The sequence below is a fragment of the Manis javanica genome, chromosome 17 (genome assembly GCF_040802235.1).
Source record: "Manis javanica isolate MJ-LG chromosome 17, MJ_LKY, whole genome shotgun sequence".
Taxonomy (NCBI): domain Eukaryota; kingdom Metazoa; phylum Chordata; class Mammalia; order Pholidota; family Manidae; genus Manis; species Manis javanica.
Window position 1 is genome coordinate 18,247,446 of NC_133172.1, and position 138,895 is coordinate 18,386,340.

General features: G+C 48.0%; 8 protein-coding genes, 2 long non-coding RNA genes and 1 pseudogene across 27 annotated transcripts; 3 read left to right on the forward strand and 8 right to left on the reverse strand.

Annotated features, from left to right (window-relative positions):
• Positions 1–4,352: 4,352 nt before the first annotated feature.
• LOC118973013 (free fatty acid receptor 2-like) lies at positions 4,353–6,657 on the reverse strand. Its single transcript, XM_037021702.2, has one exon. It carries the CDS (start codon positions 6,655–6,657, stop codon positions 5,665–5,667), a length of 993 nt encoding a protein of 330 aa, XP_036877597.2. The 3' UTR covers positions 4,353–5,664.
• Positions 6,658–27,163: 20,506 nt separating this feature from the next.
• On the reverse strand, positions 27,164–32,316 carry FFAR3 (free fatty acid receptor 3). Of its 3 annotated transcripts, none has more exons than XM_073225523.1 (3): positions 32,231–32,316; positions 29,896–29,940; positions 27,164–28,715 (listed from the first exon to the last, which is right to left on the reverse strand). In XM_073225523.1, the coding sequence occupies exons 2-3, from the start codon at positions 29,936–29,938 to the stop codon at positions 27,736–27,738; spliced, it is 1,023 nt and encodes a 340-aa protein (XP_073081624.1). In that variant the 5' UTR covers positions 29,939–29,940; positions 32,231–32,316; the 3' UTR covers positions 27,164–27,735. The 3 variants fall into 3 exon arrangements, with proteins under 3 accessions (XP_073081624.1, XP_017518889.2, XP_017518890.2); XM_017663400.3 differs by lacking the exon at positions 32,231–32,316 and adding an exon at positions 30,426–30,582; XM_017663401.3 differs by lacking the exons at positions 29,896–29,940; positions 32,231–32,316 and adding an exon at positions 30,426–30,582.
• Positions 32,317–32,437: 121 nt separating this feature from the next.
• Positions 32,438–33,582, reverse strand: FFAR1 (free fatty acid receptor 1). The gene has a single exon (XM_017663404.3). It carries the CDS (start codon positions 33,338–33,340, stop codon positions 32,438–32,440), a length of 903 nt encoding a protein of 300 aa, XP_017518893.1. The 5' UTR covers positions 33,341–33,582.
• A 3,489-nt stretch (positions 33,583–37,071) lies between these two features.
• Positions 37,072–58,688, reverse strand: CD22 (CD22 molecule). 9 transcript variants are annotated; one of them, XM_073225516.1, is made up of 20 exons: positions 58,519–58,686; positions 50,802–50,885; positions 50,117–50,182; positions 49,824–50,017; positions 49,062–49,207; positions 48,870–48,969; positions 48,475–48,521; positions 46,337–46,397; positions 45,710–46,087; positions 44,488–44,781; positions 43,060–43,341; positions 42,671–42,934; positions 41,380–41,637; positions 40,927–41,190; positions 40,585–40,845; positions 39,180–39,276; positions 38,966–39,041; positions 38,680–38,804; positions 38,215–38,299; positions 37,072–37,894 (listed from the first exon to the last, which is right to left on the reverse strand). In XM_073225516.1, exons 6-20 carry the CDS (start codon positions 48,904–48,906, stop codon positions 37,763–37,765), a joined length of 2,661 nt encoding a protein of 886 aa, XP_073081617.1. In that variant the 5' UTR covers positions 48,907–48,969; positions 49,062–49,207; positions 49,824–50,017; positions 50,117–50,182; positions 50,802–50,885; positions 58,519–58,686; the 3' UTR covers positions 37,072–37,762. The 9 variants fall into 9 exon arrangements, 8 of the variants coding, with proteins under 8 accessions (XP_073081617.1, XP_073081616.1, XP_073081619.1 ...); XM_073225515.1 differs by having other exon boundaries at positions 49,824–50,182; XM_073225518.1 differs by lacking the exon at positions 50,802–50,885 and having other exon boundaries at positions 49,824–50,182.
• A 3,140-nt stretch (positions 58,689–61,828) lies between these two features.
• Positions 61,829–75,361, reverse strand: MAG (myelin associated glycoprotein). Of its 4 annotated transcripts, none has more exons than XM_037021472.2 (11): positions 75,293–75,360; positions 73,613–73,672; positions 73,050–73,118; positions 72,526–72,894; positions 70,688–70,984; positions 70,338–70,595; positions 68,975–69,235; positions 64,676–64,963; positions 64,248–64,344; positions 63,333–63,432; positions 61,829–62,355 (listed from the first exon to the last, which is right to left on the reverse strand). In XM_037021472.2, exons 3-11 carry the CDS (start codon positions 73,093–73,095, stop codon positions 62,191–62,193), a joined length of 1,881 nt encoding a protein of 626 aa, XP_036877367.2. In that variant the 5' UTR covers positions 73,096–73,118; positions 73,613–73,672; positions 75,293–75,360; the 3' UTR covers positions 61,829–62,190. The 4 variants fall into 4 exon arrangements, with proteins under 4 accessions (XP_036877367.2, XP_017518912.2, XP_017518913.2 ...); XM_017663425.3 differs by lacking the exon at positions 73,613–73,672 and adding an exon at positions 63,049–63,087 and having other exon boundaries at positions 62,222–62,355; positions 75,293–75,361; XM_017663423.3 differs by lacking the exon at positions 73,613–73,672.
• Positions 75,362–75,537: 176 nt separating this feature from the next.
• On the forward strand, positions 75,538–79,648 carry LOC118972987 (uncharacterized). Its single transcript, XR_005062157.2, has 2 exons — positions 75,538–76,443; positions 76,991–79,648. It is a non-coding gene; the product is annotated as an uncharacterized lncRNA (long non-coding RNA).
• Positions 79,412–80,935, reverse strand: HAMP (hepcidin antimicrobial peptide). The gene is made up of 3 exons (XM_017663357.2): positions 80,778–80,935; positions 79,711–79,773; positions 79,412–79,629 (listed from the first exon to the last, which is right to left on the reverse strand). Exons 1-3 carry the CDS (start codon positions 80,862–80,864, stop codon positions 79,525–79,527), a joined length of 255 nt encoding a protein of 84 aa, XP_017518846.1. The 5' UTR covers positions 80,865–80,935; the 3' UTR covers positions 79,412–79,524.
• A 2,189-nt stretch (positions 80,936–83,124) lies between these two features.
• On the reverse strand, positions 83,125–93,177 carry USF2 (upstream transcription factor 2, c-fos interacting). 3 transcript variants are annotated; one of them, XM_073226068.1, is made up of 10 exons: positions 92,334–93,177; positions 92,032–92,078; positions 91,801–91,919; positions 91,477–91,677; positions 90,918–91,068; positions 90,702–90,789; positions 90,351–90,409; positions 84,117–84,211; positions 83,861–83,989; positions 83,125–83,445 (listed from the first exon to the last, which is right to left on the reverse strand). In XM_073226068.1, exons 1-10 carry the CDS (start codon positions 92,393–92,395, stop codon positions 83,431–83,433), a joined length of 966 nt encoding a protein of 321 aa, XP_073082169.1. In that variant the 5' UTR covers positions 92,396–93,177; the 3' UTR covers positions 83,125–83,430. The 3 variants fall into 3 exon arrangements, with proteins under 3 accessions (XP_073082169.1, XP_073082170.1, XP_073082168.1); XM_073226069.1 differs by having other exon boundaries at positions 83,125–83,773; positions 91,558–91,677; positions 92,334–93,174; XM_073226067.1 differs by having other exon boundaries at positions 83,125–83,773; positions 92,334–93,172.
• A 358-nt stretch (positions 93,178–93,535) lies between these two features.
• Positions 93,536–106,730, reverse strand: LSR (lipolysis stimulated lipoprotein receptor). Of its 3 annotated transcripts, XM_017663409.3 has the most exons (10): positions 106,479–106,730; positions 104,971–105,315; positions 100,107–100,226; positions 98,195–98,251; positions 97,530–97,676; positions 95,050–95,211; positions 94,859–94,918; positions 94,633–94,764; positions 93,757–94,370; positions 93,536–93,665 (listed from the first exon to the last, which is right to left on the reverse strand). In XM_017663409.3, the coding sequence occupies exons 1-10, from the start codon at positions 106,585–106,587 to the stop codon at positions 93,630–93,632; spliced, it is 1,782 nt and encodes a 593-aa protein (XP_017518898.2). In that variant the 5' UTR covers positions 106,588–106,730; the 3' UTR covers positions 93,536–93,629. The 3 variants fall into 3 exon arrangements, with proteins under 3 accessions (XP_017518898.2, XP_017518899.2, XP_017518900.2); XM_017663410.3 differs by lacking the exon at positions 98,195–98,251; XM_017663411.3 differs by lacking the exons at positions 97,530–97,676; positions 98,195–98,251.
• Positions 106,731–107,225: 495 nt separating this feature from the next.
• On the forward strand, positions 107,226–112,984 carry LOC140847077 (uncharacterized). The gene is made up of 2 exons (XR_012126705.1): positions 107,226–107,773; positions 112,856–112,984. It is a non-coding gene; the product is annotated as an uncharacterized lncRNA (long non-coding RNA).
• Positions 112,985–115,331: 2,347 nt separating this feature from the next.
• Positions 115,332–116,745, forward strand: LOC108398955 (protein FAM187B-like; annotated as a pseudogene).
• Positions 116,746–138,895: the final 22,150 nt, after the last annotated feature.

The window sequence follows — 138,895 nt, forward strand, 5'->3', positions numbered from 1 at the left end:
AATACAGCGTTTCTGTGAGTTGAAGACCAGCTCTGCTTGGTGCCTTCCCGTCTTGTATAACCTGTCCACTAGTCACCCGGGCCCCCTTTCAGGTTCCTTGACCTTTTGCAATAGTGGTTTCACCCCTGCACTGGGACTGAACTCCTCACCTTGTCCCCCAGCTGTGACCCTGTGGTCACTTGGGCTTCTCACCTCTTTCCTTTTCTGAGTCAGATCCTGGGGTGCCTTCTCTAAAGTTGGCTTGCTCAGTATTTTGAATCACTGGCTTCGTCCTGGTCCCAAGCAGACAGTTCTCATAACTCAGCCCTCAACAGACATTTACCAGCTTGTGGGATACTTTACAGAGATACAGATGCTCCTGCCACCCCAGGGTCTCCCAGGAACTGAGAACATTTACACTTGAATTTGCTATGTGTCAGGAAGAGGAAGGTCAAGAGTTGAGCTTTTTCTCAGGCCACTCAGCCCTTTCTTCTTCCTCCAAAACTCTTCTCACAAATTTAATTGATTTCCTCTAGCTCTTCAGCCATGATTATGCCTTTAGACTTTATTTTGAAATCCAGGTGTCCTGCATCACTTCTTCCCTGAGCTGAGGATTCCAAGTGAACTTGCGGGCTGCCAGTTTTCTCACGTGCTCCTTCCCTGCCCTGGCTGCATCCTCTGTTTGGTCTATTTTCCCTAGTCAGAATCCAGTCAAATTGATTATTCCTCAGCCTTGCCTCACAAAACCTCTCTAGAATCCCTAGACTCATGAGCACCCAAGAAGAAAGTGGGGCCACGTATTGAAGCATCCATGGTGGCCAGGGGTCCTCATGTGGGCCAGCCCTGTCTGAAGGCAGTGCCTCTGATCCTGTCTCTGCACTGCCTCTGCCTTCTTACTTTTTTGCAGCATGAACCAACCATACAGACCCAAGGTGGCTCCAGTCCCCCTGGAAGCCATCTGACACCGACATACGAACATATGACAGACAGATTACGCTTTATCTCTGCACAAGATCTGTGCCTTGTCTTGGCCCATGTTATGTGGACATACTCATCCACAGGAGGCAGAAGAGGCTGCACACTCATCCCCACTCCCCAGGACACTCGACTCCCCACCTCCCAGGACCCGCTCAGGATCCAAGCACCTTACTTTTCCTTCACTCCATTGTCAATCTGTGCTCTCCTCCAGGACCAAGATTTTCTGGCCTTACAGTAACCGTGGGTCCCCGGCATGCATACCCTTTTTATATAAACAATGGAATGCAGGGGAGAAATCTTCCTCTGATGCATTTAATTGTATGATTTTACCTTTATGCTTTCCTGGAATGTTCATGACAATCTGGATTTGATTAAGAAAGGTGAGAGGTGGGGAGGTGGGCCACTCCCTTACCCCTGGAGTCCTGGAGAGGTTGTCCGCCCCACTGTATCTCCCCACACTCCATGTGTATGTCTGGCACATACGCCAATGTGCTGGGTTACTTTGGGGGTCTCGGGCCCCTTTGCAACTCCTTTTCCTGCTGGCAGGTAGTGCCTCCCTGGCCTGTTCCCTGTCGTTCTTCATCTTGTGTCAGCTGCCCTGGCCAGAATTGGAAGAGCTGGTGGGAAGGTGGGGGCTTCTGTATTGTGAGCCTTGTTTCAGAAAGAGCTGGATTTATGCTTTCACTTTGGAGAGAAATTTGGAAGCTTCTGATGAAACTAAAACCACAAATGCCATGGCATCCAGTGTTTCCCTCCTGCCAGGGACTTTCCCACATGTGTACAAGAAGACATGCACAGGGGTGATCAAAGCAGCATTGGTAGGCTGGTGACATGGGATATTATCTAAATATCTGTAAATAGTAGAATAGGAAAAGCAAAATGGCTTATTAATACGATGGCATTTTATGCAGCAGACATGCTACAATCACAGAAATGAATGAGATCTGTAAACTTCAGTGATGAGTATCAAAGGCACAGATGTCAAAGACATGATTTGGGGTAGAAAAGGCACAGATATCAAAGACATGATTTGGGGTAGAAAAGAGCTAGATACACAATAACTTGTACTGTGTTACGTTTATGGGCATTTAAGAAAACATGAAAGAAACCTAAGCAGTATTTGTGCACTCAGGTACAGAGAACGCTTCACCAGCAGGACATGGACAGGAAACATAGCCTGAAGTTCCAAAATCATGTTGCTTCTGGTGAAGGAAATTCAGTGAGGGCAAAACATAATAGGAACATCAACTTCAAAAATCAGAAGAAATATGACTAGTCATTACTAAGTATCCACTCTGCATGATGGAGATATGCATATGTGTTATGCTTTTAAGTTTCCATACTTAAAATTTTAATCCATATTTTAAAAATAATTGAAGGAAATTGGCTGCAACTGTACTCACTGGTGAAATGACCTATCTTTTGGGTTTCCAGTGACTGAAAACCCAATTCAAACTGGATTCAGCTCAAGAGGGAGAATTTTTGGCTTTCAGATCTGAAAAGCCCCAGAGTGTATCTGCTTTAGGACATCAGAGACCTGGACTTGGTTTCTTTCTCTTCTGCCTTCCTTCAAGGAGACTTCAGCCTTTCTCTTCAGGGCAGCCCCGAAGCAATGGGCCAGCATTCTCCCAAGGTCAGCTTGGCACAAGATGGGTTTTTTCTCCTAAATGGTTAAAAGAGAAGCACTGGGCTGGCTTTCCTTGGCCTGGACTGAGTCACACACCCATGTGGGACCATCCCATGGTCAGAGGGGACCTGGATGCTGGCCCTGGTCTGGTGACAATCTTGCCCTGGAGTAAGAAGAGGGGAGTGAAGTCACTCCATCAAACCACAGCATACAGAGGAAGGACAGGGTGCTGTCACCAAAGAAGACAGGGTGCTGCAAGAAGACCAAAGCAGCAAATGGTCACCTCTGATCACCAGCTTATTTTGGAAAAGAGACTTCAGGGCACATTATGATACAACTCTAATCTTCAAGTCCACCAACCACTTTGCTCTTCTCTACCTCCCTCTTACCACTCTACACCCTGCCCCGTAGAGGGGCTTTCCTCATGGGAGTCATATTGCAAATGCCAGAGCGGGGCTTTTAGTAGACTTCCCGTAAGCCATCAGTTCTCCCCACAAGCAGGGTGGGAGAATAGCCTCTGCCAAGTGAGCTGGTCTCAGAGAGGGATTTTGCAAGTAGGATGGAGTGGATGGATTGAAAATGCATGGTTAGTGTAGTTCTGTCTTTGCCAAATAATGCTTGTTTGATGTAACACAAACTACAGACAAATAGCAACTCATTGCCAAAAGGGCAAAGACTATATTCAAAGACTGTAAAGGGGTATGGGGTCTTGAGCCCAGCTAAAGGAGAAAGCTCTCACATAAGTTTATGTAAACCAGGTGATCTGGCTTCATGTCAAAGTCCCTTTCCAGTGGAAACTCTCCTTCCCCACCATTAACCTGAAAACAGAGGGGGCTGAAGAAACAATGCTAATGGCCTCTTCAAACCTTCCTTTCTTTCCCCTTAACACAATATTCCAGGAATCATTTACTTACCAGCAGGTGCAACAGTAGTTGCACTGAACTAGATTAGAGGAACCAGATGTTATCAAGTATTCTAACACCCAAGTAGGCTTTGTGATGCCCCCCTTCCAAAATACAGCACACTAAGGGTGCTCATAACTTTTGCCTGGACAAGCTTTCTTTAATCTTTGCTGGCAAGGATCAAACACACATTTTTTTCAGGGTTACATAGGGCAAATATAATCAGTACTGAACTTTCGCCCTTCTCAGGTTCATACAACTTGTAAGATAAGAAATTGTGCCTATTTTTTAATTAACATACTACCACCTAAGCATAGATGAAGTAATCCTGCCCCATAAAAGAGAAGAAAATTCCAGTTCAAAGGATCTTTAGAACAAGCTTCTTATTAGCACAAAGTGATGATCACAAAGGCTTATGCAGAGCAACCATATCTTACCCATCTAAACGGGTCTGGTGGCTCTTTATCTTATGTTGGAACAGTTCTGGTTTTTGCATTTCGTGTTTAATACATCAAAAAGCTTTGCTTTGACCAGAAAGATTTTAAGCTCATATCTCTGCAACTTTAAGTGACATTACATTTTAACTGCAAAAGTTAACTAAACTTTGAAGCATTAAACATTATACACCAGGTAGCATGTTTTACATATGTGCACTTAAACTCAGCATCTCCCACTTCACTAGAGCAATTCTCAAACTGGCTGATCTCAGCACTTCTTAATGCTCTTAAACATTACTAAGACACCAAAGAGTTTTTTTTTTTGTTTGTATAGATTACAGCCATTAATATCTACTACCATATTAAAAATTAAAGCAGAAACACTTAAAAATTATATGAATTTATTTAAAAATCATCATAAAACCATTGCATGTCAATATAAATAACATATTTTTGCAAAAACAACCAAATTTTCAAAAACACTCGTGAGAGGAGTGGCATTGTTTTACATTTTTGCCGAGCTCTTTAATGTCTAGTTTAATAGAAGGCAGCTGGATTCCCAGATCTGCTCTGCATTCAGTCTGCCATTGAGATCGCATGTCAAGTAGCCACTGAAAAATTCCACTGTACATTTATTATTGTGAGAGAATGAGAGTAAAAAAAGCAAGTCACATCTTAATCTCATTATGAAAAGCGTGTTGACCCTACAGATCCCCGTAAGGGTCTCTGGGCTCCCCCAGGGGTCTCCCCACTGCCTTCTGAGAACTTCTCTAGAGGATGCCCATAATTGGATGGCTTCTGGATTGGTTTTCCTCCATGTGGTATTCAAAGGGAAGAAGGCACAGAGGGAGGGAGGAGGCAGCTAAGGAACCGCTAACTTATTAAAATGTCTAAAAGAACCGTGAAAATAATAAAGCCAGCATATAATTTCCAACTCAGTGATACCAGAAATGAATATGAGAATGAAACAAAAAAATAAATAAAATTACCCCAAAGGAAGGCGAGAGGAGAGAAAAAAGAAATCTTCAAAGGTGAGGGAAAAAGAAAGCCCAAACTAAGAAGGTGGATGTTTCATTTTTTTCACTTAGATGGACGTGTTCACTGTGATGAATCAGCGAACAGGCACACTTATTATTAGGCCATGCATGGTATGCGTGTATATCTCAGTGTGTGACACAGTGCTGGGGATTGGAAACAGGACATAACTGCTAAGAAGTATCCTGACAGTTTATTCACACCTGCACTGATTCATCCTTCAAGGACTGTTCCTTTTCTTGCCCATTTTATAGATCTGAGCCAGCAGCTGCTTTGACTTGGGTGCTGGTCTTCTGGGCTCATGTGCAGGATTCTGTCCTCTACAGACTCTTGCCTGTGTGGGATGTTCAGGCTGAGCACATGGAACCCACCCCCCTTATGAATCAGGGCCAAGGACAGAGCAAAGAGCTCTGCAGTGGATAAATGAACACTATCATCTGATAGATACTGGGTGGGGAAGGTAAAGAATTCCAAGGATAAAAGGGCTTGTGGCTCACCACGAAGCCGTACCAACCACAGACAAGGAAATGTCATCAACCCCGGGAGATAAAATGAAGACACTCACCCAATGGATGAGTTGGATTTGAGATGCCCACTGCTCTTCTTTGCCCCTTAAGCTAGGCACAGGAGAACTTGCCCCTGTTCTGTTCATTGTTCCCCCTTTTGAGTCCTCTTCCTCAAAAAACATAGCGCCAAGCTGGTGAATTTAGTCCTCTGTAAAATTGACATTGGATGTACTTAAGCTCTCATTTCCTCTCTCTGCAGCTAGCTTTCCAGCTCTTCCCCTCCAGCGCCCTAACAGTGAGGCACCCCAGCTCCGCAGAATCTGTAACCTTTTTTCGAAGGCTTTGCGCACCACTGAGGAGGAGAAATAGAAAATCAAGGGGTCGATGCAAGCATTGAGAGCACTGATCAACACCGCGCACAGCCGCCAGCTTGGACTTCCCTGCTGGAAGAACCCCACCACGTGAGACACATTGTAGGGACCAAAACACACCAGGAAATTGAAGAGGGTCACAGCGGCCAGCCCCACGGCTCTCCAGCGCTTCCAGGCCCCCACTTGGGCACCGGAGAGCATGATCTGCACGAAGCGCCAGTAGCAGAAGACGGTGACCACCATGGGGATGAGGAAGAGGATGAGGAAGAGCTCCAGCCGCACAGGAAGCACCACGTCCAGCTGCTCTTTGCTGAAGTTCTCGTAGCAGACATTGTTTCCTTTGGCTGATGGTGGGTGAGTATTGTTGGTTGGTAAGTATTGGACAATGATCACAATGCTACAATGTCCAAAGGACAATACCCAGGCGACCACAGCACCAATCACTCCGTACACAGGCCGGCGGGACAGCTTGTACTGCATGGGGAAAGCCACGCTGCGGTAGCGCTCGATGCTGATGCCCGCCAGCAACCACGTGCTGCAGTAGATGCCACTGTAGAAGCCAAAACCCATGAGCGCACAGAGTGTATCCCCCAGGGGCCAGAAGAAATTGTTTGCAGCCTCGATCATCTTGAAGGGCAGCAGAAGGAGCTGGAGGAGGTCCGCCAGTGTCAGGCTGAGCAGGAGGATGTGGATGGGTGCAGGGTACGGCTGGCGGACCCGCCCCACGAAGGCCTGCAGGGCCAGGAGGTTGGCCGGGAGACCGATGAGGAAGATGATGATGTAGGCCAGGAGAAGTCCCAGGCCTCGGGGACTCAGGGCCATCCCCCCTGAGGACACAGAAGGCTAGGTCAGAGTCCTGTCCGACTGCGGGTTTCCCAGCCCCGGACCAAGGTGAATCCATTCTCTTCCTCCCTGGCTGAGTGATTATTGCTGACCCTTTAGGCTAGTGCTGTTCTGTTTCCTGTGAGATATGCAGAGAAGGTCTCCTTGCTTCCCAGCCTAATCACTTCTTTAGCACCTTCCTCCTCTCCATTTTCACCCTACTGAGAGAGAGAGGGAGAGGGAGAGGGAGGGAGAGAGAGAGAGAGAGAGAGAGAGAGAGAGAGAGAGAGAGAGTTAGTTTCTTAGGAATTGTCCCAGAAGCTTCCTCAGGAAAAGTTCTGAGACCTCCACATCCCCACTCAAAAGGGCAATTCCAAGGGCAGTGACATCACCTCTCTTGCTCACCATTGTGTCCCTGATACCTAGAACTGTGCCTGACACATAGTAGGTGCTCAAAAACTGCCTGTCAATGGCTATTTGAACAGAGGGGAAGGAAATGGCCACTGCCTCACAAAGAAAGAGTCTGAGACTGTCTCTGAGTTTCTCTTCCCTCCTTATCTTTGCCTTTTCCTTTACTCTCCTCAAGTAATACAGTTTGAACACATTCTCAATTTTACCTCTGAAAATGGCAATTTGGTTGAAGTCCAAGAGAAAAGTAGGTTAAGCCCAAGGTGAGTCCCAGATGCCCAGCTTCTTGATTCCACACCAAGCCTTTCAAAGAAGCCTGTAAGTTTGGGGGTTAGCAGAAGGGCCTGACCTGGGCCAGGCCACCAGGATTCCAGGCCCGGCCACGCCTCAGCTCATGCATGTGACTCGGGGCAGATCCCTCTAAGTCCTCTCAGCAACAGCTTGTTTTCCCTGCACCTCCTGTAACCACTGATTTCTCCAGAACTACAGTTCTCTGTCTGTGGCCCAACAGTTCACCCTTTCTTGACCCCTGAAGAAAGCATTTATACATGAGATTTATGTCAATCAAAAGTAACCTTTAGTTGCCTCTAATTTATCATTAAAAGGTAGATAGTCAAAATAAAACTTGAGTTATTAACCTATTACTGGTAACATAATGTGGGCGGCCCATCTAAGTAATAACATTCCTGAACTGGAGGATCTTGGAAGCAGAGGGCCCGGTGAACAGGGAGCTTCCCACCTGCTTGGGACTGAAGTCACCTTTTGTTTGTCTCCTGCCCTCACAGGCACCCCAGCCTTCACCAGTACCATCTCCCCAGTGACTTGTCCTGGCCCTGTCTCATCTCTGTGACCTCTTCCCTCGCCTCCTTGAAGAGGAAAGCCTATACTCTAGTCCCACTTCATTAGGTTTATCTATACACACTCCTGTCCCATCTCTTCCTAGGGTTGTGAGCCCACCGGCCTCTTCCCTGGGCACAAGCAAAATTGGGTACCTTGCCTTTTCCTGGAGACAGATAGCTTTTCAAATACGTCGGGTCTCAGACGCAGGTGGAACCTTGTCTGACTGGACTACCTTTTCCTCTTCCAAGAACAACAGGCTTTTATACCTGGAAGAGTCACGTGGTCAGAAGGAGGAAGGTCAATAGTTGAGCTCCTTTCAAGGCTGCTCAACCCTCTGAGTCCCCCGCCAAAGTCTGTCCCTACCAAACTCATTATTCCCAGGAACCAGACCACAGCTATTCTTTTGGGCTTCCTCCTCCTGCATTCCATGTTAACTATTCTGTTTCCTTTCCATGGTCAATTATTCTAAACAATTTTGCACACACATCCACTTCCGGCTCCCTCTGCTCTTGCTTCACTTGTTTCTCCCCCACCTTTTCTCTCAAGGCCCCTGAACTGTTCAATTTCCTGATCTTCCCAGGAGGCTCCATCTGAAACTTGTCAGTATCCGAAGCTTTGCCTGGCTTCCTCTGGCCCATCAGGTCCCTTCTTACAGATGCCTTTCGTTAGAGCTGGACTATCCCAAGTCCATGCTCCCAGGACAAGACAGGGTCTGGGTCTTGCTGCCCCCACCTTCCCTCTCCAGGTGGGCTGCACCCTGCAGTGGCCACCGTCTCTTCTCACTGGCCTCTCACCAACCAGTGTAGGGTCCACACTGTTCCCTGGCAGTGTCTTGAGGTAGACATAGGAAGCTATGGACACTCATGAGGGATTCCTTACCTGCCAACAGAGACCTGTGCTTTCGCCTTGACCTGGGAAGAGCCATCCACAGCCCAGCTTCTCCTACAGAAAGGCCCTCTTGTCACTTAGCTCACCACTCCACCTTGATACCCAAGTGGTCTCTCTACATTCCTGCAGGCACACCCATGCAGGGCCTGTCCTGACGGGGCACTGGGGGACTGGCTTTCATGTTGATACGCATGTGATGAAGATAACATAGTTACCTTTTGTTGTCTACCACGTTAGTTTGTGCAGTTTCATTGTCTGCATTTGATTGAGGGACAGAAACTTCCTGGAAGGCAAAGATTGCTGGGTAGGGTGGCTCTCAGCACCCTAGAATCCTTGAGGTGGGGCCTCTTTTCTCTGTCCCCATCCCAGCTCATGCAGGGGGACTGCCAGGTCAGGGACAGAGCTGCAGAAGCCTCCCTTCTAGAAGGTGCTAAGACCACGGGCAGTTGCAAGGACCCCGAGAGTCTCTCAATAAGCTTCCTTTCAGTTTGGTAAAGGGCAGTGCCTCCTGGGGTGAGCCCACCTCTTCCCCTGGGGTGTTAGTTTGAGTCCAGGTAAGACTGGCTCTTCTGGAAGTTGGCTCTATTTTGAAGTTTGTCCTTAGAAAAAGTCTGGCCTAGTCCCTCGCAGGTAACAGGTACTTGAATACTTGTGGAGTGAAAGGGTGTAAGCTGGGTGTGCCTGCAAGAGCTTGCCAGCTGATGATACAGGCAAAGAGTGGGAAGGAACCTGCACTTTTTCTCTTTGCTCTTTTATCTCCTTTCTGTCACCCAAGTTACTGGTGTTGGTCACTGAGGTAGAAAGGGGATTTCAGACTGTTTTATAGAATCTTAAGGCTTCATTGACCTCACACACAGTAATGACATGGGAGCAGGCAGTGTGACACCTCGTTTATCTCACCTATGTGATCTTTCAGATGGATTATGCCTGTGCACTTCTGCCCCACGATGCCACCCCGTTACTGCAACTGGGCTTCCTGCTCCTCAGACGCCCCGGGCCCTTACTCTGTTCAAGGCATTGTGGTAGGTTCTGGGGATATGAGCAAGAGAGAGAGTAAACAAATAAACAAACAGACCAGGTAATTTCAAGTGATTTCAAGTGAACAAAGGAAGCAAAAAGGGACATTTAGAGAGAGACTGGCAGGGGCTTTTTTAGAGACTGCCACCAGGAAAGGCCTGGGCTGAGAAGGGAAATTTGAATTGATGAGAAGGAACCAGCTGTGGGAAGAACATTCTAGGTAGAGGGAAGGACAGGTACCAAAACCCTGCAGGGGAACAAGCTCGCTGTGTGGGAGGAACCAAAAGGAGGCAGGCGGGGCTGCGTGCAGCAGGCAGGGCGGGCTGCTCAGCCGGCGGGCGGGGTAGGAGCACACAGTGAAGGCACTGCTGACTTCATGCGGAGCCGCCTGGCCTCGGATGACAGCTGTCTGACTTGTTGATCGTATCTTCCTTCCTTGTCGTTGCCATGTCCTGATAAGCGGCTGCAGCCAGTCAGAATCAGGCACCTCCTCCTGACATCCTGCAGACACAGAGCGATTGCTGTCCTCTTCAGCACCCAGCAAAGCAGACGGGGTGAAGGTCAGATTTGGGAGCGCTGATGGAATGACAGGGAAACATTTTCAGATGACAGGAAACAGCAGTTTCCAGCCAAACATCAGCAGCAGGCACCAATGGGGAAGCAGAGAGAAGGGAGACAGGGCCCAGCAGGGAGCAAGTCAGTCACTGCTCTGGAGGCCTTTTGGCTAGACCCTCCCCCCGCCCGCCCCATACAGCTCTGCCTACTGCAGTTCAGCGGTGCCCCATCAAAACAACACAAACAGTTTAAGATCAAGAAAACTCATCTTCCTTCCACCAGCGGCTGCCTCTCCAGGCCCTGCTTCTAACATCTCAGAGGTTGGTCCCCAGGTTGCTCAGACCAAAAACCTGAGCGATATCTTTGATTCTTCTCTTCCTTTGATATTCACTTCATTAGCAAATCCTTTCCACCCCACCTTCAAAATGTATCCCAGATCCAAGCACTTCTCCCCACATCTGCTGCCACCCTGGTTCAGGCTCTCATCACCATCTCTCACCTCTGTTCCTCTGTCATCTCCTGTCTGTTCTTGACTTCTCTTTTTGCCCCTTCCATCTGCTTTCCACACAACAGCGGAATGGTCCTTGTAAAACGTAGGTAGGCTGTGTCCCTCCTCTTCTCAAAATCCCACTGTCTTCCCATCTCTCTCATCAAAGCCACAGTCCTTGCGGTGCCTTCATGTACTGTGCTGGCTTCCTGCCCCTCTGCTCTCTGACCTCATCTCCTTCTCCTCTCTCTCCCCCCACCACTAGTTACTTGGGACACTTCTATGGGGGGTGCAGTTTGATGATACCTTTCAAAATGAAAAATCCCATACCATCTGCACCCTGAGTTTTTATTGTATGGATGGATATACTTTCCCATGTGCATGAAGAAGTAGGCTCATCACAGTCTTTTTTGTTTGTTCTTTTGTTCTGTGATAATAGAAACTAGGAACATCCTCTTTCCATCAGTAAAGGGTCTGGTTAAATAAAAGCTATGGGGCACCCAATCAGGAGAAATGCTGTGCATCTGTTACAAAGAATGAGGCAGATCTACATAGACCAATAGAGATCAGACTCTGAGATGCATTGTTAAGTGGAAAAACCAAGGTATAAGAACAATAGTTGTAAAGGAGAAGGAGACATGCTCGCCCACAGTCACTGAGCATTTCCAGAGGTGCCCCCATGATATAGCACCCACTGGTGGTGGGGGATCAGCAGACAACAGGCCATGCCTTATGGGGCTGACAGTCCCTGTGGCAAGACAGGCAATGGATTGATAAACAGATATGTATCATCAAGCCAGCGGCTCGGCTGGTGCTAAGAAGGAAGCCAGAGACCAGGAAAGCAGGGGTAGGCGCAGACAGTGAGAGCACCTCTCAGAGGAGGTGGTATTCAAACAGACTCTTGCAAAAAAGGAGAATATGAGGTATGAGACTGTGGAAGGTGCTCCAGAAAGAGGGGCAGCGGGCCCCAAGATTAGCCAAAGTGTGTCAGAAGAGGTCAGGGAACTGAGGGAGGCGAGAGTCATGGGAATGAGGTCAGAGCAGTCGGCAGGGCCCAGATCGTGTGGGTTCTGTGGCCACGGTCAGGATGTAGAGTGACAGCCGTATGGGCAGAGGTGAGATGTAATCTGTTTCGCATTTCCAAAGGGTCCTTCTGGATGCGGGATAGGAGTGGACTGTGGGAGGGGTATCCATGACATTGTCAGCAGCGATCTATCTCTGGGGAGGGGGTCTGGGTATTGGGGTGGGAGGAAATTTCCTGTTTTCCTGTTAAATTATTTTTCTGAGCATATATAATCTTAAAAAATGAAAGCAAGGAAAAACTTGCACAGCTAACATTTATTGAGCCCTGGTCACGAGCTCTGGTGCTTATCTTAGCCAACACCTATCATTCAGGTGAGATGGCCCATGTAAGTGGCAGCAGCGTGGCCTGCACCACCCAGCACAGCCTCTCCTTGTGCTGGGCCACCCCAGATGGGAGAATGGAAAGGACCAAAGCAGACATAAAAAGAAAAGAGCCCAGCTACCGCCTCGCAGCCGCTGGATCTCTGAGCCCCATCCCCACTCCTACCGGGCATTACCCAGCCTCTGGGTTTCTGCCAGGCAAGTGGATGTCAGGCAACGTCTCTTTGCTCTTCTAATGCAGTTCTGTTTTGATGACTACTAATGGGTTGAGCATCTCTCAATAGAATGCAGGCTTTCTTAGCTCATAATCATTGTGCTGGACAGTGTCTCTGTTATGGATCTTAATTGCAGCAACAGAGGCCAGCTCTTACTAATAGAGGAATTATATGATGAGTTGTTGAATGGTTCAGAGATTTGCCAGGAAGCCTGGAGAACCAGGCTTGGAGAATGAAAGAGGCTGTGCAGCCAGAACTGAATTAAAAGTCATGCCACTAACTGGGTCCAGTGAGGACACAGGGGCCGAGGACTCACACATGAACGTGGGGCCCTAGAGCCACATTCTATTTGCCATCACTACTGCCACCACCAGAAATAATTCTCCACTGCCCCCCACCCTCCACCCCCTTCCTTGTACCACTCTGGCCTCAGATTTGGAATTTGGCAGATGCACCTGACTAGCTAAGCATAGGAGGGGTGCTCAGAAAACAAGGTCCCAGCATTTTTAAGCTTCTCTAGAGGGAGTTGGACTCTGATTCCCATTAAGACTCATACGTGGGCAGTTCAGATGCTAGACAACCAAAGGATGACCTCTATCCTTACAGCAGCAGGGCCTCTCGGAGGTCAGCAGGACCAGACCACTTCCATCTTTTGAGGTTCTCAGTATATGAGAAAAAAAGCAATCAAATGCTAAACCAGGATTTTAATAGCACAGCAGCATTCTTCACATGAAAGAAGTTCTTGTATAGTTAGTTTACTAAAGACTTTTAGGATTTTGTTGGTTTGTTTTTTTGACAAAATTCACTAAAGTGTAGAGCCAGAAATGGGCCATGGGTTTAAAGTCGGGTCCTGTTAGGATATTTCTGTGACTGTGTGTTTGACCTCAGCTGGCGATCACGTCGATGAACCGCTGTGAGGCCTGGGCCGGATGACCTCCAGGCGGGTGCCAGGCTGGCCTGGTGTCCGCAGCAGCTCAGGGCTGCCACTGTGAGTGCAGGGCCCACTCTAGGCAACAGCCCTCATTACACAGGAGATCTGCTTATTCTAGAGCCAAGAGCTGCCCTAGATATTGTGAGATGCCGAATGCCAAGGAGGCACATTCTGCACCCTGAGGCCATCAAAAATTGAATATAACCATGTAATTGAGCAAGCTGGACTTGACAAGATTCAAGTCAGCCCTAACTTTATTCCTCCCCTGCCCTCCTTCCTACAGCTCGCATGGCTCCTTGGGGGCCATGGCTTCTCTGGACACTTGGTAATGACAAGTCCAGCCCAGTTGAATAATCACACAGCTACAGGCCAGCATAATCCTGAAATTCCCAGTCCTAGTCCACGTAACCCTTCCCCCTCCCAGCTCTGCCTCGGGTTCACAGGCTGCAGAGGATGGCCAGGGCATGTGAGATTTCTCTGCCTTTTCTCATCTCAGCTCAGCTCTTCTCCCACTCATTAGCTGCTGCTTTGGACCCACCTAGGGTCCTGCCCCATGGGCAGAGAGGAGGCACAGGGGCACACATGTCTAGCTGGCCTGGTACAGTTATGACCCGGAGCCGATGCCCTGTGAGGGCCGACTTCTAGTGCTGACTCATTCTATGGGGACTGTTCATGGGCTCCTGGACTACCCCCCGAAGCTGTCACCCTTCTTGTGTTTCCCTTGGATGTGGGGTGCCTTCTCTGCTTGGCTGCATTGGACTCACTCTCAGCCATGGGCATCCTCTTTGTGGGATCACGTTGCCTCTATAGACAGACCCATGGGTAGAATCATGTGCAAAATGACTCTAGGCCGGCTCTTTAACAAAAGCTCCTCATCTGGTCCAAGGGAGCCGCTCCCTTTCTCCCACTGTTAGTGGGACAGCAGCTCACTCCCACATGGCCTCTCTCTTGTCACACCTTGCCAAGCCCAGCAATCCTCTCGCGTTTTGATTTCTCCCAGCAGGTGCCTGGCATCAGCCTTTGCGTCCTCCAAACTTGAGGGCATGCCAAGCCCTGCCAGTGTCTGTGCTGAAGTCCGTCTGTTGTGCATCGTATCTGTGAGCGGGCAACTCCCTGCCTTCTTCCTGCTGGGGCCAGAACACAGAGCACTCCCAGCTCTCCAGAACAGCCCTCGCTGCCTGCCTTTTCCACCTCCCAGCTCCTTCTATTTGGCGTAGAGGTGGGTCTCCAGCTGGTGCTGACAAAACCAGTTTCCAGAGGTCCCCTGGATGGTAGAACACCTCCCACCAGGCGGGCATGCAACGGGCCTTGGTGTCTGTTGTTTGTCCTTGGCTCAAACGCAAAAAGCAAAGGTCTCCTTTTGATACCCTGTGTGTGTTTCACAGATGTGCCCTTCATGCTGTCATGTGTAAAGAAGGCAGAATGATGCCAACCCCTCACAACGATTTTACAACTTAAAGGGATCGTCCATGGGGAAAACCTCATCCAAATTGCCAAGCGGTCCAGCAGCTGCACTGTGATGCCTGTTTGCCAGACAACCTCACAGGAAGGGCAGTGACTTTGCCCTTGTCAGCCATGCTACACCAGGCCTCCAGGGACACCCGAGTTTCCAGCAGGCCTAGAGCACTGGTTGTAACTTAACCTCCCCTCCTACTGAGGAGTGCTTGTGAGCCAGACTCCCGGCGCTGCAGGGACAGCCTTGGCTGGGCGCTGATGTTTGGGAATTAGTTACCACATTACAATTCTGCTCTCTAGCTGTTGTGGTAAGAGGTTCCCCCACAACACTGTTCCTCAAAGGCTGTTGCCACATGTCCCAAGGGTACCCAGAGGCCCTCTAATCTGGGGAAAATTCCGTGACTTCTTTTTGGGGGTATCTGGAGACCAGTCTGGGGACAGACTAAAGTCTTGGCCAGAAATTTTATTGTGCTTTGAACTCATTGCTGACAACTCAGTGTGACTCAGTGTGCCGACTCACAGGAGATCAGTCAGACGGGGCTTTGCCTGGCTGTGATGTTCCTCACAGTCAGTCACCTTTTGGAGTCCATTTTCTCTCCCACCAGTGGGAGCAGCAGCAGCGCCCAAGGGCATGCGCGTCTGCACTGGTGGTCATTTCCAGATGGCCTGACTGGCTCCCATTCTCCCATCTCCCTGTGGCACCACCCTCATTTTTCTTACAGAAAACACTTCTCTGTGTTCCATGCCTGAGGTTGGAGAGCAGTTTAACCACCTTACCTTTCCCAGCTGCAGGGGTGGAGCTGGAGGCCTGACTGTGTCAGTGATTTATCCCCACTCTCCTGGCTAATCACACAGTGGCACTGGGAGTTGTCAGGCCACTTGAATTTCTATGCCCTCTTCTCTGCTCTAGCTTGGTCAGATTCAGGGTGGCGAATGTTCTTCCATTATTATTTTTTTAGTCTTTAAAAATGGCACAATAATGCAAGACTTTACCTTCATTGTGAAAGAATTCAACAATACAAAAGTAAGATGTGAAATGCTGCTTCAATTCTCCCTGACACTTCTCCCTTCCTAGAGGTGATCTCCCTCTTGTTTATACCAAAATATGTCATGTATAAATGTATAGTTTTTAAAAATGTGTAAGTAAAATAATACCATATACATACAAACATACATATACATATATACATACATATACATATATATATATACACACACACACACACACACACACACACACATATATATATATATATAGTTCTAAAACTTCATTTTTCATGACATAATATGTTTGATGATTTTCCATGGCAGATCTTTCCAACACAGATCTGTGTTCTTTCTGATAGCTACATATTTCATTTTAGGACCATCCTAAATGGACTGTAAATTTGATTTACACACTTAACTGCTCATTTTCATAGTTTCCATTTTCCCAGTTCTAGTCCACGTAACCCTTCCCCCTCCCAGCTCTGCCTCGGGTTCACAGGGCATGTGAGATTTCTCTGCCTTTTCTCATCTCAGCTCAGCTCTTCTCCCACTCATTAGCTGCTGCTTTGGACCCACCTAGGGTCCTGCCCCATGGGCAGAGAGGAGGCACAGGGGCACACATGTCTAGCTGGCCTGGTACAGTTATGACCCGGAGTCCATATACATACCATTTTCATAGTTTCCAGTTCTTTTGCTATAATGAGTAGTGCTTCAGTGAATATCTGTCTAAACAGATGTGTGTATTTGGGCTAGATGGTTTTTTAGATATGTAATTGATGTAATTGCTGGGTCAGAGAGAGATGTTTAAAATCTTTTGATAGCTATTTCCATATTACCTTCTGGAAAATGTTCAGTAATTTACATTCCCACCAATTATGAATGAGAATACTCATTTCCATGCACCTTATCCAATATTGTATATTTTGAATCTTTAACATTTTTTGCTAATATGATGAATAAAAATGATGATATCTGCTGTTTTAGTTTGCATTTTGGGGATCCTTTCTACTTAAGTGATCCAAGTCCATTTCAAATCAATGTGGACTATTCAGTAAATAATATTGGAATGGTTGACTACCTGTTCAGAAAAGCTACAGCTGAATAACAAAAAAAGATCCAGCTGTATTAAAAATCACATATGTTGTAAGAAACTACATATGGTATATAGGCATATATATGATCATTTTTTAAGTCTTGCGAATGGGAGGCTTTTTCCTAGCAGAATGTAACATAAAAGTCACCAAAGAAATTATGAAAATTTGAGCACATAAAAATACAAAGCTATGGAAAAAATGATCACTAACAATGTAAAAACCACTATCTTTCTACATATGTAACTGATAAAGGGGTGGTATGCTAATATTCAAAGAACTTCTGCAAAACAAAGAAGAAAAAAGCAAGCATAAGAAGAAACACAATGACTATATGCAATTTCAAATATTTTCTACCTCACTTTTTACCTGAGACACTAAAGTTAAACTAGTACTGAGGGTGATGTTTAATCTTATGTGTCAATTTGGCTGGGCTACAGTGCCCAGATATTTGGTCAAACTTCATTCTAGATGCTTCCTTAAGATGTTTTTGGATTGGATTTACATTTAAATTGGTAGACTTTGAGTAAAACAGATCTCTCTTCATAATATGGGTGGGCCTTATCCAGACATATACTATTGTCTTTGTTTCTCTGGAGGACCCTAACACACTGAGTCACTGAATTTTAAATGTCAGCTTTTCAAAAAATTAAAATATGGCATTTACCCTTGTTGGCAGGATTATGGGGTTGTAATTTCACTAAATGTTAGGGAAGGTAATTTGTCAATACTTACTAAAATGACAAATGTTTCTACCATTTAATAGAGCAGTACCACTTTCAGGAAGTATATAAATACACAAGCATATAAGCAAAGGGATGTTCCTTGAGGCATTATTTATAATAGTGAAAAATCAGAGATACTTTTTGTTATCCATTCATTTATCAAGTACCAAATGCCTACTCTGTGTTAGCTACTGTTTTAGGCACCTGGGTATGTAGTAATGAGTAAGACAGACATGGTGACTGCTGTCAAGGGGTTCTAGAGGGAGGAGTCATGTAGTAAACAAATGAGCAGTTAAGTGTGTAAATCAAACTGTCACAGAACAGTCTGAGATAATATCAAAGGTGGGAGGGCTACCTGAGATTGTGGTCAGGGAAGGCTCTCTAAAGAGAGACTTTGGAAAGAAAACATGAAAGAGAGGGGTGTGAGCCAGCAGGCCAAGTATGGAAGACATAGCGTATGCAGAGACTGAGAGCTCGGCCACACAGTGATGTCGGTGAAGCTGGGATGGCCCCAGAGGAGCTTGGAGAGAGAGGAGAGGCCAGTGGCATAGGGCCTGGGAGGCCGTGAAGAGGGCCTTGGAAAGAGGAATGGGAAGGCATTGAAAGGTTTTATTCAGGCAATGACATGATCCAATTTATGTTCTTCAAAGGTCCCTGTGACTGTGGTGTGAACTAATGGGGAGGGGGACAAGAAGAAAGACCAGGTTAGGAGCTTTTACCGTAGTCCAGGAGAGAGATGATGGTTGACCTGGAGATGGAGAAAAGCAGATTCACCCAAGATATAGCCTAGGACTGATCATGAATGGCCTGTGGGTAGTGAAGGAGAAGGCAGCTGGAATGGCTTTCTGGCCACTATACTCCTATCAGAATGGATAAACTAAAAACACTAGCAAGTGCTGATGAGTGTGGGGCAGCTGCATCTCTCACACATGGGATGGTGACGGATGGCATCTTAAAAAGTGAAAAATGCGATCACCACGTGACTCAGTGGTCCCTCCTCTGGATTTTTGACCTGGAGAAATGAAAAGTTAGATCCACACAAAAACCTGTTCAGAGCTCTATCCACAATTGCCTTAAACCAAAGCACCCCAGAGGCCCTTCAGGGGGTGTCTGGATGAGGAAGCAGTGGCCCAGCTGCGCAGGGGAGCAAAGGAGTCTGCAGCGCGAGGAAACCGACCAGCATCACAGTCCCTGGGCTGCATCCCAAAGGCATTACTCTGAGGGAAAGAAGCCAATGCTGAAAGGTTGAAGACTGTCTAATTTTATTTATGTGACATTCTTGGAAAGATAAAACTGTCATGAGAGAAAGCAGATCTGTGGTTTGCCAATGGTGGCGATTATAACTGTTCTTTATCTGATTTTGGTGGTGGGTACAAGAATTTATGTGTGTTAAAATTCACAAAACCGTACACCCCTCCCCGGAAAATTTTCTTTTTATTGTATGATCATTTTGAAAATAAAAAAGAATGAAATCTTAAAAAAAAGACACCTGGGTTTCTGGCGTGGGAGATAAGTAGGTGGTATCGCCATGTGCCAAGGTGGACCGGGAAGTGGGAGAGGAAATGAAGAGCTTGGTGTGGACTTGTGAAGCTGAGATGCCCAGAACACGGCAGGATGCACGAGAGCCTCGGGCTAGTGATGGAAATTCAGAAATCACCCATGATTAAAGCCATGGTGATGGATTAGAATGCCTGGGGGGAGGGTGTCACGCAAGAGCAAAAGGAGAGAACCTTCCAGAAGATGCCTTGAGGGGCTGGAGAAGGAGCCAGGCTTGAGAGAGAGGGATCCCAGGGTTATGGGGTTCTTGGAGCTCCCCTCTGCCTGGCTGTGTCCTCCTGAGACCTCCCCTGTGAGGGTGGGAGGCGGCTCGCAGAGCCCGGCTGCTGGGGCGGTCAGGGACTTCGAAACAAGAACAAAAACTGGTCAGACCAATGTTAGAAAGTCAGCAGGTCTCTGCAGCTGTTGGCCATCAGATTTGGGCAAAGTTATCTCTGAGCTGCGCGTCCGTCTTCCTTCCCACTCATCCCCATCATCTGAACCGTCCTCAGCTGACAGAACCACAGAGGCCACAAACTGGGAGCCTGCCTGGGAGCCTGCCTGGGAGCCAGCCTGCACCCCTCAGACCTGCTTTGTTTTCACCACACACAGTATTTTAACGTTTTGACTTGGTGATCACCGTAAACGAATATATGATTTCAAAAACAGCAATAACAACTGTATTTTTGACTTGAAAAATTGGAAGGGGTGGCAGCATGGAGCCCACAGCCCCGCTTGGTAATAAGACAGGAGTTGAATTTGCATGAGCCACATAGTCTCCAGGTGACCAGAGTTCCTGCTACCTGCTCCTGATCTCCAGCACCAAGATAAGAGCCGAATGCCGTGGATCACCTGTTTGCGCCATGGTTCCTGCCCTTTGGTGTGACCTGGTTCTTCCCATGGCAGTCACAACTTCTGCAGAGTGGCACAGAAAAAGCAGAGACCTGCTGGGCTTGTTGAGACTTGGAGAGAATTATTGATGGCGTTGTGTACGCCTGTAATATGAGGTGACACACAGAGGGGAAGTGATGTGACATCTTTAAATCGACTTTTTTTTATTGAGGCTGAATTTACATATAGTAAAATGCACACATTTTAAGCATATAGTTTGATAAGTTTTGACAAACATAGACATCTGGGAAACCTCCTACCCTAATCAAGTAATAGAACACTTCCATCACCCTAAAATGTTCCTCTGGCATTTCCTAGTCTGTGCCCTCACCCCTGCATCCCAGCCCCTGGAACCACTGATCTTGTTTTCTGTCAGTAAAGGGGTTCTGTACTGATTCCAACCCAGGGGGGTGGTTTTCCCCATACCACAAAGCCATTCGCTGGACACCAGCAGCAGGTCTTACAATTCAACTCAATTTTGACACTGTCTCCCTGGAGATCGAATCAGATTGCACAGGTTAAAGCCTCAGTCCTACAAGACTGCTTGCATTTCACCTGTGCTTCTGGCTGACTGGCTATGGATTGGAGGTTTCTCTGAGCCCCTCCTTGTGTTTGATAATTTGCCAGAGTAGCTCACACAACTCACAAAAACAATTTACTAGATTACCGGTTTACTATAAAAGAATGTAACTCAGGAACAGGCAGACAGAAGAGATGAATAGGGCAAGTTATGGGGAAAGGGTGCAGAGCCTCCATGCCCTCTCCTGCAGCTTTCCCCCAAATCTCCATTTGTTCATGAACTCATAAGCTCTCTCAGCCTCATGGTCCGGTGGGGTTTTATGGAGGCTTCATTTCATAGGCATGATTAGGAAGTCATTGGCTATCGATGATCAATTCAACCTCCAACCCCTTTCCCTTCCCAAGAGGTTGGGGTGAGGCCTGGGATTGAAAGTCCTGACCCTCTGTCACAGCTGGCCCCACTGGCAGCCAGCCCCCATCCCTGGGTGGTGTCCCAAAGTCATGTCTTTAACATAACAAATGATGCTTCTGTTGCTCTCATCCCTTAGGAAATTCCAAGGGTTTTAGGAGCACTGTGCTGAGAACGGGGGCAAAGACCGAACACCTATTTCTTATTATAAATCATATTATCACAGTCAGAGGCTATACCATTACCTACAGCAATTTGTTAGTTTTTATTGCTGAGTAGTGTTCCATTGCACGGCTACAGAAACCATTTTAAATCCATTCTCTCTTGATGGATGCCTGGGCTGTTTCCAGCTTGGTGTAGTTATGATGAAAGCGGCTGTGACTATTTGCATCCAGTCTTTGTGTATAGGGAGGCCCTGGTCCTCCTGAGTTAGCACACAGGAAGACCTTGCCAGGTTGTAAGGCCAGAAATGATGGCTCCAAAGCCTGGTGTGTTTCTCGTCTCACAGACCCTGGACGGGTCCTCGGCAGGCTGGCTGGCATGCTGCCAGTGGCCTGGTACCCCCCACTGGTGCCCAAGCTTGCCAGCCTGTTTATTCAGTTCAGTCTTCAGTGAACTTTCCTGTTTACATCTTTTCCCGCTGACCTTTTGATTCACAGCAAATAACTTGATTGTTTTCCAGAGGATAAGCAAACAAGGTATTATCCTGAAGAAGGTTTTTCAGGTGTCAGGAGGACAGGATTGGGCTCTAAGCATAGGGAACCACTAGAAAACAATTAGGAAGGGGAGTAGGGGCCAGGGAATCAGGGAGCAGCAAGCCCCTAATAGCATAAATTGTAAGTAGTAAATTAGGCATCCAGGAACAAATATCCTCATCTTCATAAAGGCACTGTGTGCCATAGTGACTCATGGGTAAGGAGGCATAGCTGCCCTGTTTCCAGGAACACTGCAACAGGACCAAGTGTCCTTTCACAGGGCATTGCCCATGATCCCCACCCGACTCATCCAACCCTCTCTAGTCTCCATGGCAACCAATATCCCATAATAAGCCCAGGAAGTTTTATCAATAAAAGGAGAGCTTTCAGTCCAGACTGTCAGTCAGATGATACTCGACCTTAAAAAGGATTTGCTTTTTGTCCTCTAGTGCTATGTCCACACGGCCCCAGTCAGACAGCTCTTAAAAGCCCCTTTCTGAATAAGGGAGTCATCTTGGTGCCAGAGCTACTGACTGGAACCATAAGAAATCTCCCCTGAATCCAGCCATACTAGGTAAGATAACCACTAAGATTTCATAGCTCCTACAAAGCAAATAGAGTTTAGAAATTTCAGGACTGCAAATTGATGCAGCCACTATGGAAAGCAGTATGGAGTTTTCTTAAAAAACCAAAACAGAAATGCCAGATGATCCAGCAATTCCATTTCTGGAGAATTACCCAAAGAAAACAAAATCCCTAGTCCAAAAAGATAAATGCACTATGTCATTATAACATTATTTACAATAGCCAGAATATGGAAGCAACCTGAGTATCTATTGAAAGATGAGTGGATAAAAAAGATGTGGCATGTACACACAATGGAATATTACTCAGTGATAAGAAAGAATGAAATCTTGCCATATGTGACAATATGGATGATGTATGCAGAGGGCACTAAGCTAATGGAATAAGTCACACAAAGATAAATGCCATATGATTTCACTTATATGTGGAATCTAAAACACAAAACAAATGAACAAACAAAATGGAAATAGACTAAAAAACACACAGAACAGATTGGTGGTTGCCAAAGAGGGGTTGGGGAGATGGTGAAAGAGGTAAAGGGGAAAAATATTAGTGAGAATGTTTGATACCTTTATCTGGGTGATGGTTTCATGAGTGTGTACATGTCAAAATTCATCAAGCTGTACACTAAGATTTGTGCATTTTATTGTAGTACCCCTCATATATATTTATATACATGTACATATATGTATACATATTTATATACATGTGTATATGTTTGAGTATTTTAGGAGATGTAGCAGGAAAGGGAAAATCCAAAGATTTCATTACTCAAGAAAGGGGACAGGGAGGATTTCCAAAGGACTGGAAACTAAATAGAAATACGCATGCTGTGGCTACTGGTAAGGGAGATACAGGCTGTGAGAGTGGCCTAGCCAGTTTACAGAGAGAGCATTTAGCATATTCAGTGTGGACAAAAGGGATAGAAAATGATGCAGTTAACATCCCCAGGTGGAGGCAGAGATACCCCAGATGTGTTAGATACAGGATCAACAGTGTCCCATCATCTTATGGCAGGGATGTGGAAATATCCTTCAAAAGTGCTAAACTGATGGAGACAGACCCACTAAAGATGCAATAGTTAAGGGAAGAAAAAAGAGAACCTTCTTAAGTTACCATAAAAAACAAAAAAATCAGTACCTAATATCAGATACATATGCCCCATAGAATGCAAGCTCCAGACACTTTGTAAAATAAATTAATAGATTTTAAAAAACCAGAAAGAAATTCTGGGATCATAAAATAATTTAAAATAAGAGAATATGTGTCATTGGGTAGATTCTAGTAGGATATAGGATGCTTTGATATGGGTTATCCAGTAGAGTTAAGATGCATTTGGCTGCAAGTTAGAGAATATCTGCCCAGTAGTGATTCAACCATAGGAATGTTTATTAACAATGATTAGAGGTGGTGGTTCCAGCTGAGCAAGGTTATCAAGGGCTCAGATCCTTTCATCCTTCTTCTCTGCCACCCTTAGCTTGTTAGCTTTCTTGCTCAAGTCTGTGGCCTCATGGCCCCAAAATGGCTGCTGCAGTTCCAAGTATAACATCCTCACACAAAAGTTTCCAAACCATGACAACACCAAGACACATAATAATTAAAATGGCAAAGATCAAGGACAAGGACAGAGTATTAAAGGCAGCCAGAGAGAAAAAAAAGGTCACCTACAAAGGAAAACCCAGCAGGCTATCATCAGACTTCTCAACAGAAACCTTACAGGCCTGAAGAGAATGGCATGATATATTCAATGCAATGAAACAGAAGGGCCTTGAACCAAAGATACTGTATCCAGCATGATTATCATTAAATATGAAGGAGGGATTAAACAATTCACAGACAAGCTAAAGTTGAGGGAATTTGCCTCCCACAAACCACCTCTACAGGGTATTTTAGAGGGACTGCTCTAGATGGGAGCACTCCTAAAAAGAGCACAGAACGAAACACCCAACATATGAAGAATGGAGGAGGAAGAATAAGAAGGGAGAGAAATAAACATCAGACTGTTTATAATAGCTCAATAAGCAAGTTAAGTTAGACAGTAAAGTAGTAAAGAAGCTAACCTTGAACCTTTGGTAACCACGAATCTAAAGCCTGCAATGGCAATAAGTACATATCTTTCAAGTATCACCCTAAATGTAAATGGACTGAATGCACCAATCAAAAGATATAGAGTAATAGAATGGATAAAAAAGCAAGACCCATCTATATGCTGCTTACAAGAGACTCACCTCAAACCCAAAGACATGCACAGATTAAAAGTCAAGGGATGGAAAAAGATATTTTATGAAAACAACAGAGAGAAAAAGCAGGTGTTGCAATACTAGTATTAGACAAAATAGACTTCAAAACAAAGAAAGTAACAAGAGATGAAGAAGGAGACTACATAATGATAAAGGGCTCAGTCCAACAAGAGGATATCACCATTATAAACATATATGCACCCAATACAGGAGCACCAATATATGTGAAACAAATACTAACAGTATTAAAGGAGGAAATAGAATGCAATGCATTCATTTTGGGAGACTTTAACACACCGCTCACTCCAAAGGACAGATCCACCAGACAGAAAATAAATAAGGACACAGAGGCACTGAACAACACACTAGAACAGATGGACCTAACAGACATCTATAGAACTCTACATCCAAAAGCAACAGGATACACATTCTTCTCAAGTGCACATGGAACATTCTCCAGAATAGACCACATGCTAGGCCACAAGAAGAGCCTCAGTAAATTCCAAAAGATTGAAATCCTAAAAACCAACTTTTCAGACCACAAAGGTATAAAACTAGAACTAAATTGTACAAAGAAAGCAAAAATGCTCACAAACCCATGGAGGCTTAACAACATACTCCTAAATAATCAATGGATTAATGACCAAATTAAAATGGAGATCCAGCAATATATGGAAACAAATGACAACAACAACACAAAGCCCCAACTTCTGTGGGACGCAGCAAAAGCAGTCTTAAGAGGAAAGTATATAGCAATCCAGGCATATTTAAAGAAGGAATAACAATCCCAAATGAATAGTCTAATGTCACAACTATCGAAATTGGAAAAAGAAGAACAAATGAGGCCTAAGGTCAGCAGACGGAGGGACATAATAAAGATCAAAGAAGAAATAAATAAAATTGAGAAGAAAAAAAAAAAGTTTCCAAACCAGGAAGGGAGAGGGCAGAAAATCGCACAGCCATATTTTTAATATGGAAGAAAGTCTTTCCCAGAGACCCCAGCAGACTTCTTACCTTTTATTGGCTAGAATTGGATCACATGTCCATCCAGAGAAAGTCACAATAAAGAGAACAAGATTGCCATGATTGGGGCCAATTACAACTTGACCCTGGGGTTGGGGGAACTGCAACAGAGGGTGATTGATTTGATTGTCTTACTATACTTTTCTAGTCTAAAGCCAATAAAACCAAAGTATTTCCATACCCCATTCCCTCTTCTGCAACATTTTCTCTTCCCTAGCTCCATGCCTCCATTAGGGGCAGACTCCATGTACCTTCCCACTTTCACCACTGTTTATCAAACTCATTCCTTCTATCTCATTCTTTTTCTGGAAAGTGATCCCAGCATCCTTTCCAGAACACTAGCCACCTGCCTTGATCTGCCTCCACGTGGATGATTTTTCAGAACTGACCTTAGGGGGACGTCAGCAGGCTTCTCACTGATTTTGCAAAGTTCAGGGGCCGCAGCTGCCTGTTAAAATTTCAGACGTTTTTTTTTTTTAAAACCGGAGGAGTCCCATCAGAGAAAGGAAGGTAGAGTTGAGTGCTTTCTCACACCATTTCACCATTACACCCTATTCCTTCTCCCACCCCAGACTCTGTCTCCACCACTAACCCTCCTCTCCCAGGACTAGCAGCGGCTAGGACTGAGTGCTTTGGGACAGGAAGATGAGGTGTGGACCAGAGAGACAGCTCATGACATCATCTCTGCACAGAGATGACGTCTCTCTCCTTACACCTGAAACCCAATCTCCCACCCACAGCTAGTCTTCATTCTCCAGCTACCTTAACCCCAGGAGGAAAGCAGAGGCTAGATAATATTAAAGACATTAGTATTAAAAACTCTGGAGTTCTGAGCCCAGCCATCTGCACACAGTAGGTGCAAAATCAATGTTTTTGAACTAAAGCTGAGTGCAAACAGATGCCAGGATTTCTGTGGTTGCCTTGCTGGGAGAGGTGTCCCTGACCAGCTCCTTCTCACACACCATCCCTCAGTGGAAAAAGAAAATGTACTGAATGATCACATCTTGATAAAAATAGCTCTTAAGAACATACATTTGTCTTTGAAATCAACTGGGCTGACTATCTTAATTTTTTTGAGAGGGTTTCTTTACTGGGAAGAGGATGTATCAACATAGATAGTTGATCTTCTTTGTATCTAGTTCTGTTTCTCGTCATGGCCTGTTTACATTTGTCCTGGGCAGACCACCTCGCTGACTCTGGACTTGACTAGGTCCGGCCTCTGCGGATAGTATACAGCTGGAGGCAGAGCAGCAGGGTGGGCCGAAGCCTGGGCTACAGAGTCAGCAAATTCCAGCTTCCAGGCCTGCTTCAGTCACTTATTGGCTATAGGATCTCAGGGAAGAGACTTCACATCTTTGGGTCCATTCCCTCATCTATAAAAGTGGAAATAATAATAGTACCCGCCACAGGGTTACTGAGAGGATCGTAGGAGGTAATGTGTCAGGACAAGTCCTTCAGATAGGCCAGGTGCTAATTTAGTTCCTGCAGCCCAGATCCTCTCCCAGCATCTCAGCATCTTATTGTTTAGCCCTTCTCCTTCCACCCACCAATTCTACCTGACCACATACACCATAAGGAAAAAAACAAAATGCAAGAACATTCTCTTTCGCTTGCTACCAAATTTATTTAGCTAATTTTTTTCTTTTGTCATTTTTATAAATGTCCCTGAAAATCTGAATTGATTGAAAAATAGACACTCCCTGGAAAAATTCCACATGACAGCAGGACGCTCCTTCATGACGGGAGTCCTAAGCCCCGACTCTTGACGTGCTGGGTAGGAGCAGCTCTGCAGGGTAGGTTCATTTCCCCTCTCCTGTTCCAAGCCACCAGGCAGCACCCTCAGTCCCTGAACACCGCTCTCAACTCCGCCTTTGTCCTCAGAAAAGCACAGGAACTGGCCTGCTGCCACAGGAGCTCATTTTTCTCCAGAGCGATCCCTCACCATGACAGCTTCCCAGAGCCGAATCCAGAGCATGTGGGGGAATGGAAGGGAGGGCAGCATGGTGAGATCAAGAGGTGGGCTTTGCTGAGCACATCCTTAGGAGGCTGGGTGCCTGCTCTGTCCCGACTCCTTCGGTCCCCAGCCTGCCTCTTCAAGGTCCTGCCTGACTTGAAGTGGGAACTGCGTTGGCACGTAGCTCAACCCAGGCCTCCAATTACGAGCCACTACCTGTTCTCTATGTTGGATACCTCCCATGGCTGGCCTCTCCTCCATTCTTCCGTTTCATGCTGCCCTTCTGTGTCCAAGGGCCCGAGACCCCAGTCAGCTTCCTCAGCAGGCTCTGAAATTCGGCTTGGAACCCTGACGATGAGAAGTAGTAGACAAGGGGGTCGACGCAGGAATTCAGGGTGCTGAGGAGCAGCGTGTAACTTCTCCACCGCGGGCTTTCACCCCGGACATAGCCCACTACATGGGACACATTGTAAGGCCCAAAGCAGACAAGGAAGTTGAGCAGCGTGGCCCCCACGAGCCCGATCACCCTCCTCCGCCGGTGACGGCTGGCTCCCCTGCTGAGCAGCCACACCAGGTGGCTGTAGCAGTAACCAGTGACGAGCAGGGGCACCCCAAAAAGGACCATGGCCATTTCCAGCCGGACAGGCAGAAGAACAGCCAGTTGTTCCTCCTGGAATTCCAGGAAGCAGGTCACATTGGTGCTCTGACTACGGAAGGAGTTCCCTGAGAACTCAGTGATGTAGACCACACTGCAGTGGGCAGCGGCCAGCAGCCAGCAGGCCACGCTGACCAGGCCGGCCTGTCCCGGCCTCGGCCGGGTCTTGTACCATAGTGGGTAGGCCACGCTCAGGAAGCGCTCAATGCTCACAGCTGCCAGGAAGAGGGAAGTGAGATAGATGGTGGTGAAGAAGAGGAATCTGGAGAGGGGGCAGAAAGCAAAGGGCAGGGGCCAGCGCATGTCACTGGCTGCCTCTATCATGTGGAACGGCAGGAAGAGCAGCAGGAGCAGGTCTGAGAGGGTCAGGTTGAGCAAGAGCACGTCCACAGCCACCGGGCGGCGGCGCAGCTTGCCCCTGAAGATAACCAGGGCCATGACGTTGAGGGGCAGCCCCACGAGGAAGGTGAAGAGGTACACGGAGAAGTGGAGCCAGTGACTGCCAGGGAAGAAGGACTGGTCTGGGCTGGTGTCCATGGTGACGGCCCCTGGTGAGAGAGAGAATGGGAGAGGGTCTGGGTGGGGCTCCTCCTGCCCTGAGCCAGCAGCACCTCAACCATCCACAGCAAACACTCCCTTACGCGCCCTGATGCTTTCTCCAGCAGGGCCAGCCTGCCTGTCATCCTATCCCTTCCCCCAGTGAAGCAGGCCCCAGGGCGCCCCTCCACACAGCCCCGTAGGGCCCCCTCTCACCTGCTTACCTGAGACCCAACTGCCCTGTTGCTGCTCAGCACATTGCGGATCCTCCAGAGCAAATATGATTAGATATTTATCTACCAGAACTGATAAACACCTGGCAGTGCCCGTGACATCACTCACTGCTGAGCAATGACACAAAAGATGCCTTTAGCTCTGCTACCATCTCCACGCCAGTATGCAAAACGAGGAGAGAATTCCGCTACTGCACGCCCGCTCCTCCGGCAGCCTCAGATGGGATGCCCTAACAAGCCCCGGCCGACTTCCTCTTCCCCTCCCTGATCCTCCACTTTTTGCATCTGCTCCTCTGGAATGGCACTCATCCAGTTTGCCTTGTAAGGACAAGAAGTGCAGTGCAGGGATGGAGAGCCTGGGCTCTGGAGCCAGAGGCCTGGGTGCAATGCTGGCTCTGTCACTAACTGTATGACTCGGGGCAAGTGACTTAAACTCTCTGTATCTCTGCTTTCTCGTCTTTAAGCAGGGATAATGATAGCACCAATCTCAGAGGGTTGTTCTATAGATTAATGCATTAATACATGTCAAATGCTTAGAATGGGACCTGGCATGTTGTGGTAAGCACTTAACAGATGTTAACTGCCATCACCCCAGTCACTGGTGTGGGCTTGTCTCCAGAGTGATGGTAGTAACAGCAGTATTGATAATGATGATATGGTGGTGGGGATGATGATAGCAGCTACCTTTTAGTGGGCACATAATGCATAGAGGATGCTCTGCTTTTGAGGGCACCACTATTATGTTTTGAAATCCCTGTATCTCCCACAATGGGGAAGTGACTTGCTGCAGCTAACACAGCTTATTAAATATCACCACCAGGTGTCAAACCCACATTCTGTCCAGCTTCAGAGATCATTTATTTATTCCTTCAGATATGTAGGGAGACCAATCAGATACGATTTCACACCCACTAGAATGGTGGTAAGTAAAAAAACAAAACAGAACAACTGGTAATACCAAGTGTCGATGAAGACATGTAGAAACAGGAATCTTCATCCATTGCTGCTGAGAACATAAAATGGTAGTGTCACTTTGGAAAACAGTCTGGCAATTTCTTAAAAAGGTTAAATTTACCGTGGGTCCCAATTCCACTCTAGGAACCTACATAAATTAAATGAAACGTGTCCACACAAAGACTAGCTCATAAATGTTCAGAATAGCATGGGTCATAAGAGCCAGAAAGGGGACACATCCCCCAGTGGTGCATCAGCTAGTGAGTGGATAAGCCATGTGTCACATCCCTACCATGGAATACTATTTGGCAACAAAAAGGAATATAATTTCCCTGTGCCCTGTGACATGAATGAACCTTAAAAACATCATGCTAAGTGAAATAAGCCAGACATGAAAGATGGCATAGTGTATGTTTCCATTTATATGAAATGTCTGGAATAAGCAAATTTAGAGAGAGAGAAAGGTGATTACTGATTGCCTGGGGACTGGGGGTGGAATGAGAATGAACTGTTAAGTGAGCAGAGGGATCATACCTGGGCAATGGCAATGTTGGTAGTTCCACACTTCACTTAAGTCTATAAAACTCATGGAATTGTACGCTGAGAATGGGTGAATTTTATGATGTGTAAATCTGATCTCAAATAAATGGTTGAAAGTACAGCAGGGAGCAACATCTGTTTGTGCTACCATGGTGCTTGTTTGTGAGGGGACGTGCACGGGTTGAGTGGCCGGAGGGTAATGAAGCTGTGGCGGCAACGCAGAGCCGGAGAAAGGGCTGTGTACACAGGCTGAGCCTCTGGGGGAACCGGCAGAGGTTTATGGCTCAGGGGGCAAAGGTCATGAGAGGGGGCGGTGCAGGTCAGGCGGGCCTCCCGGGCCCCAGGGAGGACCTGAACACTTCTCTGCTGGTGGAGGAAGCACCGGTAACTGGGAGCAAGGACTCCCCAGCTGCGGGAGGAGAGTAATCCCAGGGCTGGCGTCTGGGCTTTGACTGAAATTCTCTGGTGACACCATCACACGGGAAACTTGTTTCTGGCTTCCTCGGAGTCTTGGGCAAGTTACTTAACTTCTCTGGCCTGTTTCCATATTTATGAAATGGGTGATAAAACTTCCTTTGGAGGCTATTGAGAGCACTCATTCATTCAGCAAATATTTACTGAGAGCCTACTATGTGCCAGGGTCTCTTCCAGGTGCTGGAGGCTACATCAGCAAATCAAACAAAATGCTTTGCCCTTGTAGACATTTAGGCATGAAGAGGAGTAACTTGCAGAAACCAGGTCGTGCATGCCAGGCACGTGGCCACCGCTCTTTGTGTTCCTGTCACTGTGGGTGCCGTGGTCATCAGAGGAAGAAGTCTGCTTCCTACACCTTGCCTCCTGCCAGCAGACGCCCGGATGCTGGTCTGCCTCAGGGCCGCTGTCCTCTGCCTGCTCTCTCTTGGGCTTAGGGTGCCCCCATTTGCCTTTACAGAATGGAACACAAGACCAGGCATTTACCCCAATACCCCAAATTTTCCAAATGTCCCCTGACCTCTGGGGGCCCTGCCTGAGAGATCACATCCCACATCTACCCATTCTTTGCTGTAGGCCCTTAGGGAAATTTCTTAACCCCACAAAATGATAATAATTTATCACTTACCATAATATTTTATTATTGTAATTTATCACAATATTTACCAAGATTTTTATGAGTAATTTATCATAATAACTGCTTGAGGAGTGAGTGGGTGGTGTCTTTGTTCAAATTAGAATAAGATCCCCCTTCCCTGGGATGGAAGCAGCCTGTGCCAGGCACACGGTTTGGTAAAGAAAGCACAGGCTAGAATCAAATCAGTGTTTGCCCCTTTGCCTGGCACCCTTGAGCAGTGAACAACCTGCCCATCTGTACAACAGCCTCGTGGCTAAATCAAAGGATTGTGTGAGGCTGAAATATGACAACACTCGTTAAGCACTTGATGTGATGACTGTCACGTAGTAGAGACTCTATATTTGCGACTATTTCTGGTGCTGCTAGAATTTTCCCTCCACCTGCTGAAGTCTTTTCCTACCAACTTCCTGTTCACAGTTCAGTGCTGCCCCCTTGTGAGTTCCAAGTGGCATAACAGTGTCATTCTCCTGCCTCTTGCCTCCTTTTACTCAGAAATTAAAATGTTCTTTCCCAGGAAATGATTTTGGAGTAGCATCTCCCAAGAATGCCGAATAGATTGGAAGCAAACTGCCCACCTCTTTCCCCACTAGTCAAAGGCCTTTGCCCATAGCAGTGACAGCAGGCCAGTGAGGACGCTAGGAGGGGAGAGACACAGGTGGGGACATGCTGATATGTGCAGAGGCAAGCTTACCTTCTTCCTGCAACCTAGCCCTCAGCCTCCGTTCTTCTCTGGGACTGGGTCTCAGTCTTCTGCCAGGCTTGGCTCTTCCCAAAAGTGGCTCCAGTGATGCCCCCTGGCAAGGCCACCCCACAGTTTCTTTGGAGCAGCCCCCACCAGGGAACCCAGAGAAGCAGCCAGGCTGTTCGGATCCATGCACCTCCACCCTAGTCGGAGCTACTACTTTTGGGATATCCCCCCTTTCGTTCTTGCCACACATGCTGTCCCCCGGCCAGTACCCCTTCCCAGGTAGCCAGTCACCAACGGGTTGAGCACCACGCTCCAAGCACCTGTGATGAGCCCCAGCTTCCGCCAATAGCCTCCTATATCGGGGTACAGGAAGCCAGCCACGTTGGAGGCATTGTAGGGTCCTAAGCAGAGCAGCAGCGTGAGCAGAGCCCCGCCAGCCACCCAGGCTGCCCTGAGCTTCCGTCTGTGGCTCAGGCCTGAGCGGGCCAGTGCCCGGAGGCAGCCCACATAGCAGAAGGCTGTGATGGTCAGGGGCAGGAAGAAGAGCAGGAGAGAGAGGCTGAGGCGAGCAGGGCCCGCTAAGGCTGGGTCCCAGGCCTCCAGGCAGACTGGAGAGCCATTGACGGGCGTATTCATGCCCAGGGAGCTGGTGGTATTGTCCATCCAGCCTCCTGGAGCCTCCAACCCAAAGACCAGCCCCAGGTGACAGAGGACAAGGGCCCATATGGCCACACACACACCCCTGGAATAGCAAGGCCTCCGGGCGGCTTGGTAGCCCAAGGGGAAGGCAGCTCCCAGGTAGCGGCCAGCACTGAGGGCGGCCAGGAAGCCCCCGCCGGCATAGAGCGGAGCGAAATGAGCCAGGGCAAAGGCAGGACAGAGCAGGGCGGGCAGAGGCCAGGCGCCCGCGGCCAGGGCCTCTACTGCCTTCAGGGGCAGAGAGGCCGCCAGCAGGAGGTCAGAGCAGCCCAGGTGGAGGGCATAGACAAGGCTGGGGGTCAGGCGGAGCCGGGCATGCGACACAGCACCAGCAATGGCCAGGACATTGAGTGGGAAGCCCAGCACAAACGCGGCGACATAGAGGGCGAAGGAGAGCTGTGGAGGCAGGTCCATGGGGCAGGTCCCTCACCCTTGGGCTCCCCAGATCCACCTGCTGCCTGCCCTGAGAGGGGGACCCCTGGAGTCACAAACAGGTGTCAGCACCGCGCAGGGTATTAGAAGCCATCCAGTGAGATAGCTGGGGTCAGGGAGGCCCCAGAGAAAGGCAGCAGCCAGGTAGCAGTGGAGCCCGACTGGCAGAGAGGACTGCTCGCCCTCAGTCCCCTGTGTTCTTTCCACCAAGTCACCTCTTAAAATGAAGGGCGCACCCGCAGAGTGACCGGGGGCGGTAGAGTGCACGTGCAGGTCCCGTAAGAGGGAAGGCCTCTTGATTTCTGAGCCTCTGGGGAGAGAAGCAGCAGAGAGAATTCAGAACTAAGGCAAGCCTGACAATACATCCTTTTCGTAAGAAGGTAAGTTGGGTTCCTGTTTCCTGGAGGGAGAAGGGGCTGCTACCCCCACAGCGCCGGAGGGGTGGCAGCAACTCCCAGCTGAAGGGGAGAGAGGGGGTGGCTTGGGTAAGGTGGCAAGGGCAGGCAGTGGGCCTCCCCAGTGCAAGTCCAGGGGTAAGCCAGGGCCCTTCAGTGACTCAGGGAATGACCTTCAAGGAAACGGGCGCTCTGGGGAAATGGTGGAGAAAGGAGCCACGGAAAGAGGGACTCACCTCTTGGCGCTGCCAGACGTCTCTGTGGCTCAGGTGTCCCCCTCCTGGGCTGAGTGAGGGTGCCCGGGATGGGCAGTGAGCTGGAAGGGTGAGAAGGGCGGGGTGGTAGGGCCATTAGCCCGAGGCACTAGCAGCCTGGGTGAGCAGCTAATGGGGCATCTCGGGCTGGAGCTGGGGCCAGGCTGCAGGAGGCAAGGGCCCAAGAAGATGACACGAGCACAGGAAGGGGAGCAATCCGGGCTTTTCCGGGTAGAGGGAGGAGTGTGTAGCCAGTACCTCAAAGGAGCTGGGGGGGCGTGGTCCAGCTAGGACACGGCTTGGTCCCACCACCCAGGCACCCACGCCCTCCACCGCAGCCCCACCTGTTCAGACCTGCTCTGGGCTGTACATCCTCTCTCCTCCTGTGGGCGCTCAGGGGCAGGCCCCAGGCCTTACTGGCTCACACCTAGGTAACAAAGCTTAGTCACCCACACCCTTCGGTGACGAATATGCGGGATAATGAGGTCATCGGTGGTGGCCTTGCAGCTGCCTTCCTCTACACGTACAGGACAGGCCGTGGGCCCGTCTCCTCCATTCTCCATCTCCTTTCCCCTCTGGATTGATGACAGGGCTTTCTGACCCTCCCAGTGTTGGCAGGGGTGAGGAGGAGGAGACAAGGGGTGAGCAAAGTCGGGGTTGGTGGTACAGAAGTGACCTGGCTGTGGTCTCCACCCTGCTTCCCCCTGGGCTGTGTGGACGTCAAAGGGGATTCCTCCTGGGGCCACTTGCAGGGTCAACAGGCACACTCACTGGGGCACAGATGGTGCATGCCTCCAGCTGGCTCACTTCACTTTATTTTCAGCCTCTGGAAACTCAGCCCTTCACCTCCCTGTTGGGTTCACCTTGCTTCCTAAGTGAGGTTTAAAGCAGCCTCAGGCTGTCTCTGTGATTCGGTCTTTCTATCTCTGACTATGTGTATGTGTCTCTTCCTGTCTGCCTGCCTCTTTGCCGCCTGAGACTGACAGCACAGCCGCTCCCTGGACTTCAGTTTTCTTGAGTGTGTGTCAGACACCAAGCCACTGCCTCCCTCTTGCATGCATCCCAAGTTGCCAAGAAAAGGATTCTCCGAGCAGTTTCCTGGAAGTGCTTCTCATCAGGCTTCGGGGGGGTGGCATGGGGCTGGCTCTCAACAGTCACACACCAAAGAAATAACCTCATTTCCTTTCCCACTGCTGTCACTGAGTTGATCCTTGGTTGCCTCCCTTCCAAGTCCTACATAAGAGGTCCAGCACCTCCCTTGAAATACAGAACTTGCCGCCTGTTATTTAGTATTTTTGTCTTTGGGAAACACAAGAAACTGATGGAATGGAGGAAGCAATCAGAAAGGGTGTCATTTTACCTTCTGTGCCAAGCGTTTGGAGAAGAGCGAAGCGGGCACAAAGGGAAACATGGGGTCTACATGATCTTCTCCACTTTGGACCTGCCCACTTGGCGGTTCAGGTCCCTGCCTCGTGTCCCCTGCTCAGAGGGCCTTCCTGGAGCCCTCCATCCAAACAAGCCCCTCTGAACTCTAGTCTCTGTTTTCACCTTGCATGGTGGTTATTCAGAGTACCCACGACTCTGGCACATCAGTTTCAATGGCTCCTCCACTAGAATGCTGGTCAGCGGGGGCCAAGCATCTGTCTCCTTTGTCCACTGGCTGTTGCATACATAGTAGGAGATCTGTGAAGTGAATGAATGTCAGTTGTCTGGGTTCTAGGAGGATTGTGAGATCTGAGGCTGGGTGGAGGGCTGCCTGGGTTCAGGAGCTCCCCAGTCACCTGCTGTGCATGCCTCAGTGTTGCCTGTTGACGGTCACATCTCTTGGTCAATTGGCCATGAAGTAGGATAATGTCAGCAGCCAGGCTGAGAGATAGTCTGGGAAGGCACCTGCTGGTTGCCAGGGAGCCTGAGCCAGGCCTCATAATGCTTGGGGCTTCCTTCAGCTCCTTAAGGGGACCCTGGCCTAGAATACTGGGGGCACCCTAAAAACCCCAAGATTAATTAGGACTATGCCATATCTTTTCTGTATTCCAACAACTGGCTCTATGCTGGCTGAATTGACAGGTGTTCAGTAAATGTTTGCTGGATGAGTGGGTCAATGATACTGGACCTTGTTTTCTATACAGAAACACCAAACCCTTCCCCTCTCATTTAAACAGTTATCAAAGCCTTCCAGAAAAGCTAATGGTGCTCATAAGAAATCACACAGGGGACAAAGTAGATGGATGGGGAAATCAGTGCCTCACTCTGCTGCAATTCTAAAGATGGCCATAGTGTTGCCTAGTCTTTGAGAGCATTCTGATATCAAGCAGAGGGGAAAGATGTCAGCAAAGGAAGGTGGTGCTTTTGGAGCACTGGCCACCGGCCAGGAACTTGATGGTCATCTTCTTACTGATTGCTTAGCCACCCATTCCTGCCCTAGGAGGGTGGGCAGAGAGGGATCAAACCTGAGAAGTGGAGGGAAGCTGGGAGGATATAACCAGAAAGTTGGAATTAGTGAAACTAATCAGGAACTGGTGGGGCTGACAGTGGATGACAGAACATCTACAAGGTTTCTCAAGGCAGCAGGCCTTTGAGAGGTTCTTACGCAACTGTAGTTTGTGACAGAACCTCCGCAGGGTCACTTTTGAGAACAGCTATGTGTAATGAATTGGCTTCCCCTTCGTACATTCTTCAAGAGATGCAAATAAGGCAGGAATTTGGTTTTTAGGGACTTTGGCTATTGTGTTAGGCTTCTTGTAATTCGACTTCAGCATATGTAAGATTATATCTTACTCCTATCTTGAACCACTACACAGCAGAGTGGCATCTCCATTTGACCGATGAAGAAACTGAGGCTCAGAGATGCTGGTGAAGTTCACCCAAGACTAGTCAAGTAGAAGAGTCAAAACTCAGACTCACGCTCCACTCATGCTCGCCTGCCTGCAGAGCCAGGACTCTCTAACCTGATGATTTGATAACCAGGGTGCTTTGACCCCTTTCCCTTTTGCTCGAGCTCTGTGATGCCTTCCCCATCTCCCCTTTCCCACTCTGCCTCCACAGACTAGGACGAGATCACCAATTCTTTGAAGTGGTACTGGAGCCATTTTTATTGTGCAGCTCTGTGTTAGTTACATGTTTGTCCACACTGTAGGTGTCAGACCCTGAGACCCCTGAGAGTAGGGGCTACAGTGCATGATCCTCTCCATGGAGTGCCTCCCTGGCATGTAGAAGAGAAACCAGCCTCCTTGTACCTCATTTCTGTTCCTCTTTCCCTGGGCTTTGCCACAGAAGCAGAAATTAGGCACAAGACCAGTGAGTGGGGCTATCAGAGCAGGGGAAGGGGGGCCAAAGGGATGGAGGAGAGAAAAATAATATAGTGGCAGCCTGATCCTGGCAGGGATGCAGCCATCTCGGAGCGGGGCTTGGGAAGGGTGGGTGGTGGTAGATGGCTGGGAGTGGCAGGGGGATTTGTACAGCACAGGGAAGGTGTTTAGATGAGTTTCTGGGTGGGAAGGAGAGGGCAATGGACTCAGAGCAGACCTTTCGGAGGGTTGGGGTTACCAGCGCTGAGAGGGCAGACTCTCTGGGCCATGCACAAAGTTCTCTGCACCGACTAGGATTGCAGTAATTGTGTACATGTGTGTGCATGTGTGTGTGGATGGGGAGGCCATGTGACTTGGTGGCTGAGCAGCAGGGGCCAGGGAAGCCCCAGAAGTGCCTTGGCCTGCCCCACAGCCCCTGGGCACCTTGGGCTCAAGCAGTTTGGTCCTTCAGTGCTTGAGGGTCACATATTCCACTCCTTCCCGGCTCAGGGGCTGCTCTCCGACCCCCAAATGAACCAGCTCTGAGTAGTGTATCCCCTCGTCTTCTGGAACATCCGGAATCACGTTCTCATAGTCACCCTGAGAAAGCCACATTGCAGTAAGCTTGGCCTCAAGGTCACCAGCCTGCCGGTCTTCTTTCCCTGCTCATTGGATCCTTGACTTCCCCTGGGGGTCTAAGAGCCCGAGCAGGGCAGGAGCTGCCCGGAAACTGGCTGCAGTGGGTGTCCCAGCCTGGGAGGAGCTGCCCAGTGGGGCTGTGCCTGAGCAACCCTCCTGCCGCCAGCCTCCGTGGCCAGCCTCCACCGCCACTGAGTCCTCCACCCAAGGCCTTCCCATCTGGGACACAGAGCTGAGGCCAAGTCCCCACCTTGTCACCTCCTATAGCCCTGCCCACTTACCGCTCGACATTTCTGCACCACAGAGTAAGTGACCGTGTCGTCCCTGTTTAGGGAAGGTCCCTGTGTCTCTGAGGTCCCTGCGTCTCTGGTGGGGAGGACAGACAGATGGCCACAAATGAAGCATTTCACACTCCTCCCCAAGAGCGCCAGCCTCTCTGCCCCTGATGCATTATGCCTCGTGCTCACAGTAGGAGCCAGTGTGTCAGGAGAGAGAATGTATGTGTGTGTTATGAAGTGCTAACCTCACTGGGGAGACCGACTCTGGGCATACGTGGTCCAGGTCTGAAGGAACAGATCCAATTCCCAAGGCCTTTACATACCCAGGGGCTGTTACTATGAGGAAATGAGGAAGTGGGTGTATGGCGGGGCCTGGCTCAGGTCTGGTACGGGAGCACAGGCCGGACCCCAGCTCTTCCTCCCAAATCCTCCCCAGGTGCAGGCAGCGCCTCCCAGGGCCCTTGGTACCCAGTTCTCGGTGTGTCAGTCTCATCAACAGGAAAGCGCAAGGCCGCGTAGCTGATGGTGTCTTCCATCACTGGATTGTAGCACCCCAGGGAGGGGGGACCTTCAGAGATGGGGGCCCTTCTAATCTGGGAGAGGGACCAGCTCTCAGCTCTCAGCACCCCTTTCCCCACCCGAGTTACTCCCCCCAGCCTCTGACCCCAGGCCTCCCCGCAGCACACCGGCTCCTGGCTTTGTTTCTCCCTTGAAGGCAAGGCCAGCCCCTCAATTCATCCTTCTCTCCTCCTACCTTCTTATTCCTCACAAAGAAGCTCTGCCCGCTAGAATTTTCCTGGAGTCCCTGCTGGCTTTGAATCCTCTTCCAGCTAAGAAATAAAGACCTGCTCAGTGAGGATGGGGGGAATGGGAACAGGACCCAGGGGAACCTGCCTCTGGGGGATCCCAGCTGAGTAACTGGAGCGTCTTCCTGGAGAGTAAGGAGCGGGACCTGGGGAGGAGCTCACCTTCGCTGAAGCTTGACTCCCCAGATTGCCAGGAGGAAGATGGCCAGGCAGAACCCCACTCCCATGGCCACGCGCCTGCTGATGGTCTCCGGGCTATCTGATGGAGAAAGGAGGTTCAGTTAATAATCCTGCCTCAGTCGCATAAAGGGTCAGGTCTGCCTTGAGGTGGGTGCCTGGAAGGCATCCTCGAGTCTCTGCATGGTTCCTCAGGCCTGGACAACCTCTCGTCTCTGTGTGGGGACGTGGTGCTGAGAAAGAGGGAGAATCCAGCCCCTGCCCTCCGGGCCTCCCAGGGGAGGAAAGGGCTAGCTCCTTCTATGAGGAGTGCCTATTCTGCAACAGACACGGGCACACACAGAGCATGTAACCTGTGTAATGGATACAACTCCAGAGGGCAGCTTGACCATGCTATCAGAACTTAAAAATTATATGTCCTGAGACCCAGCAATTCCATGTAGGAATTTGTTCTACAACTAGCCTTGCAGGTGTGCCCAGAGCAAGAGACTGCACATGGCCTTGATGTGGGCACTGGGTGGAGAAGTGAGGCAGCACCCACGCACAGGGATACAGCACAGCCTTTAGGGAAAGAAGCAGGTCTCCAGACTGTGTGCAAAGTAGAGACCCAGGAACATCTTTCTACACAGTATTTCCACATAATACACCGAGGCTGTTTCCCTTTAGCATTGCAAGCGATGATGCTCTAAACTTAAAGCTGTGGCTCCAGTCATTAATCTGAAAAAGTACAATAAATAAATTAAATATATTCCCTGTGTTTCTAGACTCTTCAGATAGCCTGTATATGCACAGATGCAGACAATCTCCAAGAGGCGTTATTACATGGAAAAAAAGACCGTTCAGGGCAAAGTTTGAGCTCTCCAACCATTTGTGTAACAGAGAAGGTGTGCACAGATAGACTATTTATGCATATTGTGCATGTGTGGAGTATCTCTGTAAGGAGGCCTGACCAGCTGCCAGCAGTGAGGACCTTGAGGGAGGGGTAGAGCTCTCGGGGAGCAAGAAAGGAGAGGTGTCTGTCATCACGCTATTTACCCTATCATGCTGTTTTCATTTTTTACTGTGTACATATATTGTCTTTATTTTTAAAAAAACAACACTAAAATCTCAAAAGATAAAAACAAGCAGCCTCTTAAGGGTGAGACTGAGAGAGGGACTCAGCAGAAGCTCAGATGTCTGGAGGGTGGGGCAGCCTGAGTGGGAATCCTCTGCGAGAGTCAGGACACAGAGCGGGCAGGAGGGAAGCCGGGCAAGCTGTGTGCGGAGCCGGGGCGCGCCTCTGCACGCAGGATGGCGCTGGCCATCCTGTCAGGCGGTCTGGAATGCACAGGCACAGTGGTGGGGGGCCCAGGAATGGCCGGGAGCACAGGAGAAGAGGAAGGGCCCTTACAGTAGACAGTGAGGGTGCTGGGGGGCGACTGGCCCTTGCCCAGATGGTTGTGCCCCTCACACCGATAGGCGCCTGAGTGCTGGACCTTCACGGGGTCCAATCTCAGCGTCCGATCATAATGTTGGAGGTTTTGGTTATTCCAGTCAAACCAGGTGTACTGGGAGATGGGAGGGTTGGCGTCACTCTCACATGTCAAGACTGCCTTCTTCCCCTCCATCACCTCCTTTGGGCTGATGGACACGTGCAGCTTCCGAGGCGCATCTGTAAGGAGAAGTGAAATCAGGACCCCGGGAGCCAGTTGCCTGCCCTCTCTGTTCTCAACCTCCAGCTCCAGCCACTCACACAGCACTTGCAGCCTCCAGGCCTCAGACGTGGTCTGTCCTATGGAGTTGTTGACCAAGCACTTGTAATTTCCAGCATCTTCTGGAGAGATGGAGTGAAAGCTCAGTTCTCTTCCTTCCTTCAGAAGGATTCCGTTTTTCTCCCAGAAGAAGCTGACATCTGCAGGACGGCTACTTGAGAAGTCACATTGGAGGAAGACTGGGTGCCCAGAATGAATCTCAGGAGTGACGTTGCCTGGCCGGACCCTGACATCTCTGGGGGCATCTGGAGAGCAAAGGCCTCAGGCTGATTTCTTGGGTCCCTTGGGCTCTTCCTGTCCCAGGACTTCCTCCCCCCTTGGCCCCGTGGCCTCTCATCCCTCAATTCTCTGGGAAGATTCTGGCCCAGGTCCCAGTCTCCTCATTCCCATCCCGCCTGGACTACCCCCCAGACCGCTCTGCCCAGCTCACTCACACTGGACATCCAGGTGGACGGCAGGAGCCTCTGAACACCACTGGTTACAGGCTCTGCAGACTATTGGCCCAGCATTCCAGGCAACCTTCTGAATCATTAGCACTCCGGGGGATGGCTCCTTCCAGGGGCCTTGGGAGCTCCATTCATATCGGGTAACTGCGGGGTTACTGGAATTGTAGTTACAGAACAGGGTCACACTGTCTCCCTCTCGAATCGGTGTGAGGTTTTGAATCACTGTAGTTACCTCTTTGGGGGGATCTGGAAGAAAACCCGGACAGGTGAAGAAGAGTCAACTGTCCATCACACCATTTCTTTCCTGCTTTCTCTCTCCCCCAACCTGTCCTAAATTAACCAAAGGAAGGTTCCCTCTTGTGTCTGTGTGAGGACAGAAACCCTGCCCCAGCCATCTGGCAGGCTGTGGTTTGAGGCAGGGTGGTGCAGTGGTTAAGAGCACAGCTCTGGCAGAGAATGTGTGGTGCCATGTGAGGCAGAGCGTGCTGTTTGCAGGTCTCAGTGCCAGTCCGGGGTGCAAGGCTGAGTCGCTGTGATACAGGCATTAATAATAATTTTTTTTAAACACAGCTCTGGAGCCAGACAGCTGGGCCTTGCCACTTGGAACTGTGTGACCATGGGCTGCAAGCCTCAGTTTACTCATCTGTCAAATGGGGTCCTAGGAGCATCTAACCTCTGGAATTGTTGCAAGGACGAAATGAGATGATGATGCCCTTAGCACATGTGGCGTGCAGTAAAGACTGCTGCTGCTATCATATATCCCGTTGGCTACATGGTCAGTATTTAGGCATCTCCATTAGCATATCTGGCTGAGACTGAGACATCCTGGAGTCCAAGGATCAAACCTATGGTTCCTCTTTGTCCTGGACTTGATTCAGTGACAAGATTCACTGTGTTAAACAGGGTCTGACAGTGATGAGGTCATGACACATTTTACCCCAGTTTTCCTTGAAAACTTAGGACTCCATCTGGGACTCAGCCACTCAGACACTAGGCTCAAGTCAGCCTAGTCACGGCAAGTCTCCATGTCCCTCATGGGGCTTTGGCATCTTGCACTTCATTCATTCAACAAACATCTACTGAGCCCCTACCATGATCCAGGCCCCACTATGGTGCTGAGAATACAACTGTGCACAACAGCAAAATGGCCGCCCCAAGAAGCACACATGTCCGAACATCCTGACACCTGCTGGCCACTCATTCTAGGGCTTTGAGCCTCTGCATGCTGTCTGCCTTCCTGCTTCTCCCTCCAGAACCCAGAGCCTCTGTGACCACTTACATTGGACATCTAACTCCGCATACTGGCCCACTTGCCCAGGACCAAGGCTGTTTTCTGCCAGGCAGGAATAATTCCCAGCGTGCCGGAGGAGGACCGCTGAGATCGGGAAGGCCCTGTCTGTCATCGCCGGCACTTTGATCCCATTGTGATACCAGGTATAATTTGTTGGAGGAGGATTGGCCTGTGATGTACAAGTCAGCTCTACTTTCTTGCCCTCCTTAGCTGGGGAGGAGTGGATCCAAACCGTGGAAGGTCCTGGAGCGTCTGGAAGCAGGGCAGAGGCAACAGGAGGAGGTGAGCAGAGGCCTCTGGTGCTCACCTCTCCAGGGCCTTGACTCCACCCCTGCTAACTCCCTGCCTGCCCCCTTCCCAGCTCCCAAGAGGCTCACAGTGCACTTGGAGGGTCACTTGGGACTTTCCTGGGCCTATATCATTGCAGGCCTCACACTGGTAGTTTCCACTCATCTCCTTGGTCACAGTGGACAGAATCAGCGTGAGCGTCTCCTGCTCCCTGTGCACCTCCTCCTTCCTCAGTGGGGTCCCATCCTTGAACCAGGTTATATTCCGGTACCCTGGGTTGCTGCTGATGATCTGGCACGTCATGGTCACAGACTGCCCCTCTGTTACAATGGCCTCTCTGGGACTCACCTCAATCTTCAACCTTGGGATGTCTGGAGGAGCAGAGGGACAGTGGGGGAGGGGACAGGGAATGATCAGAGGGTGTACAGCAGTGAGAAGACACAGGGTTTTTGTTCTGATAAAGCACCGGCCAGTACATCGCACACAAGTGTGGTAACAGTGGCCACTCACTGTCACCCTTGTCAACGAGGGTGGGCTGGCCCAAGTGCCTGGGTGACTGTTACAGCCTCCTGACTCCTCTCTCTGCTCTGCGCAGCCCCACCTGTCCCCAAAGGTCTGTCATCCACCAGTAGCCAGCAGCATTCCTAATACTGTCAATCAGACCTTGCCACTCCCCTGCTTGAAACCCTTCAGTGGCTTCCACACTTGGAATGAAATCCAAAACCCTGTAGCCTAGGAGATCTATCCTCACAGTCCCTCTCCACCCTCCTGTCCCACCTTGGGCCCCTTGGACTCAGTGCGGAGGCTTCCTGGCCCCTTGCTCTGGTGCAGACACACCAAGTCTCAGCTTCTAGGCTCTTTCCTCTCCTTGGAATCTTCTGGCAAATGTCTGCCTGCTTCAGTCTCTTCCTTCACTCAAGTTCAGCTCAAGTTTTCCTTCCTCAGAGGCCTCCCTCCCTCCCTCTGTTCTTGCCCCATTTTATTTTCTCTTAATAGACTGACCACTACCTACAGTTAGGTTCTACATTTCTTGGTTAATCTAGTCATTGTTTGTCTCCCCCACTGCAATGCTGGCTCCATGTGGGCAAGCACTTTGCTTGCTGCTATATCCCTGGCAGCTGTAATAAGGCCTGGCACCTGGTAGGTTCACAATAAATATTCATTGAATGAATAAATGGGGCATAAATGATGTTGTGAAAAAATTCCTCACTCTTTCCCCCAAGTTTGGGGAACAAAACAATCCTAACCACATGATACCCAAATCATGTCAGGGCTTGAGGATAGATTGAATTAGTTAATTCTGTTAGCCCATATCACATGTTAAAATGAATCTGGGTTCTGAAACACCAGGGCTGATCACAGGGATGGTGGAGGAGGGCTGGTAACTCTGCTTGGTGCCTGCAGACCGATCATGCTTCCTTCTGTGTAGGCCCCAGGTGCCCTCTGTGCTGGCTGAGGGGCTGGGGAGAAGATGACAGGGCCCCCAACCTTCCCATAGGAGCCCTGGGGCGACTCACACTTCACATCCAGCCTCACGGTCTCCTTAGAGAGTATCTTCTCTGCTTCCAGATCCAAGAGCTGGCAGGTCAGATTCTTGCTGTGGTCAATCCACTGTGGCTGGAATGTGAGCTTGCTCTGGGTGGAGACAGTCTTGGTGGTCAGGGAGGTTGAGGTGACATCAGACCCCTCCAGGGACCACCGCAATTTGATCTGGTACCCAAAGCAGGCATAACTCAGAAGGCAGGTCAGAGTGACTTCCTGCCCCTCCCGGATTTCCGGAGGGAGCTGAATGTGAGGTGGAGGAGCTATCTCTGCAAAAGAGTAGGGATGGCTTGGAGGCCTGGGAGACCGAGGACCAGCCTTTTATTCCAGGCTTCGGTTGCCCCACCCAGATAATTTCAGACTGCCCCAGGAGTCCCTTGCCAGTCGGTTCTACCTCTCTCTAGGCCTGCCTTTCTCTGCTTCCAATTATTTTTGCTTAGCTGAAGCACTGTCAGCAAGGTCTTAAGGATGCTAGTGCTTAGGAACTCTATTTCATTTATACTTCTCACTCCCTGATGTTTGCTTTCTAATGATTTCCGAGATCTTTCTCCCCACCACCCCTAAGTGAGTTCTACCAGTGTGGTTTCCACATGCATTTCTTAGCTTTGATGACAGCCCTGCATTTGTGGTATGTCTCAGTATTGGCGATATGCAACTCAGAATTCCTTTGGGAAGCCTTTAGTAGAGGAGGCCTGTGTGCAGCCAGTCCCAACCTTCCTCGGGGCTGGGCCTCTCTCAGACTGCAGGGTCTGAAACTACATCTCTCACCCCAAACAGGGTTGCTTAGAACCATTCTCAAAGAAGCAACCTGTGGTTCAGAGTGAGCACAACTCCTTGGGGTGGGGGCCCCAGACCTTTCTTTAATTTGCCCTTACTCATGTGGCACTTAGCCATGAAGGGCTAATGAGAATAAATCACATTAATGACATTAACACAATGGGAGATTTCACTTGAAAATCCAGATTTCTATCTTCTTTTGAAAACTCAGGCAACCTGGAACCCAGATTCCAGAATGGGCAGACGCTGAGGGGCAGGTGGGGTGCTGCATGAAGGACCTGTGCTCAGACCTACTCTCTTGTGCTGCCCTGGTCACTAGTCGGCACCCCCTGCCTGGTGTCCTGTCCTGGGGGTTCAGAGTTTCCCACCTCCCTCCTTGCCTGTGCCCTACATGGAGGGCCCTATCCCCCAGGGCCTTACGAGAAACGTTGAGGCCTATAAACTCCATCCATTTGTCATTCTTCGATACCATCCTCAGGCCCAGTTGACCACTGTCGTGGACGGACACAGAGTCGATACGTAGGGTGCAGTTATCTTTCATATTTCCCAGGAATTGTACCCTTTTTGGCTGAGAAGATAACGTCCCAGTCTTTGTTTTCTGGTAAAGGATGGTCCCATTGTAGGTCTTGGTAACATTGTCATACTTAGGATTGTGGTACATGGTCAGGTTTTCCAGGATGCTTCCACCCCTCAGGATTGTGTAGCGGCAGGGAATCCAGACGCAGGCCCCCTCCCAGGCGTACAGGATGTCGGGGTGCTCAAACTTCCAGCCCAATGAGTCAGAGAAAGCCACATATTCTGGAACCCACCACAGTGATTAGAAAGCGTTATTGAGGGGGGCAAGGAGAGCTTTCAAAGGCACAAAGAATCCCTCTGAAGACAGAGGGAGAAAGAGGGAGGTACACGCACAGAGAAGTACATGCACACATCTACCCTGGCTGTCCCCATCCGACCCCACGTGCCCTCTTCTCTGCCCCAGAGCTTTCCTCCCCCTCCAGCTCCCACAGACTTCCCAGACCCCAATGCCACCCTGGCCATAGTTCTTACCAAGGAGCAGGAGCGAGGAGCCAAGGAGGTGCATGGTGTTGTGTCCAGGCGGGGGCCTGGGCTGGGAAGAGTTTGTCTTTGAGCCATCTGGTCACTTACTTCTTCCAGACGGCTTTTTTTGCTCACCCGCTGAGCTCTGACTCCTCTTCCCCAGTCCCGGGAGGACCATGTCTGGCTGCATGTTGGGATGTGGAATTCTGGATGCCCCTGGGCCCTTTTCCGGGTATGCCATACCTCTTCTACCAGCTCCGCAACCCTGAAGGCTAGTCTCTCTCTCTTCCTGCTGCTCCTTCCTTTCATCCATCTACCCAGCCAGCCAGCCATCATTTTACAGATTCCCTGCCCAGCTCACAAGCTTTGAGTGGCACCAGGCTACTGAGAACCTCGAATGCCAGGCCTTGGCTAACTTGGAGCTCACCTTGGGCCACTGGTGGAGGGCTTTACATTGGAGAGAGACCTGGTCAAACCTTGATTTTAAAGACCAGGAAAAAGCAATAAAGCAATAAACCCAGTAATTAAGTATGATACCAGGAGAGCATTTAGAGGGGTCTGGCAGGACTTAGGATAATGTGATCTGAGGGTCCCACTTGGATGCCCCCAGGGGCTGGGTAGAAAGCAAGTCAACCTGGTGGGGACAAAGGTCATGTCTTGGGCGAAGGGGTTTGACTATTTCAACTGTGGCGAACTGGAAATGTGCCAGATCTTCCACTGTCTTAAGAGAAGTGGGAAGCCAGATTTTCACGTGAAATACCCTGCTTTAAAGCAAATGAAACAACAAATGTGGTGCTAGTCAAATAAAATGCATTTTTTGTGGGCTAGAAGCAGCCCTGGGGCACCCACTGCCCCATCCTCTCTAGCCTTCCTATTCTTTTACATAGAATTACATTTACATAGAGTTAAATTTAAGTCTCAATTTGCATGGCTCCCTGGGGAGCCAGCAGGATGGCCACAGAGTGTATCTCCGGTCTCAGCGCAGACCGGTACCCCTCCCACCTGCCCAGCCAACTTTTCCCACGCATCAGCGCCCCACCAGCTCCTCCAGCTGTTTATTTTCTCAGGCTGCATGCTCATTGATGAACGGCAATCCATGTCCAGTAACCAGTGTCGGGAAAGCTAAAGGACTTGCTAAAAGCAGGACAGAGATCTGACCCAGGTGGAGTGGCTGTGCTGGCCTTGCCTAGATATGGATAAGGGGTAAGGATTCTGAATTGGGGCAGACTCTCCAGGCAGAGCCGACACCACCTTGCAGGTGCTAACAGTATTACACAAAAAAAAATCTTCAAAGTCACGTCCATTTGGGAAAAGTTGCATTTTAAAAAGTTAAATAGGGTTCTTTACTGTAGGTCTTTTCAAACCCTGTAATCAGCTGTGTGTGCATGAGACACCTCCCAACACAGGGGCTAGAGCATAGCACACTGCCCGCCCTTCTTCAGCCATGGGATCTATTTCATGTTTTCCATGAGAAACCGAGCAGGTTTTCAGGGCCAGTGTTCTGGGGGTGCACTTTCAGCCCCTTAGGGTTTCCACAAAGATTCTGGCAAGGGTTAGATTCTATTCCTCTGGCAAAGACTAGCCTCCAGTAGCCAGGCCATTTTGTGCCCCCTGCCTGGAGCCACCAGCTACACCCTCCCTGGGGACTGATGTGAGAACACCTGGATGAGTTGAAGAGGGGTGCTTCCCAGAGCAGGGCTATGCGCTCACCCCACGCAGCTCCAAGGCACCCTCTGGAGCCTCAGAAGTGGGGCATCAGGCCTGGAACTGGGAGGCTGCTGAGATAGGGTGAGGTGTGGAGGCTGGGGACAATGGCATTCGGGCTGAAGGCTCAGGACAAGGACATGCCATCCAGTCCTGTGGCCTGCTCAACACAAGCCTACCGGGGGGGCTGGCAGATCTCAGAACCAGCCTCCCTGAGTGCATTCTTCCCTCTTGGGTAGCTGGTAACCCGTCCTACTCTCAGGAGACTTGCCCAACCTGGCAGGGGGAATGCTCAAAGACAGGGGTCAGCAACCTGCTGTAACATAGGTAAGACAGAGGGAGGGGGTCCCCACTGTGTTCCTAGCCCCAAGAATTCTGCCTGGCGCACAGAAGCTGCTCTATACTTGCTTGCTGAGTGCCAAAGAGAACAAAATCGTTTTTACCTGTTTCCTCGTGTCTTCCCTCTTCAGAGACCTTGCAGCATCTGAGACTGAAAGGGGAAGCCCAGCTAAGTCCCCAGTGCCTGGTTCTCACCCTCCTTGGCCACACCCCCTGCCTCTGTGGCTCTGAGGGTGACCAGGAGGCATGATGATCTGGAGAATGGTGGAAAAAGGCAAGGAGGGGGATGTGGGCTTGGAGTCAGACTGGAAGGAACACTCAGATATCTACTGGTGAGTTTTTAGTTTTAGTGTACAGTTTCTACATCAGATAATTTCAGAGCTGGCTCCTCCACAACTTCCCCTCTATCCAGCTGTCAGGAAATGCTAATGAGTCAAACCAAGCAGATTAGAACTACCAACCTGTTGAAAAAGGCACAAGTCAGCTTGAAAGTACTTACAGTTTGGTGACATCATCCAGTTATTCTCATTCCCCATACTTGCCCTCCATAGGCATGGATGGTCAGGACCTGGTCACTTACACTGGTGCTTCCGCCGTCCCTAAGGGTTGAGGGAAGAGCACACAGGTAGCAGGAAGGAAAGAGGTAACATATTTGAAGTGCGATTGCCTGGGCATGTCTTGAGACTCAAACCTCATCACTTTTATCAGGCTTCTAGTCCCTGAATGTCTTTAGACCAGACCCCAACAGCAGGCACAGCCAGGCAAGTCTACAGTTGATCGCGGAAGCCTCTGAGATATCTTCACTCCGGCATCAGCACACTCTCCTGACTGCCAGCTCTGGAGAAGGAAACGGAAAGAGGAAAGAACGTCTTCAAAAAGCAGTGATCTGGAAAGATGGAATTGATGCATTTTCCCCTATTGCTTTTGCTAATTACAGCTAAAATCCCTGGATATTATTAAACAAGCATAAGAAGACTGAAAGGTGGAGAGAAGGCGCAGCAGTTAGGGACCTCAGGACCTGAGGAATGATACGGCAGTGAATTCCCAGGGTTTTCCCTTTGCTTTCATATATCCCAGACTGAACACTGGAGGAGCCAGCCAGCAAACAGAAGTGGTAATGAGCACAGACAAAAAAGTCACAGCAAAGAATTCTAGTCAGAGAATCAGGAAAAGGGCAGTCTAGAAAGACATAAATCTTCCAGACAATAACTGCCCAACTCCAGCCAAATACCACAGAAAAACCTACAGCTTCACCCCCACTCCTGACAGCAAAGGCTGAGTGGGGAACCTCTACCTCCACCCTTGCCTGGCTGTAACAAAGGACCCTAGGCCACTCCCCTATACCCTATGGGGTGCCAGAGGAAACCAAACGTGGAGCTGGGCCCTCTACCCCCACTGGGCTCATCCTCCCCAAAGTGTCAGTGAAGACCACGTGGGGAGCCTGAATACCCACCCTCAGCCAGTGATGAGACAGTCCTTCGCCTCCTCCCTGGAGAGGTGTGAGAGGAGGTCCAGGGGAGAGTCAGGCTTTCACCACTACTCAGTGGTAACAAGGCCGCCTCCTGCTGTGCAATCTGCATGGAAGCCACTTGGAGAACAGTAAGGAGGTGCCCCTGCCGCTCCCAGCCGGGCAGTAGTAGTGGATGCCTAGTGGAGAACCTGAGCTCCCATCCTTGCCCAGAAATAACAAGGAACATTCACCCACCCAGGTGTCAAGGGAGGCTGAGTGGGGAACCTGAACTCTACCATCACTTGGAAGTAATGAGATGGTATCCGCCTTCATTTCACTGGAGCAGAATCAGGAGAGGGTTGCTAGAAAAAAAAACTTAAATAAGATCCAGTCCTGTAACGTAATTCCCAAAATGTCCAGGTTTCAGTGGAAAAGTCACTCATCATACTAAGAACCAGGAAGTTTTCAAACTGAATGAGGATAGAAAATCAACAAACACCAAGATGATGCAGATGTTAGAATTATCTGACATTCATCAGGTTAAAGCATTCATCATAAAAATAGTTTAGTGAGAAGTTACAAACAAGCGTGAAACAAATGAAAAAAATTTCAAAATCCTAGCAAAGAAATGGAAAGCATGAAGAAGCACCAACAGCAAATTTCAGAACCAAAAAATACAACTAAAATAAAGGCCTTAATGAATGGGCTCAGCAGGAGAATGAATGGTAAAGTACAGAAGAAAGAATCAGTGAACCAGATCATAGAACAATAGAAATCACACAACTTGAAAAGAAAAAGATAACAGAAAAAATGAGCAGAGCCTGAGGGACATGTGAGACGGTAACAAATGATGTAACATTCGTGTCTCTGGAGTCCAGAAGGGTAGGAGAAAGAGGGTGGGGTTGAGAAAGTATTCCAAGAAATAATGGCTAAAAAAAATGTACCTAAGTTGACAAAACAAACAAACCAAAAAATACCTACAGATTCAAGAAGCTGAATGAACTCCAAACAGGATAAGCCCACAGAAATCCACACCAAGATACATAATCGTCAAGCCTCTAAAAACTAAAGAGAAAGAAAAAAAACTTGAAAGCAACCATGTGACCTATAGGGAGAAACCCATTCAAATGACAATAGATTTCACATCAAAAACCATGGAGGCCATAAGGAAATGAAACATTTTTCAGATACTGAAGGAAAAGGAGCTATCAACCAGAAGCTATACCTAGTAAAAATATCCTTCAAGAATGACATTCTCAGATGAAGGAAAATTAACAGAATTTTTAAACAACAGAGACCTACCCTAAAAAAATGGCTAAAGGGAATTCTCTCAACAGAAAGAAAATGATGTTTTAAAAAAAGGAACCTTGGTTTATCAGGAAGTGAGAACATTGATAGAACAAACCCATGGGTAAATACGGTAGACTTTCCTTCTTGAGTTTAATAAATTATGTTTGAAAGTCAAAGCAAAAACTATACACTGTATAATGCTGTTCTCAGTGTATGTAGAGGAAATATTTAAGGCAATTATATTAAAAATTGTAGCAGGTAAAGGGAGGTAAAGTTCCTACACTTCACTTGAACTGGTAAAATGTTGAAACCAGTAGACTTTGACAAATTATATACAATGTAATACCTACAGTGACCACTAAAAAGCTATACAAAGTGATATTACTCAAAAACACTATAGATAAATCAAAATGGAATTTTAAAATATTGTTGGAGGAACCCACATGAAGGTAGGGAAAGCAAAGAGAAACAAAAAGTAAAATGGCAGACTTAAGCATCAGCATGTAAGTAATTACATTAAAGGTAAATGTTCTAAATACACAAATGAAAAGGCAGATATCGACACAGTAGGTAAAAAACATGACCCAGCTATATGATTTCTATAGGAAAATAACTTCAAATATAATTACATAGGTGAGTTGAAAAGAAAATAATTTAAAAGGGTATACCATGCCAACATTAGTCCAAAGAAAGTAGAGGGTTCCTCAAAAAATTAAAAATAGTACCATATGATCTAGTAATTCCACTTCTGAAGGAACTTAAAATACTAACTCAAAAAGATACATGAACCCCAGTGTTTATTACAGCATTCTTTACAATAGCCAAGCATGAAGCAACCTAAGTGTCCATCAATGGATGAATGGATAAAGAAAATGTAATCCATATCTAAGTCCATTAAGCTAACTGAAATAAGCCAAACAGAGAAAGACAAATACCATATGATCTCACTTATATGTGGAATCTAAAAACAAATAGACAGACAAAACAAACTCATAGATACAGAGAACAGATTGGGGTTGCCAGGGTTTGAGGGTGGAGAGGTGGGCACAAGAGGTGAAGGTGGTCAAAAGGTCCAGCTTCCACTTATAAGATAAATCAGTCCTGAGGATGTACAGTACTGTGACTATCAATACTGTATTACATATTTGAAAGTTGCCAAGAGAGTAAAAATTTCTCATCACAAGAAAAAAACTTGTGACTCTGTGGGGTGATGGATGTTAGCTAGACTTATTGTGGTGGTTGTTTCACAATATATAACATAGTGAATCATTATGTTGTGCACCTGAAACTAATATGGCAATTATATCTCAATTTAAAAAAGGAAAGTAGGAATGGTTATAATAATAACAGATAAAGTAGACTTCAGAACAAAGAAAATGACCAAAGCCAGAGAGGAATATTATATAAGGAAATGGTCAATCCACCGAGAAGACATAGCAACCTTAAATGTGTATGTGCCAAACAGCAGAGCTGCAAAATATGTGAAGAAAACACCAGTAGAAATGAAAGGAGAAATAGGCAAATTCACAATTATTATAGTTGGAATCTTCAACAGCACTACTTCAACAAATGATAGAAAAACTGGACAGAAAATCAGCAAACATATATAAGAACTCAACAACACCATCAACCAATAGGATCTAGTTGACATTTATAAGACACTCCACTCCAAAAGAGCATGATATACATTCTTTTTAAGCACCTATGGAACATATACCAAGATAAACCAAATTTAGGCATAAAACACACCTTGAATATTTTTAAATAATTGAAAACATATAGAGTATATCCTCTAACTAATTTGATTCTAATAAAATCAAACTAGAAATCAATAACAGAAAATCCCCAAACACTTGGAAATTAACGGTATACTTCTAAATAATATATGAGTCAAAGAGGAAATCTCAAGGGAAATTTTAAAAGTACATTGAACTGAAAGAAAATAAAAATAGAGCATATCAAGTTTTGTGGGGCACAGCTAAAGTGCAAAAAGAAAACTTCTATTGCTAAATGCTTACATTAAAAGAAGAAAAGTCTCAAATCAATAATATAAGGTTCCATCTCCAGAGACTAGAAAAATCAGAGAAAAATAAACCCAAAGCTAGCATAAGGAAGGAAATAATAAATGTAAAGGCAAAAATAAATGAAGCTGAAAACAGAAAAATAATAGAGAAAATAAAATATCTGGTTCACAGAAAAGATCAATAAAATTGACTAATCTCTAGTAAGACTGACAAATAAAGAGAAAAGACAAATTGCTAATGTCAAGAATGAAATGGGCTATCACTACAGATCCTGCAGATATCAAAAAATAAATAAGGGAATATTATGAACAGCTAGCTCTACATATGTATATGTGGTAACTTAGATGAAATGGATCAATTTCTTGAACAGTGCAAATTACCACAACTCACCTAATATGAAATAGATCATTTAAATAGCCCTATGACTCTGAAGGTAATTTAAATTGTGAAAAATAAATCTCCAGGGCTATATGACTTTAGTGGAGAATTCTACCCAACATTTAAAGAAGAATTAGCACTAATTCTACATTATCTCTTCCAGAAAATGGTAGAGGGAATGCTTCTCAACTCATTGTATAAAGTCAGTATTACCCTGGAACAAACAAAAAAGATACTAGTATGAAAAAAGAAAACTACAGACCAATATTCCTCATAAGTATAAATGCAAAAATCCTTAACAAAATATTAGCAGATGGAATTCAGCAACATATAAAAAGAATTATACACTATAACCAAGTGGGGATTATTCCAGGGATGCAAAGCTGGTTAAATATTTGAAAATCAATCAATGTAACCTAATATTAATGGCATAAGGAAAAAAAATCACATGATTGTATAAACTGTTACAGAAAGGCATCTGACAAAATTCAACACCCATTCATGATAAAAATTAGAATAGAGAGGAAATTCCTCACCTTGATAAACTACAACTAACCTACAAAAACTGCAGCTAACATATCAACACTGACAGACTGAATACTTTTTCTCCTAAGATTGGGAGCAAGGCAAGGATATTCCCTCTCACCACTCTGAATATTGAATATATATATTCAATATAGTACCAGAAGTACTAGACAGCAGAGTAAGACAAGTAAAAGATAATAAAAGGCATACAGGTTTGAAAGGAAGAAGTAAAACCATCACTGTTTGCAGATAACATAATGGTCTGTGTAGAAAATCCCAAGGAACCTAACAAAGAAATTCTAAAACTGGTAAGTCTGGCAAAGTTGCAAAACACAAGAGCAACACAAAAATTAGCTACTTTTTTTTATGCTAACAATGAACATGTGGAATCCGAAATTTAAAATGCAATTCCATTTACAAGGGCTTAAAAAATGCTTAGGTGTAATAAATCTAACAAAATATATGTAAGACTTGTATACTGAAAACTACAAAACACTGCTTAAAAAATAATCAAAGAAAACCTAATCAATACCATGTTCATGAATTGCAAGATTAAATATAGCAAAGACGTCAGTTCTCAAATTGATATACAGATTTAATTCAACTCCTATCAATATCCCAGCAAGACTTTTTTGTAGGCATAGATCAGATTATTCTAAAGTTTATACAGAAAGACAAAGAACTGGAATAAAAAATATTTCTGAAAAAGAAAAACAAAGGGGAAGGTACCACCCTACTTGGCTTCAAGGCTCATTACAAAGTAACTTACAGGAATCAAAACTGTGTAGCACAGAGCAGACAAGTAGGGACTCTGTGGCATCTTACTACACTGATGGACAGTGACTGCAATGAGGTTTGGGGTGGGACTCGATAATATGGGTGAATGCAGTAACCACATTGTTTTCCTTGTGAAACCTTCATAAGAGTGTATATCAATGATACCTTAATAAAAAAAAATTGGAAGAGCGAAGAAAAACTGTGTGGAATTGATGGGGGGATAAACACATAGATCAGCTGAACAGACTAGAGAACCCAGAAATAGCCCCCACACAAGTATGGCCAACTGATTTTTTTTTACTTAGGAGCAAAAGTAATACAATGGAACAAAGACAGCCTTTTCAACAAATGGTGAAGGAGCAACCATATATCCACAGGCAAACTTAAACCTCAACATGAGGTACACTTTTTGCAAAAATTAACTCAAAATCGATCATAGATTTACATCTGTAACATTAAACTATAAAACTTTGAGAAGATCGCATAGGAGAAAATGTTTGGGACGTAGGGCCTGAAGAAGAATTCTCAGTCATGAGACCAAAAGCATGACCCCTAAAATCTACAAATTGGACTTCACCAAAATTAAAATTGTTTCTCTCTGTGAAAGATCTTGGTAAGAGAATGAAAAGACAAGCTACAGACTGGGAGAAAATATTTGCAAACCATGTATCTGAAAAAGGACTCTTTATCCAGAATGAATATATAAGGTACTCTCGAAACTCAACATCAAAAAAAAAATCACACGATTCAATTAGAAGGTCGGCAAAAGATATGAAGAGACATTTCAATGAATATCATATAAAGATAGAAAATAATCACGTTAAAAAGTGACATCACTAGCCTTTAGAGAAATGCAAATTAAGATCACAATGAGATATTTTATTAGTGAAAATAAAAAACAGTGGCAATATTAAATGTTGGAAAGGATGTTTTATACACTGCTAATGTGAATGTAAAATTGTCCTGTTGCTTTGGAAAACAGTCCAAAAACAGTTTCTCAAACAGTGAAGCTCTGCCATTCCACTCCCAGGTATACACCCAAGAGAAATGAAAACATATCCACCCAGAAACTTGAACACAAGTGCTCATAGCAACATTATTCATAAAAGCCAAGAAGTGGGAAGAATCCAAATGTCCACCGAGTGATGAAGGGAAAAGGAAATATGGCATATTTTGACACAATGGAATACTATTTGACAATAAAAAGAAATGAAATGCTGATAGATGCTATAACATTGAAAAACTTGAAAAATTAAATAAAAGAAGCAGATCATAAAAGGCCACATGTTGTATGATTCCATTTATATGAAATGTCCAGAAAAAGAAAATCTGTAGAGGCAGAAAGTAGATTTAAGCTTCCTGGGGTGGACGTGTTGAGAGGAAATGGGGAGGGACTTCTTATGGGCACGGGTTTATTTTGGGGGTAACTAAATGTTCTAAAATGGATTGTGGTGATGGTTGCACAACTCCGTGAATATACTTAAAACCACTGAAGTGTACCCTTTAAGTGGGTGGATCATATGGGCAATTAGAAAATGGGTAAGAGACACAAAGAGACATTTCACTGAAGAGGATAAACAGATAGCAGATAAACACATAAAAGGATGTTCAACATAATTAGCCATTAGTGAAATGCAAATCAAAACCATGATCACTGCATGACTATTAGAACAGCTAAAGTAAAAAATAATGACAATACCAAATGCTGGTGATGATATAGTGAAACTGGATCATTTGTACAGTGCTGGTGGGAATGTAAAATATAGAGCCACTCTGGTAAATAGTTTGTGAGTTTCTTGAAAAACTAACAAAATACAGCTACCATATGACCTAGCAATTCCACCCTTAGACATTTATCCCCAAGAAATGAAAACATGTCCATACAAAAACCTGTACATGGTTGTTCCTAGCAGCCTTATTTGTAATAGCCCCTAACTGGAAACAAACAGCATGTCCCTCAATAGAAGAATGGTTAAACAAATTGTGATCCATCTATCCCATGAACAGGCTGTGATCCATCCATACCCTGGAGCAATCACAAGAATGAAGTATTGATGCATGCAGCAACTCAGATGATTCTGAAGGGCATTATACTGAGTAAAAAAAAAGAATCTCAATCTCAAAGGAATACTATAGGATTCCTTTTATGTACCATTCTTGAAATGGCAAAATGATAGAGATGGAGAACAGATTACTGGTTCCCAAGGCTTAGGGATTGTGGGGGAAAGGGGAGTGGCTCTTACTACAAGGAAGAGCTTTGTGGTAAGGGAATAATTCCGTACCTTGATTGCCGTGGTGGTACACACTTCTAGACATATAATAAAAGGGCTTAGAACTCTACACACACATTGTACCCATGCCAAATTCCTGGTTTTGCTTTCAGACTATAATTACGTAAGAAATAACCATCCGGGGGAACCGGATAAAGGGCACACCAGACCAATCTGTTCTATCTTTGCAACTTCCTGTGAAGCTATAATTATTTCAAAATGAAAAGTTTAAACAAAAACAAAAGCCCAGCAATCTCAATGGGGGCTCCAGGCCAGAGTACATGGTCCCAAAGATCTGGCAGGGGACCCAATGGAGACCTAAATCCCTGCTCATCACCTGGGAGTGTCTGGGACCTCTCCTTGCACAGCTCCAGGCTTGCTCTTTGGTCTTGTTAACAGGAGGAAACCGGGCAGTAGGTTCATGATGTGCCTTGATCTCTAGAGGCCAAGGGCTGCCTGGGGAAGGCATCCATGGGACAGCACTCCTGAGAGTGGCACCTTCAGTGCCTTCGGTCCTCCTTCCATCTTTTTCTCCAAAGAGGTAAATGTTCTCTATGTTGGGTGACTTTACTGCCACACCCACCTGACTCCCCAGGGGAATCAGTGAAGCCAGGCAACTAGGTGTCACTGTGAGCCCTGGGCTATCACTCCCAACCTGCCTGGGTCCCCTCTGGGTCCCCTTCCCGGGACTGTAAGACAGGAAAAACCTCCCAGGTTAGTGAGGTCACATGTATGATGCCCTCAGCCACATGTGCAGCTTTTGACAAGCATGTGGTAAACAATCCTGGGTTCAAACTGCAACCTGCCACTTGTCAGCTGTGACATCCCTCAGTTTTCCCTCTAAGGGTGATGAGGCTTGGCAGTACCAACTTCTGTACCATAGAAATCATGACCATATAAAGCGCTTGGCATAGCGACTGTCATGAATGCACTGTGGGAGCTGTTATTATGGACATTGCCACTTGCTCTCTTGACCAGCACTTCATGGTGACCTTGAGTCACACACCTCTGGGTACACCTAGCCTATACTTAACAGAGGGGCCCTTGGAGACCAAACTGCTGTTCCCTCTTACTCCTCAAAGAAGAGACTCCAGACAGACCAATACAACTAGCGATTGTTTTTGATGAAAGTTTAGGATGAGGCTAAGTTAAAAAAAACTCTATTAGAAGAGTTGTGGAGTAGCCATCGCTGGCCTGGAGTGGCTTCATCAATGAGGATAACGGAGCTGCCTGCCACAGGCACGGTCCTTAAGACAGGATCGGGGGCAACCAGGGAGGGGCCTCAGCCTGGAGCAATCTGGGGGGTTAGGGGGAGGGGAGGGACAAAGAGGTCTTGGTTTTATGACCCTGACCTGGTGCCTGGACATCCTTCTTCCTACTTGGGGTGGCCCACCCCCACCCCTCCCAACAGTCGGGACTGTGAGCCTCGCTTACCTGCGTCCCGGCCTGAAGCCCTCACCTCATGCATCCGTCCCCATCACTCTGAGTTACTCATGTGTTCTGACTCTTCCTCTGCTTGGGATTCCCAAGGGAGGTGTGCCACCAGCCTTTCCTGTTTTGAGCGTGGCCAGAGTAGAGCACGCTTGTGTTCTCCACTCAGCTTGTTTCTTTGAACTTGTCCCTTCTGCTATCTTTAGCATCTAAGGAAGTGGCAGTTCCTCTTGGACTCCTTTCTTTCTCTCCCCTCCAGCATTGGCAAGTTCCATCACTTCCTCCTCCAAAATATGTCCTGACCCCACCCCTTCTTATCACCTCCACTTCCTCTCTTGGATAGCTGCCATGGCCTCCTAAGCCCTCTGCCTGCATCTCCTGGTCATCTGTGCTCAATGTCCACCCAGCTGCCAACAGGGCCTTTCAAACCTCGGGCCTCTGCCTCACATTCCTCTGTGTGTAATTCTCCAGTGGCTTCCCGATTGATTCAGAGTAAGAGACTGAGTCCTGACTGTGACCTACAAGGCCCTCTGGGATCAGGCTGCCTTGGGCACCCACCCCAGCTTCATCATCCTCTCCAGGCTAGTTTCCTTCTTGTTCCATGAACATAACTAGTACATTCCCACCATGGGCCTTTGCACCTGCTCCCTGCAAAAGACGCACATTCCCCAGAAAAAGACAGAGCTCCCTCCCTCCCTTACTTCTGTCTCTACTCAAATGACCTCTTTCTAGAACAGCAGCTTTGCACAGCATGCTCTATCCTGCCCTGCTGGGTGCTGGGTTTCCTCCTCAGCATGCTCACTATCTGACCAACACTTGCATATCGGATCGTCATCTGCCTCTTCCCCAGAACGCCAGCTCCATGATGTCAGAGAGCATTTCTTCTTGGTCACTGCAGTGTCCCTGGACCCCAGCACAGGCCTGGCACTGTCAGCACTGTAAGCTCAGCAAATGTGTTGATGGAACAGATGAATTCTGGGGGAAGCCAGGAACTGGTTGAGGTGTGATGCCTGAATTCCCACCTGACAGTGTGTCATCACCAGTGTTCGTCCCTCTTTGTGTCAGATCACTCCTTTGTTGCCCAAGCTCTGCAGGTTTGCCTATGACCTTCAGGACGTTTGTCCTGTCTCTGAACCACCTGAAATATATTTATTTCATACAATTCTTTAAATCAATTCACCTAATAGATTTTTTTTTTTTTTACTTAGCTTCATCTTAAGCTTTTATTGAAAACAGTCACCAGTTTGGTCTGCTGGTTTCCTCTTGTTCTGACACATACTAAATGAAATGTAATGTTAATGTAAAAGCCGCTCCCCACCCCTCCTCAGGTCGCCTGGTGACAGCATGCTGCTCGGCACCTTGAGCAATACAGGGTTACTCCGGTCCCTCATTATTGACACTGTTCTGCTCCTCGTTACTCGGGGCGAAGTCCTTAGGGGCATTCCTACTAGACCAGACCCGCTGGAGCCGGGGTCTGTTGTCAGGGGACAGGTGTGTCCAGGTGCCAGGGGACAGGTGTGTCAGAGTTGGGTCCCTGCACATGTGCAGGGTCTGGTTGGTACTTGCCCTGTAGCCTCTGGGAAGCCCCTACCATTCTCTGCCTCATCTCCCTCCGCTCTCCAGCCTTATTTTCAGATCCCAGAATTGTGCCAAATGCATACCCACTTGGGGCCTTCACACGGGGTGTCCCATGTGGCTTTCCTTCCACAGGGATCCCTCCCCTGACCCCTGAGGCCCCAGGGCACATTCTACACTCTAAGAGCCCTCCTTGCACTTCTGGGCACAGGCGTCATGCAATTCGGTTAGGAGCATGTGTGAGGTTATGTCATGACCTTCTTGCAAGACTGCAGGAGCTGGGTGAGGAAAGGGCTTGCGCGGCCTCTGGATTGGGTCCCCTCCTGCTGCTCCTGGTCCCGCTACCACCCACATCTCTTCCTTGCTCCTGCACATGGACTTTCCATTCCAGCCAGAGGCCTCCTCACCTCCCCTCCCAACATGGTTTGCTAGTCCTGCCTCTCAGCCTTGACTTGGCCTTTGGTGTATCCTCTGCCTTTGCTGAAAACCAGGGGAGAATCACCTTCCTCAGGACAGCACCCATAGCCTGCTGCCCCATCCTTACTATCCCGTCAGCACCTCAGTTCCCGGGAGCACCCGTTGCTTCTCATCAAAATGGCAATTCTCCGAGGGGTAAAAGCATGGGCTCTGGAGCCAGGGCTCCAGGCTCCAACTAGGGCTGTGCAGTGACAGCTGGGGGACTCAAGGAAGTGATTGAACTTCCGTGCCTCGGCTCCTCCAACTTCTCAAACATCAGCACAGCACAGTCACCTGGAAAATTCATGAAAACCCAGACTGCTGAGCCACCCCCCAGAGTCTGATTCCCGCAGTCTGGGTGGGGCTGAGAATCTGTATTTCTAACAGCTCCCGGGGGCTGCTGCTGCAAGGACCCCACTTTGAGAACCACTCTCCTAACTGTTAGGCAAGCTAGATGGAGAATAACGTAATCAGGTAGAATCATGTGGCAGGTTCTACACAGTCAACAAATGTTAGTTATGAATACCATTCATATAAGAGAGTCTGGCCCTCTTTGAATCCCTGACAGGTGTTGTGGCAAAAGAAGAACTGAGTCCAGAGCCTGGCTACACCCTTTCTCAGCTCTGGGACCCTGGGCAAATCACCTAATGCTCTCACATTCACAGGGTTGTCCTGGAGGCCCCTTCCCAGAATAGCCTGAGCTTCCTGAAGGGCTCAGTATACAGCTGGTGCCTAAGTAATGTTTCTTGAATCTAATGGAGTGAGATCTGAAAGGCGGAAGCTGCAGAGTGCAGCATGATCATGGGGAAAGGCAGTCAAACTGGCACAGCTCATGAACCACTGAGGTCTGGAGCCGTCCATGCACAACCACCCAGTTACCTACCGGCAGCAGGAGGAAAAGTCAGTGAGTGAAGACAGCCAGGTGTGGAATAACAGGGAGGGGTGGCAACTGTGGCAAATAGGGAGCCTGGCCCCTTCAGAAGGGGCAGCCACCACCTCTACAGTGAGTCGATGCCGTGAGCCAGCGCCAGCCCAGTGCTGCTGGTCAGTCTGACTGTGGCAGAAGCAAGAATGTGGGTTATGTGAAATCACCCAGGAGCCAAACACAGCACGCTAGGGACCAGATCCAGTCAACGGCTGCCAGACTAGAGTGGGAGCAGCTTACGGGCAGTTGGCCTAGGCTCCAGGCTAGTCTACCTGAGCCCTTGTCCCCACACAGGGCCCAGCAGAGGGCAAGAAGGGGGATGGCAGGCTCCCCAAGAGTGGGTCAGAATCATCAGCATTTAGACAGGCATTTGGCTTCAGGGCATTTATTTCATGTCTCTCTGTACAGACCCTGGGGCCAGGTGTGGGGGCAGGAGACCAGGAAGGGGGTAGCAATAAATAACATGGACAGACGGAGCTCCCCTCCAGACAGATGAGGTTAAAGGGGATTAGAGGGGAGCCACAATGCAGGAGGGGGTTGCTGGCAGGCAGGGGCAGCTGCATAGGAGGTGGAGGTCAGGCCCCCAGGACCTTGCTGTCACCTGCCCCATCCCTCGCCTGCCACAGCCCCCACTGCATTTGGGAGGAAGGGAGTCACCAGCTAGTGGGGCCAGCGAGGGTCCTGAAGGGGGGTGGCCGCATGGGCTGCCCCCAGCTCCCTCACTTGACGCGGATTTCAGCGTACTCGGCTAGCTCCTCCGTCAGGGTGTAGCTGTCCTTGGTGGGCCGCTTTCCCAGGTCCGAGTGAGAATAGCTCAGGTCCAGCTCTGGGGGCTCCCCCCGAAGGCCCAGCAGCCTCCTCTCTGTTCCCAGGCACTTCTCGCTCTATGAAGTGAACCGGCCCATTAGAAGGCTCCTGCAGCACCTTTTCCAAATGCAAAGCCTGGAGGATCTTGTACTCCCACAGCTCCAGAGCTGAGTCCCAAAGCCCTGTGTGAACCTCCTTTCTCAGGGACCTCCAGCCCTGAAGTCCCTGGATCCCACTCTGGGCCTGTGGCTCTGCTCATCCCCCATGCACAATAACCCCCTTACAGCTAAGTCTCAGGGTCACCTACAAGTACAGTGTCTCCAGGAAGCCTTCTTTAACATAGGAACCTAGGGGGTACACAGTTCAACCTACACCACCTTCCCAGATTAAAAACCAACTGTTTGGGATCCCACCTTGCCAATTTATTTTTAAATGCCGGGCCCAGTGAGCCCTTCCCCTCTGCCTGGGTCTGGCGTGGTCGCCCTGCTCAGTCTGGGAGATCCTGCAAGTGCAGCTTTGGCCTCCCCACCAAGCTCTCCGTCTCTGTGCCCTCCGCCCCACAGGCCTCTGGACACAAACACAGGACAGTGACCACAAACGGACAGAAGGGAGCAGCGATGGGATAAAATAGACAAGGCTAGGTGTGCAGGGTAAGGCCAGACTTCACTGAGGCCCATCCTGGACGCCTGACAGGATGCACAGACATGCACGCCAGCCCCAAGGCCCAGCCAGGGCCCAGAGGCAGGCACACTGAGGCCCCCGGAACCTACCTCCTGGGGTGCTCATTCCAAGGTAGAGACCTCTCTGGACTATTGGAGAAGGAAATGCAGTCACAGACCCAGGCGGTGAGTGTGAGGGCTTCCCTCAGGCCTGAACCCCAAAGCCCCCTTCATAGCCTCAGCCTGGACCCTGCTCTCAGCCAGGTCTAAGCCAGCCCTCCACACATCCTCCTTTCCCTTCTGTGGGGCCGGGATCCCCTCTGCCCCTGGCCTCCCAGGCCCCTTCCTGGCCCTCCCTGGGTTCTCCAGCCAGCCCGCGGGGCTCTGGCACTCACCTCATACTTTTCTGGTGCCCCAGAGATGCGGAAGTCACTGCTGAACAGGACAGGGGGGTTGTCCCCTGCTGAGAAGCTGGGGCTCTGTGTCACACTCTTTCTGTAGGGCAGGATGTGTCAGCCCAGTGGGACTCCCAGGGTTCTCCCTTCCCTCCTTTTCTGTGCCCCTGACTACCTTAAGAGTTTGGCTCAAGGAACCCCAGAGCTGCTCCCATCCATCTCTAAGACAGGGCAGACGGCCTCCTCAGAGTGACTGCGCTCTTTCTGTCTGCCACTGCCCATCCCTCCCTGCTTCGTGGCTAGGTTAAGCCTCCCGGCCCCTCATCTCTGTCACTGTTCAGTACCCCAGCCTGGTTCCTCAAATGCTCTGGGTTTGTCTGTCCCTCTTGCTGCCAGGATGTGAAGCAGGGAGATTAATTCATTCTCAGGAGAGCTGATGTGTGTGTGCCACAAGGAAGAAAAATCCCTGGCACAGTTGCAGCAGGTGGGTGTGGCTTGGGGCTGGCAAGAAGTGTTTCATTATCACAAACATGTGTGACCACTGTGGCTTCTGGTACCAACTGTGACTGATACTGTAGCTGCACGTCTGGGGTAGCTGGCTTTTTCTATCACACTGGAGTGTGTGCAAGACAGTCCACAAAGGCAGGAGTCCACAGCACACAAAGCAGGGCTCAGGTAATGATCGGTGGACAGTGTTCCGCCCAGGCTCTGGCACACCCTGATGGGCAGCAGGTCATGGTTGCAGGAGCCCTCTCTCCTCCCTCCAGCTGAACATTCTCAGAGAAGAACCCGCCCTCCCACACTCATATGGCTGTCCTCCTGTGCCTGTATCCCAGCTCCAACAGACACGCCCCTACCCTACCCCTTGCCTGTCAAAACTCCCCACCCTCATACTAGCCCTGGCAGGCCACTCACTTTCTGCGGGTCTGAGTAATGTAGCAGACAATGGCGATTAGGATGGCAAAGGCGACCACAGCTCCTACAGGCCCAATCTTGGCCCACATCAGGCGGTCTGAGGGCAGAGAAGACCCACGTACCCTCAGGGCTATTGGTAGTAGTAAGGACACCTGGGTTCTTAGGAGACAGGCGAGAGCAGAGGTGATAGGGAAATAGGTACAAGCTGGAACATCCTTGCACTGGGCCTTTGTGGCAGGAGGACCCAGGGAAGAGCCAGCAAAGTATGGGCAACCTTTCTTGCTGACTGCAAAGAACATCTTTACACGTCACCAATCCTCGCAGCCTAACCCACGCTTGGGCTGATGGTCAGCTTTGGGGAGGGCAGCCTGGATCCAAAAAGAGCCCCCTCCGTCCCCGTGGCCCCAGCCCCAGGCCACACCACTCACGCGCTCCCTGGAAAGGCAGCTCCAGGCTCTTGGAGCCGTAGAGGTTGTGGGCGGTGCAGATGACCCGGGGCGGGACCTGGGCCTGCCCGCGCAGCGTGAGGATGCTGGTGAGCAGGAGACCACTGCGCTCCGAGTACACGAACTCCCGCTCCGTCTCATTCACGGTCACGTTGCGTGAGGGCAGCTCAAAGGCCACGGACGGCTCCGGGCTGGATTTCACCACGCACAGGCACTGCACCGTGTCTCGGGCCGCTGCGCAGTGGGACTCCAAGAGGATTATGGGGGCAACTGCAGAGGCAAGACCAAGACTCAGTGGGCTGAGACTTCCCAAGGCCAGTCCTCTGGGGACTCCTTGGCTGAGGGCCAAGGGCGGGAATGGCAGCTGTCTCAGAGATGAGCTGCATTTTCCCCTTTGCACTATCTCTTGCACCCGCTTTAACTTGTTCGCTTTGTAGAAGAAAGCAGATCATGGTGCTGCCCGCTCAACCCTCTTCCAGGTGTTCCCTGTGTCACTTAGAATAAAATCCAGATTCTTCGCCTTGGTCGGCAAGGCTGCGCAGGACCTGGCCACACTCTTATCTCCTTCTCTCACCCTGGCTCACTTCTTCCCAGTCACATGGCCTCCTTGCAGTTTCTCAAGCTCATGCACCTCTGTCCCACCCCAGGGTTTCTCCCTCAGACGACACCTTCTGACGCCTGCCGAACTCATTCCCTCACTCCAGACACATTCCCCTCCTCTGACGGCCCCACATGAACTGCACCTGCCTCACCAATCATTCATTCCTTTCCTGCTTGGCTTTGCTCCCCAGCCCCTATCCCTTCCTATATTTAAAGTGACACAGCTTGTCGCTTATTTCCATCAAGACAGCTCTGTGAAGACTCGTGCACAAACTGTTGAATCCCGCCAGCTCCCTTTTCGGGTCATCCTACAGATACCCCCTGGCACCCTGATCTTCTCCGTGGGACTCCCCATTGTCACTGGCACCAAATACCGCCCTCCATCCAGGATCATTTTGTTGAGCTTTGTTTTGCTGTCATTTGTATGATAAAAATGGTACTGGCATGGTTTTTTCCTTTCATTTTCTTAACTATGAAATTAGAATAGAACAATGCATGCTCCTTTTTTAAACTATGTCCTCTTTCCCTCCTTGAGAGTCTGGCACTCCCCTCTGCTCACTCTAGCCTGAGCTCTGATTCTCAGTTCTGACCAAAACCCACTTACACATGGGCAAAGGCCCTGGACCCACCGACCCCACTTATTAAGGAATATGCAGGTAACAATAATGGGCCAATGGATCCTGTGACCAGGTGCATTCACAATAGAGATGATTCCAATTGGAATCTCAATGCCTACATGTATCAAAGTCTGGCAAATTAAAAATTATATATCCCGTGTCTGTTAAGGCAGACACACACTATGCTTGCTACAGTGTTAATGAGTTACACACCACAGAGCAAATTAATAATGAAGAACATGAACTGACAGTGATTAATTTTTTTAAAAACCTCTTTCACTCAAGGCTGCACTGGTGATCTGGTGACAGGGTCCTCTCTAGATGCTGTGGAAACCTGACACCCTGCCTGCATGTGCTCCATATCTTCGCAGGTTTGCAGGCAGCCTGGGAGACCTATGAAACCTTGGTTGACACTAGACAACACCCCCAGTCCCACAAAGAATGGGGAGCTTAGGGGGAATAGTTTAGCTCAAATCCCAGCTCTGCCATCTACTGGCTGGGTGGCCCTAGTCAGGCCACTCAGTTTCCCTGGGCCTCCAAGATGGAGTTCTCATTTGTGCCAATAGGGGTAATGGTCCTTAACTTGCAAGGGGTGGAGGATACTCTGACAGTAGATCCACGAGTGAGTTGTAAAGGCTAACCATCCCACCCCGGGGCTTATGATTAGATAAATAGAGCCACCCCAGCAGAGGGAGTGAGAACAAAGCCTTGGCATAACGATCTCAAGGCAGACATCCAGCCTAGGGTCCAAAGGAGAGGTGGGTGGGAAATTATGAGGATGTCTAAGAGTGACGGAGCACGTGTCAGGTGCTGTGGGCACTCACCATAACTTCCTGTCTTCACAGCCATCTTTGGGGAAAGATACTGTTATCACACCCATTTTTCAGAGGAGAGAATTAAGGTTCAGCAAAGGTAAAGCCACTTGTCTGGGATCATGTGGCAAGATGGAGACAGAGCTGGGATCATCTCTGTGTGGTGCTGGACACCAGTAACACTTCAGTTTCCTTCCATGTATTAAACGGGGATGAACAGTCCCTCCCCCAGTCACGTTCTTGTGAGACCAAAATAGGTCAGTATGTGCAAAGGTCTCAGACTAGTCCCTTGCAAACCCAGTAAGGGTGAGCAGCCTGTGCATGTCCCGTGCCAGGCAGGGCCCTGGGGTCAGCAGGTGAGACAGAGAACCCTGCTCCAGGAGCACCCAACATTGTCAGTGAGCACTTAACCCTGGACTTTGGGATGGAGGAGGCCTGAGGGATGGCCCCACCCAGCAGCTTGAGGCCACACTCATAGAGGACCAGCACTGGGACACAGGCCCTGGTGAAGCATGAGGTGCTCAGCAGCTTCGGGTGCAGCAAGGTTGTTCCTCAACTCCAGTAAACTGAAGGCTTTATGCTCCAAGTTGGCTGGTTTGCTTGTTTGTTTTCAAAAGAAGCCATATTAAATGGATCCTTGGGTGCCCAGGACTGCAGGGGTGGTGAAGCAGCCAGCAGTTTAAGAGCTGAGACAGACAGGGGTCTGGGGGAATCCTGGTTCTGACTAACCTTCCTAGCTGCATGGTCTTGGGGGATTCTGATCACTCATTTTCTCCTTAGTGAGGTGAGGGGTCATGACAACACACACCTGCTTCACGGGGTAGCCTCAGGGGCTCAGCAAAATAATGTAATCTTGGCCCAGAGCAAGCCTGGAACGACCATTTGCTGCTACCACTCTTATTCAGGAGGGTCTGTAACTGAAAGTGTATGTGAGATGGTGTGTATATGTTCAGAGGCTTCCATCAGATTCTCAGAGGGTTCTCTGACTCTTAAACTTATGAACCACTGGCTTGGGATGTAACAGGGCAAGAATGGGGGAAGCCGGGCCCAGGAGGGTGAGGATGGAGAAAGGTGAGTACCCCACAACTCACATGCCATGACCCCATGGGATGCTGCCAGCAAGCACAGACCACGAGGGAACATGCCCAGAGGTGAAAGGGCAGCAGAGCAGTGGACAGCCACTGCTTGGCTGTGGAAGATGGCACTCCAGGAGTAATCTGAATCTATGGTGTACTGATTATTGCCACATACAGAGTATTGAACATGGATTGTGGTAAATGTGTGATGGGGACATTTGTAGGTGGCATAATTGAGGCCAGAAGCAGTGAAGTTTGCAGACAAGTGCCAGTGGCCAAACAACAGCTGAGGAGGAAGCAGGGGAAATGGAAATATGGAGGTGACATTCAGTGGGAGTTGCTGGACAAGGGAGTCGAAACTATGACTTGGGAGCTACACCCCTGAATTATGGCCAGGGATGGGGGCGTTGGTGGTGCTGTCCACAAAGAGAAAGTCCGGAGGGAGAAGTGCTGATTGTCAGTAGAAGGACGAGTTTCATTTCCAGGACAGTTCGCTTTTCATGTGCATCCATTTCATCTCTCTGGCTATACTCTGTTAATAAGCTTGCTGTCCTCTTGGTCCTCTTCTCCACCTCCCACTGAGCCATACAGCCCTTTGCACATACAATGGCTTATCATGTCTTCTAATGTGATGACATAGGATGAGGTCAACTTTGGGCAGTACAGAAGAGTAGAGCCAGACCTTCTGGATTTGAATGTCAAATTCCCACCATTTTCTAGCTGGGTGACCTTGGGTATGTAGCATAATCTCTCTGGGTCTCAATTTCCTTCTCTGGAAACGGGGGACAGTAACAGAACCTCCCTCCTAGGGATGGCATGTGGATGAAATGAGTGGGTCCCTGTACAGAGCTTCCAGCAGTAGCTGGTACATAGCAATGCTCCACGAGGTTTAGATGTCATGGTTATTGTTTTAGTTCAGTGCAAAGGGGTGGCACCCACAGGATCCAGAAATCTTTTTTGTTAAAAATGCATTTTAGGATGTGTGGACAACTATTCTGAGGTGGGACTTCTAATTTCATGCTGTGGATTCTGCTTCCCTGCCTTCCCCCTCCTCATCTGCTGGTGCAAAGCTGACTGTTGATTGGGGTATGTGGGTGCCTCCCAGGAAGCCAGGTGCCCCCACTGAACCATTCACAGAGGCCCCAGCAGGGGTGGGAGGAGGACAGGGATACTCACACTCCACGGATAGGTTGAAGGCAGTGGCCCGCTGGCCATACTGGTTCTCGGCCACACACCAGTACTCTCCGTCATCCTCCGGCGTGACGGCAGGCAGCTCCAGCTGCAGCTCGCTCTCATAGATCACCGTGGCCAGAATCTGCTTCTCCTTGAAGATGGTGAGAATAGGATCCGGGTTGCTCTGTGTGGAGCACAAGATGGAGACCGTCTCCCCCTCCACGGCCACCACTGTCCCGTTCACCATCGGCTTCCGGGGTGCATCTGGGGGTCAGAAGAGTGAGCCAGTGGTCAGAAGCCAGGGGTGCCTCTTTTGCCAGCTAACTCCCTGATGTGACCTCATACCCCAGTCTGAGCACGCTAGCTCAGGATGGCCCAGGTAACCCCAGTCCTGGCTCTCCTGTGTACAAAAACAGGGGCTCTGCAGCCAGAATGCTTATATTTGAATCCCAGCTGTACCCCTTCTCAGCTATGTGTGGACCCATGTGTTAACCTCACCAGGGCTCCTTTTTCTTATCTGGAAAATTGACTTGATGATAGTCCCAACCCAAGAACCTCCTAAGTGACAGACACTGTTTCAGCGTGAGCAAGATAAATGAAGATTCCTGCCCAGGTGGGCACACACTATGTAAGTAAATGAAATATATAGTTGGTAAGATGAGGATGGGAAGTCAGGGTTCTCACAGTTGTAACTAGGATGGCGAGGGAAGGCTTCCAGAAGGAGGTGGGTAGGAGCCAGCCGTGGGGCTGTCTGGGGAAGAATATTTGTGTACTTGACAGCACTCAGGAACTGCTGAGTCAATGTTGGCTCTGGCTGTTATTGTTATTATATCCAGCACTGGGCATTGTGCCTCAATAAATATTTGTGAATCAATGAGTGACCTCTCTTTGGTTCCTAGCTAAGAACCCTGTCTGACCAGACCCCTGTCCCAGTGGCCCCATAATGTACACAGTGCACACAAGGGGCTGGATGAGGCTTGGGGTCCCCTCATCCCTCCCATTAGAACTACAGAAGGGCTCATTTTCGAAGGGTGGATTCCAGGAGTCAGGCCCAGATCTACTCCCATACAAGCCAAGGCCCACAGGCATCTGAATTTAACAGGCTTTCCTGGTTGACAGGGACCTCATCTGTCCTGCGGTCTTGTCATAGGGATGAGAGTGGTGCACAGTGGGTGTTCTCCAGATGTGCAAAAAATTAAGGAACGCCTTGACCTGCAACCCTCCTCTCCATCTTCCCCGCAACAGCATTTATGGCCCTAACCAGCCTGGTCCAGCCCAGCTCCGCCCTGGGTGAGGCCCGTTTCCCCTCATCTCCCCACCCACAGGGCCCATGCTAGGCGCGTGTGCACCCAGGGCAGTCACTCACACATGACGCTGAGGCCCACAGTGCGGTTGTTCTGGCCATAGGTGTTCTCTGCCAGGCAGGCGTAGACGCCGTCCTCCCCAGGGGTCACCTCCTCCAGCTCCAGGAACAGGCTCTTGGCCACGGCCTCCTGGAGCACGGTGCCGTCTCGCATCCAGGTCAGCAGCGGCAGCGGGTTGCTGTCAGCCCCGCAGAGCAGGCTGACATGCGAGCCCTCGATGGCCTCCACGGAGGAGTTCATCTCCACAATCACCGGGGGGTCTGAGGTCGGCACACAGCGGGGGTCAGCGGACAGGGGGCGCAGACCCCGCCCCTGGCCCTGACCCCGCCCCCAGGCCCTCCCCAAGGCTCACACTTGACGTCCAGGCTGGCGTAGCCCTCAAACAGCAAGGAGGTGTTCGGGAAGGAAGCCTGGCAGCCCAGCCGGTGGCCGTTGGCCTCCCTAGTGGGCACAAAGTGTAGCAGTGACACCTGCACCCAGGTGCCTTCATCCTCGCGCAGCCGACCTAGCACAGCCGGCTCCCCCAGCCCGTCATGGCCCAGCCAGCTCAGCTCTGGGCGCAGCTCTGGGCAGTTGTCAGGCACCATGCAGCTGACCTCCACTTCTGTGCCTTCCACCACCTCCGGGGGGACCACAATGTTGGGAGTGTCTAGGTGAAGTGGGGAGAAGGAGGGTTGAGGAAGCAGCACCAGGCTACACAACAGCCCCACCTTGTCCAACCCCATTCCTGGTACCTGTTCCTCTCCTCATCCTTGGATACAGAATTCCCTACAACCTTTTCTCCTCCTGGTTTCCCTTCACCCAGAAGTCCTCCACAGATCCTGTGCATATGTAATAATCATGAAAATAATGATATAGTGGTCTGAGCATTTTACAGTTTTTAACTTGTCAGTCCTCCCAGCCGTGCTAGAAGGTGGACAATATTATTTTGCTCATTTTACAGATGATGAAACTGAGGCCACAGTTATTATAGGGTAAAACTGAGCCTCAAACCCTGTCACTCTGTCTTCAACATCTGTGCACTGGACTCTGTATTCCTTAGACCTCTCTCCTTCTCCATGTTTGCTATGCTTTACCCTCCATCTGTGTGTGTGTGTGTGTGTGTGTGTGTGTGTGTGTGTGTGTGTGTGTGTAGTGTCCTAGAGATGTGTTCATGTCTGGCTGTGCCTGTGGAGTCCCTTTCTGCATCAAGCCTGTAATCTGGCTCCTCACACAGACTCAGAGCTGATGGGGAGCCCAAATCTAAGGGTTCTACACGTAGGGCTTCTCAGGCAGTAAGCAGTGGATCCTACTCTGACTGACAAATCTGGCCCAGAGCTGAATTTATTTGGCCTAAATGTAAGATTCTTTTTAAATGATCTATCTGAATGAGCAGCCAATGTTTAGAAATTAGGAGATTATACAGAAAAATACACAATTCTGGTTTCTCCTGAAGACTCAGCCTGACAGCAATGGCCCTGCATCTCACCCGCACTGCTGTGAGCACTGACAGTACTCACTCACTGAGCTCTAAGTGCTGTTTTTATCCCCATTTTACAAAAGAGGAAAACAAAGCACAGAGAAGCTGACTGACTTGCCTACCATTACCCAGCTAACGTAGGGATTCAGAAGCCTCCACCCTAACCCCTGGGCCCTACTGTCTTTCTCCCAAGAGTTTCTAGAAGAGTAAGTGCCCTCCTTTTCCTCTGAGGGCAGCAAGACTATTTTGGGCCCTGCTTTGCTCGTTTTTGTCATTTGCCTGGCCCATGTAGGGGCATTGGGGTCTGCATCCCCAGCCAAACCGCCTAGTGCCTGGATCTGCCACCCAGGCTTCCCTGGAAAGGTGCTGGGGGTGGGGACCTTCTTGCTGCACCCAAGCCTGCCCAGGAGCGACCCTGCCTGTCCCAATCCTGCCCCTATCTGCTTGGCTCGCCCCTGCCTGTCCCGCTCCGCCCCAACTCCACCCTGGCCTGCCCCGCCCCAGCCCCACCTTGGCCTGTCCAAGCCCCACCCCCTGCCTGTCAAAGCCCCGCCCCTGCCCGCTCCTGCCCCACCTTGGCCTGTCCAACCCCCGCCCCAGCCCCGCCCTGGCCTGCTCCTGCCCCTCCCCTGCCTGTTCCAGCCCCGCCCTGGGCTTCCCTGGCCCCGCCCTCTCCCCCCGGGCGCCCGCCCTCTCCCCCCCGGCGCCCGCCCAACCTCCAGCGTACTCACTGACGATGTCCAGGACGCTGTGCTCGGAGAACGTGTACTGGTTGTAGCCCCCCAGGTCCCCGCGGAAGTAGTACTTGCCGCCCAGCTCCGGGCTGAGGCTGCTGAGCAGCAGGGTGCAGTTGCGCAGGCCCAGGTCCCCCAGGAGGCGGCTGCGGCCCTGGAAGCTCTCGTGGACTACCTGGGTGCGCGACTTGAAGACCACTGGGGGGTAGTTTTTCGGATAGGGGCTGTTGAAGTACCAGACACCATGCACGACAGCCGGCCGCAGCTCGTCGGGGAAGTCGAAGCGGCAGGGGATGGAGACGCACGTGCCCTCGAAGGCTGCGATGGAGGAGGGCATCCAGGCGCCCCAGTGACCCCCTCGAGAGGCTGCGGGCAAGCAGGACTACTGAGGCAGAAGGACATGCCCAGCCCGGGGCTCCCTCCACTTCCATCACCTTCCACTTTCCTGGGGGATCCAGGGACCCACAGAAACAGCTCCACCCCACTCACAGGCCAAGGGCCCAGGATCCCTGAGCCCTTACCTGAAATCATAATCCAAAACAGAGGCAATGCCGTGAGGAATATCATTTTGTACAGCAAGTGAGCAACAGCTGGAGAGGGGAGAGGAGAGGGTTAAAGGCCAGAAGTGAAAGGGGTGCCTCTACGAAGGCTTTAGGAAGGGGCCTGTTCAGATGTTAGCTGCTACTGCTATTTAATATCTATAATTACAAATAATTGTATGGCATCAACTATATACCAGGCCTCAGTGCTTTATTTAGCTATATTAATTCATTTGCTCTCTTTGACATTGGTGAATTATCATCTTCATTTTATAGCTGAAGTCCAGAGAGGTTAAGTAACTTGCCCAAGGCCACACAGCTGGTAAGTAGCAGAGCTAAGACTCAAGCCCTATCCGTCCGTCTAGCTCCAGGTCTGCAGACTTAACCGCCAAACTGTCCTTTCTTTACGTGGTTAGTGATATGCTGATAATTATCAACACCATTGTGCCCCTGGAGATTTCCAGAAAGTGAGGAGAGAGCCAAGGCTGAACCATCAGCTGGAAGGAGGGGAAGCCAACAGGAAGAAGTTGGATGCCTGCCCTCACCTCAGTCTCCCTGAGTTGGGAATGTCTTCAGGTCCCACCTGAAGTTATCAGCCAGCCAACCTGGAACAAGAGTCCGACAGGTGCACCTGCTCCCGCCTACCGCTCTCCTATGAGTTGTGGCCTATTGTAAGGCTGCCCATGTGGTCTTTGTTGCCCATAGATGCTTGGGACCCTCCCACACAGTCTCCAAGCCAATCTGTGGTCACACTCACACCCAAGCTGTGATGGACAACTGTGGGGAAGGATGGGGGAGCGGCAGACCACTAGGCGGGGGGGAGGCGGGGGTTTGGTAAGTAGGGTGAGGGAGCAGATGTCCCACGGCTGAGGCCTGGGGGTGGCAGGCAGGGACCCAGTCCCATCAATGACTGGGTTTCACAGTATCAGCATTCCCAGCATGCCGCGTGAATTCCTGCCGCCCTCTCCCACCCCACAGACGGTCTCTGGTGTCCCCACCCTCAACAGAGGCCAGTGCCGGTACAAAAGAGCCCTGTTCCCTCAAGATGAAGGTGCCTCATCCTGGGGAGCTTCTCAGGTAGGTGGTGGTGAGGAAAGGGTCGGGCACTCCTGACTGGGCTTTGAGTGGGGCCAGGAAGGACCAGGGGTTAGGAGTTGGTGAGCCTCTGGCACCCGGCTGCTCTGTGGGTCGCCTCAGGGTTGGAGCCAGGGTTTCCAAGCAGCTGCCTTTCCTGGCCTTCACCACCTTCTTCCCACGGACACAGATGCATGCAAAGTCAGACACATGCAAATGCCAGTATGAAATGTGACAGATCTAGACCCAGCCAGAAGGAGCCGGCTCCCACAATAGAGACTCATGGGACACCCGGTCAGGGCCCTGCGCACAGACAGGCACAGAGACCCCTGTGCCGATAGAACATGCCACCCTTGAACTTGTGGCAGGACAGTACAGGAGATAGACACAGGCGAGGGCCAGTGGCAGAACCTGGGCAGACATGTGAAACAAGCATGCAGACCATGCACTGGATGAGAAAGGTCTTGGTGTGGGTCAGAAAAGTCTTAGCTCTTACAGAGATTGTGACTCTCTAAAGGGCCACAGTATCTAAACATGTAAGAGTATATCTGGAGTAGTAAAATTTCATGGAGGGAGTGGGCTTAGAAAAAGAGGTCTAAAAATTTTCTTTAGTGGGTGTAATGAAAAAAAGGTTGAGAAACACTGATGTAGATCGGGACTCACCCAGGGGTGTGCATACTCTCACATGAGCACATACAGAGACACACACACACACATACACACACACACACACACACACACACACACACACACACACACACACACAACCTGTTCTGCACCCAGGTACTGGAACTTGCTCACTCACAGCCCACTGCTCCCCCCACCCCCTCACACCCAGATGCAGGATGCAGGTGTCTGATCACCTGGGCATCCCTCCGCTCTTCACCCAGCCCCAGACCACTTACAGGCCATCTGCCCCAAACTTGGAAGCCCCAGGGCAGCTGTGCCTGCAGCACCTCCACCCCGAGGTCCCAGCCCCTTCCCAAAGCAGTCCTAAGTAGCACCCAGCCCCATCCTAAACTAGTGGCAGTTCACAGCAACCAGCCATGGCGCGGATCACCTGGCCTTGCACGTGCTTGGGCGCCCTGCCTATCCCGTCGCCACCGCCCTCCGCTGGTCACCGGGCCTGGCCCCTCAGCTGCAATACTCACTTGAACGCTCTAGCTTCTGCACCCTCTGCTCCGCCAGCCCCGTTCGCAGTCCCCTGGCCTCCCAGGGTCTAGGCCCCCACTTACCAGTCCCTCCCCTCCCCCCGGGTGCCAGGGGCCGCCTGCCTCCAGGGCCCAGCTCCTCCCTGCCCTCGGGGGAGGGGGCACAAAGGGGCCCTTGTCACCATTGCGCGAACTGGGCAGCCTGATGCTTGGGTTCTACTAGCTCCTTCCTGAAGGGACTGGGGGGCTGGCTGCCTCACTTGTTCCCCGTCCTCCATCACTGTGCACCCTGGTTTTGGGTCCTCGGTGGGCGTTCTAAATCTCTGGAAGCCTCGGGCTGAGGAGCAGAAGACGTTGTCCTCAGCTTCTAGGGAATCTAGGTGGCAACGAGAGGCCACAGAGGCTGGTGTGGGCAGGAGGAAGAGACAGGACCTCCCATCCTGGGCCTCAGTGCCACCTCCCCCCTCTCTAGAGTGGTTTCCCTGGGTCACATTTGGTGCCCACATCCTGGTCTATTTTCTTCTAGGCGCTTCTTGTCCTCAGAAGTGACCTTGTATATTGACTGTCTCCTCTCTGAGACCATGAGCTCCAGGAAGACAGGCCTGGCCTATTTATTCCCAGTCTATCCTGCCTGTAGAGCAGCTTCAGGCACAGTTAAGCTTCATAAATGCAGAGTGCATGTGTGAATGTGTTTCTCAGCTACTCCATGGCTCCTTCTGACCAGAGGCTTTGCACTGTCCCTCACAGGAAGCTCCCCCTACTGTGCGCTGCTCCACACCGCACCAAGGTTACAGCCTGCGCATCCTTTCTGCTCACAGTTTGCATGGCACTCACCTCCTTTGGGAAGCCTGCCCTGCCCTGCTCCCCAAGCCCAGCACCTCCATGGAGAGAGCTGCCTTGGCCCTCCCTAGTCCTCAGCCCTTTTGCCAACCTGCACTCTCGGTGAGCTCCTTCCCCACTAGCACAAGATTGCCAGAGGGCAGGGTTTCTGCCTGTCTGTCTGCTTGTTCACCCTTGTTTCCCTTAGGGCCCTGCCTGGTGCACAGAGGGTGCTCAGCAAGGATTGGGCTGACTCTTTGAGCTGGGTGGGGACAGATTCCACAGTGATCCTCCTGCCAGCAACCTCTCCCATTGGCTATGACCTCTGCAAGGTCGGTGGGGTAGTGGGGGGAGCTGACAGGGGTGTGGTTAAGTGTAGTAGTGGTTTGACCGTGAGCTGTTCCGTTACACTGAGGTATCTTTGGTCCTTCCTGACAGAGCAGGGGGAAGGGAGGAAGGGTCCTTTCTCCCAAGGGAGAGGCTGGACAAGGTGGGGGTGGTGAGGGGCGGAGACTCCCTCAGACCCAGAGTGAGGAGTCAGAGTTGGCTGAATGGAGGGGGAGGGGGAGTCCCACCCCCACCTCAGGCTTCATGATGTCAGACTCTGCCCGTGCCCTTCCCAGTCAGGGACAAAGGCCCATTGAGAGTGGGGTGGGGCTTGAACGCCTGGGTCCTGGAGAAGAAAGGGGCCTGATGCCTGGGCTTTGGGGAAGGACACCGAGATCCTGGGGTTCTCATATGTCACAACCTTCAGCAGCAACAAAGAATTCTTGGGGTCCGTCTCCTCTCTGGGTGTGAACTGAAGGCTGCCCTGCGGAACGGATGTCCTGGCAAGTGCATTTGGCAACAGTTACTAAGTCCAAAATCTCTTGTCTGCAGACTGCAGGAGGACTGGGGCACTGGAGAGCATGTGCCTGTCTGAGCAGGGAACTGACACTCCGATCCAGCTACCGGTGCTGCCAGATCCTTCCAGACAAGGCAGGTGTCCTGTGACAAACTACCACAAACCAGGCAGCTTCTTGTCTCACAGCACTGAAGGCCAGGAGCCTGGAGTCCACATGCTGAGGGAAGGATCTGCTCCAGCTTCTCTCCATGGCTCGCAGATGGCCATCTTCATGCTCACGTGGTACTCCCCCCGTATGCGGGTCTCTGTGTCCAAATTTCCCCTTTTTATAAGGACACCAGTCCTTTCGGATTAGAGTCCACCTATGGGCTTCATTTAAGCTTGATTACCTCTGCAAAGACCCTATCTCCAAATCACGTCATAATCTGAGGTATCTAGGGTTAGGGTTAGGACTTCATCATGTAAGTTTTGGGGGCACACAGTTCAACACATAATAGCTATTTTTAGTAGCTGTTCCTATTTTTATGTAAAATACCTTGATTTTTAGGTGTTAACTCAATTTTATCTGAAACTGTTGTAGACCAAGCAAAACTCACCCCAGAGCAGAATTAAGCCCCCAGGCCCACTTGCTTAATGGTCCCTCAAGTAGGAGGTACCACTGGATCCAACAAAGGGGCACTTGCTGCCCCCAGCCAGAGTGGGCAGCCTCACCCCAGTAGTCCTCAGAGTGTGGCCCCCAGGCCAGAGTGGGCAGCTTCACCCCAGTAGTCTTCAGAGTGTGGCCCCCAGGCCAGCAGCACCAGGACTGCCTGGGAACTTGTCAGAAATGCAATGTTCTAGGGCCCCAGCCCAGACCTGCTGAATCAGGAACTCTGGTGGTCTGCATTTTACCAGGTACTCCAGGTGGTCCTGGAGCACAGCCTCCCTCCCACCTTGCAGGACCACCTGGAGGACTCTCTAAAATGAGAGGAGAGCTCTCGGGGTCATGGAACATAAGTAGCTTGGCCACCTCCCAGCTATTTATTGAGGAGGTCTGAGAGGCCTCCCAATGCCCCTTTTCAGGGACTACAATGCTAACCTTTTACAATGACAAGGCATTTGACATTTCCAAACCCATTTCACCCTCATCCTTTGCTGAGCAGCTCAACAGCCATTAACTGAGTACCACAGAGACACTTCTCTCCTTTTCTAGATGAGGAGTGGGGTTTCAGAGCGGGGAGGAGATGCCTCTGAGAGCCACAGCTAACAGAACGCCAAGCTCTCCACCTCACCTTCCTCTCCCCAGCCTCCAGTCTCATTCAGGAAAACCTCTCCCTGAGGACAAGCCCCTCGTGGTTTCCAGGGTAGAAGGCAGAAGCTGGTGGTGTCTAGGACTGATCTGGCTCCCAGTTGAGTTTAGTTTGGCCCACAGGATGTTGACTTAAAAAATCAAATTCCTTTCATCAGTTGCCAATAGTTTAAAAATCAGGGAATTTCACACAAGTGAGGACTGCCACCTTCTCTTGAAAAGAAGCTCTGGCTGTGTTTGGCCTGCCTTTGGGTCTGGCAAGTCATCTCCCAGAGCCAGACCCAGGCTTCCCCACTTCCTATCATACTTTGAGGCCCTTTATTATCACCTGAGCGCAGATGTTTTCTTATGGGCTAAGAAGATAGTCAAATGTATCTCTGTTTCTACCAAAAGTGGGGAAATCAGAAATATTGTAAGGGATACAGTTTTCAGGCAGAATGGGAGGGGACTTAATTCCCTGCGGAGGTAATCACTATTCTCCTGTGTGTCTCCTGTGCAGTGTGTCCTTGTTGGGAGAATATACCTTAAATGCCCCAGCGAAACCAATCTCTCAGGCTCACTCATTTACTGTACTTTTCTGGAAGGCCAGTGGTCTCAAACATAATGGTTTCAGGACCCCTTCCTAATCTGCAAAGTTACTGAGAACTCCAAAAAGCTTTAGTTTAAGTGGATTATATCTAACGTTGCTTAATGTATTAGAACTGAAACTGGGAAATGTCTAAAGCACAAGGAACACAATTTCCATCAGAGCACTGATGTCATTACCTTCACAGAGCCTCAGAAGACTCTCCTGTACATTCATGAGAGAACAAGGCTGAAAAAGGCATGTAACATCTTAGTTTACTCCATGTGGAGCCCTGGGAGGAGTCCTGGAGCCTTACTTTGAGGACTTTGCTAAGCATTTGAATGTGTTCCTGTTTCCAGAAGACTTCAAGGAGAGGAAACTTTGTTTAACTTTCAGCCCCAGCTGTTGCAGCATAAATTCTATCGTTTGAAGTGGGGAAGAAAGGGAAGAACAGAAAACAGATTTTCTTCACCAAGCCTCCTTGCAACCCCAGTACACACCAACCCTATGCACCCCACTGAGTACTGGCCCTTACAAGACAGGAGCCCCCACAAGTCTCTGGCATAGGACTTGGGCAGGGACAAAGGGCAACAGACACTCTGGTTTGGAACAAAATATAGAACCAGCCATTTTATTCCAAGATCATTCATATTGAGTGCTGGAGGGTGGCAGGAATAAATAAGGGAGGGGAGGATGGGGGTTACAGCTGGAAGGCTCTACGTCCTGCAGCACATCCCACACTTTGATTTAATACAGCAGCCACAGCAGTACATGCAGATAGGGAAGTGGGTGTCTCGCCTCCTTAGCCTCCGGAGCATGGGCTGTGGGACAGAAGGGAGAGTGAGCGGGCTGCGGGCACAGGGCACGTGGGAGGCTCCAAGGGGTGTCCCAAGGTCCCTCACCATCAAGCCGGTGGCAGCTCCCACTGTGTCCTGAGTCCAGAGGTCTGCAGGCTGTCTTGAGGTCTGCAAGCATGGTATTGAGGATGGCAGGGCCCCACAGATCTCTCAGACTCATCCCACCAGCCAGCTCCTCCCCACGGGGCTGGTGTCCCCTGGCTCAGCCAGAATGCCAGCGGTGGCCTGGCTTTCTGGCCTTTTCTCCCCTTCCCTCAGGCAGTTCTCCTTCCTCCAAACATTCCCGCTCTGTCTCCTCTCTCCACAGCCGCTACTCTTCTTTGGGTTATCACCCTCCCTGGCCTGCATGCCAGCGCCCTCCTATAACAAGTGTCCTGAGCCTTGCCCCTTATAAGCCACTCCCCGCGCCTTATCAGACCAAGGCTTCCACCATTTTAAAAGCCTGCAGGGCTCCCCTGGCACTTGGAGGAAAATGAGTATTTGCACAGTCGTCTACAGACGTAGCATGTCCACCCCTCATCTCATCTCCAAGTGCCATCTCCTTCACTTACTAAGCCCTCTGACCCGGGACTGCACCATGCTTGCCCTCAGCTCAGGCCTTTGGCTCTCCCCTTCTCTCATCCTCCCAGCCCTAGGACAAATTTCATTTGCTCACAAGACCTCCTGCTTGAGTGCCAGTCCTTTATTCTATCTAAAGTCCTGCCACCTCCATCCCCCTTCCTGTCCCATAGTCATTCTGCTACCATCTTTTATGTTATTCGAGAATAACATTTACTAAACACATTATCTTATTTATATTTTAATTGTTCATCAACTAATTGCCTGACCAGGATGTAAACTTCATGAAAGCAAAGATCTTTTCACATCTGCCTTGTTCATTGCTTGATACCCACTGTCTAGAACAGGACTTCACAGAGTAGGCTCCCAAGAAGTAACTGGAATTGGTTCAGGGCCCCCAGTCCCTGCCACTCAGGACCCCCATCTCTGCACTTTGAGCAGCTGCCCATCCCCCCTTTGCCTGCCCTGAATTCTGCCAGTGGTAAGGGGGTCTCCCAGCACCTGGCTCTCCAGTCCTGGCTGCCCTGCTGGGCCCAGGTCTGGTGGGCTCTCACCTGCTGTGGGAGGACTGAGCCACTGGTCAGGCTGGCCAGGAGGAGGAGCAGGAGACAGGCGGCCTGGGTCTGCATGCTCGGTGCCATTGTGCCGTCTGGCTGGCTGTCCTGCTGCTGGGCTAAGACTCGCTCTGTGTCTAGGGCCCAGTTACAGTTGCTTTTATGGGGCCTGCTGGGGGAGGCAAGGGTGCTAAGCCCCCTCCCCTTTGTCCTAACTCATTTCCAAGAAGGTGGTGGCGCCGAAAAGGCGGGAGATAAGCGGGAAGAGTGACAGGGAACAGGGTTGTGTCACCCTCAGCCAGCAGAGGTGTGTGCAGGGGGTGGGGCAGACAGGGCCACAGACACACACACCCCTAGCCGGCCTCCTGAAAACACTTTCCCTGACATGACATCACCCTTTTGATCTCAGAAACCGCCCCCCCCCTTTTACCCCTGAGGTTGAACAGGCTGATAGATGGGCAGGAGCACGGTGACCTCTCATTCACAGGCCAACTTTGCCCCCTATGTCCTCATTCACAGGGAAGATGGGGGCCCCTTACTGTATGACCCCAGGGTGCCCAGCACAGTCCCCACTGCTTTGGTTTCACAAGAGCATAGGTTCTGGCAGGGGATGTGGGCAGCCAGATGCTGGGGTTTGAGTTGGCACAAGCCCCCACTATGCAGGTGTTGTTTCCAAAGTATCAAAACCTTAAGATGTGGCCCTGTTATCTGGAAAATGTTCTTGGGGACTTGTGACCACAAAAGACAGTGTTAATATTAATAACTAATGTGATGATTCTATGTCATCACATTAGTTATGTTATATCACGTTAATCTATGGCAGAGATGCGCTGACTCACTTTTATGTTGACTCAGCCTTGTCGCCTGTCCTCCAAGCGGCTCCTGCCTGCCCTATGGCGGGCTCTGCTCCGTACTCAGGGACCCTCACTGCCCTCTCAGCTACTGACCCTGGGGGCTTGGCTTCCCAGACCCTGCTCCCTCTTAGCAGCCCACCACGCCCAGCCCTGAGACTTTTCTTCACCTTATAGGAAGAACTGAAGACAGCAATTAGGGTGCTGGCCAAGCTTGCCCAGCCAGAGGCAGAGCTGGGATTCCAGCCTGGGAAGCCTGACTCTAGGGCCTGTGCTCTTCCCATTAGGCTTTCCAGTTCCCATGAAAACGCCAGAGGGTTCTACCGTGTGCTAGACCTGGCTGATTGGAGCTGACTATGCACGTCTTGTCATGATGCTACACACAGTGGCATCATATTGGTACCTTGAAACCTGCAGTGACAGTACTTACACCACAGACATCGGCAACACTAAACCAGAGCTTTTTATTTGGAGAGCTGGTTGCCCAGGACACCACTAGATGGGGAAATGAATCAAGGCTGCCCATGGCCAGCTCATTCCTCTCCACTACCTGAACCATCCTAGGGTGCACACAGCCCAGGGGAACCACAAACCTTGGTTCCCGAGACAGGCCTTTGGCTGTTTAGTCCTACTTGCTCCAGGGCCATCCAGCCTCAGCCTGACTGCTGGAGACCAGGGCTGTGGCTGCCGAGGAGTGAATACCTTCTTCCCAGTCCTGAGGTGCTGCCAAGGCCCACTTAAAACCACAGAAATGGGGGCAGGGGAGTGCTGGGAAGTCAAGGCTGTTCCCTGCCATCCATCTCCCCAATTCAGTCCCTGTATCTCATTCTCAGACTGCCTCACACTGGGGAGTGGCCAAGACAGGGAGCAAGAGCTGTCAGTGGGAAGAGACTGGTTGGGGACATCTGAGTTGGGGCAGGGTAGCGCTCGGGGGCTGCAGGTTGAGGCAGGGTCCAGTCAGACGGGCTGCAAGCTCGCCCACAGGGAGACATGGCAGCAGAGGCCAGGTTTCATCATCAGCCAGGGGCAGGGGTCACAGCACAGGCGCCAGAGCTGCAGTGCAAGGCGACAGGCTGACGGGCCAAGCCTGGCTTCCTGGCCATCTGCCCTTCCTGGGGGCGGGGGGCTCAAGGCCAGGCCCCACCATTGGCTGGGGCAGAGGGAAGGGCTTCAGCCCAGAAGAGTAGGGCCACGAGCCAGTCCTGTTTTTAGGAACTGGTGACATGGGAGACCCCAGCCTCTCCTCCAGAAACATGGGATGTGTCCTTGACCCCAGTTTCCTGTCCCCACACTACATACGTACACCTGGGGCCTCAAAGAGGACATTCATCCCTTAATTCCTCCATCCATCCAACCAACAGACTGGGTACCGTGCGGTATAGGATGGCAGGGACTGGCACACAGGCATGAGCCCAACAGCAGAGGCCCTCCCCTCATGGCCTTTGCACAGACCCCAGGCCCCCTCTCCACACATGAGATGAACAGATACACAAACAGACAAGGCGGGGCCACATGGGGCCAGTTTATTGCAGTTAAATACCTCTCTCTCTCTCTATTTTTTTTGTCCATTTTTCCATAAAGAAAATTAAAACACACACACACACTCAAAGGGGAGCAGGGATCCAAAAACAAGAGGTGGGGTGGGACATGGCCTCCCTGCTTAGGTCCAGGCCCCAGGGATGGCCCCCCAAAGGCTCCCCTCCTTCCCGTAAGCACCCTGTCTCAGTACCTCCAGAGACCAAGGAGGCAGCGGGATATGGCAGGGCCTCTGTCCTCCTCCCTCTTGCCTCCAGGTGAGACCACTAGAAGTGCTGGGGCTTCGTGGGGGCCGGGAGAAGGGAGACAGACAGAAGGGGGAAGGAAGGTATTGTTTCCAAGTTGAGGAGAGCGGTGGGCGCTTATCCACAGAAATGCATTATTTCTCTCCGTTTTTGTTAAAAATCTACTATAAAAAAACGCAGCTGGGGGAGGGGCAACTGTCCCTCTCTGTGCTAAGGGCTGGGGAAGGGGCAGCAGAGGCCTGGGGCAGCAGCGACTGCGTGGCGGGAGTGGGTATCACGGCCGGGCACTGTCGCCCACCATCTCCAGGTTGTGCTGCTGCAGCTGGGCACGGAGCACGGCGTTCTCGTTCTTCAGCTCCTCGATCTGCCGCACAACAGGGACCAAGAGCCAGGGGCTGGCCTCCTGCTCCTGGGGTCCCATCATGCACCCGCTCCCCGCCCCGCCACTCACCTGTTGCCTCAGGAGCTCATTGTCCATCTGCAGCCGCTCGGCCTCCTTGAAGGTCTCCTGCATGCGCTGGTTGGTCTGGCGCAGCTCCCGGATGTAATCGCAGGCCTTCGACAGGATCCCTCCTTTACTCTGGGGAGCGGGCCTGAGCGTTAGCGAGCACCGCCGCTCGGCCTCGGCCCATGGCTCACCCCAGGACAACGCCTGTGCCCAGTGGGGCAGACTTTCTGGAAGAGGTCAGGGGCCTGGGCCCACTCACCGCTCCTGTCTTGCTATTGTCTGCGTTACAATCTGGAATGATTTTTGAAAGCTGGACGATCCAGTTGTTGATCTTGTCCCTCCGCCTTCGCTCCACTGCAGGAATAAGACGCCACATGGCCAGCTGCACCACCGCTCTGCCCGGGCAGTCTCCCCGCAGGTAGGCACCTTGGCCAGGGCTGGGCCAAGATCTGAACGCAGGGAGCCAGCTTCCGAGCCCGCCTCGCACTGCCTCTCAACTCAGGACGTCTCACCTTCACAAGCCACACACACCCTCAGGGCAGCATCAGTAGCTGAGGACTTCAGTTCATTTTGCTCGCCTAACATATTTTTTGAAGGCTGAGCCAAGCTTAAGAATCAGAACATTTCACGTAATTTTCATCTTTTAACAAATGGAGGTGTGATGACAGTGGGCATGTAGCCCCTTCACACAGGACCCAGGCACCCCTGGCTCTGGTCCCTGCAGCCCCTGCATGTGATTCTCCACAGACCTTGGGTATCCCTGGAGCTCTGGGCCCCATGATTTTGTTTTTTCCTTCTTTTTAATAAAATTAGCCTGACAACATCTCATTACTGCTTAAAATCCTTTAGGGTCTGGGCAGTAAGTTCCAGCAGCCCAGGCTGGCACACGTAGTTCTCAGGGGTTCATCCCATAGGGCACTGGGTCACCCAGGAACAATGTAAACCCCACCTTGAAGACCAGGGATGGCAAACTAATAAAGATTTCACTTGAAAAATCCAGATTTGTAATTTTATTTCATGATATATGGCAATCGTACCCAAACTCTGTCTGCTGAGTTGAGTGGCAACTACCTACTCAGACAAGGTATGTATGTGCCCCCCTCCAGTTTCTCAGCTGGCCCATATCACAGCCTTGTGCCAGCTGCCTGGGGTCTGCCTGCACTGGAGCCTGAGACCCCTGTTCTGGAACCTACTGAAGCAAAGCTGGCCTTCCCTTCTATACCAGGCACTGGTGGGGACATATGAGGAAGCTTGGTTACTCCTAGCTCCCCCCGCATACCCTCACCCACTGCCAGGACAGCTCCTGGACAGATGCACTGTTTGTGCAGGGGTACTGAGCCTGTAGATAGGATTTGGAAAGGAGGGCAAAGGGCTATTTTCTCAAGGGTGGGTGGTGCTGATGGGAGACTGGGATAGGGGTATGGGTGAGAGTGAGAAACGAGGGGTGGATCAGAAGCATGCCCCTTACTTCTCACCACCCGAAGCCAGTACCTCCTGTTGCCCCTGCTGTTCCCGCTAACAGGCAGATCCCACCGTCTTCTCATGGCACTTGGTTTGGTCCACTCATTGATGACCAGTCCTTCCCCACCTCCAAGTGCCCCCCACTTTGGCTGGGGTGACAACACCCTCCTATGTGGGCTCTCCTCCTATCATCTCTTTCCACTGAAACCTCCCCAATACCGTAAGAATGGTGCCCAGAATTGAGCTCTGTCTGACCTTAGCTCAGTGAGTACACAATACCTGGGCCGCATGACTGTCTTGGTGAACTGAACCTTTCCATCAAGGGCAGCTATGTCTCAGTCTTTGGGAACTGTGGCCAAAAGCAGTAGCACAGCCAAGAGTCCAGCCCAGGCCTGGCAGCACTGCCCATCCCATCCCTCAGTGTGCTCTGTTCCCAAGGTTTCAATTGAGGAACTCAATAGCAGATGGCTGTTCAACTCCCTCTACCCTCATGCCGCCTAGCATTCTCACGTCTGGGTGCCAAGCTGCAGCTGTACCTCATTTCAAGCCCCTTTCAAGCTCCTTTCAAGCAGGCAGTAGTTGGGGGTGGGACACATCTTCTCTAGTCTGCACTTGCTCTCTTAAGACTTACTGCCCATCCTAGGGTGTGCAGGGCATTTTGTGAACCCAGAGTCTACAGCAGACTCAATCTCTGTGCTACTGGCACTCACAGCACCACTGTGACCTGCAAGGGAACAAGTGATCCTGACACCAGAGCATATGTGGCATAAGTGAAGATTGCACGGAATGCCAGGGTGGAACAAAGACTTCTGCATGGGAGTGGGGTGGGGGTATCTTTAGAGACAGACCTTGAGAGAAAACACTTGGCTGGACTTTGAGGGGTGGAGCACCAGGCAGACTTGTGTCAAAATTCTGGAAATGGGGATATGGGAAGACTTTTGGGGGTGTGTGGAGGTGGGGTGGTAGTGGTAGGAAAAAGGCCTCAATGGCTCTGCTAATGTGTCTGGACCTCATCTTCTCTTTCCCTAGGAGACCAGGCCTTTGAGTCCAGGAAGATCATTTCAGCACATTTGAAATGGAGGAAGACAAGATAAGACCGAGGCCATGACCATCCCACAGAAATGCTTCAGTTATACCTGTACAATACTTAAAACATAATTTAGAGGCAAAACCTGCCAGGACTGAAGAAGAAATGAGTAAGTTCGCAAACATGGTTGCAGACTTCAACACGCCTCTCTAAGCAATTAACAGAACAAGTGGAATCAGGACAGGAAATCTGAGCACTGTCAATCAACTTGACCTAGCTGACATTGAGGGAATACTCCACCTGACAGCGCACTTGGAAACAATCACCAAGATACTCAGGGCCACTAAGTTTCAGTACGTTTCAAAGAAATTATGTAGATAGTATGTTTCTGACCACAACAAAACTAAATTAAAATCAGTAACAAAAAGATATCCAGGAAACACACAAACATTTGGATATTAAGCAACAGGCTTCTGAATAACCCACGGGTCAAAGAAGAAACCACAAGGAAAACTGGAAAATACTTTGACTTCAGGATAATAAAAACACAATGTATCCCAATGGGATGCAGCTAAAGCAACATCAGAGTGAAATCCACAACTAAACAGTCTTGTATTAGGAAAAAGGAAAAGGTTTAAAATCATCTTGAAGCCCTCCTCCTGCCCAACCCCCAAGCACACTCAACCTAAAGTTAAGTGGAAAGAATGAATTAGTAATATTCATAGTAGAAGCTAGTGAAATAGAAAAAGCAATCCCATTGGGATTTAAAAATCAGATTTGACATAGAGATCTGGACTTCTGGCTGGTTCTGGCTGTAGTGGACTCAAATTCTGTCACAGAAGCCACAGGCTGGTGCTCCAAGGGCTGCCCTTTGGGCAGGACACGTATGTCCCAGTTCACTGTGGGGCCCAGAGATGGGCTCCTGGGGCACCAAGAAAAGATGGGAAAGAGGGAAAAAGGAGACAGAGAAGCTGACCTGAGGTCCACTTCAGCTAGCCTCTCAGGGTTTGCAGATGTGAGGGAGGGGGAAGATGGAGGAGTTGAAGGTGACCCCGGCTTTTGGTTCTGGCTTAGGGGCTTGTGACGGGTGCTGAGTTTTGCTGCTCTGGGAAAAGAAGTGCTGCATAGGAGCCTCTGGTGGGGGCCGGGGGGTGGGCACTACGTTCTGTTCTGGACAAGTTGAGTTGGAGGTGTCTGAAGGACATCCAGAAATGGAGATTTTGAATGGACAGATCAAAATATAGGCCTGGTGTTTAAGATAAAAGAATGGAGTAGAAACAACAGCTTTGCACATGGCCAGGTTTCGGGAGGCGGGGGAGGAGGCTCTGGGAGGACACTGAGGAGGAGCTCTCACATACTCTCTTCTGGAGAAAGCTAGCAGACCCCCTTCCTGGGGACATGATGAACACCTACAACTAGGCATACTGGCCGCCCCTGGGCCTAATGCTTTGCTCTCCTCAGGCTGAGGAAGCAGGAGACCTCAAGAAACACCAACAACTCACCCAGTGTGAAGTCACCTGGGGAACCTATCGAAATAGATTCCTGGGCTTCCCTCTGACCTCCTCATTCAGAACCTCGAGAGGACTGTCCTGGAGATTGTGACTGTAAGCTTCCGTGGTGACTGGGAAGCCCTGCTTTGAGGAGCAGGCTGGGAAAGAGCAGCAAAGAGTGTAGGATATTACAGTGGGTAGAGCAGAAAGGAACATTCCCGAAAGAAGGGAAAAGGCAGGGTCAGATGCCTGGAGCACAGACAGGAGGGGAAGCCAGTAGATTTGGCAATAAGGTCGTCACGGTGACCTTAAATGGAACCATTTCGGTAAAGAAACGAGCCAGGCAGCCAAGGGCACAGGGAGGATGTACCGGTAGTGGGGGGGTCACGTACTCTGCAGGTCAGGAGAGGAAGGGCAGACGCAGCCAGAGGGTGAGGGCAAGGTAATGAGAAAGACTGAAGACTGTTTACAGATCGATTAACCTAATAGGAGGCGGAGAGGCAGAAAGTGGGGTGGAGGGTGGCTGGGTGGTATCCCAAGTGTCATCGGCTGCATTTGCGGGTGGCAGGCCAGGCTGCTGGGGGCCCACGAGCCTCTGCTCCCTGTGGGTGTCTGCGGTGGTCCCGTCGGCACTGTTTCACACAGCACTATCAGGCACAGAGACGAAGAACCAGCTTGGGCCATTTGGCCAGCAAGTGGCAGAGCCAGGATGGCCCGGGTTGCCTACCACAGACCCCTCAAACTCACCACACCCAAAACCCAAGCTCAGACTCCCCCTTCCCTTTCAAACCAACCTAACCCCACCATGAAACCGATTCATGAGATTCTGATTCTCCGGCCTTGGAATCCTCTCCCCAGGCACTCCCACCCCACTGCAGCCCTGTCCTGACTCAGGACCGACGGCAGTCACATCCTATTTTCCTGGCCTCTGGTGTTCTGTCACCTTTCCCATTTGGTCTCCACCCACAAATCCCTCAGTGGCTTCCCTTCAAACTATAATAACAATCCAGGAGCAAGGATGCTGGGGGGACCTCTTCTTACAAAGCCCCGTGTGACCTGACCCCGGCCAGCCCTCTTGCAACTCTACCAAATTCCTCTTCCTTTTCCTGAGTTCTGCTCTTCCTCAGACACTCCAAGTCTATTCCTGCTCAGGCCTGGGCATTTGCACTTGCTCTTCCCTCTGCCCGGGACTCTTCCTCAGGTACTCGGCTGGTCCACTTATGCTTCTGCTCAAATGTCACCTCTCAGAGAGGTCTACAGAACACACTGCCACCACTATTCTCCTTACCCTGCTTTACCTTTCTTCCTGTGACTTATATGACCTGATGTCATATCGTAGCTTTGTGTACTCTCTCTCTCCCACCAGAATGAACACTCTTGTGAGAACACTCATCTGTTCTATTATCTGCTGTACCTAAGGGCCTAAAATGGGCTGGCACATAGCATAGCTATGTGCTGAATGAAGGCCTCAACTCAGGGAGCTGTTCAGATTACAGTTGCACAGGCCACCCCCAAATGAGCACCTCCAGGACTCCTGGGGCCCCACCCTGACATTCAAGGTCCTCCTTGACCCTATTGGCTTCCTTCCCAAGTGCGCCACACGAGACCTCTGCCACAGCCAGACCAGCACCCCTGGAAGCACCCTCACTCCACTCTGCCTCCCCTGCCCAGCCTGTGTTCCCCTCTGCCTCACAGGCACTCCCAAAGGCCACCTCCTTCAGGTAAGCATCACCTGATCCCGCTGGCCTCTGCCCACTGGCTCATCCCAGGACAACTCCTATGCTCAGTGGTCAGACAGACACCCGCCTCAACTCTTCTCAGCCTCTTCGACACTCCAGAGCAGGCTCCAGCTCTGGCACAGGGCACATGGTGCCCAGCCTGGAACCTGCCTTCAGGAAATATTTGCTAAGTGATGGTTGTTTGGGTGTAAGTGTTCCCCTGTACTTGTATGCTACTATGCCCACTGCAGTGGCTACTGACTGGGGGCAGGAACTTCGGTAGGGGACTAGGGGACAGCATCACATGCCAAAATGACCTTAGGGTGGGATTTGGTGTTTACGCAAAGGGCAGGAAGCTCCGGCCTTGGCCAGCGAAAGGCACAGCTTCCTGCAGCTTTATCTTCAGAGGAGCTTCCTATCGGACTAGAGGCACTTCTGGAAGCCAGGCAAGCAGGAGAGTGAGGGACACAAGCACAACAGCTGCCACACGGAAAGGTAGGTGCAGGGGAGCCAAATCAACCCACTTTCTCACAAGGGGCAGGAAAGCCATCTGTGAATCTGCCATTTTAGATGTTGGCTAATAACTCAAAATCACTAGGTAGGATGACAAACACATTCCAGTTCACACCTCCTGACTGTTATGTTCCTAAACAATGAACATTTCCCTATCTTTGTTTCTACCTTTCCAGCATTCAGCAAACACTTCTCATGCACTTGTAGCATACCCAGTGATCCGTGCCACCAAGTACCAGGCCTGGCTGTGCCTGTGAGGCCCAAGAGCTCCACCCTGACCTTACCTTCATTGTGCTGAGCTCTCCTCCTTTCATCCCGTGGTGTTCTGGTTCCATCGATTTTCCTAGAAGAGGAGGGAAAAAATGGGTATAAGTTTTCCCAGGCCATTTGTCAAAGCACTTATGAAGGAGTCAGACTTGAGATTATCTTTAAAAGATAAATCCACGTGTTAAAAGAATGGAAAGACGGCATTTTCTTTACTTGTACCTAAGAAGCAGAAACAGACCAAAAAATACCCTACTTGCTGTATGCTCAACTGCCTGGCTCCCATTCCAGAAAACCTTCCCTTTCTTGGGCTCCCCCAAACAAGGCCCTCCCAGGGTCCCTGCTCCTAGGACCAGGTCTCCTGCACATACGGGGAATAGGGGTGTGTCCGGGGTGCAATAGTCCTTTGTGATCCTGTCTGAAGCACATCCTGAGGCGTCATCATGACATAGAATTGGCCTGCAGAGAAAGAAAGGGTTAGTGCCAAAACTGGGAACAGAGGCAGAATTGATTAGGGGTCTTCCCTCCCTACTAGGCCTGTTGCCTTGCCTCCCCTGCATTCCGCCCTGGCCCCTTCCTCCCTTTACCTCCAGCCTGCAAGCTCTGGTCTGTGGTCTGTACGGACACAGCTGTGGTATCTCCCACACTGGATGCTGGGAAATAGGCAAATCGTGCCTCCCCACTGACAGCCTCAGCAGCCGGGCTGCCACCATTGCTGAAGGGATTTTGGATTACAGCCTGGGGAGTAGGAGGACACAGAGGCCGCCCTCAGCCATCTCTGTTCCCTCCTAGCCATGTCGGACGTTTATTCAATTCTCTATAGAGTGCGGGGAAGCCCTCTGTGTGCCACTCTGCCCTGTGTCTCATAGCCCTGGAACTTGGCAGATACTCAGCAATCACCTGGTGAGTTGATCCATTTTTGCCCTAAGAGACTTTCCTACTACCATCATCCCCGTTTTACAGAAAGAAGAAAGTGATGTCCCAAAGATCCTGCTCAAGGTTTCACTGTGCAGAACAGGGACCTGAACCACACAAACTGACCCTCTGCAGGCAGCATCTGTGTCCCACTTGCCCTACCCCCTGGGGCTCCCTAAGAACAGAAGCAGTGTCCCCTCTCTGTCCCCCCAGGTATTGCTAGGCACCTACCAGTGGGAAGGGCGCTGCGGGACCTGAGGGCACAGAGGCAGCAGCGGGGCCGGGGCGCTGGGCTGCCCCATCCACACCCACCTGGGTCACAGCCTGCTGCCCCCCCGCGAAGGCAGCCGTGGACACGACGCTGACTGCGCCTGCTGTATCGCCCTGGCCGTCCAGCTGACCATCAGTCACCTGGACTACGCGGTATGTCACCTGCAGGGGGCGGCAGAGCATTGAGATCCGCGCTGGGACCAGACAGGGGTCAGTTCAGAGCCCCTCCCAGCCAGCCAGCCCGCGGAACCCTCGGCTCAACCCTTCACTTGCCCTCAGTCTCACCTGTCCTCCATTATTCTCTGTGCGGAACTGATACTGGATATTGTGGTCGCCGAACGCCGCCTGCTGGACGCTGGCGATGGCCACCGCCGTCTGCTCCTCCGCCCCAGGGCCGTCCCCACCTGCGGCCGGAGGAGGGTAGGGGGGATGGTCAGCGGTCGCCCGAACCAGGGCGCCCCCAGTCCCCTTTCCCGGGCGCAAGCCACACTCCTGGTGGGCCCCGCGACCACTCACCTTCTTGCAGCTCGACGCCCTCCTCTGCCTCGGGTCCCTTGTCGTGACTGCGGGCAGGAGCGGAAGAAGAGGGGGTCAGAGCCGCCCCCGCCCCCGCGCCCAGGTGTAGGGCCCCCATCCCGCCCGGCCCAGTCTGGGGCTGGGGCTCCGCAAGGACCCGGGGCCGAGGGTATTAGCGCGGGTCCCCCTCCCTCGCGGCCTCCATTTTGAGCTGGGCCCGGCGGCCGCTCAGGATCATGGCGGCCCGGCCGAAGGGCCGGGGCCAGGGCGTGCGGGGGCACGGACCGTACGGGCGCCCTTACCTGGCGGCAGCAGCAGCGGTGGCCGAGGCAGCAGGATCCAGACCCGGGTCCAGCATGTCCATGGGGGGGGCGGGGGCGGGGGGGGCTCGGGGCCCGGGATGGGGGGGGGAGGGGAGGGGAGGGAGGGGAGGGGAGGGGGCGGGCGGCCGGGGGGGGCCCCGAGCCCGGCGCTCACGCCGCGCGGCAGGAGGGGACGGAGGAGACACGGGAGCCGCTCGCGCTGATCACGGGGACAAACAGTGGGGTCATGTGAGGAGGAGATGCCGCCGCCGCCGCCGCTGCTTCTGCAGCCGCCGCTGCCGCCTCCGCCCGCCGGCCCGCCGGCTCCCGGCGGCTCTAGGCTCCGGGACGCAGCGCTGCCGCCCCCCGCCCGCTGCACGCGGCCCCTCCGGCCTCCTTCCCTGAGCAGCCGCCGCCGCAGACTTTTTTTTTTAACCCGGCCCGCCGTGGATGGCCGCCGCCTCTCCCCTGGATCGTCGGCTCGCGCGTCCGCCGCTCGGCCTGGCCCAGTCCGGCGGCGGATCGCTGCTGCAGCCGCTGCCGCTTTCTATTTTTTCCCCCTTTTTTTCCTTCTTTACTAGTTGCGCGCGCGCGGCGGCAGCGGCGCGAGCCCAGGACCGACGCGCGCGGGGGCAGCACAGCCCCCGGGGAGCGCGCGCGCTGTGTCTCCGACGGCGGGCGGGCGCGCGCGGGCCCGGGTCGCTGCAGGGCGCGGCGTCGCCGCCGTCACCTTCGCGGCAAGCCCGGCACCTGCCAACAAGCTGCCTGAGTGGAACGAGGGCCCCGATGGAACACCGAGGGACCTGGAGGAGGGGCTGTGGTCGCCAGGGACGAGGCAGATGCGGGGTTTGGAGACAGTAAAGTAGGTCGAGGGGGGGAGGGGTGCAGAGGGTAGACGGGGAGAGGAGCGCGCACGCGCTCTCCCGGTGGCTGAGTTGTGCGCGAAGGCGGAGGCTCGGGGCGCATGCGCACGCCTGGGCGGGGCCGCGGCGCGCACGCAGGGCCGGGCGGAGCTAGCGTTGGGGGACGCACTCCAGGCCGCGGCAGAGGGAGAAGGTAGAGCTTCTCTCCCGGAGGTCCCGGGAGCAAACTGGACACAAGGCCTTCTGCAGACACACACGCACGCAAGCACGCACCTACCTAGTAGCGGTCCAGGCTCCCTAGCTCGCTCAGCAAAATAAACGCTTCCCTCCAGACAGGCCTTGTGATCATAAATTTTATTAGACTTACGAAGGGGAGATAAATCAGTAGTTCCTCAAATTAAAAAAGTACAAAAGCTACATACAAAATGTGGGATCAGACGACTAAACTTTCCCGACTCAGGGCCAAGTTCTGCAAAGGAGAAAGAAAGGGGTGTGAGCTGGGGAGAACTGGAGGGAGAGAGCCCAGGTAGGTTTGAAGCCAGGAAGGGCTATTCACTCACCTTCTTCATCCTCCGCTCCCGTGAGGCCTGGGAGTCGGTCTCAGAGTAAGGGGGAGGTGCTGGAGGGTAATAGGCCTCCTCTTCGTCTTCATCTTTGTAAGGTCTTCTCCTCTCTGCTGGCTCCTTTCTCCTCAAGGCCTCTTCCAGTAGCCGCCCGTCATACTGGGGGTCCCCAGACCTGGAGCCATCCTCCCGAGGGTCCCGGGAACGGGGGTAGCGGGACCTAGAGTCAGCATGAGGGCGGTCTCTAGACCTGAAGTCTTCGTAGTGGGGATCCCGGGAGTGTGGAAAGTCCCTTGAGTTGTCTTGGTTGTAGAGGTCATCTCGGCTGCGGCTTCTGGGAGGTGCATAGGCCCGGCCTCTCCTCCCACTACTTGGGGGAGACCTCTCTGATTCAGCAGAACCCATCAGGGTGAGGTCATCCAGAGCGTCCACAGAGTGGGCCCGGGGCCGCCCAGCTCCCCAGCCACTCCCTGGCCGCTCTTGCTCCCACCTCCGAGGACTCCGGGGAGAGTGGCGACCCCATTCTTCATCTCGGATAGGGGTGAGGACAGGGCCTCGGGAAGGCCGGGATCTCCAGTCATCCTCATGGAGGGAGGTGACTTCACTCATGGCTGTAGGGGAAGGGGTGTCACTGCTGGGAGAAGGTCAGTAGCCCTGGGACCCAGCAGTGTCACCCATTTGGCTCATACACTCTAAAGGGGGGCCTCAGGCTTCCCGTCCATTAAGTGACGATATGCTGTACACTTCTCACTGTGACCACGGTAGGGAAGGAGGGACTAGGATTTGTAGCAAGCATCCCTGGGGCAGGTATCAGGGAGACATGCTTCCCCCTCCCTGCTCAGGAACCCCACAGATCCCAAGGCTCCTGCTCACCCCGCTCTACACGGCCATTGGGGAGGCCAGGTCGAGAAGGGTCAAAGTTGGCCAGCTCTTTCTCCATGTAGTACAGGACCCGCATGGAGTCGTCCTGCTGGCTGGCCTGAATCCTATAGCCACTGCGGACCTCTAGAAAAAGGAGATGTGATCAGTTTGGGAGGATGAATACTGACCCAGCCACCTCCCTTACAGACATGTCCAGTCTTATTAAATTGGTTCTCACCAGATGTAACGCTGCCGTCCATGTCACGAAGCAGGGGTACCTGGGAGCTGTGGCCACCAACTGTGGGAGATTAGCTATCAGTGGCTGCCCACCTAGAGCAAAGCCCTGCATTCCCAGTCCCCTCTCCCCTAGTCCCCTTTCTTCCAGCCCCAAACTATTGCCCCAGCTACTGCTGGCTTCACAGCCTTCACCTGAGCTATTCCTGTCGAAGTCTCCAGAGTACCCATTGTAGACAGGACCCATGGCGATCATGGCTGCTGGTGGTGGGGTTTTGGCAGGGGAGAGGTGAGCGTAGGTGCTGGGTGCGTAGATGCTTGGGACACCGGAGGTGGCTGCTTTGCCGGCAGTATACACTGGGGGAACGTGACAGTGTGAGAAAGAAACCAGGAACCATGTCACCCTTCAGTGTGACAGATGGTCTGGAGAGAAGAGCCTGGACCTTCTCCCCAGACCTCAGGGCTGTGGAGCTTCCCTAGGCACTTGGTTTCTGTAGGGTCCTGAGACGAGGGGCCATTAGGTTCAGTGGACCTATACCTCCTGTGCATTTCCTCACAGACGTTTCAGGATGGGCTTGTACATTGACAGCCCACAGCCCCAATCTGGCAGGCCAGTATGTTGTTTTACCTAACTGTGTGATGGTTTGCCAAGTTTGTTAAGTTTTACATAAAATCCCAGCTCTCTGGTCACGTTCTCCGAAGAGGTGGCTACCCTGGGCTGTTTTGAGCAACAGGAGGCAAAGATGTCCCTTTAGATAAAGCCCACATGCTGGACCCACAAGCTGGAATCAAGCATTTTCTTTGGTGGCTGAGCCCCTGCTCTCAAAAATGAATAATTTGGGGGATCCCAAGCCTACTCCCCTCTCATGCCTACTAGTTCCTCCCCACAGGGTCTTCCATACTCAGATGCAATGGGAGTCAGTCTTAGGCAGGAATGTGGGGGCATCAGTTTACTTGAATTGGCCAAGCAGCCAACATCTCATGTTTCCAACTTGCAGGCTGCCCCCACTCCCACCCTGCCCTGCCTGCTTCTGTGCTTGACAGCTCAAGGGCAAATCCTCCCTGCTGCCTTGCTCCCCAGGCAAGAGGCTGGGTTCTAGTGGCTGCTCTTTGCAGCAAAGTCACTGGGCCTGAGCAAGATGCCTCCTCCCTGGGACCCAGACAGAAAAACAGGATGGGGGGGACAGGCTCAGAAAGGTCCTCCATCTCAGATTCAGTTTGGAAGCAGAAGGCTGGGTGCTCAGCACCCCCAGCAGAAGCCCCTTCGTAGCTCAGGTGATTTGGGGTTTTATAATTAGGCTGGGGAATTGCTTCCAGGCTCGGCAGGGTTGTGGCCGCAGCAAAAGTTATAGGGCCTCCAGCCAAGAGTTAATGGGGCCTTGGCTGGGGTAACTCAGGATGGAGGGAACGTGGCCTTGGGACAGGCATTTGCAGTCCTGGCCCCAGCCCCAGCCTTAATTAGTGAGATAACTACAAACCCAGTTGTAGTCTTTGGTAGGGGGAGGGTCCCTTCTGACCTGTGAAATGGGTAACACCCACACCTGAGTAAGAAACTGTCAACTAAAAACAAGGGGAGGTAGCCAGCATAAGCCTCTGGAGAGCAGTGGACTTTTTCCAGGGAAGCAATACTTTGAGGAACCAGGTTACTCACTGAATTCAGTGACCATAAAATTAGTATGGGTTGAGCCACAACCCTGGGCTGGGCATTCACATACACACTCTTCTCTTAATGCTCACGAAACCCCATGGGGTTTGCCGAGAAGTGTTTCCTTGCAGAGAAGGAAACAGGCTCAGAGAGGGCATGCTGCTAATCTGAGGTCACATGGTATGGGTGGCAGGGCTCTGATTTGCTCCCTGGCCTTCAGTCATTACCGATGCTGACGGCAGTAATGTCCAGCAGCTAGCACATCTGGGTGCATTTTATGTAGGCCCAGCCCTGCAGTAAAAGCTGGACACATGAGGGGAAATCACTGAGCTTTCAAGCAGGTAAGGCATCAAGTTAGGCATCAAACCCCCACCTGCCCAAGCTTGCAACAGTCGCCTGTGATTTCACAATTAACACGGCTTGGACTGTACAGAGGTGCTGCAAACACACACTCCAGCAACCAGGGCACTGGCCATGCTGTCCTTCCCAAGGAGGGGAAATGGGGCAGTGGGACAAGGGAGACTCGCTGTTTCTTTTTCTTTCCCCTCCATCTCTGGTCTCATCTTCATTCCCAACCCTCCAGGGAACCACTTTGGTAGACACACTATCTATGTAAGATCCGGAACACTGGTGTGGATGCAGGTTTCCTTAATTTGCTTCATTTATGTGGTGCTATAAACCTTGTCTGGTTTCTTACCTTTTCCATTTAAGATTTTGCTTTTAAAGGGAGCTTTACTTTCTAATGAGTGATGCTTTGTACTATCTGAATTTTTTTTCTTTTAGCTTATGCACAGATTATACTTTCAAAAGAAAAAGCTCAAAATAAATGAAAATTAAAAACAAACGGAAAATTGAAGTATGTCAACGATAATCTAAAATAACAGATCCTTCTTGGCCCTTTCTCCCAAATTGCTCACCTCATAACCTCCAAACCAGGGGGCACTGACCTGGGTGGCAGGCAGATGGCCACCTCGTCCCCTTGGTACCAGGAGGGAGGCCAAGTGGCAGCGGTGGTGTGAGGAGCACTTACAGGCCTCTGGGCAGCAGCACTTGTCTGGGCAGCAGGGGCACCTGACGTAACAGCAGCAGGTATGGGGGCAACACTGACACCAGCAGATGCCCAGCAGGAGGAAGACAAGGAAGACAGCCAAGCAGACCACGACCACGAAGAGCCAGTCTGCGGAGAGATGAGAATAAGCCCTGAGCCAGGAGGCCTGGGAGGCGGGAGGGACACAGGTACAGAATGGCAGGGCAGGGGAGGGGTGGGAGAAGCTATTTGCAAAGCTTGTCTGGGAAGCTGCAGCCTTGCTGGATTCCCTGAGGCTGGGGCACATGAGAGGAGGGATACCCGGGCCAGTCCGGAGTTTAGGAACCCACCCTGGGCTCATGATGGCAAGGCAGAAAGCGAGGCAGCCAGGCTAGAGCAGGTCAGGAAGTAGCCTCAGAGGAGCCAGAGTGCCAGCTGCCCAGATCCCAACCCCCAGAAAAGCACTACAGGCACCAGTCACAGGAGCCCCCTGCCTGCACCCCAGGCCTCTCCTCAGCCAGCCCAGCCCCCGAAAGCCCAGGGCCAGGTCACTAGACACCACGGAGTTGGAGATAGGCAGGGTTAGTGGGGGTCCACAGTGAGCAGTGTTTAGGGTAGAGAGGACACTCAGAAGCAATAAATGGGGGGGGGGGGACTCTACCCCATACCTTCCATGGGCCCCGCCTGAAAATCAGGTAAGAGCTCAGCCACCCCCTCGGTCCTGCCTGGAGGGACAAAAGAGAGACAGATTATGCTGGCAAGGGCCAGCCCAGGCCTCCTCAAGCCTGAAGCCCAACTCCAGGCTCATCAGGGTGAAGGTGTGCTCTGCAGCAGGGGAGGGGTTGGCAGCCTAGGAGGGTCCTAGCACATGGCTCCTGTCCTCCAGTGCACCCCCCTCATGTGGCTGCTCCCCTCACAGAATCACCCAGTCCCTCATGCCATGGGAGATGCTGTTGCCCAGAGGGGTTCAAGAACACATCCCACGGGTTCTGAAGGTTTGACCTCAGTGTGGACACTCCATCTTTTCTGCAAACAGAGGTCCTGTCACCTCAGAGGGCTGCATCCCATGTGATAGGGACAGTCCTGTTCCACCAGGCATAGTAGGCACAGTGCCCTAGGCCCCATGAAAATGTTTTTATTTTTAAATCTGAAGAAAAATTTTAATAGTACCAAATATATAATAAGGAACTGTCTTTATAGCAACTCAGTCAAAACATACAATTTCTTTTTAAAACGGAAGAAGAGGCCCACCAGGCAAAAGTGCCAACAGCCCATACAAGTCAAAACGGCCCTGGTTTTGGCCCACAGGAGTGCCACCTGGGTTCATGCATTGTCCCTTGGGCAAGTTTCATGGCCCAGCCACCTTCCCTTTAGTGCCACTGATTGCTCTGTGTCCCACAAGTGTTGCGCAGCCAGGGCACCAATACACCAGGCAGTACGCCAACACAGCTCATGCACTGAGCCACATGTCCCTGTGACAGTTTCAACCAGCTGTACTCAAAGTGTGTCCACAAGGCCAAAACCACTTCCATAATAACACCAACCCATCACTTTCCTTTTTTGCTCTTGTTCTCTTGCGAGTGTACAGGGGAGTTTTCCAGAGGGACTGTGACACATAATGACATCACTGCCCTGATGGTAAAGCAGTGTGTGCTTGTGGACCTTGTGTTTTACTGGTTTTGATTTTTGACATGTTAAGCAACTGTAGATAAAACCCACAGAAACTTCAACAAAAACTGAGATCCTTAATATTAAGAGTAGAAGTGAGTTCTGAGACTCAATTTTGAGAAACGCCAGTGTATACTGGGTCTTTTACCAAATAAGAGTTCTCTAGGTCAACAGCGCATGCTTGCCATCACCCACACATGAACTTGGTCACATGATCTGAGCTCCCTGAAGCTTGCCCCCATCATGTGTACTCATTTACACGTGTTTCCTTGCATCATACATGTGATAATGGCAATGTATGCCTAGCAGTGTCCCACATATAGCACATGCCACATGAGACTGTGTGTTAGCTAAGAATTGAGCATCTGGCTAATAGCATCCCTTCCACACATGGCAGGGGGCCTCACACCTGGACAGGGCCTCCTGGTGGATATCCCACCCCACTGGGCATGTTGGAGGCAGCCTCACTTGAAGGAAGCACTTGCTGTGGAAGCCACACAGTGCGACCCCTGCAGAGGGCAAGACTCCTGTGCTTCGCAAGGGCCTCCCAGGTGAGATGTGGCTCTGGGGATGTGGCAGAAGGTGGGTCGAGCTTCCTTGCAATTAAACACACTGTCACCCCTCCTCACTCATTGCCAATCAACGCTGGCCATTTCTATATTAAAAAAAAAAACAAGACTGGGGAGAGGTTGAGTCCCTGCTCTCTCCACTCTCAGACTGGCTTATTTGAAATGTTGCAGGGGAGGGGTCCCTGCCTGGGGTGCAGGGCACAGACAAGCCCAAGTGACTGACGGTGCTGTGAGGGGAGAGCAAAGCAGGCGACAGAGAGTGAGCTGGAGGGCAGAGGACAGACATGCAGGAATGGCTGAAGAGGTCCCCTTCCCGGGCCCTCAGGGTCCAGCCCATACTCACCCAGGACGATGAGCTCTGCATAGGCCTCGTTGTTTCCCTGGAGGTCTTGGGCTGAGACCACGGAGCAGTAATACACACCACTGTCCCCCCAGGCTGTCTGGTCAAAGGTCAGGTCAGCATCTGGTCAGGAGGAGCCGTGTGAGAGCGCCATGGGGGAGGAGGTGCCTTATGTGGGCAGGGCTGGAGCCTCCCCGATGGGCATATTAGGAGGGGCAAGGCCTGCAGATGGACCAAGTAAATGGGAAATAATTCCTACCCAGGGCATGCTTCCTTTCAGGCTGTGTTCTAAACACTTAACGTGGGGTATTCGAAGAAGTCTGTGAGGTGGCTACTGTTACCTCTCCTGTTTTGTGGATGAGAAAAGAGGTCGGGCGAGATGACCTAATCAGTCCAAAGCTGTACCGCACCTCGGTGGCGGAGCTGGGGCAGTCTGACTTATAGCCATGCTCCGTACCACCTCTTGAAGCAAAAGCATAATTCTCCTGACATGACCCACCAGGGATCCTAATATAGATTGAGAGGCACAACCCGGATAAGGAAGCAGAGATAAACAGGCCAGATTGCAGGACTCAGGAGCCGCCTTGGGCCTGAGAAACAGTGGGGGTGTGAGTGAGAGCGATAGGACTGTCCCAGTTCGCTAGTCCATCTGCCCACCATCAGCCCCCACATTCCAGGTCAGAGCCAGGGCTTGGGGACTCCGAATTAGAAGCAGCCTTGGGCAAACAGCCTGTTAATTATGCCAGTAATAAAGTCTTTCAGTACATCCGGTTTCCTCTCTACTCCTCAGGCCCTGATTAGTTAAATCCCTTCAGCCATTCACCAGTGCCAACAGGGTGGGACCCAAGGGGAACTCCGCCTTTGGCAGATAGGAGGCAGGAACCGGCCAGAGAGGATCACCCCCACCTCCCCCCTTGCCCTGCACACCACTGCTCTTCTCCAGGACAGCTCTGAGGGCGGCTATCTGTGTGTGCGCCCCAGGCTGCAGCACCTGGCTCCCACCAGGCAGCAGGCCATTGCTGAAGGAATGAAAGAGCCAGAGCCTTCTTCCTTCAGAAGACCTCGCATCCTGTCCAGTTATCCACACCATTCCCAAGGCCTCATCCTGCTCCCAAGGCCCTGGGCACACAGCCTCAGCCCCACTGTTCTCCTTTGCTCCCTAGACTCCAGACACACAGGCCTCCTCACTGTCCCCCAGCATGCTGGGCACACACCTACCACGTGTTCATGCTCTTCCCTCTGCCTGGCGTGGGTTCTCAGCCCCTCATGGGGCTGATTCCATCCAGTTCCCACAGTTCCCCTGCCTGCCTGCAGGACTTTACCTGCCGGCTTAGGGACTGACCGTCCATGATCCCATTCACAGAAGAATGTGGGCTCCATGCCAGCAGGACTCAGTCTGTCCTGGTCACTGCACGGGGCCTGGCCATGAACCCCTTCCCTCCTCATGCTGACCTTCTTTAGCTTCTGTTGTCTATTCCAGTGTTCTGGGCACACACCTACATTTAAATAGGCACTTGATACATTCATTCAGTATTCAACACCTAATTACTGAATGCACCTTATGTTCCCGGCAGTATCTGAGGCACCTGGTATACTAGAGAGCAGCAGTTCTTGATGTGTGATCCCTGAACCCTGGTGTTCTGGACACCTTTACAGAGGATCACTGAGGTCAAAATTGTTTCCATAATACTAAGATGTTCTCTTTTTTCACTTACTCTCTCAGGAGGGTACTACAGCGTTTTCCAGAGGCTACATGACATGTGCCATCACGATACACTAAATGCAGCAGCAGCTCTGAGAATCCAGCTTCTATTCAGCCAGACTTCAAGGAGATGTGCAAAAATATAAAGCAATGCCACACTTTCATTGAAGTCTTTTAAGAAATATGGTTATTTTTTTATGAAAAAGCATGCTATTTCTTGTAACCTATGTTTATTATTGTCATTTAAATCATTTTTTAAACTTCTCTCCCTTTGCTAGCTATAAAAACAAAGTTCTTTGAAGACCTCAGTAATTGTGCAAAGACACCCTAAGACCAACATGTTTGCGAACCACTGCTACAAAAAGCAGATGTAAATCCCTGCCCTTGTGGAGCTCAGATCCTAACTGGGAAAAAGAGACAAATAAAAAACCTAAAATTTTATTGCATATCATTTGGCGGTAAGGAGTATGGAGAAAACCTATCAGTGAAAACAGACAGGAAGTGGGGGACTCTATGCGAATTTGAGTGGAGTGACCAGGAAAGGCCTCCAGGTAAGGTAAGTGAAGGCCACGTCCCCTCCACGGTCAAGCACACAGCCACTGGCTACTGAGTTCTTACTATATGCTGGTCCCTTTGTGCATATTTTCACAGAGTCCTCATAAAACTCCCAAGCACAAAATCCCCGGATTCTCCATAACACTCTCTTCGCCCATCATTTTTCCACCTGTGTCTTTAAATTAGGCTCTGACCACACTTCCCCATAACCGGAACTCTGGGCAGATCCCTGCCCAAATCCCATGCGACAGCAAGTTCACAGGCCTGGTGTTGAAATCTGGCTCCTGTGGGCTGGATCACGGCCTCAATGCGTTTTGTTTAGCTTGCGTGATGTTTTCAAAGCCATGAAAAAATATGGCTTTCCGGCTTCTTTTGATCAATTCTAAGGCCTGGGCCCACCTCCTTCCTGCAGGCACACCCTGTCCCTGGCCTATGTCTGGTCCTGACACCACTCAGCACCCCTCGTGACCTTATACATACCCTGGGTTCTCTGGTCCAGTGCTGCTTAGTGGGGAATACGGAGACCCCAAGTGCCCAAGGAGGAAGAAACAGGGTTCCTGTCCAGGTGCCTCACATCAGGGATGAATGGAGGGGGGCAGGACCCACCCTGAGCTGAGGGACACCGAGGTGAACAACCATTACTGTATGCCCAGGCCTACTTTCACTTAAACCTGATGGTTGGTGACTCCAGAACCCAAGAAAGTCCACTTTTCTCCCTCCTCAAAGCTGGACTGGAGGAAGCTCCCATGGTGCCAGGGCTTCCTGAGAGGACACACACACAATGGAAACTTACAAACCATGGCCTATATCAAAAACAAACCTAACTTAAGGCATTTTGAAAGACCCCGGCCTGTGGGGCCTTGAGGCATAAAGACTCTGCCCCAGATAACAGCCTGAGGGTCACTCTGGAGTTCTGAGTCTCAGCAGAGGAGCCACAATTCCAGCCAGCCTTCAAGGGCACTCAGCATTTGAGTGGTCCTGACAGGGCTGCTGGAGAGATCCCTGTGTTATGGGGAAGGGGCCCACACAGTTTGAACCCCCAAAAAGCTCTCTTATTTCAAAAACAGCAGGATGCTTCGGGCTGAGCAGCCCATGGAAATTCAAAGCGAGCAGATCCTGGTTCCTCCCTGAAACAGGACTGACAGGCTGGGTCCCTGGAAGCTTTCCTTTGGTCCAAGGTCTACACAGACTGGGGAGAGGAGTGTGCTCCATGGCCTGGTCTCTTGGGGTCTGCAAAGGGATGCTCCCCAACCCCCCATCCCCTGCTGTCCCCATGGATTAAAACTAATCCTTGTTTAAAACAGTGAAAGGATAAATCCATTAAATGAGTGAGCCTTCATCCCCTGCCCACTGCCATCCATCACCTTCCTGCCTGCCATCTGGATTCTTTAGGGCCCAGTCCCTCCTTAAATCACATTCACAAAGGTCTTAAGGTGTGTGCCCCAAGTCCATCCCTACAGCACATCACCTAGGCCTGCTTTGTAGCACTTCCACTTTGAGATTCTAACTTTATATATCTGCTTATTTACTGCCTGTCTCACCCCACTAGAATGTCACCACCTTGAGGGCAGGGACCTTGCTGTCTTGATCACCGCTCCATCCCTGGTACCTACAACAGTGCCTCATGCTTAGGAGGCTCAATAAATAGTTAAAGAATGGATGGATGAATGAACAGCTAGCTCCCCGACACCGCTTACTTAGTCCCAACTGGCACCTCCCATCAGCAGGCAGCATTATGGTTAAGGACTAGGGCTCTCAGGGCTGCCTGAGTTTAAACCCCAACCCCGTACTAGCTGTGCACCTAAGATGAGCTACTTAATCCCTCTGTGCCTCAGCTGTTCAGAGTGTAAAATATAGTTGTAAGGACTTACTGGGGTAATGTGTGTACAGCGCCTTCTAAATCATAGGCTTTTGCCACATTACAATCTCCTCCCCCTTCAGTTCACTCATGTTACCTCCTCGGTAAGCCCTTTGCTGACCACCCTAGGGTTACAAGTTTAGAAACTAGACCCACAGTGGCTGACTTAGAATCCCAGCTCTGTTACCAGCTCTGTGACCCTAGGCAAGTCATTCTACCTTTCTGGGTCTCAGTAAAATAAAAATAGAATTTACCCACACAATCTGTGTCATCTAAATGAGTTACTTCATATAAACCTGGATTGGAGCCTGGCACACAGGAAGCCCTTTATACTTATTTTTACTTATTGTTGCTGGTATTATTAGTATATGCAGAATCCCCGCCTCTTTTTTCATTACCCAATTTCTTTATCTTCCAGCACTGGACAGCATGTGTTACGTTTATCTTATTTGTCTCCCTCACTGGAATTCGAGTCCTGTGAGAGAACGGATTTGATTTTGTTTACTGCTGTATTTTTGGAGCCTCAATACTGCCCCTGGTACATGTTAGGTGCTCACTAAATCTTTCCTGTTAAAGGAATGGATGAATGGATAGAAGAAAGGACCCTTCTCTTCATCAGTCCTTCCCGCACTGGTGCTCAAGAGAGCTTCCAGATGCCAACTCCAGGCTGGCACAAGGGAGCCAGCGCCACCACCCCTGTGAGCCTAGTCCCATCCTCCACCTTGTCCCCTGCCCCCCCCACCCCCGCATACTTCCTGTGATGGTGATCCTCCGGCCCTGGTAGTAGTCTCCCAAGGTCACAGCATTGCCTTGCTTGGTGGCCACAACCCTGACAGTGCGCACGCTGTCCTGGCACTCCACATAGGGGTTGTAGCCTGGGTTCCCAGCCGCCAGCTGGGCATTGAGCTGGTTGTCGACGCTGGCTGGGGAGAAGGCATCAGCAATGCGATCACGGCAGAAAGACTTATACTTCCAGATCACGATGGGTGCTGTGGGGGTCGTGGTAAGCTGGTAGGTGCATGGGAGGGTCACTGGCTGGAATAGGATCACCACATGGTAGGGGTCTGACACAGTCACCTGGATGGCACTGGTAGGGGCTGAGGGCAAGAGGAAAGTCAGCAGGGACTGTTATGAGCCCAGGAAAGTACTTCAGCAGAAATGAGCAACATCATTTGTCACCAGCTTGACACTTAAAAAAGTGAGCGGTCCTAAAGAGCATCTGGTACACACGGTTTTTTAATCCCCAGGGCCAGTGAGTATAGCTCTCATAATCATGCCTATTTTATAGATCCATGGGGCTTAAGTATGAAGTGCAAGGTCCCACGGCCATATTCCTTGGAACACCTGTCTGCCCCTCTTCCCCGAGTGTGGCCTCCAAACCACCCCAGCGCCCTCTGTCCTTGGCCATTCTTTGGTGGCGAGGGCCCCTCTCTGTGGCCTTGTACGGGTAAGCCCAAACGGCCACTGCAGGTCCCACTTCAAAAGCCATCACCAAAGCTCCTAAGTTACCCAGGGGCTTTGTGAATTTTGGAGTTGGCTGACTTAACTGCTTTGCCATGGAGTAGCTAAGCCCCCAAAAGTCTTCATTAGCCTCCCACCTCATCCTACCCAAAGCCATTTTAAATGGACATGTCAAAGTGCTTGCAGAAAAATTAAGTCTTCCCTGTACCCGGCCAACAGCCGATCCAGGTACAAACTTGCCAGCAGGTTCGAAACCAAGTCCGTAAGTCCATCCCACCAAATTCTTCCGCACAGATACTTCGAAGCCCGCGGGATATGGGTGGGGTTTGAGGGGTGGGGAGTCCCCAATCTCGCACTCACCCGAGGCCTGGACGTTGCTCCCTTCTCTCTCCCTCGAGGAAGCCCTCAAAGGCCCTCTCTTCGTCACCCCAAAACTTAGAAATCTTGGGGATGCGCCCAAGTCCCCATCCCAGCCTTTCCCAGTGATTCGATGGTTCTGCACCCCTACCCCACAAAGGATCCCATTCTCCTAACCGCTCCAGGGTTCGCGGAGCAGGAGTTCCACTTCCTGCTATCTCTTAACAAGGGCGGGGGAGCGCTCCCCTACACCGGGGGATTCCCCCGCCGCCCCCAGTCTGGCACACAGGAATCTGGAGACCCTGGGGCACTAAGGAGGTCCTAGGCTCTGAGCTCCCCCTCCCCCAGCTCTCCTTCCTCGGCGGTGTAGAACTCCGCCCATCCTCCCCTTCTATAGCGCCCTCCCGACGTTCCGCAGCACCAGGGACCATGCTCTCCTTACCTGTACACGAAGTGCTAAGAAAGAGCCACACGAAGACGACCGCACCCCAGGCGGGGGTGGCCGGGTAGGAGCCCAGGGCCCCAGACAGCCCACGGGCGACCAGCGCCATAGAGGCCGTCTGGGAGCGCCGAGCCCGCGCGTCCCCTCCTAGGTGTCGGGAGAGTAGGGGGCGCGGCGCACACCAAGGCTGGGAGGGGCGCTTGCTCCGCCCCTTCCCGCTTCCGTTCCTTGTCCCTATTTTAAACTCCACTGCCCAGTTCTAGGGCTTTAGTGAGCGGAAACAACGTGGGTGAAGAGCACGCTTCCAGGTTTCAGGGAGAAGCTTGCTTGACCCCCCTATGGTTCCCCGAGCTATCCCACCCCCTGCAAGCTCTGGGTAATGGATCGGTCCAGGTACCGAGGGTGAGAACCCAGGGCTGGGCCTGGGGGTGGGGGGGGGAGGCGGGGAGGGGCTCCTCCACCTCCCTCCCCGGAAGTGGGTTGACCCAGGTGAGCTCCGGCCCCGAGGGTCGGAACCAAGTGACCAGCCCGCAGGGAGGGCGCCTTCAGACCAGGGATCAGGTCCTGTCCCTTCCTGCTCGGCCCAAGCCGAGCAGAGTGTGACTCACGAGAACCGAGACTCAGTTGGAGTGATTCACCTGTTGAAGGGGCGGGTCCTGCCGGGCACCTGTTCCCTCTCTATCCACACCCCTCTTGCCGGCTGGCGATGGACCAGGCTAGGTACACCCTGTGGGGATAGGCCAGTCTCAGCGGGCTTCGGACTGGGAGAGGCCGGTGGAGGGCGTTGACTTTTCCATTAGCTCGGGGGTTCCTCCTGTCCGGGGGGACAGAGGCGCTGTGGGCTTTTTGTGTCTCCCACTTTGATGATTTAAAGAACCAAGTGAAGTTCACGGAAAGGAAGAACCCCTTAGGGACGCCTGAGGGGAATCCGGCCCCGGAAAAGTTGAGATTCTACTTTGGAAGTTTTCTCCACTTCCCCCCCCACCCCGCCCCCATTCCCAGCTCGTGGTTCGGCCCCCGGGCACCCCTCGCCCCAGGTCAGGCCTCCGGAAACTGGCTCTTAAAGGGGCCGAGCGGAAACGCGGGAGTAGGACGGGCTTCAGCCAAAAGTTTCCCAAGGACTGGGCCACCTGCGTCCTAGGGCGGGGCGGAGCGAGGCGAGGCAGCTGGATGGCGGGGAGCTCAGCGCAGCTCTGCTGCCTCCCGAAGGCGCCTTTGCGTAGCGCTGCCTGGAGAACCCTAGGCGCTTCCTCGACGACCGAGAGGCTCCCTGGCCTAAACTGGCCACTGTCCAGGTACCCAGGAAAGTTTGGTTCGATAGTATCCTGTTAAAACTCAAGTCAGATCACTCAAAACCTTCCTGTGGCTCCCATTCTTAGCAGAAACCAAAATATTTACAGTGGCCTGATCCCCCTGACCACCTTCCGTGTCCCCCCTGGCATTCTCAACGTCAGCCACACTGGCCTCCTCGCTGCTCTAGAACGTGCCCCTCACACTCCCACCTCTCACCCACTGCCGTTACTATTCCCTCTCCGGAACAGCTTTCCAGCAGCTGGAAAATGTCTTCCGCCTCCTTTAGGGCATTACTTAAAGGTCACCTTTGCAATGGCACCTTCCCTGGCCACTTCTGTTAAATTTTAACTCTTTCACGTTCCTCCTCCACTTCACTTTTTATTGTGGTAAAATACACATTCCATAATATTACTTTAACCATTTGTAAGTGTGCATTTCAGTGTCAATAATTACATTCACAATGTGTGTACTCCTCAAGTATCTATACCTTAACCTTTTTCATCATCCCCAACGTAAACTCCGCACCAATTAAAAAATAGCTCCCCATTCCCATCTGACCCCAGCCCATGGTCACCTGCACTGTATTTTCTTTCTTTGTGAATTGTGTATTCTAGGTGCCTCATATAAGTGGGGTCATATGAGATTTGTCCTTCTGTGTCTGGCTTATTCACTAAGCATAATGTTTTCAAAGTCCATTCAATAAATAAAATTTTCATTCCTTTTTATGGCTCAATAGTATTTCACTGTATGTGTATACCACATCTTGTGTATCTACTTATCTGTTGTTAGACACTTGGTTGTTTCCACCTTTTGGTTACTGTAAATAACTCTGCTATGAACACTGGTGTACAGATATCTGCATTAAATTCTTTTGAAATTGCTAGGTCCTATGGCAATTCTATTTTTAATCTTAAAGATCTGTTTTCTACATAGGCTCCACCTTTTACATTCCCACTGGGTTCCAGTCTCTTCACATCCTCACCAGCACTTGTCATCCCCCCGCCCACCTTTTTTTTTATTATAGCCGTCCAAGTTGATGCGAAGTAGCATCGCATCGTGGGTTTGATTTGCATTTCCGTAATGCTAATGATGTTGAGCATCTTTTCATGGGCTTATTGCCCATTTGTGTATCTTCTTTGGAGAAATGTCTATTCAAATATTTTTTAATTGGGTTGTTTGGGTTTCTGTTGTCAAATTGTAGTTCTCTTCATATTCTGAATATTAATCACTTGTCAGATACATAATCTGCAAATGTTTTTCCCATTCTGTAGGTTGTCTTTTCACTTTCTTGATAGTGTCTTTTGATGTACAAAAGCTCTTAATTTGATAAAGTTCAATTTAGCTATCTCTTCTTTTGTTGCCTTTGCTTTTGGTGTCATATTTATGAAATCATTGCCAAAGCCAAGGTCATGAAGATTTTCCCCAATATTTCCTTCTATGAGTTTTATAATTTTAGCTCTCAAGTTAGGTCTTTGACCAATTCTGAGTCAACTTTTTTGTATATGGTATAAGGTAAGGGCCCAACATCATTCTTTTCCATGTGGTTCCGGTTTTCCCATCACCATTCATTGAAGTGACTGTCCTTTACCCATTGAATGATCTTGGCACCTTTGTCAAAAATCAATTGGCCATATATATGAGGGTTTTTTCTGGGTTCTCAATTCTATTCCATTGGTCTATATATCTGCCCTTATGACAGTACCATACTGTTTTGATTACTGTAGCTTTGAGTAAGTTTTGTAGTTGGGGAGTATGAGTCCTTCAACTTCATTCTTCCTTTTCAAGGTTGTTTTTGCTATTCAGGGTTCAGTGCAATTCTATATGAATTTGAAGATTTGCTTTCATTTCTTTGAAAAAAGGCTGTTGGGATTTTGCTAGGCATTGCATTGACTCTTTATACCACTTTGGGTGATAAAATATTGACATCTTAACAAAGTTAAGTCATCCTGTCCATGAATATGGAATGTCTTTCCATTTATTTAGATACTCTTTAATCTCTTTTAGCAATATTTTGTAGTTTCAGCATACAAGTCTTTCACCTCCTTAGTTAGATTTATTGTAAGTGGAATTTACAGGGAGAATTTTCTTAATTTCCTCTTCATATTGTTCAATGCTGCTGTATAGAAACACAACTGATTTTTGTGTGTTGATCTTGTACCCTGCAAGTTTGCTGAATTCGTTTATTAGTTCTAGTGGCTTTCTTGTAGATTTTTTTATATATAGGATCATGTCATCAGTGAATGAGGATAGTTTTACCTTTTCCTTTACAATTTAGATGCCTTTTACTTCTTTTTCTTGTCTGATTATGGTGGGTAGGACTTCCAAAACAATGTTGAATTACAACAGTGAAAGTAGGCATCCTTGTCTTGTTTCTGACCTTAGGAGGGAAGTACTCAATCTTTCACCATTGAGTATGAAGTTAGCTGTGGGTTTTCCATAATACCTTTTATCAGGTTGAGGAATTTTACCTTTATTATTGGTTTTCTGAAGGTTTTTTCATAAAAGAATGTTGGATTTTGTCAAATGCCAACTTCATCAATTGAGATAATCCTGTGGTTATTTACCAAATTTTTAATCAAATTGGGAGGTTTTTGGCCATTGTTTCTTTAAATGTTTAGTTCTTTCTGTGGCTTTCTCTGTTCCTCTTCTAGGACTCCAACATTATGTATGCTGGTCCTTCAGGCTCTCTTCACTTTTCTTCAGTCTTTTTTCCTTCTGTTCCTCAGACTCAGTACTTTCAATTGTCCTGTCCTCGAGTTTACTGATTCTATCTTCTGCTGGCTCACATCTGTTTTTGAGCTCCTCTACTGAGTTTTTCATTTCAGTAATCGTATTTTTTTTTTACCTCCAAGATTTCTTTTTTGGTTCCTTTTTATGTTTTCTACCACCTTATTGATATTCTCATTGTGTTCACAACATCATTTTCCTATTTTTCTCCATGTCTTCTATGGCTTTTTAAGCATTTTAAGACTGTTGTTCAAGTCTTTGTCTAGTATGTCTGCCACCCAGGTTTCCTCAAGGATGTTTTCTCCTTTAATGGGCCACACTTTCCTATTTCTTTATGCCTTGTGATATTTTGTTGAAGAGACGTTTGAATCTTATAATCTAACTCCGGAAATCATATTTCCTTCCTTCCCCAGGATTTGCTGTCTTTTGGTGTTTTAAACATTTGTTGTTTGTTGTTGTTATGACAGGGTGTCCCTGTGCTAGAGATCAGCCTGAGATAGAAAATTAAGGTCATCTCATGTCTTTTCTGAACTTGCATCTTTCCATGGGCTAATGCAATGATTTTCTACATTCTCCTGTATTATGTACTATCAGTTGCTTTTGAATACTGTACTCCCTAAATGTCTGACTCCCAAAGGGGGAAAAGGGGAGAAAACCCAAAGTCTTTCCCTTGAAATTTCCTGGAATCCACTTCATCCAGTGGTGGCTAAACAATGGTGGCCTGCCTGTGATCTGCTTTTGCAATCAGAAGCAGTAATCTGCAGTGAGAACACAGAACCCTGGTATATAAATGGCAAGATCTTTATTGCCCATTCCCAAATAATAACACTGGTTGAATACTTTATGTACATTATTTCATCAAATCCTCATAAGAATCCTGTGTGGCCAGTGCCATTCACATTCCTATTTTGAAAATGAAGAAACTGGTTCAGAGAAAAAGCCATTTGACAAGGCCTCCATTTCAGGAAGAGGCTTCATTGTAGTTCCTCAAGTATGTAAGAAAAAGAAAGCAGGCCCTTTTATCTGGGAGCTGACCTGACACTAATAACTGGGTGTTAGTTTTGCGGGTAGGAGCTGGCCTAGAACTTATAACTAGGTCATGGTATTCTCCTGTTGAACACAAACAATTCCCAGAACACCAACATCATACAAGGCCTCTGGGTAACTGATGGATGAAGACAAAGATGAGAGCACTCATGTCTGAACACAGACCAACAGGAACATTGCCCAAAACCAAAAATACTAAATATCCCCTTCTCCCAGCTAATTTGAGTGACTGCTAATTTAACTTCACTACCTTCTTCTTGTCTTCTAGATAATATAGAATTACTCCCACTTTTTGGCAATACCCACTCCAATCCCCACTTCCTCAAACCCCTGAATCATATAGCACAAGCCTAAATTCTATGTCTTTTCTAATACCTTCTTACTGAGACACTGCACTGTCCCCATGGTGTACATCCTCCTTCACTGCAGTTAATCAATAAACCCAGCTTTGTGCACCCACACGTGTGGTCTGGATGGTCTTTGGCTGAAAAGCATTGACATGCCAGGTATGTTCCTACCTCAAGGCTTTTGCATGTGCTGTGTGCTTAGTACAGCCTTGCTTCCTCTGTACTCTGCATGGCTCATCTTATGTGGGTCTGCTCAAATGTCACATCTTTAGAGAAGCTTTCTCTCCTCACTCCCTTTAAAATAGTCTCTATATTAGTTTTCTAGAGCTGCCATAACAAATGCCACAGACGTGGTACCTTCAATAACAGAAATTCATTTCCTCACAGGTCTGGAGGCTGGAAGTCCAAGATCAAGATGCTGGCAGGGTTGGTTCTTGGCTTGCAGATGACCTCACTGTGTCCTCACATGGTCATTCCTCTGTCTGTGTTGTCTGGGTCCTAATCTCCTCTTCTTGTAAGAATACCAGTCATACTGGATTAGGACCCACCCTATTTACCTCATTTCAACTTGATTACCTCTTTAAAGGCCCTATCTCCAAATAAGTCATGTTCTGAGATACTGGGGTTAGGGCTTCTACATATGGATTTTGGGGAACACAATTCAGCCCATAAAGTCTCTATCCCCATCTCTCTCTCCCTTATTTTTCCTTCAAAGCACTTATATGACCCAATATTTTATTAGTCATTTATTTGTTTGCCATCTCTCTTCTTCCAAAGCAAAGAAAACATTGCTCAGCAAATATTCCATGTGGTCCCCTACATTTCCCAGTACCTTTGTAGTCAGGTGAGGTTATGCGATTAATTCTAATTAATGGTTGCAAACAAAAGTAATGTAGATTGCTTCCAGGACAAAGCATTTAATTGTCTGTGCATGACTCACTATCTTCCTTTCTTTTGCCATAGCAGCTGACGATGTTGCCAACAATGCAGCCTCCATCAGCCATGGCATTTGAAGGGACTGTGTGGAGCAGAGCTGTTCACCAATCAACACTGGACATGTAGCATGAGCAAAAAGAAAATTGTGTTAAGCCATTGAGATTCCAGAATTATTTTGTTACACAGCATAACCTAACTTACCCTGATTAATACATCCCCATTAGAATTTAAACTCCAAGAAGGCAAGGACTTAGCCTGCACCCTTAAGCAATACTTATTCATGGAGTAAATGAATGTGCCAGGCACAAGAAGGTGAACTTGCTAGGCCTAAATTACTCTAATGAAAGGTTGACCAAGAGATGAAACTGATCCCAGAGCCTGGGACTGACACCACTTGGCCACATTCTCATTATCCCAACCACTGGCTTGTTCTAAACCCAGACTGTACCAAGAATTTGACATGAGTAATCTGAAAGCTTTGTATCAACCATAGTTTGTGTTTGGAGAGTTCTTATGTCTTATGTCCCTGTTATACAGATGAGAAAACTAAGGCTTAGCAAGTCTCAGCAAGTTGCCTAAGGTCATGTAGCTTACACGGTGCCTACCACAACCCTGGTACAGCTTGGATTTCCCATCAGTGGATGCTATAGCAGACATGGTTGGCTACACCAAAGAAGCATTTTCTTCTACATCTCTCCTGCCTACAAAGCGCTTGTTTTGTTTGAGTCTTCAATGACTTCTGTGGCCAGGGAAGATTGTATCTCCCCAGTGCTAAAGAACGTATTCTGATTTGCTTAAGCCAGTCATAGAAATTTCCTTTCCTTTCTGGAACTGGTTTAGATCTGCAAATGGCACCTAATCCTGGCCAATGGAGCTGTTAGGAGTAATCTGATGGAGGATTATGGAAATGGGTTGAACTCGATAATATAAAAGAACATTCCTTGTAGTAGAAATTAGCTGTGGTAATCATTTCTGACTGCCATTGATGCAATGTTTCCTGGACATAGAATTCCATTTCCATTGTCATGTTGGTGGATTGCTGGTTCGGTGGTACGTTAGTCAAACCATGTCTGGCTAATGGTTTGTGGGCAAGCAACATGTGTTCTTTAAGGCCAGAGCATTTAACTGTAGACATGAAATCCTATCGAGCTCTCTTTCTTCCTCCTGTGTCATGAAACTGGAAATGTTTGAAATGGCAGTCGCTCCATCACCCTAGATCCCTGAATGATTATAATGCCAACAATGGACATAGAGCACAAGTGAGAAGCAAACCTTTCTTTTTTTAATGTCACTGAGATTTTGGAGAAGTTTATTATAATAGCAAATAGTGTATCATGAGTGATACAGAAATTCGTGTCAGGAATGGGGTTCTAATGTAATAAACAAACAAAAACCACATGGTATTGGCTTAGACACAAAGCAAAGGGAACAAGAAAACTTATTTGAAACTGGGAGGATGGAGACCGTTGCCTGAGATATTTGGAAGGCAGATAATGTACTTAAATAACTTTCACATTAGGGGAAGAAGTAGGAGTGAATGTTGGCCAAAGTTGTCTGAAAATTGGGAAGGCCTTTGAGAGACAAAGCCCAATTAGAACTTAGCTTTTGTCAAGGATAAAATCAAGGGTATAGTGCTAATCAAATTATTATTAACCATTGTTAAAATCCCTGAGTGAATTAAGACCCTTAAGACAATCCTTAAGATATTCCCAGGTATACAAAAATGGATCAGTGAAATAGAGTTGAAGAATATGGCTCTCCATGGATGCCTGATAGACTGTAAAGTAACTGTGATGACAGAGAGAGCAAACGAGGGAAGGAAGGAGGGAGAGAAGGACACAGAGAGAGATAAGAGAAATAAAAAGAAATCTTGAATAGAACTTTGGATGTGTACTTTTGCACATGGAGTTGACTGGAGGCTTATAAGAATCCTTGGGTCCCAGCTTTGGGAGACAGAAAACAGGATAAGAAACTTGCACATGTGCGCAGGCAGGGACAGCTTCCAATACCACCTCAGATGTTGCTGAAGAGGATAATGGGAAAAGAGATGGTTCATTCCCTGTAGAGAGGAGACATGAGCCACAGAGAACAAAAGTTTGAGAAGCTCCTCACCAACACCAACAGTGAGGAGTGATTTGGTGCTAATTATGGAATTCTCCCCAGCTACAAGCCAGGAGGTCCTTGGAGTACATTCTCACTGGACTTCATAAATGGTACAGACCAGTGATTTCTGTGTCTCCCTTTCTTCCCCTTTCTGATGCACATGGAGCCATTTTGTCCTGTTCCATCACTGTATATTGGGTATGTGGAGGACAAATAATTTGGTTTTAGTTCACTTGTTCTGACTTAGGTTCACTCATTTTGTTTCCTGACCAGGTCTTGTGGATATTTGAGTTTTTGATCCTGTGATTTACATAAGGCTATTTGATTACCTGAACTGAGTCATACTCTTGGAAGTGCAGTGATCCGAGGTCCATTCCACTGCCCGGCCGATGTCTGAGTTCCGGGGGTGACTCCACAATGCCTGGGTAGTTCCCAACCTCCTTCTATAGTCAGGCTACCATGCTGGCCACCATGTGGCTGCTTAGCCTTTCCCTGTCCGCTCTGTGGGCCCACATGTTAGTCAGCTGTACTTAACAAGAGTCTCTGCCAGCAGGCCCTACTCTCAGGCAATAACGCTATCCTGCTGTGTGACCATCCCAAGGCATTCTGGCAATTCTCTTCCATTCTGGAGGAGGATCACTTGCTGCTGTCCTCAGTGCCTAATATAAAGAAACTGCCTGGGGGCAGTCTCCTGTTGACCAACCCTCAGCCCTCCCAGACAGGCCTCTATCGCTACCAGGACAATGACAGTGCCTTGTGGTAGAGTATGAGATTGATTTCCAAGATGTCACTACCCTGCATATTACCCACAAAGACCTGGGCCAAGAGCCCCTGCAGAATGAGACCCTGAGACTGGGTGGCAGTGTACTTATCTTCACCCACTGGGAGCCCTGGCAGGACTGTAACTGCTGTGGGGAGCCGGCAGAGCGCAAATGCCTGGCGTGCTGCTATATTGAGGAGTCTCCGGAGGAACCCATGCCCTGATGGCTCTATCTGAGGACAGAGAAGGTGCAGTACAGCCTCACTGTGGCCTGAGCTGCAGTTGGAAACCTGTCATACCCTGCAACCATGTCAAGGAAATCCACCAGCCGTACTTCATCTCTGACATCTACCAGTTGGGCAAATTGACCAACAACATGTGGCTCACCTGCCCCTTGGCCTTCATCTAAAGGCGACTGGACCAGGGCATCTGCCCATTTCCTGTGCTTACCTGGGCCAGGGGTTTGCCTTACAGTGGGAAAGCAGGCTCTCTCTCTCAGCCGTGGTCAGTGGGTACAGAAAGGCTTGCTCGGCATTCAGCAAGTTCATTCAGCAAGAATTTTCTGGTGCCCCTTCTGAGCCAGGCCCTGGCCCAGTGATGTTGGGGACACAGTGGTGACTAATGAAGACCTAGTCTCTGCTCTTATCAGTTCCTCATATTCAGGGGGAGACCAAATATAAAACCTAGAGACAAGTCATTCCCTCCCATGCTCATGCCAACATAGACACTAATGTGCTTTCTAACCCCTCACTGGACTTTGACTGATATAATTTGTCTATCCTAGCACCAAAACCACAATATCTTAATTTTATTATCCCTTTTAGTAAGTCATTATATCTGGTAGTATATATTTTCCAATTTTTGTTCTTTAAGAGTATCTTGGTTATTTTTGGCCCTTCGTATAAAAATTTTGGAATCAGCTTGTAGTTCCCATCCAAAAAAATCCAATTAAAAAAATTGGACCTTCATTGAATCTAAAAATAAATTTAGCTAGAATCAATATATTAAAATTTAGTCTTCCAGAACATTAACATTGCAAACAATTCTATTAGTCTTTCTTTAATTTCTCCCAGTAATGTGCAATCATTAATGCAGAGGTTGTACATAAATTTTATTTATTCCTAGGTATTTTATTTTTTCACAAACTGTGTCCTTGTTTTGAATTTATAATGCATGAATTAATAAGTGGTACTTGAAATAAAATAATCCAGGGTTTAAAACAGTGTTTTGACTTTGACTGTATTTTAATATACCATGATTTTGAGATCTTATTCAATGGTTTAAATTGTATATATGTAGGGTTAATTGACAGATAACATTATATTAGTTCCAGGTATACAACATAATGATTTGATATCTGTATACACTGCAAAATGATCACCACAATAAGTCTAGTTACCATTCCTATTACAATACAAAGTTGCAAATTTTTTAGTGTATGTGGTAAGAACTTTTAAAATGTACTCTCTGAGCAACTTTCAAATATTATGACTATAGTCACCATGCTGTACATTATATCCCCATGACTTACCTATTTTATAACTGGAAGTTTGTGCCTCTTGAACCCCTTCACCAATTTCACTACCCCCACCCTCCCCTCTGGCAAACATCAATCTGTTCTCTGTGAATTTTGCTTTGTGTGTTCATTTGTTTTGTTTTTTTCAGATTCCACAGATAAGTTAAATCATACAGTATTTGCCTCTGTCTGACTTACTTGACTTAGCATAATATGTTCAAGATCCATCCATGTTGTCACAAATGACAAGATTTAATTTTTATGGCAGAGTGGTGTTCCATTGTGTGTGTGTATATATATATATATATATATATCATATCTTCTTTATTCATTTATCCATCAATGGACACTTAGGTTGTTTCCATAACTTGGCTACTGTAAATAGTGATGCAATGAACACAGGGGTGTGTATAACTTTTTGAATTAGTATTTTCATTTTCTTCAGATAAATTCTCAAAAGTGAAATTGCTAGATCATATGGTAGTTCTATTTTTAATTTTTTGAGGAGCCTCCATACTATTTTACATAGTGGTGCACGATTTACATTCCCATCAATAGTACACATGGACTTCCTTTTCTCCATATCCTCTCCAATGCAGTGATGTGGTACCTAACTATGGTTTTGATACTCTCCAGCTCCATCCATGTTGCTGCAAATGGTTGGATTTTTCCACTTCTTATGGCTGAGTAGTATTCCATTGTGTATATGTACCACATCTTCTTTATCCATTCATCTACAGATGGACATTTAGGTTGCTTCCAATTCTTGGCTATTGTAAATAGTGCTGCGATAAACATAGGAGTGCATCTGTCTTTCTCAAACTTGATTGCTGCGTTCTTAGGGTAAATTCCTAGGAGTGGAATTCCTGGGTCAAATGGTAGGTCTGTTTTGAGCATTTTGATGCACCTCCATACTGCTTTCCACAATGGTTGAACTAATTTACATTCCCACCAGCAGTGTAGGAGGGTTCCCCTTTCTCCACAGCCTCGCCAACATTTGTTGTTGTTTGTCTTTTGGATGGCAGCTATCCTTACTGGTGTGAGGTGATACCTCATTGTAGTTTTAATTTGCATTTCTCTGATAATTAGCGATGTGGAGCATCTTTTCATGTGTCTCTTGGCCATCTTTGCATCTATGCATATTTCTTTTCGAGTTAGAGATTTTGCTTTCTTTGGCTAAATTCCTAGAAGTGGAATTACTGGGTCAGTTGGCATTTCTGTTCTTAATTTTTTTTAGGAAACTACATACTGTTTTCCATAATGGCTGCACCAGTTTACATTCCCAACAATACTTGTTATTTCTTGGCTTTTGGGTAGTGGTCACTCTGATTGGTGTGAGGTGATATCTCACTGTAGTTTTGGTTTACATTTCCCTGATGATTAGTGAGGTGGAGCATCTTTTCATGTGCCTGTTGGCCATCTGCCTATATTTCTTCCTTGGAGAAATGTCTGTTCAGGTCCTCCTCCTAAACATTTTTTAATGTTTATCTATTTTTTTGGGTGTTAAGAAGTATCAGCTCTTTATATATTTTGGATGTTAACCCTTTATTGGATAAATCATTTAAGAATGTATTCTCCCATACTACAGGTTGCCATTTTGTTCTGTTGATGGTGTCCTTTGCTGTACAGAAGCTTTTTAGTTTGATGTAGTCCCACTTGTACATTTTTGCTTTTGTTTCCCTTGCCCAGGGAGACATGTCCAGAAAAAATTTGCTCATGTTAATGTTCAAGAGATTTTTGCCTATTCGTCTAAGAGTTTTATGGTTTCACGTCTTATATTTAGGTCCTTAATCCACTTACAGTTTCCTTTTATGTATAGTTAGACCGTAATTCAGTTTCATTCTCTGGCATATAGCTGTCTAATTTTCCAACACCATTTATTGAAAAGATTGTCTTTCCCCCATTGTAAATTCATAGCTCCTTTAGCATATATTAATTGACCATATATGTGTGGTTTTACTTCTGGGCTCTTTATTCTGTTCCATTGATCTATGGGTCTGTTCTTGTGCTGGTACCATACTGTTTCAATTACTGTAGCTTTGTAGTGTAGCTTGAAGTCAGGGAGCATAATGCCCTCAGCTTTTAGAATTATATACTCTAGTTCATTGAAAAATTCCATTGGTATTTTGGTAGGGATTGCATTGAATCTGTAAATTGCTTTATGTAGGATGGCCATTTTGACAATATTAATATTTCCTACCCATGGCATGGGATAGATTTCCATTTATTTGTGTCTTCTTCAATTTCTTTCATTAGTGACTTATATTTTTCAGAGTACAGGTCTTTCACCTCCTTGGTTAGGTTTATTCCTAGGTATTTTACTCTTTTTGATGCAATTGTTAATGGAATTGTTTTCCTGGTTTCTCTTTCTGCTAGTTCATTGTAAATATATGGGGATGCAATGGACTTCTGTATATTGATTTTGTATCCTGCAACTTTGCTGAATCTAGTTATTAGTTCTACTAATTTTTTGGTGGAGTCTTTAAGGTTTTCTATATATAATATGTCATCTGCAAACAGTGACAGTTTTGTTTCTTTCTTACCAATTTGGATGCCTTTTATCTCCTTATCTTGTCTGATTGTCATGGCTAGGACTTCCAGTACTATGTTGAATAAAAGTGGTGAGAGTGGGCATCCTTGTCTTGTTCCTGATTTTAGAGGAAAAGCTTTCAGCTTTTCACCATTGGTATATGATGTTAGCTGTGAGTTTGTTGTACATGGCCTTTATTATGTCAAGGTAAGTTCCCTCTATACCCATTTTGTTGAGAGTTTTTATCATGAATAGATGTTGAATTATGTTGAGATGATCCTCTTTTTATCCTTCCTTTTGTTAATGTGGTGCATCACATTGATTGATTGGTTTACAAATATTTTACCATCCTTGCATCCCTGGAATAAATCCCACTTGGTCATGATGGATAATCCTTTTGATATATTTTTTAAATTCAGTTTGCTAAGGTTTTGTTGAGGATTTTTGCATCTATGTTCATCAGGGAGGTTGTTCTGTAATTTTCTTTTCTTGCAGTGTCTCTCTGATTTCGGTGTTAGAGTGTTTCTGGCCTCATAGAACGAGTTTAGAAGTGCTGCCCCCTCTTCCACCTTCTGGAATACTTTAAGAAGGATGGATATTAGCTCTCCTTTAAATGTTTGGTAGAATTCAGCTGTGAAACCACCTGGTCCTGGAATTCTGTTTGTTTAGAGTTTTTTTTTATTATCAATTCAATTTTGTTACAGGTAATTGGTCTGTTCAGATTTTGTTTCTTCCTGGGTCATATTAGAAGATTGTACATTTCTAGGAATTTGTCCGTTTTTTTCTAGGTTCTCCAATTTATTGGCATATCATTTTTCATAGAATTCTCTAATAATTCTTTGTAGATTAATGTTCTAATAAATCTGTGGTGTTAGTTGTAACTTCTCCATTTTCATTTCTAATTTTGTTTATTCAGTCATTTTTTCTTTATTTTTACCCCCAATAAGTCTGGCTAGGGGGTTGTCTATTTCTTTATCTTCTCAAAGAACCAGCTCTTAGTTTCATTGATTTTTTTTCTATTTTATTCTCTATATACTTCTGTTCTGATCTTTATTATGTCCCTCCTTCTATTAACTTTGGATTTCATTTGTTCTTCTTTTACTAGCTTCTTTAGTTGTGAGTTTAGGCTGCTTAGATGGGATTGTTCTTATTTCTTGAAGTAAGTCTGTATTGCTATGTACTTTCCTCTTAGAACTACATTTACAGCATCCCATGTATTTTGAACTGTTGTATTTTTGTTTTTTGTTTACCTTCAGGTATTGTTTGATTTTTTTGTTTGATTTCTTCATATCTCCATTGATGATTTAAAAGCATGTTATTTAGCCTCCATGTGTTTGTGGGGTTCTTTTAGTTTTCTTCATGTAATTGATTTCTAATTTCATACCATTGTGATCTGAAAAGATGCTTGATACAATTTCAATCTTTTTGAAATTACTGAGGCTCTTTTTATGTCCTCATATGTGATCTATTTTGAACATTCCATGTGCACTTGAGAAAAATGTGTATCCTGCTGCTTTCCTGTTAAGTCCATCTAATTTAATGTATCATTCAGGGCTTCTGTTTCCTTATTTATTTTGAGCCTGGATAATCTTCCCATTGAAGTAAGTGGGGGTGTTTAAATCCCCTAGTATGATTTATTGCTGTCTATTTCTCCCTTTAGGTCTGTTAGTATTTGTTTTATACACTTAGGTGCTCCTGTGTTAGGTATATAGATATTTATAATTGTTACAAACTCTTGTTGGACTGATACTTTATCATTATGGAATGTCCTTTCTTGTCTCTTGTTCCCTTGTTTTGAAGTCTATTTTGTCTGATATAAGTACTGCTGCTACTACTTTTTTCTCCCTTTTATTGGCATGAAATATATTTTTCCATCCATTCACTTTCAGTCTATGTATATCTTTAGGTCTGAAATGAGTCTCCTGTAGGCAGCATATGGATGGATATTATTTATTTACCCACTCTGCCACCCTATTTCTTTTGATTTGGTGCATTTACTACATTTACATTTAAGGTAATTACTGATAGGTATGTACTTATTGCCATTTTATTAACTGTTTTCTGATTGTTTCTGTACTTCCTTTCTGTTCCTTTCTTATACTCTTGCTATTTGATGATTCTCTTTAGTGTTATGCTTAGATTTTTAAAAATTTTTGTGTATTTATTATAGGTTTTAGGTTTTTGATTACCATAAGGTTCATAGATAAGTTCTTAAATATATAACAGTCCATATTAAGTTAATGATCACTCTATTTTGAACACAATCTAAAAGTGCTAGTACTTTCTTATTCTTTTTCCTCCTGTAAAGATGTCATAATCTACATTTTTTGTGTATCTCAACTGATTTTCTGTATGGTTGATTTTACTACTTTTGTTTTTTTAACTACATACTTGCAAGTAATTGGTCTACTGACTTTACTGTAGGTTTATTTTCACTGATGAAAAATATTTAGGCTTAAGAACATTTCCATCTACAGAAGTCCCTTTAACATATCCTTAGGGTCAGTTTAGTGGTTGTGAATTCTTTTATCTTCCAGTTATCTAGGAACCTTTTACTCTCTCCTTCAATTCTGAATGATAACCTCACTGGCTAGAGGATTCTTAGTGGTATGTTCTTCCCTTTCAATACATTAAATATTTCTTGTGACTCCCTTCTGGCCTGTACAGTTTCTGTTGAGAAATCACTGATAGCCTTATGGAGTTTCCCTTACAGATAACTGTCTGCCTCTTGCTCCTTTTAAAATCTTCTCTTTATCTTTAATCTTTGCCATTTTAATTACTGCATGTCTTGATGTTGTCTTCCTGGGGTTCCTTTTGTTAGGGGCTCTCTGAACTTCCAGGACCTGGATGTCTATTTTCTTCCCCAGGTTGGGATGTTTTCAGCAGTTATTTCCTCAAAGAAATTTTCTATCCCTTTGTCTCTCTCATCTCTTTCTGGGACCCCTATTATGTGAATATTGTTTCATTTGGAGTTGTCATACAGCTGTCATAGCATCCTCTCATTTTTAGAAATTCTTTTTTCTTTCAGTTACTCAGCTTTATTGTTTTCCTGTTCTCTAATTTTTATCTCATTGATGTCTCCTCTACTTCCAGCAACCTATTATTCATTCCTTCCATTGTATTTTTTATTTCATTTGTTGCATTCTTCAGCTCTGAGTTTCTTTGTTGAAGTTCTCACTGAGATCATCAATTCATATCTCCAGGTCAGTGAGCATCTTTATGACTGTAATTTTGAAAACTTTATCAAGAAGATTGGTAATCTCTGTTTCATTTAGCCCTCTTTCTGGTGTCTTATTTTGTTTTTTATTTGGAACATATTCCTCTGCCTCATCATTTTGTCTGAATTTCTGTGTTTCTTCCTTTGTATTAGATAGATCCCCTATCTATTTCCTGGTCTAGAAGGTTATGGCTTTATGAAGAAAATGTTCTGTGGTTCCCAGAAGTACAAGCCTCTTCTCACCAGTGTCTGGTTCTCCTTTTCAGTGGAGACATATTTGCTATTGATGGTCTCTGGATAGGACTCCCTTTCTTCCTGCCTGTGGATAGTGGCTGATCTCTGTCAGGAGAGACTGACAGCTTGCTTCTTCAGGCTCTTTGTTTGCTGTGGGACACTTCTGCTGGGATCTTTGTGAGTGGGCTGCCTTCTTCCTGCTGGGTAGCAATGGTGGCTGCTAGTGTGCTGATGGGGTGGGTAGGGGGGCTGTACAGGAGAGTGCTGCTGTGGGGTTGAGCTGCCAGCGAGGGAGAAGGAGGATTTGGAGCTGGCTCCCCCTGGCACCTCACCATTTGGACTGAGATAGGGCCTGCCAAACTGGGAGAGCCTCCCCTGCCTGTCAAGCAGTAAAGTCTGACTGCTGCTGGGCCAAGCTGGTCAAGTGAGTGAGTGGGTGCACAGGGAAGAGCACCATGGGGTTAAGTGGCCAGCAAAGGAGATGGAGCATTTGGAGCTGGCTCCTGCAAGCAGTGACTAGTTGGACTGAGGGATGGCTGGGGAAGCATCATCCACCTGCCCTTTCTCTTCCAGAGAGAGCTCCCTCTGACTCCCTACCTACCCACCCCCTGCCCTGGCATACTTCACACTGCTAGTAAATCTCTCAAACTGCTGCCTCTATGTTGGGTCTTAGAAGGACAGATGGAGTGTACTGTCCTCCACAAGTGACAGGAGTCTCAGTCTCCCAGGGTGCTCCAACTTTCCCTGGTGCCCAGCCCCATTAATCACTAATCCTAATGCAGTGTGGACTTGTGTTCCCAGAGCAAATCTCCAGGGCCAGGTGTGCAAGATTACTGAGTGCTTGTCCCCTCCCAGCTTGGTTCCTCTCCTTTCTGCTTGTGGGCTGGGATGGGGGAAGGGCATGGGTCCTGAATAATTGTGGCTCTGTCACTTTACCCTTCTAAGTGTGGTCTTTCATCTTCCCAGGTGTAGATGGTCTGTTCTACAGTCTTCAGGTCATTTTCAGGGTTAGTTGTATTTGCTGTAGTTGCTTCCTTGATGTGTATGTGGAAGGAGGTTTCCACCTTGTTTTCCTACTCTGCCATCTTTTCTACCACTTCCTCAAGGTGTATGAGTTCTTGATATATTTGGATATTAACCCCTTATTGGATAGATCATCTGCAAATATTTTCTTCCATTCAGTAGGTGCCTTTTCATTGTTGATGGTTTGCCAATCATTGTCAGTTTCCTTTGCTGTGCTTTGATGTAGTCCCACTTACTTATTTTTACTTTTGTTGCCTTTGTTTTGGAGTCATACAAAATTTCATTTCCAAGATCAATGTCAAGAGCTTATTGCCTGTATTTTCTTCTAGGAGTTTTATGGATTCAGATCTTACACTCAAGTCTAACCCATTTTGAGTTAAGTTTTGTGTATAGTGAAGATAGTAGTTTAGTTTCATTCTTTTCCATGTGGCTGCCAGTTTTCACAACATCCTTTATTGAAGAAACCATTCTTTCCCCATTGCATATTCTTGGCTCCTTTGTTTTAAATTAATTGGCCATATATGCAAAGGTTTATTTGTGGTCTCTCTACTCTGTTCTGTTTATCTATGTGTCTGTTCTTATGCCAAACTATTTTGTTTATATAGCTGTGTAATAAAGTATGAAATTTGGAAGCATGATGCCTCCAGCTTTGTTTTTCTTTCTTAAGATTGCTTTGGCTATTGAAATTTGGTTCTATACAAATACTGATATTGTTCTATTTCTATGAAAAATGGCATTGGAATTTTTGTGAAAATTACACTGAATCTCTAGATTGCTTTGGGTAGTGTGGATACTGCAATAATATTAGTTCTTCCAATCCACAAGCATGGAATATCTTTCCAATTAATTGTGTCATCTTCAATTCTTTCATCAATATCTTACAGTTTTCAGTGTACTGGTCTTTCACCTCCTTGGTTAAATTTTTTTCCTAGGTATTTTATTCTTTTTGATGCAATTGTAAATGAGACTTTTCTTAATTTCTCTTTCTGACAGTTCATTGTTAGTGTATAGAAACACAACCAATTTTTGTATATTGATTTTGTACTCTGCAACTTTACTGAATTTGTTTATTAGTTCTCTTAGTTTTTCATGGATTCTTTTGGGTTTTCTACACATAAAATCATATTGTCTGCAAATAGCTTTAGTTTTTCCTTTCCAATTTAGATGCCTTTTATTTATTTATTTATTTATTTATTTATTTATTTATTGCCTAATTGCTCTGAGACTTCTGATACTATGCTGAATAAAAATGGTAAGAGTGGTAAGTACTACCTTATACTTAACTGGTGCCTTACTCAAAAGAATCATAGTGCATTCACTTTATATGCAGTTCTATAATAGACAAAACTGCTAGTCTAAAAAAAAATGGTAAGAGTGGGAATCCTTGTATTGTTCCTGGTCTTAGGAAAAGTTTTCAGCCTTTCACCATTGAGTATGATATTAGCTGTGGGCTTGTAATATATGGCCTTTATTATGTTGAGGTATATTCTCTCTATATGCCCACTTTGAGAATTTTTATCATAAATTGATGTTGAATTTTGTCAAATACTTCATTTGCATCTATTGAAATGATCATATGATTTTTAACCCTTCATTTAGTTAATGTGGTGTATTATGTTTGATTTGAATGTACTGAATCATCCTTTCATCCCTGGAATAAATCCCACTTGAACATTTTGTATGATCCTTTTAATGTATTTGTTAACTTGGTTTGCTAATGTTTTATACAAGATATTTGCCTATGTTCATCAGGAATATTGGTCTGTAATTTTATTTTTCTCTGGTGTTCTTGTCTGGTTTTGTTATTAGGATAATGGTAGCTTTGTAAAATGTTCATTCCTCTTCAACTTTTTGGAAAAGTTTTTTTTTCTTATTTTTGGGAATGATAGGTACTCAGTCTTCATTGAATGTTTGTTAGAATTCACCAGAGAACTTATCAAGTCCTAGACTTCTGTTTGTTGGGAGGTTTTTAATTATCAATTCAATTACTGATTGAATTACTGACCTTACTAGTAATTGGACTTTTGAAATTTTCTATTTCTTCATGATTCAGTCTTGTAAGATTGTATGTTTCTAGGAATTCATCCATTTCTTCTAGATTGTCCAATTTTTTTTACATATAATCATGCATAGTAGCCTCTTGTTATCCTATATTGTTCTATAGTACCATTGTAACTTCTCTTTCATTTCTGATTTTATTTTTTGAACCTTCTCTCTTTTTTTCTTAGTGAGACCTGTTAAAGGCTTATACATTTTGTTTGTCTTTTCAAAGAACCAGCTCTTAGTTTCACTGATCTTTTGAATCATCTTCTCAGTCTCTAATTTATTTCCACCTTAATCTTTATCATTTCCTTTCTCTTACTAATGTTGGGCTTCATTGGTCCTTCTTTTTCTTGTTCCTTTAGGTGTAAAGTTGGATTGTTGAGATTTTTCTTATTTTTTGAACTAAGCCAGTATCACTATAAACATCCCTCTTAGAACTGCTTTTGCTGTATCCCATAGATTTGATATGTTGTCTTTCCATTTTCATTTGTCTCAAAGTATTTTTTAAATTTCTCCTTTGATTTCTCCATTGACCCATTTGGTGTTTAGTACCATATTCTTTCATCTTCACATATTTGTGATTCATCCACTTTTCTTCTGGTAACTTATTTGTAGTTTACTACCATTGTGGATGGAAAAGATGCTTGATATGATTTCAGTCATCATTAGCTTACAGAGATTTGTTTTGTGGCCTAACATATGATCTATCCTGGAGAATATTCCATGTGCACTTGAGAAGAATGTATATTCTGTGCTCCTGGATGGAACGGTCTATATGTCTACTAAGTCTACCTGGTATAATGTATCATTTAAGGCCAATGTTTCCTTATTGATTTTCTGCTTAAAGATCTATCCATTGATGTAAGGTATTAAAGTACCCTAGTATTATTGAATTGATGTCAGTTTCTCCCTTTAGGTTTGTTAATATCTGATTTATATATTTAGTATCTCCTATATATTTATGGTTGCATAAATATTTACAGATTGTATATCTTGTTGGATTGACCCCTTTATTATTATATAATATCAACTTTTGTCTTCTGTTACAGTCTTTGTTCTAAAGGGTATTTTGTCTTATACAACTATAGTTATACCCCAGCTTTCCTTTGGTTTCCATTTGCATGAAACATCTTTTTCCACACCTTTACTTTCATTCCATGTGTGTCCATACATCTGAAATGAGTTTCTTTTTCTTTTTTATGTTGGTATCATTAATATACAATTACATGAGCAACATTGTGGATAGTAGATCCCCCCCATTATCAAGTCCCCCCCACATACCCCATTACAGTCACTGTCCATCAGCATAGTAAGATGCTATAGAATCACTACTGAACTTCTCTGTGCTATACTACCTTCCCTGTTTCCACCCCCCGCTACATTATGTGTGCAAATCATAATGCCCCTTATTCCCCCTTCTCACTCCCTCCCCCACCCCACACCCCACCAGTCCCTTTCCCTTTGGCAACTGCTAGTCCATTTTTGGGTTCTGTGAGTGCTGCTGTTTTGTTCCTTCAGTTTTTGCTTTGTTGTTATACTCCACAGATGAGTGAAATCATTTGGTACTTGTCTTTATCCACCTGGCTTATTTCACTGAACATAATACCCTCTAGCTCCATCCATGTTGTTGCAAAGCATAGGATTTGTTTTCTTCTTATGGCTGAATAATATTCCATTGTGAATATGTACCACAGCTTCTTTATCCATTCATCTATTGATAGACATTTAGGTTGCTTCCATTTCTTCACTATTGTAAATAGTGCTGCAATAAACATAGGGGTACATATGTCTCCTTGAATCTGTGACCCTGTTTTCTTAGGGTAAATTCCTAGGAGTGGAATTCCTGGGTCAAATGGTATTTCTATTTTGAGTTTTTTAAGGAACCTCCATACTGCTTTCCACAATGGTTGAACTAATTTACTTTCCCACCAGCAGTGTAGGAGGGTTCCCCTTTCTCCGCATCTTCGCCAGCATTTGTTGTTGTTTGTCTTTTGGATGTGGGCCATCCTAACTGGTGTGAGGTGATATCTCATTGTGGTTTTAATTTGCATTTCTCTGATGATTAGCGATGTAGAGCATCTTTGCATGAGCCTGTTGGCCATCTGAATTTTTTCTTTGGAGAAGTGTCTGTTCAGACCATTTTTTAATCGGGTAATTTGCTCTTTGGTTGTTGAGGCATGTAACCTGTTTATATATTTTGGATGTCAACCCCTTATCAGATATGTCATTTGTGAATATATTATCCCATACTGTAGGATTCCTTTTTGTTCTACTGATGGTGTCCTTTGCTGTACAGAAGGCTTTTAGTTTGATATAGTTCCACTTGTTCATTTTTGCTTTTGTTTCCCTTGCCCATGGAGATATGTTAATGAAGAAGTTGCTCATGTTTATAATCAAGAGAGTTTTGCTTATGTTTTCTTCTAAGAGTTTTATGGTTTCATGACTTACATTCAGGTTTGATCCATTTCAAGTTTACTTTTGTGTGTGGAGTTAGACAGTAATCCAGTTTCATTCTATTACATGTAGCTGTCCAGTTTTGCCAACACAATTTGTTGAAGAGGCTGTCATTTCCCCATTGTATATCCACGGCTCCTTTATCATATATTAATTGGCCATATATGTGTGGTTTTATATCTGGGCTCCCTATTCTGTTCTATTGATCTATGGGTCTGTTCTTGTGCCATTACCAAATTGTCTTGATTACTGTGGCTTTGTAGTAGAGCTTGAAGTTGGGAAGCATAACTCCCCCAGCTTTATTCTTCCTTCTCAGGATTGCTTTGGCTATTTGGGGTCTTTTGTGGTTCCATATGAATTTTAGAATTATTTGTTCTAGATCATCAAAGAATTCTGTCAGTATTTTGATAGGGATTGCATCCTGCCTAGATTGCTTTAGGCAGGATGGATATTTTGACAATATTAATTCTTCCTACCCAAGAGCATGGGATGACTTTCCATTTATTAGTGTCCTCTTTAATTTTTCTCAAGAGTGTTTTGTAGTTTTTAGTGTATAGGTCTTTCACTTCCATGGTTAAGTTTATTCCTAGGTATTTTATTCTTTTTGATGCAATTGGGAATGGAATTGTCTACCTGATTTCTCTTTCTTCTAGTTCATCATTAGTGTGTAGGAATACAACAGATTCCTGTGTATTAATTTTGCATCCTGCAACTTTGCTGAATTCCATTATTATTCTAGCAGTTTTGGGGTGGATTCTTTAGGGTTTTTTATAAACAGTGTCATGTCATCTGCAAATGGTGACAGTTTAACTTCTTCTTATCAATCTGGATGCCTTTTATTTCTTTGTGTTTTTTTTATTGCCATGGCTAGGACCTCCAGTACTATGTTGAATAAAAGTGGGGAGAGTGGGCATCCTTGTCTTGTTTCCAATCTTAGAGGAAAAGCTTTAAGCTTTTCACTGTTAAGTGTGATGTTTCCTGTGGTTTTGTCATATATGGACTTTATTATGTTGAGGTACTTGCCCTCTATACCCATTTTGTTGAGAGTTTTTATCATGAATGGGTGTTGAATTTTGTCAAATGCTTTTTCAGCATCTGTGGAGATGATGGTGTGATTTTTGTCCTTTTTATTGATGTAGTGGATGATATTGATGGATTTTCAAATGTTGTACCATCCTTCCATCCCTGGGATGAATCCCTCTTGGTCATTATATATGATCTTCTTGATGTATTTTTTTTTTTTTATTTTTTTTATTTTTTATTTTTTATTTTTTTTTATTTTTTTGAGAGGGCATCTCTCATATTTATTGATCAAATGGTTGTTAACAACAATAAAATTCAGTATAGGGGGGTCAATGCTCAATGTACAATCATTAATCCATCTCAAGCCTAATTCTCGTCAGTCTCCAATCTTCTGAAGCATAACGAACAAGTTCTTACATGGTGAACGAATTCTTACAGAGTGAATAAATTCTTACATGGTGAACAGTACAAGGGCATTCATCACAGAAACTTTCGGTTTTGATCATGCAATATGACCTATAAACCATCAGGTCAAATATGAATATTCATTTGATTTTTGTACTTGATTTATATGTTGATCCCACATTTCTCCTATTATTATTATTATTTTTATTTTTAATAAAATGCTGAAGTGGTAGGTAGATGCAAGATAAAGGTAGAAAACATAGTTTAGTGCTGTAAGAAGGCAAATATAGATGATCAGATGATCAGGTGTGTGCCTATGGACTAAGTATTAATCCAGGCTAGACAAGGGCAGCAAGACATCCACGGATGCAGAAGATTTCTCTCAAAGCAGGGGGGGTGAGGTTCTGAGCCTCACCTCTGTTGATCCCCAAATTCTCACCTGATGGCCCCCCTGCGACTGTGCCTGTCTTAGGTTGTTCCTCCCTTGAGGAATCTTACCCGTCTCTGGCTAACCAGTCATCTTCCGGGGCCATACAGGGAAATGTAAAGTTGGTAAGTGAGAGAGAAGCCATATTGTTTGCAAAGGTTAGCTTTTTACTTCTTTGCAGATTTATGCCCTGTGGCTTCTATGCCCAGCACTTGTCTCGAGGTATCTTTACCACCTGGAGGAATTATGATACTCGGTAAATTCGATATGAGGCACGAATTCTATTTAAGGTTTGTAATTAGGAAGGAAGAAGAAAAGCTATAGATGTAGCATATGAAGGAAACTTGGGAGGATTGATTATTTCTTTGACATATCTTCTTGTATAGTACCTTAAGTATGTATAGGTTTTAAACTACTAACTAATTTGCACACACATATTAACATAATAGGAATACGGTGACATAAACAAAGCAAATCTATAATTACCAGCCATCTCCAGTGAAGCCAAGAAAACCGTTTAGGCACCCTAGGCATTTGTGAAAATTTATCTATGATATGATGGATATTGTCCAACTGTACTTGAACCATCAGACAAATTAAAGCAGCCCATTTCTGGGATCTGTTCACATCACATATGTTCTTTTAACCATAGCTAGTCTATAGTCATGAGATTTTGGGGTGCTACAACTTGCACCCCTCCCAACTCCTGGTTGAGTTCCAACAGTACAGATCCAGTCAAATTCGTTGTCTCACTGTATGCACATGTCAGCCTAGACATCTCCCTCCTCCTTCTTATGGCAAGTCCAGGAGACGGTGGGCTGGATGCAGCCACAACCGCAGCATCGTCCGGATCCCTGTGGAGGCTTTTTGATGATCATCCCGGGCACGAGTCCTCCAGAGAGTGCTGATGCCGGAAGCTCCTCCTCATATCGTATCTTAGTTCATTTTCTGGGTATCCAAGCTAGGCCTTGATCTTCTGCGTAGAAACAAACAGACCCTTTGCCCACACTTTGACATGCCCTCTATACCACTGTGCAGAACTCATTGGAGGTCAGCACACAGTAACTGCTTTTTTTTTTTTTTTTTTTTTTAATTAAGAGAAAGGAATATTATCAGAAAAGAGTACCTCCATAGCTGATCATCTGACACCCTTTAAGTGATCAACAATAAGGATATTTAAAGCATGCGTTGATCTTTGATTTACCAATAGTTTTATCCTGTTAAGGAGTAATCCCCCTTTTCTTTCTTTCTTTCTTTTTTTTTTTAAATTTTTAATCTACACTTACCTGAAGAATACTATGTTTACTATGCTCTCCCCTATATCAGGTCCCCCCTAACAACCACATTACGGTTACTGTCCATCAGCTTAGCAAAATGTGGTAGAGTCACTACTTGTCCTCTCTGTGTTGTGCAGCCCACCCTCCCCTTTCTCCCTCCCCCCCATGCATGCTAATCTTAATACGCCCCTTCTTCTTCCCCCCCCTTATCCCTCCCTGCCCACCCATCCTCCCCAGTTCCTTTCCCTTTGGTACCTGTTAGTCCATTTTTGGGTTCTGTAATTCTGCTGCTGTTTTGTTCCTTCAGTTTTTCCTTTGTTCCTATACTCCTCAGATGAGTGAAATCATTTGGTATTTCTCTTTCTCCGCTTGGCTTATTTCACTGAGCATAATACTCTCCAGCTCCATCCATGTTGCTGCAAATGGTTGGATTTTTCCACTTCTTATGGCTGAGTAGTATTCCATTGTGTATATGTACCACATCTTCTTTATCCATTCATCTACAGATGGACATTTAGGTTGCTTCCAATTCTTGGCTATTGTAAATAGTGCTGCGATAAACATAGGAGTGCATCTGTCTTTCTCAAACTTGATTGCTGCGTTCTTAGGGTAAATTCCTAGGAGTGGAATTCCTGGGTCAAATGGTAGGTCTGTTTTGAGCATTTTGATGCACCTCCATACTGCTTTCCACAATGGTTGAACTAATTTACATTCCCACCAGCAGTGTAGGAGGGTTCCCCTTTCTCCACAGCCTCGCCAACATTTGTTGTTGTTTGTCTTTTGGATGGCAGCTATCCTTACTGGTGTGAGGTGATACCTCATTGTAGTTTTAATTTGCATTTCTCTGATAATTAGCGATGTGGAGCATCTTTTCATGTGTCTCTTGGCCATCTGTATTTCTTTTTTGGAGAACTGTCTGTTCAGTTCCTCTGCCCATTTTTTAATTGGGTTATTTGTTTTTTGTTTGTTGAGGCATGTGAGCTCTTTATATATTCTGGACGTCAAGCCTTTATCAGATCTGTCATTTTCAAATATATTCTCCCATACTGTAGGGTTCCTTTTTGTTCTATTGATGGTGTCTTTCGCTGTACAGAAGCTTTTCAGCTTAATGTAGTCCCACTTGCTCATTTTTGCTGTTGTTTTCCTTGCCCGGGGAGATATGTTCAAGAAGAGATCACTCATGTTTATATCTAAGAGGTTTTTGCCTATGTTTTTTTCCAAGAGTTTAATGGTTTCGTGACTTACATTCAGGTCTTTGATCCATTTTGAGTTTACCTTTGTATATGGGGTTAGACAATGGTCCAGTTTCATTCTCCTACATGTAGCTGTCCAGTTTTGCCAGCACCATCTGTTGAAGAGACTGTCATTTTGCCATTGTATGTCCATGGCTCCTTTATCAAATATTAATTGACCATATATGTTTGGGTTAATTTCTGGGGTCTCTAATCTGTTCCACTGGTCTGTGGCTCTGTTCTTGTGCCAGTACCAAATTGTCTTGATTACTATGGCTTTGTAGTAGAGCTTGAAGTTGGGGAGTGAGATCCCCCCTACTTTATTCTTCTTTTTCAGGATTGCTTTGGCTATTCGGGGTCTTTGGTGTTTCCATATGAATTTTTGAATTATTTGTTCCAATTCATTGAAGAATGTTGCTGGTAATTTGAGAGGGATTGCATCAAATTTGTATATTGCTTTTGGCAGGATGGCCATTTTGACGATATTAATTCTTCCTAGCCATGAGCATGGGATGAGTTTCCATTTATTAGTGTCCCCTTTAATTTCTCTTAAGAGTGACTTGTAGTTTTCAGAGTATAAGTCTTTCACTTCCTTGGTTAGGTTTATTCCTAGGTATTTTATTCTTTTTGATGCAATGGTGAATGGAATTGTTTTCCTGATTTCTCTTTCTATTGATTCGTTGTTAGTGTATAGGAAAGCTACAGATTTCTGTGTGTTGATTTTGTATCCTGCAACTTTGCTGTATTCCGATATCAGTTCTAGTAGTTTTGGAGTGGAGTCTTTAGGGTTTTTTATGTACAGTATCATATCATCTGCAAATAGTGACAGTTTAACTTCTTCTTTACCAATCTGGATTCCTTGTATTTCTTTGTTTTGTCTGATTGCCGTGGCTAGGACCTCCAGTACTATGTTAAATAACAGTGGGGAGAGTGGGCATCCCTGTCTGGTTCCCGATCTCAGTGGAAATGCTTTCAGCTTCTCGCTGTTCAGTATAATGCTGGCTGTGGGTTTATCATATATGGCCTTTATTATGTTGAGGTACTTGCCCTCTATTCCCATTTTGCTGAGAGTTTTTATCATGAATGGATGTTGAATTTTGTCAAATGCTTTTTCAGCATCTATGGAGATGATCATGTGGTTTTTGTCTTTCTTTTTGTTGATGTGGTGGATGATGTTGATGGATTTTCGAATGTTGTACCATCCTTGCATCCCTGGGATGAACCCCACTTGGTCATGGTGTATGATCCTTTTGATATACTGTTGAATTCTGTTTGCTAATATTTTATTGAGTATTTTTGCATCTACATTCATCAGGGATATTGGTCTGTAATTTTCTTTTTTGGTGGGGTCTTTTCCTGGTTTTGGTATTAGGGTGATGTTGGCTTCATAGAATGAGTTTGGGAGTATTCCCTCTTCTTCTATTTTGTGGAACACTTTAAGGAGAATGGGTATTATGTCTTCTCTGTGTGTCTGATAAAATTCCGAGGTAAATCCGTCCGGCCCCGGGGTTTTGTTCTTGGGTAGTTTTTTGATTACTGTTTCAATTTCTTTGCTTGTAATTGGTTTGTTTAACTTTTGTGTTTCTTCCTTGGTCAGTCTTGGGAGGTTGTATTTTTCTAGGAAGTTGTCCATTTCTTCTAGGTTTTCCAGCTTGTTGGCATATAGGTTTTCATAGTAGTCTTTAATAATTCTTTGTATTTCTGTGGAGTCTGTCGTGATTTTTCCATTCTCATTTCTGATTATGTTGATTTGTGTTGACTCTCTTTTTCTCTTAATAAGTTGGGCTAGAGGCTTATCTATTTTGTTTATTTTCTCAAGGAACCAGCTCTTGGTTTCGTAGATTTTTGCTATTGTTTTATTCTTCTCAATTTTGTTTATTTCTTCTCTGATCTTTATTATGTCCCTCCTTCTGCTGACTTTAGGCCTCATTTGTTCTTCTTTTTCCAGTTTTAATAGTTGTGATGTTAGACTATTCATTTGGGATTGTTCTTCCTTCTTCAAGTGTGCCTGGATTGCTATATACTTTCCTCTTAAGGCTGCTTTCGCTGCATCCCACAGAAGTTGGGGCTTAGTGTTGTTGTTGTCATTTGTTTCTATATATTCCTTGATCTCTATTTTGATTTGTTCATTGATCCATTGATTATTTAGTAGCATGTTGTTAAGCCTCCATGTGTTTGTGAGCCTTTTTGTTTTCTTTGTAGAATTTATTTCTACTTTCATACCTTTGTGGTCTGAAAAATTGGTTGGTAGAATTTCAATATTGTGGAATTTACTGAGGCTCTTTTTGTGGCCTAGTATGTGGTCTATTCTGGAGAATGTTCCATGTGCACTTGAGAAGAATGTATATCCTGTTGCTTTTGGATGTAAAGTTCTATAGATGTCTATTAGGTCCATCTGTTCTAGTGTGTTGTTCAGTGCCTGTGTGTCTTTACTTATTTTCTGCCCGGTGGATCTATCCTTTGGGGTGAGTGGTGTGTTGAAGTCTCCTACAATGAATGCATTGCAGTCTATTTCCCTCTTTAGTTCTGTTAGTATTTGCTTCACATATGCTGGTGCTCCTGTATTGGGTGCATATATATTTAGAATGGTTATATCCTCTTGTTGGACTGAGCCCTTTATCATTATGTAGTGGCCTTCTTTATCTCTTGTTACTTTCTTTGTTTTGAAGTCTATTTTGTCTGATATTAGTACTGCAACCCCTGCTTTCTTCTCACTGTTGTTTGCCTGAAATATGTTTTTCCATCCCTTGACTTTTAGTCTATGCTTATCTTTGGGTTTAAGGTGAGTTTCTTGTAAGCAGCATATAGATGGGTCTTGCTTTTTTATCCATTCTATTACTCTATGTCTTTTGATTGGTGCATTAAGTCCATTTACATTTAGGGTGACTATTGAAAGATATGTACTTATTGCCATTGCAGGCTTTAGATTCGTGGTTACCAAAGGTTCAAGGTTAGCTTCTTTAGTATCTTACTGCCTAACTTAGCTCGCTTATTGAGCTGTTATATACACTGTCTGGAGAGTCTTTTCTTTTCTCCCTTCTTATTCCTCCTCCTCCATTCTTCATATGTTGTGTGTTTTGTTCTGTGCTCTTTTTAGGGGTGCTCCCATCTAGAGCAGTCCCTGTAGGATGCCCTGTAGAGGTGGTTTGTGGGAAGCAAATTCCCTCAGCTTTTGCTTGTCTGGGAATTGTTTGATCCCACCATCATATTTAAATGATAGTCGTGCTGGATACAGTATCCTTGGTTCAAGGCCCTTCTGTTTCATTGCATTAAGTATATCATGCCATTCTCTTCTGGCCTGTAGGGTTTCTGTTGAGAAGTCTGATGTTAGCCTGATTGGTTTTCCTTTATAGGTGACCTTTTTCTCTCTAGCTGCCTTTAAAACTCTTTCCTTGTCCTTGATCCTTGCCATTTTAATTATTATGTGTCTTGGTGTTGTCCTCCTTGGATCCTTTCTGTTGGGGGTTCTGTATAATTCCATGGTCTGTTCGATTATTTCCTCCCCCAGTTTGGGGAAGTTTTCAGCAATTATTTCTTCAAAGACACTTTCTATCCCTTTTCCTCTTTCTTCCTCTTCTGGTATCCCTATAATACGAATGTTTTTCCTTTTGTATTGGTCACATATTTCTCTTAGTGTTGTTTCATTCCTGGAGATCCTTTTATCTCTCTCTATGTCAGCTTCTATACGTTCCTGTTCTCTGGCTTCTATTCCTTCAATGGCCTCTTGCATCTTATCCATTCTGCTTATAAATCCTTCCAGGGATTGTTTCACTTCTGTGATCTCTTTCCTGACATCTGTGATCTCCTTCCGGACTTCATCCCACTGCTCTTGCATTTTTCTCTGCATCTCATCCCATTGCTCTTGCATTTTTTTCTGCATCTCTGTCAGCATGTTCATGATTTTTATTTTGAATTCTTTTTCAGGAAGACTAGTTAGGTCTGTCTCCTTCTCAGGTGTTGTCTCTGTGATCTTTGTCTGCCTGTAGTTTTGCCTTTTCATGGTGATAGAGATAGTTTGCAGAGCTGGTACAAGTGACCGCTGGAAGAGCTTCCCTTCTTGTTGGTTTGTAGCCTTTTCCTGGGAGAATAGCGACCTCTAGTGGCTTGTGCTGGGCAGCTGTGCACAGACAGGGCTTCTGCTTCCTGCCCAGTTGCTTTGGGGTTTATCTCCGCTGTTGCTGTGGGCTTGGCCTGGCTGGGGCTGTTCCTCCAAAATGGTGGAGCCCCGTTGGAGGGGGAGCAGCCAGGAGACTATTTATCTCCGTAAGGGGCCTCTGTGCTCCCTGCTGCCCAGGGGGTTAGAGTGCCCAGAGATCCCCAGATTCCCTGCTTCTGGTCTAAGTGACCTGTCCTGCCCCTTTAAGATTTCCAAAAAGCACTCTCCAAACCAAAACAACAGCAGCAACAATGATAGAGGGAACAGAAACAAAGAGAAAAAAAAAAGGAAAAAAAAGGAAAAAACAAGCGATTTTTTTTTTTTTTTTTTTGTCCTCAGGTGCCGGTCCCAGGCACCCGCTCACTGGTCCTGCTGCCCTGTCTCCCTAGCACCAGGGTCCCTGTCCTTTCAAGGCTTCCAAAAAGCACCCACCCACCGGTCCCGCAGGGAAGGAACGCTCAATATTCTTTGTCCTCAGGCACTGGTCCCACGCACCCACTCACCAGTCCCGCCGCCCTGCCTCCCTAGCACCGGGGTCCCTGTCCCTTTTAGGCTTCCAAAAAGCACTCGCAGAAAAGAGAAAAAAAAAAGGGGAAAAACGCGCGATTTCCTCTGTCCTCAAGTGCTGGTCTCAGGCACCCGCCCACCGGTCCCGCAGGGAAAAATGGGGGATATTCTTTGTCCTCAGGCGCCGGTCCCAGCCACCCGCTCACCAGTCCCACCACCGTGCCTCCCTAGCACTGGGGTCCCCGTCCCTTCAAGGCTTCCAAAAAGCGCTCGCCAAAAAGAGAAAAAAAAAAAAAAAAGGGGAAAAACGCGCGACCTCCTCCGTCCTCAGGCACCGGTCTCAGGCACCCGCCCCCAGGTCTCGCAGGGAGAAACGCGGGATATTCTTTGTCCTCCGGCGCCGTTCCCAGGCACCTCCTCACCGGTCCCGCCACCCTGCCTCCCCAGCAACGGGGGCCCGTCCCTCTAAGGCTTCCAAAAAGCGCTCGCCAAAAAAAAAAAAAAAAAAAAAACCGCTCCGGTTTCTCTCCACCCGCCGGGAGCTGGGGGGAGAGGCGCTCGGGTCCTGCCGGGCTGGGGCTTGTATCTTACCCCCTTCACAAGGCGCTGGGTTCTTGCAGGTGTGGATGTGGTCTGGATGTTGTCCTGTGTCCTGTGGTCTCTATTTTAGGAAGATTTTTCTTTGTTATATTTTCATAGCTCTATGTGTTTTTGGGAGGAGATTTCCACTGCTCTACTCACGCCGCCATCTTGGCTCCGCCCCTCTATCCTTCTTGATGTATTTTTGAAGTTGGTTTGCTAATATTTTGTTGAATATTTTTGCATCTATGTTCATCAGGGATATTGATCTGTAGTTTTCTTTTTTTTGTGATGTCTTTGTCTGGTTTTGGTATTAGAGTGATGCTGGTTTCATAGAATGAGTTTGGGAGTATTCCCTCCTCTTCTACTTTTTGGAAAACTTTAAGGAGGGTGGATATTAGGTCTTCACTAAATGTTTGGTACAATTCAGCAGTGAAGCCATCTGGATGGGGTTTTTTTTCTTGGGTATTTTTTTTATTACCAATTCAATTTCATTGCTGATAATTGTTCTGTTCAGATTTTTCTGTTTCTTCCTGGGTCAGTCTTGGATGATTGTATTTTTCTAGAAAGTTGTCCATTTC

Excerpts from the sequence above, each read along its gene's own strand:
- HAMP (XM_017663357.2), bottom strand. The coding sequence starts at position 80,864 with ATGGCACCGAGCATGCAGACCCAGGCCGCCTGTCTCCTGCTCCTCCTC. Across the intron at positions 79,774-80,777 it reads GCTCAGTCCTCCCACAGCAG|ACCTCAAGACAGCCTGCAGA; the intron begins GTGAGAGCCCAC and ends CCATGCTTGCAG. Across the intron at positions 79,630-79,710 it reads GAGCTGCCACCGGCTTGATG|CCCATGCTCCGGAGGCTAAG; the intron begins GTGAGGGACCTT and ends TCTGTCCCACAG.
- LOC118973013 (XM_037021702.2), bottom strand. The coding sequence starts at position 6,657 with ATGGCCCTGAGTCCCCGAGGCCTGGGACTTCTCCTGGCCTACATCATC.
- CD22 (XM_073225519.1), bottom strand. The coding sequence starts at position 48,906 with ATGGGGAATGAGAATAACTGGATGATGTCACCAAACT. Across the intron at positions 46,088-46,336 it reads CTCCTCGCTCCTGCTCCTTG|AATATGTGGCTTTCTCTGAC; the intron begins GTAAGAACTATG and ends GGTGGGTTCCAG. Across the intron at positions 43,342-44,487 it reads CGTGAGGCTGGATGTGAAGT|ACATCCCAAGGTTGAAGATT; the intron begins GTGAGTCGCCCC and ends CTGCTCCTCCAG.
- FFAR1 (XM_017663404.3), bottom strand. The coding sequence starts at position 33,340 with ATGGACCTGCCTCCACAGCTCTCCTTCGCCCTCTATGTCGCCGCGTTT.
- LSR (XM_017663409.3), bottom strand. The coding sequence starts at position 106,587 with ATGGCGCTGGTCGCCCGTGGGCTGTCTGGGGCCCTGGGCTCCTACCCG. Across the intron at positions 98,252-100,106 it reads TGCAGAGCTCATCGTCCTGG|GCAGGACCGAGGGGGTGGCT; the intron begins GTGAGTATGGGC and ends TTGTCCCTCCAG. Across the intron at positions 93,666-93,756 it reads GGGAGCGGAGGATGAAGAAG|AACTTGGCCCTGAGTCGGGA; the intron begins GTGAGTGAATAG and ends TCTCCTTTGCAG.
- USF2 (XM_073226067.1), bottom strand. The coding sequence starts at position 92,395 with ATGGACATGCTGGACCCGGGTCTGGATCCTGCTGCCTCGGCCACCGCT. Across the intron at positions 90,790-90,917 it reads CCAGAGCTTGCAGGCTGGAG|GCCAATTCTATGTCATGATG; the intron begins GTAAAGGGAGGA and ends CTTTCTCTGCAG. Across the intron at positions 83,774-83,860 it reads ATGAGCTCCTGAGGCAACAG|ATCGAGGAGCTGAAGAACGA; the intron begins GTGAGTGGCGGG and ends GTTGTGCGGCAG.
- MAG (XM_017663423.3), bottom strand. The coding sequence starts at position 73,095 with ATGATATTCCTCACGGCATTGCCTCTGTTTTGGATTATGATTTCAG. Across the intron at positions 63,433-64,247 it reads ATTACTCAGACCCGCAGAAA|AAAGAGTGTGACACAGAGCC; the intron begins GTGAGTGGCCTG and ends CCTGCCCTACAG. Across the intron at positions 62,356-63,332 it reads GGGCACCAGAAAAGTATGAG|AGCGAGAAGTGCCTGGGAAC; the intron begins GTGAGTGCCAGA and ends TTCACTTCATAG.
- FFAR3 (XM_017663400.3), bottom strand. The coding sequence starts at position 30,582 with ATGGTAGCACAAACAGATGTTGCTCCCTGCTGTACTTTCAACCATTTA. Across the intron at positions 29,941-30,425 it reads CCAACATTGCCATTGCCCAG|CAATGGATGAAGATTCCTGT; the intron begins GTATGATCCCTC and ends TGTTCTCAGCAG. Across the intron at positions 28,716-29,895 it reads CATGTCTTCATCGACACTTG|GGGCCGTCACCATGGACACC; the intron begins GTATTACCAGTT and ends CTCTCTCACCAG.